The sequence below is a fragment of the Thamnophis sirtalis genome, unplaced genomic scaffold (genome assembly GCF_051295495.1).
Source record: "Thamnophis sirtalis isolate CommonGarterSnake01/CBP01778 unplaced genomic scaffold, rThaSir2_p1.2 scaffold_11, whole genome shotgun sequence".
Classification (NCBI taxonomy): Eukaryota; Metazoa; Chordata; class Lepidosauria; order Squamata; family Natricidae; genus Thamnophis; species Thamnophis sirtalis.
This window is the reverse complement of record NW_028261391.1, coordinates 26,937,860-27,054,843: the sequence shown is the minus strand read 5'-3', so window position 1 is coordinate 27,054,843 and position 116,984 is coordinate 26,937,860. Positions and strand designations below refer to the sequence as shown.

The 116,984-nt window shown below is 38.2% G+C and overlaps 6 protein-coding genes across 9 annotated transcripts; 2 read left to right on the top strand and 4 right to left on the bottom strand.

The window, feature by feature from the left end:
• The first annotated feature begins 1,658 nt into the window (after positions 1-1,658).
• Positions 1,659-24,502, top strand: GYG1 (glycogenin 1). 3 transcript variants are annotated; one of them, XM_087725404.1, is made up of 9 exons: positions 1,659-1,759; positions 8,762-8,897; positions 10,579-10,753; positions 11,887-12,049; positions 14,184-14,288; positions 17,752-17,878; positions 21,602-21,821; positions 23,402-23,452; positions 23,684-24,502. In XM_087725404.1, the coding sequence occupies exons 1-9, from the start codon at positions 1,753-1,755 to the stop codon at positions 23,867-23,869; spliced, it is 1,170 nt and encodes a 389-aa protein (XP_087581530.1). In that variant the 5' UTR covers positions 1,659-1,752; the 3' UTR covers positions 23,870-24,502. The 3 variants fall into 3 exon arrangements, with proteins under 3 accessions (XP_087581530.1, XP_087581528.1, XP_087581529.1); XM_087725402.1 differs by lacking the exon at positions 1,659-1,759 and adding an exon at positions 4,043-4,205; XM_087725403.1 differs by lacking the exon at positions 1,659-1,759 and adding an exon at positions 7,695-7,728.
• A 1,639-nt stretch (positions 24,503-26,141) lies between these two features.
• On the bottom strand, positions 26,142-53,651 carry HLTF (helicase like transcription factor). Of its 2 annotated transcripts, XM_014070048.2 has the most exons (22): positions 53,528-53,651; positions 52,478-52,670; positions 51,036-51,202; positions 49,872-50,005; positions 49,654-49,751; positions 48,741-48,815; positions 48,227-48,418; positions 47,893-48,071; positions 46,159-46,235; positions 46,030-46,074; positions 45,023-45,114; positions 43,560-43,703; positions 42,630-42,768; positions 41,710-41,845; positions 41,213-41,392; positions 39,873-39,997; positions 39,429-39,601; positions 37,262-37,378; positions 29,241-29,353; positions 28,838-29,018; positions 27,243-27,323; positions 26,142-27,013 (listed from the first exon to the last, which is right to left on the bottom strand). In XM_014070048.2, exons 1-22 carry the CDS (start codon positions 53,545-53,547, stop codon positions 26,870-26,872), a joined length of 2,805 nt encoding a protein of 934 aa, XP_013925523.2. In that variant the 5' UTR covers positions 53,548-53,651; the 3' UTR covers positions 26,142-26,869. The 2 variants fall into 2 exon arrangements, with proteins under 2 accessions (XP_013925523.2, XP_087581527.1); XM_087725401.1 differs by lacking the exon at positions 28,838-29,018 and having other exon boundaries at positions 26,870-27,013.
• On the bottom strand, positions 31,863-34,244 carry LOC148043576 (uncharacterized). The gene is made up of 2 exons (XM_087726036.1): positions 33,115-34,244; positions 31,863-32,204 (listed from the first exon to the last, which is right to left on the bottom strand). The coding sequence occupies exons 1-2, from the start codon at positions 34,123-34,125 to the stop codon at positions 31,863-31,865; spliced, it is 1,353 nt and encodes a 450-aa protein (XP_087582162.1). The 5' UTR covers positions 34,126-34,244.
• An 863-nt stretch (positions 53,652-54,514) lies between the features above and the next one.
• Positions 54,515-77,950, top strand: HPS3 (HPS3 biogenesis of lysosomal organelles complex 2 subunit 1). The gene is made up of 17 exons (XM_014070046.2): positions 54,515-54,813; positions 56,161-56,661; positions 57,793-57,967; positions 60,371-60,459; positions 62,054-62,246; positions 62,741-62,822; positions 64,290-64,444; positions 64,640-64,748; positions 64,848-65,029; positions 66,604-66,778; positions 69,523-69,765; positions 70,091-70,276; positions 71,386-71,574; positions 72,267-72,374; positions 74,015-74,221; positions 76,567-76,657; positions 77,307-77,950. The coding sequence occupies exons 1-17, from the start codon at positions 54,603-54,605 to the stop codon at positions 77,429-77,431; spliced, it is 3,021 nt and encodes a 1,006-aa protein (XP_013925521.2). The 5' UTR covers positions 54,515-54,602; the 3' UTR covers positions 77,432-77,950.
• Positions 77,951-78,545: 595 nt separating this feature from the next.
• Positions 78,546-103,061, bottom strand: CP (ceruloplasmin). The gene is made up of 19 exons (XM_014070045.2): positions 102,879-103,061; positions 97,032-97,276; positions 95,808-96,020; positions 94,781-94,954; positions 94,030-94,284; positions 92,637-92,817; positions 90,633-90,772; positions 89,868-90,008; positions 89,520-89,731; positions 87,977-88,127; positions 86,534-86,746; positions 85,487-85,691; positions 85,136-85,275; positions 83,886-84,014; positions 82,840-82,946; positions 81,902-82,118; positions 81,184-81,323; positions 80,044-80,207; positions 78,546-78,702 (listed from the first exon to the last, which is right to left on the bottom strand). The coding sequence occupies exons 1-18, from the start codon at positions 103,031-103,033 to the stop codon at positions 80,046-80,048; spliced, it is 3,180 nt and encodes a 1,059-aa protein (XP_013925520.2). The 5' UTR covers positions 103,034-103,061; the 3' UTR covers positions 78,546-78,702; positions 80,044-80,045.
• Positions 103,062-104,475: 1,414 nt separating this feature from the next.
• On the bottom strand, positions 104,476-112,943 carry TM4SF18 (transmembrane 4 L six family member 18). The gene is made up of 5 exons (XM_087725400.1): positions 112,138-112,943; positions 109,964-110,053; positions 106,219-106,361; positions 105,437-105,617; positions 104,476-104,969 (listed from the first exon to the last, which is right to left on the bottom strand). The coding sequence occupies exons 1-5, from the start codon at positions 112,312-112,314 to the stop codon at positions 104,955-104,957; spliced, it is 606 nt and encodes a 201-aa protein (XP_087581526.1). The 5' UTR covers positions 112,315-112,943; the 3' UTR covers positions 104,476-104,954.
• Positions 112,944-116,984: the final 4,041 nt, after the last annotated feature.

The following is a 116,984-nucleotide window of genomic DNA, read 5'->3' as shown; positions in this document are numbered from 1 at the left end:
TAAGCATGACTAAACAGGCTTATGCCTTTTCATTATTTTCTGATAATCTGAAGTGAGGTCCTTTTGATCAGAACATGTCTGTGCAATATAGGGTTTTCAATTTATTTTAATTATAGAATTGGGAGGAATGTTGACTTCAACATCTGAGAAATATCTTCTAGATGTTTGATCATAAAGACAAGTACATCCATGGCAGTATAAAGGCAAGTCTTTAGTTGTTTATATATGATTATGTGTCAGGCAAGGTCAACTCTTAATAACAGTTAGTCCTTGAGTTACAACCACTATTGAAGCCAAAATTTCCATTGCCAAGCAAGACGGTTAAGTGAGTTTGCCCCATATTACAACCTTTCTTGTCACAGTTAAGTGAATTACTGTAGTTAAGTTAGTAACATGGTTGTTAAATGAACCTGGCTTTCATTGACTTTGCTTTCCAGGTCACAAAAGGGGATCCGAGGTGGCGCAGTGGTTAAATGCAGCACTGCAGGCTACTGCTAGATCAGCAGTTCAGCGGTTCAAATCTCACCGGCTCAGGGTTGACTCAGCCTTCCATCCTTCCGAGGTGGGTAAAATGAGGACCCAGATTGTTGGGGGCAATATGCTGACTCTCTGTAAACCGCTTAGAGAGGGCTGAAAGCCCTATGAAGCGGTATATAAGTCTACTGCTATTGCTATTGCTATTGCTATCACATGACCCTAGGACACAGCAACCATCACAATACGTGCCAGTTGCTAAGTGTCCAAATGACTAAGGGGATGCTGCAACACACAGGTGAAAAACAGTAATGTCACTTTTTTCAGTGCTGTTGTAACTTTGAACGGTCATTAAATGAATGGCTGTAAGTCAAGAATCAGCTGTAGATTTTTTTTCTCCATTATGATCTGTTCCCAGCCTGGTCCTTCATCTCTTCCAACAGTGCACTATTACTTGTATTCACTATGCAGATATGCATGTGTGTATATAGTGAAACATTTTGTGCACTGATTATCATTAGAAGGTGGTCCAGCAAAATACCCAACACTTTTCAAGGGAGCCCTCTGTTATCACCTGCTTCATTCAGCGCCTCAGCAATCCCATACTGTAATCCCCACAATCTCTCAAGCAGCACAGCTATCTGGTGTTTTTAAAAAATTCAAACTCATCCACTTTGGATTTAATCCACATCACCAGGAATGGATTCACAGATTCAATTAAGGTCCCTTTCAACTCTTGTTATCCTCTTCCATATTATATTCCTATTCCATCCTATTCCTATTCTATTCTATTTTCTATTCTATTCCAAAGTATTCCAAAGAATACTACTACTAATACTACTACTGCACAGGCTAGGCAGCTACACACCGCATGCTCTTTATAGCGGTTACCATTCAATCGGGCAAGTTCCCGGAGCTTATATCCCTTCTCCAGATTTCGGATCTTTCCCTTTCTTTTTCTAAAAAGGATGCACTCTTCGCTTTCTCTTCCCGTTTTAGCTAAAAACAAGACCCCCCCCCCGTATCTTCTCCCACCGAAGCTCTCACGGCACGGCTCTCGTCGAGCCCTCAAAGTGCCACAAAGGCTTCCGAAGAAGAACACCTCAGGCAGCACGCACCCTCCCTCCCAGGAGGCATACCCTTTTCCGCTCATTCTGGAGGCTCCGCCCCTTCCCCTGGGCCCCGCCTGCCCTATATAAAGAGGCGGAGCTCCGGAAAGGGAGCCAGTGTCTGGAAGGGGGTGTTGGCGAGGTGGGCTGCAGGACTGAGAGCGGCACCATGGCAGGTAAGCATGAATGACGCGCTTTTCTTTATCACCCCCCCCTCCCGGAAGGAGGCTGGCAGCGCGTCCCTTTGGCGACGGCTGGCTTCGTCGTCAGTTGCGGAGAGCGGGTCATACATCCGCCCGTGTTTCCTCTCCGCCCAGCCGCCGCGGTCCGGCGTTATCTTAAAGCCACAAGTGACTTGACAAGCCGGAGCAGCTGCGGCACTTCCTCGTTCCCGGCACTGCTGGGCCGGCAAAGGAAAGGAGAGCGGCGCTTGCTTGGCCCGGGCGGCTGGCGGGAGCGTTCGTCCTCGGGAGACCTCAGGCTGCCCTGTTTTACGCATGGCGGCTCCTATTTTTAGGCTGGCGCGTGAGCCGTTTCTCCCCCCCCCCCCGGGAGTAGCGTGCAAGGAGTGCAAGTCAGCGTACGCTGTTTTTCTTTTTTTAGGGGGGGGGTCTTCGGAGCAAGGTCTGGGCACGTGCGGGTGACGGGCACCGGCGGCCAAATGGGAAATAAAACTCTTGTAATTTGTGCATTGCTGCGCGCATATGCGCTTTACCTCCTCTTAAAGTGACAGCCTTGTTTTGAACCGCTCGGGCGAATCCCGTAGGGCACAGAGGGACCGTTCTGTGGGGTTGGTCGATATGATGTGTCAGTTTCTCTCTCTCTCTTATCTTTGGGCTGATTAAAAACAAATCTACCTGATTGGGTAGAAGAGGCGCCATGTAAACAAGATTACATGTTCGAAAACTATAAATCTGCTCTATGGTAGAATTTGCCAGCTAGTGCTGTTTCTTATCTAGGGATGCAAATACTGCAATCACTGTTTGTAGCCTCCTACCATTATGACTAATGACTGTCATTAAGTGTTGTATCTTATGATTCTTGATGAATGTATTCTATTTTATTTTTCTTTATGTACACTAAGAGCATATGCACCAAAGACAAATTCCTTGTGTATCCAATCACACTTGGCCAATACAGAATTCTATTCTATTATATTCTAATGGTCCTGGGGACCAATGGTGTGATGATTCACGATGCTGATGTGGCCAGAGACACTCTCCTTAATGCCATCAGGCCTTTCATTTTCATAATTTTTCTTTTAATTATGAAGTGTTGCAAGCAGAGCTCTGGACTATAAATCGGCTGCATAAATTTTTTCAAGAAATAAATTTGGTGGCTCTCCACCTGCTTCCCCAAAAATGACAATGGTAAGTAAAAGTGATAAGGAACATAGTTAATTCCAAGGGGCTGTTACCTGAATATTAATGTTTAAATGTGATACTTTAACACAATCACTATCTCAATGTCCTACAATACCAGTTTGAGGGAGCCTGAATGTGTCAAAATGTAAACTATACCCATGGTTGAAACATGTTAATAATACACATTTAAGCCTGTGGCTTGTTCACTTTCAAGGTGATGCACAAGTGGGTTGCTGAGGAGCCCAAATGGGTAGTAGGAATCTACTGTTTCAAATTAACTATTCAGCCAGAAGAATTTTCTTCCAATCACAATGCCAGCTACACAGGTTATGTAGATGATAATAACATATTCCCAAAGATTTGAAGAATAGTTACTGTGGCACTGGGGTTTCTTTCCACCAAATGTGAGCCTTTCTTTTTTCTTGTGATTGTTCTGCAAAAGCTTAGCCTTTACTGACTCTGCTATCTTGAACACAATTCAAAACCTTGGATAGGAATGCCTGTAATATCTCACATAATATGTTAAATGTTTATCTTTGTTCTACGGCAGGTAATTCTACCTTGAGATTTTAGCCCATTGGCCAATGCAAGCTGTTAAGATTCTTACCCATCTAATCACTCACATAAGCATTCACTAAGTGAAGCCTAGGCATTTCTTGTTTTACTTTATTTGCATGAATGAGGCCTTGCCTTCTGCATTCATCCATTCTTAATATGAACTATAACATCCCCTGGCCATAAACCAATTCAACTCTGGAATTCTTCTATGCATAAATTATATGATTTGGTTTCGGGCACAAGTGCTGTCTTGTGCTGAGTCAGGATATAGTCTATTTGATGTTGTATTGTGTGCTTTTGGAAGCAGACTTCATAAAAAAATGCAATGATCTTTTCATTATTGCTGCCCAATCCATTTAACTCCACGTGTCAGGGATTAAACTTTTTTGAAGCACTTGTTCATTTTCTAAATTGCAGCATAATCTTAAGGGTGCTTTATTAAAAAAAATACTTTGAGCTTCTGACTTAATGGACATGGACATGTAGTTTTCCTACTATAGTAAGCTTGACATTCCTTTCTCGCAGGTTGTGTTTTGGTACCCTGGTTCAACCTATAGGCATAAAATTACCCAGTGGCCTTCCATCCAAATACTAATCAAGTCTGACTCTGCTTTCCAGACAAGGTCAGCCAAGTGCTGCCACCTGCTGAAAAAAGGGTGTCTTGTGACATTGTACATGGCTATTGTTTGCCTCTCTGGAGGTGAGTGTGATGGAAAGTGCAACTAGAAAAGGAATTGGAGAGGGGAGAGGGATCTCAGCAGGAGCACTGAAGCTTCTCAAAGAGGAAGTAGGGCATTCCAATGAGAAGCCCAAAATAAGAGTCTGGGCAGTCCAGGAGGCTTGGGGAGAAAAAATTAAAAGCCACACCCTAGAACCGTGATGGCAAACCCTTGGCATGCGTGCCACAGGTGGCACGCAGACCCATTTGTTAGGGCACATGAGGCGTTGCCCTGTCAGCTTCTTTTGAGGCCATTTTTTGCCCTCCGGAGCTCCTACACCAGAGGTTGAAAATCAGCCCTACGGACAAACCGGAAGTCACCATTCCCGAACTTCTGGGTTCCCCGTAGGTCCATTTTTCGCCCTCCAGAGGCTTCAGGGAAGCTCCTGAAGCCTGATGATGGGGGAGGCTATTTTCACTCTCCCTAGGCTCCTAGAAAGCCTCTGGAGCCTGGGAAGGGTGAAAAAAACATGGCAAAAACAGGGGCGCTGGTCACGCTTGCATGCACATGCAGGAGGGGTGTTGTGCATATAGCATTATGGGTTTGACATGCCCAGGCACAACTCCTCTGTGCTTCCCCCGCTGTTGGCACGGGAGCCAAAAAAGGTTTGCCATCATTGCCCTAGAATCTCTTAGGATATATCTATTTTGTTAGACAATTGTAGCTTTAGCCTGGTGTGATGCTGTCTATTAGATGTGAGCAAATAATGAAGTATTGGATTAGCTTGGATTTCACTGTGTCATCTTTGGGCTTGGGCATAACAGCTAGTGGTAAAAGGCACAAGTGATTGTAATGGCCAATGTTAAGATAGCCTTGAGTTTAAGCTAAATTATGTTTTCTCTTGATTTTTCCAAAATATCTGTGGATTTATAGCAATAAATGGAAATTGAATTTAAAACTTGTTATTGTGGTGTTACTATAAAGTGACATAAGTAATGAATACTCTTGAGTAATATTCTTATGTTTATATTGATAAATTTGATTTTATTAATGACCTTTGGAATAAATAAAATCCCTTGGGAATAAAGCATCTTTAGAAACATTACATTGGAAAATATTTTGGATTATGTGTACAGTAATTATGTACACAATAATCCTCAATACTAAATGGTCTAGTTTAGTATATACATTCAGAAATATAAGAGCTTGCTATGCTAGATGCTGGATTATATCAGATTTTCTCACTATTTCCTATTGTGAACTTGTTGTGAATTTGTGTCTGCTGATAAACAATAGAAGCAATTAAACATCTAATTTATGCCGGCAAATTCATAAAATCTGCATTTTATTAAATTTTCTTAAATATATATATATATATATATATATTAGTGATCTGAGTTGTATTGCATTGCTGTATTGGTTTGTTATTTCAACATAATCATATATAATCCATAATAATCCTGTAAAGTAATATCAATTTAGCTAAAACATGGTATTAGTATAACAAATATCTTTATACAAAACATATGTTTATAAAATTGTCATTGACATTAATAAAAATAAATATTTTCTCTATGGTAATGTTGTTGTTAATGTTGAGTCTTTTTTTTCTTGCTTTTATATTGGTCCTTGACCAAAATAAAAGATTGATTGATTCTACAAAATCATTTTATAAACATTTATACAATTGCATGAAGTTTTTGAACAGCATTGATGTTGAATAATTTTTTTTAAAAAACCTATTGAACACTAAACATTATCAATTTGTAATTAATATTCAGTTTACCTTTCTTTAGTAAAGAGCAAATAACATGTATTTTCCGCACACCAACAACACTTTGAGGTAGATTGTACTGGGAGAGAGTGATTGACCCAGTCTCACAGCCAGCTTCCATGCCTAGGGTAGGAGTAGAACTCAGAGCTTCCTGGTTTCTAGGCCAACACCTTAACTATTGTACCCGACAGGCTATTCCTTCCTTCCTAAATTATAATTACAGAATACAAGTGCCAGTTTATCACACTTTTAACTTTCAGCAGTTAGAAAGTACATTGTCCAAACTTTAATTTAAACACAAATTCTAGCTAGGTTGAAAGGACAAGACTTTTGTATGCAACTAATGATAACACTGAATCAGCTGGTTTGAGCCTCTCATCTATATTTCAGTTGCTATCTACTGACAGAGCAGAAATATCTTCCGGTTAGGCTGCCTACAATTGTTCTGAATAATACGTTCCAGATGTAATATGACTTGCTTACCAGGTAGATGGCTAAGGCTGTAAGGCTTTGTCTCAAACAGATTAGCTGTTCACAATGAGGATGTATTACTGAGACAGGTAAAAAGTCTTTTTTCCCTTACCACCATTGCATCATCTTCAAATATTTTCTTTTCAGCCAACAGAGCAATTGATTATGGAAGCTCACAAGGGGGAGGGGGGGAATATGTACACTCCAAACCCATTCTTGGGCACACAACCATTACAATTGGATGGGTGTGGTAGTTATGTAAATATATTCAAGTAATGATTTTATGCATAAGGAATTAAAATACACTGCTGAGTTTATCAGCTTGCTTATGATAGACATCTCAGGACACACATGTGGAGATGATCAAAGAACCAGCTTTGATATTCCATTGCAAAATTGGATATGTATAAACTTGTGGTCATTGCCTAAGGAGGGCATAATGTAGACTAAGTTGGTCTGCTCTAACCTGCCTGTAAATGTTTTGATAATGTGTTCCATGGGGAGAAATTCATGAATTTGTAGAAACTTTATTTTAGCACTACATGGGTGGGAAGCTCTGAGCCTTTTCTCCTACAACCCACTAAATTAAATCCCATGCAAAAGTAGAGAGCAAAGTATTTAATTAGAAATCCATTTGGTATGTATAATTTAAACTTGTGACAGCCAGTGTATCTTGCACAATTTGAATTGCTAAACACATTTCCTAACAATTTCACTGACATAGGAGTTTCCTATTTCCAGATAATGTGAAGTTTGATAGTTTCATCTCCACAAAAGTATAACCCTGCAACAGCACAAAAATGGACATGGTATCCATTAACGTGTGGCAAGCATGCCCCTTTGAATGTTTTCTGTTTAAGATTATATATTTTATCCATTAGTCCATTGTCACAGATAAGACAGGAAAGAAAATAAAAGTGGATAAAGTTTGGTCCTATCCTGCAGTAAGAACTTTTCAACATGCATGTTCTACCACTATTGGTTAGGTAATTGTAGATATCAATTGCATTAAGATATGCATGAGTTTTTATTTATTTATTAAAATTATAAATTTAATGAACATATTTTACATTACATTTCATAGCAGCAATTATCAGCCCCAGCTCTATTGCCAAAGCCAAAAGAGGGTGGCAGAATGTCAGGTCACCTTCATCTTCTCTAATCTAGTATGTTCCTAAACTGATCAGCCAAAAGCTTCTTGGAATCCCATAGAAAGGCAATATTTTATTTTGTGATCTCAAAAAATGTTTTATTTATTTGTTATATTTATATAGCCACCCATCTTGCAATCAAGTGACTTATGCTGTATGGATATATAGGTCAGTGACGGCGAACCTTCTAGACATTGAGTGCCCAAAGTGCACGCACACCCAAACTGCAAGGCATGAGTGCATGCATGTGAACACTGTGCACGCACACCCCACACATGCACAGCAGTGACTCAAAGACCAGTTGACCGACGGGAGGCTTGCGTGCATGAGCAGCAGAGCTGGGGCAAAGGCACACATGCCCACAGAAAGGGCTCTGCTTGCCACCTCTGGCACAGGTGCCATAGGTTCACTGCCACTTACCCTTACTACTATTCCGGCCTTCCGTAAAGCTACTAAGACCTGGCTGTTCCGGCAGGCTTGGGGCTGTTGATTAGTATCCAGCCCCATTCTAAGTTGTATGTATGTTGTGTAATTTTACAAATTGTATATTTATTTAAATTTTTATATGTCCCCTTGTCTTGTCTATAAGCCGCCCAGAGTCCCTAGGGAGTGGGCGGCATACAAATGTCAATAAACCTAAACCTAAACCACTGATATAGGTACTGTAGTCCTCAACGTATGACCAACAAGCAGTCAAAAATGGCCTCATAAAAAGTAACTCATGACTTGTACACATATTTATGATTATAGCACCACCCCTGCAATCATACATCATAATTTAGACATTTGACAACCAGTTCATGTTTACAACTGGTTGCAGTATGCTATGGTCATATGATCACAATTTGCAACCCTTTTTTTCAGTGGTGGGCTGGATTCACTTAATGGCTGCATTGTTTGCTTAATGTGATTTAGTTAATGTCCGAGGTGATTTATTTAACCATTGTAACAATTGTCTTAAAATTTGGACCGATTCAACTTATGACAACAACTACTTATGATGGAAATTCCGGCCCCAGTTGTGATTGTAAGTCAAGTACTACTTGCATAAATACAGTCATTCTTTTTCACCCCAAAAGTAAATCCTATCTTTCTGGAACTACTGCCAGAATAAAATGGAGTTATGGATCCCTAAGAATACACTATGTTGCAATGACAGGTCTTTTCCACATTAATGAAATGTGTGTCTCTTTTCCTTAAGACCAATCTTTTGTGACACTAGCCACAAATGATTCCTATGTAAAAGGAGCACTTGTCCTTGGATCATCGCTACGGAATTACAGAACGACAAGGAAGTTGACAGTATTGATCACTCCCCATGTATCGGAGGCAATGAGGTGAGTTGCCTGATGCACTGTGGTGATCCAACCCTCAGTGAAAACATGCACCCGAAGGTCAAGTGGGAGCTTAGTTAAAAATAAATGCAGCTGGGTGAACTTTCCCTTAAGAGGGAAGCCTTTTAACATCTTCCCTAAATATAGTTGAAAGATTTTTGCTTTCAAAAAGAATGGATGTTGAAAATAATTCAGGACCAAGATTTTAACAACTGGGGATGTTTATAAAGATGAGACATTAGACTGCTTACTCTTAATGTAAACAAGAAAGACAAGTCTATTTATGGACAACTAAGGTAGTGTTAGTGTGTTAGCTGGTTTCATTAGTCATAGTTATTTCCTAATTTAAGGCTAATTTAACTTGTAGCCTGAATTCTAAATGTCTTGCTAAGGATATGAGAAACTTCACTACATTTTCAAGCTTGCTCAAATATTTGCATAGTGAGATTTGTGGCTTGCTGTGCTAAATCTCTAGCTGTTATATCAAATGCTATGCAAGATATCTCTTCTTTATGGAGGGCAGGGTGTTTAAATTTGTTTAAAGTTTTACATAAATGGAACATTTAAAAAGAACTTACTCTTCTCTCCCAGTCTAAATAAATATCTGTGGTAGAAATATCTTCAATTCCAGGAGAATCTTTAAAGGCAAAAATTATGCCAGAATTTTAATAATTAAGATCTTCAGCATATGGTTCATGGGCAGTTGGACAAAAGTCATCTATTAGCTAGAAAGGAAGCAGCAGTGATCTGCTGTAGGGAAGTGGTGGTAAGCCTTCTAGCTCCTTCCTACACAACCGTGAATCTTAGTAGAATCTGGGTTAAAATTGGTAGAGAGGAAGTACTTCAGTATTGCCTGCTGCCCAGGACTTCTGCTCTTGTATTGAGTAACAGAAGAGAACAGTAGTATAAAAAAGATTTCTGTACATCATGCTATTACATAGTTGGAGCTTTTTAGACCCCTAAATTTTAAAAGGTGATTTAGTAATTCAATATTGTAGATTTAAAACTTCAAAAATACCATTATTCTTATTTTAGTATAAACTCAGATAACTAGAATTTTCCAATGTTGTTGGTAGAATTTAGAGCCACCACCACTGTTACCTGTTCCTGCTCTGTGATTTCATCTCTATTCTGGAACACAGTTTATTTGGATTTTTTTTTCTTTTTTTCAGCATACCTCTTTTCTATTTTTGCAAATGCTGAATCATTATCAATGATTGGTTATTGTTAATAATTTTGAGAATTTTCAAACCTTATCAGTTTTCTGTGGGTATGTTCTGCAACCTTAGTATATTCTTAGCTACTGCCCAGAAGTCATTCCATAAATGCTAAAAGTTCCATAATTCTTTAGTTTAAAATAGCCAGTTGACTTATCAAGAGTGTAGGTCTTTCTAACCCATCTGTTTGTGTAGCTCTGAGAGCCTGTCAGTACTACTAATCCACCACCTTTCAAGTGCATTATCTCAAGTCTGCATTCCTATACACTTTAAGTTTGAAATATACTACCAGGGGATAAACAGTTGCTGTCAGGAGAATCTATTTCAAGCAAATTCCTATAGGCTCTTGCAGAAATATGACATAGAAGTCTGCTTTCTTACAGGTTCTGGGGATAGTGTAGACAGTTATTGGATGAGTGTGAGTGGCATTGAGTATTGATGTAAACCATGACCATTCCTTTCAATAGGACAGTCTTAGAAAAGGTCTTTGATGAAGTGAAGCTGGTGGATGTTTTGGACAGTGGTGATTCAGCCCATCTTGCACTATTGAAAAGGCCTGAACTTGGTGTTACTTTGACAAAACTCCACTGCTGGGAACTAACACAGTATTCAAAGTGTGTGTTTATGGATGCAGACACAATGGTATGTCTTTCTTGCTGCTGATAATCCTTTTTAGTTGCGTTGCTTTGCAGTTCATGTTAGAAAATAGTAATTTATATGCCACATAGTGAGTCAATGAGATGCTTTTTGATTTGCACCACTTCAGATATATGTAATATTAATATATAGAATATTTATTCCATTCTCATGAACCAAAGTATTTTAAAGAATAACCTATAGCTTATACAAAACTTGTTGAATTCCTCATACCGTACCTTACCTTACATACCAAAATATTTCCATTATTTTTGTACCATAATATTATGTGTTTAATGACGGGGGGGCTAAGATGCTGAGTTTGTAGATCAGAAAGGTTAGGAGTTTGGCGGTTAGAATCTCTAGCACTGTGTAATAGAGTGAGATCCCCTTACTTGCCCCAGCTTCTGCCAACCTAGCAGTTTAAAAGCATGTAAAAATGCAAGTAGAAAAATAGAGATCACCTTTGGTGGGAAGGTAACAGCGTTCCGTGCGCCTTTGGCATTTAGTCATGCGAAACACATGACCATGGAGACGTCTTCAGACAGCGCTGGCTCTTCGGCTTTGAAACAGAGATGAGCACGACCCCCTAGAGTCGGGAACAACTAGCACATGTGTGCAAGGGGAACCTTTACCTTTACCTATTATGTATTCCTTTCATATATAGATATTTTTTACTACTGTTAGCAATTTACTCTATGCCATGTGTTAAATAAATAGAAATATGTAGAAACTGCATACTTTGCTACAGCAAATTATGGCTTATCCATTGCATTAAAAGCATCTACTTTTCCATGCATCTAATTGCCCTGTTGATAAATAGGCAATAATTTAAGGAAAAAGTCAGACTGCACCAGATTTCTGGCGTAGTGCTAGTTATAGAAATATACCCATTATCTAGAATGCCTAGTCTCATCTTTGCCATATAGACAGGATTCTTCCGAACAACTTTAAAATGAGGAAGGAAAATGTCCCATGGGTTGTGAGTTAAAATGCATTCAATTAACTTTGCTTCCAGAAATAACTCTAGCAACATTAGTAGATCTAAAGGTAATAACAATGTATCTTAAGAGGAAATTGCCATTCACTTTGCTGGTGAATAATGCATTTGTATCTGCAAACCATTTCTTCCCTATTAGGTCTTGTCAAACATCGATGAACTTTTTGAAAGAGAAGAACTTTCTGCAGCCCCAGATCCAGGCTGGCCTGACTGTTTCAATTCAGGAGTTTTTGTCTATAGGCCTTCCATTGAAACATTCAATCAACTGTTACAACTTGCCACAGAAAAAGGCAGCTTTGATGGTGCGTAACTCATTTGTTCTGGGTGATGGGAAAATCTTGTATTTAAAGGCTGGGTATATGTTAAATCAGATTATTCAAACCAAATCTGCAGCAAATGTGTAATGCTTATAGAATGGAATACTTCTGAAGCTTTCAGTAGATGGGGTTTTATTTCAATGGACCTGAATGTATGAAACATTAATTTCCTAAAAGTGGAGTAAAAAGGAAGTGGGTAATCTGTCAATAAAGCAGCTGCATGTGTATTATTACAGTAAGAATTGCAAATAGAATGTCTTTCGACAGACCAAGAGTCATTACCTAAAAGGCCTGTAGACTAGGACAGTGTGTTCTGCTTCTTCTAGAAAAATAAAAGACCAGTGTTATTTTTCAAGCCATAATAACATGGTTAGATAAATGCATAATGAACCACAACATCCATCTGCAACAATATCAATGCACACTGCTATTGATCTTTCTTAAAGGAAGACCTGATGAGAACATTCTTAGCATTGGAATTTGAAGAGGTCATTTAAGTCATCAAGGCTGATTCCTGCATCGGTGTAGAAACCCCTTTGCTTCTAGCTATTGTTTGAATACAACCCTGCAAAGGGGAACTTTCAGCTCTATCTCCAAGTAATTAGATCTGTTGGTTGTCCTATCACTCAGAAATTTGTTTTCTTGTTAACTTAAGCCCATATCGCTTCAGAATCTGATTTCTGGTACCTTAAGCCCATCAATTATATATTCTACACTTAAGAATAAAAAAGCAACTAATCTGTATGTTGCAGCTCCATAGTGGTTGTCCCCACTTTCCAGAAATGTTCCAAGTAGTTCTGAAGTGTTTCCAATTTCAAACAACCCTAATTTCATTTCTGGACACTTCACAAATGGTTGGAACAAGATTGGAGACAAACTAGGGCATTTCAGGCTTAAGACATTTTGAATTTGGAACATTCTTGCAAAGAACAGGTTTCATTTTTCCATGTAAGACTCCTTTAAAAGAATATCATCTTATCTCCCACCAATCTTTCTAGGTAAGAAAACGCCTAAATGGAACATGGAGGGCAAGTTGCTGGTTTGACAATTGCTGTGAATGCACTTGGGGTGGTTTGATCATGTCAGTCTTTCAAGTACAGATGTCTAGCGCTAAAAGAAAGAGGGCCACTTATCATTTGAAATTTCCAAGAGTGTCATAACACTTGCTTAAATGCTACAAAAATTACAAAAATCAAAATAGTGGGTTTTAAAAAGAGTCCCCCCCCCCTTTCCTTTGAATTCCAATGAAGACTGGCCTGGTTCACTAGAAATGACTCACTTATGCAACAATTCTTTACTTGATCCTTTGCAGCTACTGATGATGAAAAGAAGGGCATGGCCAGCTAGAATCTAGAAGAAAATCATTGCAGATAGAAAGTGAGAATGTACTGTAACATTTTGGCTTGTTTATTTGTTTCAATAATCCCCTGCCTGAAGGAGAATGGTTTTTTGGGCTTTTAATCTCTACAATTCGACCACAATCTTTTACATACAGAAAGCAAGACCCTAACATGAAAAAAGCTAGAGTAGTCTTTTCTTGGTACTGTTTATATTATAACTCCCATCACCCCTGACCATGTTGTTTGAAGCTGTAGTATGTACAGATTGCAGGAAGTCAAATTTGCACAATATTGGCTCAATGGACACTTAGCATGATTCTCTTTGCAGAGAATTAGGAACCTGTTTCTCTGTTGTAAGCTACCTGCAATCACCTGTAGGTGAAAAAAGTGGCAAATAAATTTAATAAATAAATGCTATTTTTCTGAATAAGAAGTCATAAACATAGTAAAAATTATAAGATTTATAATGAAATAAAAGTTAAAATTGAATAAAATCCAGTTTGGTCTGGTGGTTAAGGCACCAGGCTAGAAACCAAGACTCTGAGTTCTGGTCCTGTCTTAGGCATGAAGGCCAGCTGAGTTACTTTGGCCCAATCGTTCACTCTCAGTCTAACCATCCCCATAGGGTGGTCCTGTTGGGAAAATAGGAGGGAGACAAAGTATTAGGTATGTTAGCCACCTTGAATTATTTATAACTATAATAAAAAGTTTTTAAAAATCTAGAAACAGACCTTTTTCAGTGCAAAGACAGGCTGATGTAGTTTCCTTCTTCAAAAAAGGAAAAAATAATGGATCCAGGAAACTACAGACCTATCAGCCTGACATCAATACCTGGGAAGATTCTGAAAAAGATAATCAAGCAACCAATCTGCGAACACCTAGAGGTTTGTCAAAATCAGATCATGCCAGACAACTCTTATTCATTTTTGACAGTGTAACAAAATTAGTGGATCAGTGAAATGCTGTGGATATAATTTACTTGGACTTCAGTAAAGCATTTGATAAAGTAGACCACAATCTATTGCTTGATAAGATAGAAAAATGTAAATTAGACAACATCACCATAGATGGATTCATAACTGGCTGACTAACTGTACTCAATGTGTAGTCCTTAATTGAACTGTACCTACATGGAGAGAAGTATACAGTGGGGTAACCCAAGGCTCTATCTTATGCCCTTCAATATCTCCATCATTTATTTAGATCAGCAGAAAGAAAGGAAACTAATCAAATTTGCAGATGACACTAAGCTGCAGGAATAGCTAACACTCCAGGAGATAGGTTCAAGATATGAAGGATTTGAACAGTCTTGAACAATGAAATTCAATTGTAAAAAAGTAAGGTTCCACATTTAGGCAAGAAAAACCAAATGCAGAGATATAGATTAGGTGCTACCTAGTTCAATAATAGTAACTGCAAGCGGGATCTTGGTGTCCTAGTGGACAATCACTTAAATATGAGCCAGCAGTGTGCTGCAGCTACCAAAAAAGCCATGCAGTCGTAGGCTGCATTGAGGGTTAGAATGAAGACCACATGACTCACTTTATAATGCCTAGTCTTGACTATGGTGCTGGAGAAGACTCCTGCAAGTCCCTTGGACTGCAAGGCAATCAAACCTGTCTAATCCTAGAGGAAATCAACCCTGACTGCTCTTTAGAAGGCCACATCCTGAAGATAAAACTCAAATACTTTGGCCGTCTAATGAGAAGGAAGGACTCACTAGAGAAGAGCCTAATAGTGGGAAAGATTGAGGGCAAAAGAAGAAAGGGACGACAGAGAATGAGGTGGCTGAATGGAGTCACCAAAGCAGTAGACGTGAGCTTAAATGGACTCCAGAGGATGGTAGAGGACAAGAAGGCTAGGAGCAGTATTGTCCATGGAGTCACAATGGGTTGGATATGACTTCGCAACTAACAACAAAAACCTAGGACTAAGCAGAAATTTCCTAAAAGCACAATTAATCAGTGGAACTGGTTATCTCCAGACATGGATACTCCACCACTGGAGGTTATTAAGAGATTGGTCAACCATTTGTCTGAAATAGTATAGGCTTTCCTTCTTGAGCAAAGGGTTGGGCTACAGGTCCTCCAAGGTCTTTTCCAACTCTGTAATTCTGGATTCTGAGCCTATGTATTTTACTGTATTTTGGAAATGATCCATAAATGGTCCATAAGACAAAGGCTTGTTATCTCTGTAGAACAGGATCTTTATTACTGGCTTGATTATAATTGTTCCTAATGTGAAATTGCCTTCTGGGGGAAGTGTCTGTGCTGAAAATTATGTGGAAGATGCTTTTTAGAAGAACTATATTGAATTGTAAAAAGGGGGTGAAAAGATTGCATAGATGTATAATGAATGGGCATATTTTTGGTATTATTCACACGTGTACTGTTGTGTTCCCTCTGCTAAAATATGCGTGAAAATTAGGTTACATTACTGTAGACAGTTTATTACTGGAATTCTTCCCTTCCCGTCCCTCGCCCCATAAGAATAGACACATTCTAAAGCTTCATTCATGTGAACTAAACCTGCTGCTTTTTAACTTGCTTGTATTAGTTGGTAGAAACTACCAAATATCCAAAGAAGCTGTCTTGGTTGCCTAAATTTTGTTGCTTTTCAGTAGATTTATTTGTGCTTCTTTTAACATGGAGTACAAAATGGAAAACAAAGTCTCCCCTAGGAAATAGCAAGAGTTATTTAGGACTCTACTTTTGAGCTTCTTTTTTCTCATTTAAAAGTTAAGTCCTAAATTACTCTTGGTTTTTTCATGACTTAATTAATGAGTATTGGCACTAGTTAAAATGGCAGAGATATTAGATGGCTTTCATTAACAAGATTGTATGGTTCCTGTCTCAAGCAAAACACAAATAGAGATCTTGTGTTTCCTCTGATTATATTATCTTATTACCTTCCTTGGCTATCCCCTAAGTTTATTTTGACATTTATCCCAGAATGCAAGCATATTGAATTTCACTTAAAAATATTACCAAGGGGTATGTTTTGGCAATAACCATGGTATTCTGAGAACAAATTTCAGACAACTCTTTCTGCTGTGGGAAATTGAAACAGAGATGCCATTTCCTTAGAAATATGTTAAGTGTTTGGGTCTTTTCCATTCTATGTTCAACATGCCCTGAATCTTAAATTGGTACAGCAACTAGAATTGCCAGACTTGAAATTACAAATAGCTTCAGATGCACTCAGACCCGGTGTTGTAATGTGTTCCAGCTTTATGCTTAGGACTGTGGAAAGAACATTCCTAATCTTACTCTGACTTGTAAAATGAAGATAACTCTCTTTATTTTAAAGGTAGAAATTATATAAATCAAGTGTACCAACTTTCATATGTGAATCATATTTGATTTTGACACTCTCTGGTAGAGCCAACCAAAACTTATTGGAGTCTTCTAAGTTTTGATGTGTCTCTATCAATAGCAGTATTTAATCTTTATTGAATAAATAACTTTGCAAAGTATTTAAGTGAAAAGTCCCCACTCTTAATTTTTGTATAACAATCCAAGAAGCTAGGCTGCTTCTAACATGTTGTTGTCACTTTGTTGCTCCCTATTCTGTTTGCTAAACTGAGCTAAGCAACATAAACGGTTCCTTGGCCTGAATGATTGTTACTTGACGTCTGTTGCCTTATAAAATAATTTGAAAGAATGTAGTTTGATATATGCAACCCCATCTGGGCTCCCTGAACCTAGTGTTCTGATAAGAGTTGGAAGCCTTAAATATGAATTCATTATGAGTCAGGGATGCTTGCAGAAGAAGTCAGTGCATGGATGATCACATCCTTCATTGAAAAAAACAAACTGATAAATAGCTATGGTTAATAGAAACAAAAATCACTGCTCAGAAAGGTTCAGTTTACATCACTATTGGGCATATTCCTTGCTCCTAATGGTTCCATTTTTAGAACTAAGCAGGTTTTTAAAAGTAATACCTTTTATTTGAGAAAATAGGTAAACACCTCATAAAGCAATTTTTAAACTGATTTCCACAAAAAAAAATTATTCATACTTCGCAAATAATTAGATGATCCATCTTCACTTCAAATAATGAATTATGAATGTTTGGAAAACTGTCTCGTTCATTACCATACAGGGTTTAAATTGTATTAATAACCTTGTTAAATTTAGTTCAACAAAACTACCAAACTAATACTGCAGATCAGACATACACATTTCTGATTTTCTGGATTCATTTTATGTATAGTATGTCAAGAATATTTGAAACTGATTTTTAAAGGCTTTTTAAACCGTTGCTTTTTCTTTGACTAACCTGTCTCTCTCTCTCTCTCTCTCTCTTTCTCTCCTTCCCTCCCTTCCTCTTTCCCTCCCTCAGGTGGGGACCAGGGTCTGTTGAACACTTTCTTCAGCAGTTGGGCAACTACAGATATTAGCAAGCATCTCCCATTTATTTATAACTTAAGCAGCATTTCTATTTATTCCTACCTCCCAGCATTTAAAGCGTAAGTAGATGATTATGCACACAGACAGGGTAGGCTGAATTATTAAATATGCATAATTTGATATTAATTCTGTGTTACTACTACTTCCAGACTCAAATAGTGTGAGAGGAATTATGCTACTTGCTCTTGATGGCAAGGCAAGGACCCCCACAGTTAAAATGAGAATAAAACAATTGACATGTTTATTGTATGTCTTATAATAGGTAATATACATCTGTATCCAACCTTAGTTTTTTTTTTCTTCAGAATGAATAATCTGAATTAAATGGTTGTCTTAGAATCACTCTAATGTTATGTTATCACTCCTTTGTTTGATCTCAGCAGAATAAACCAGAAAAATTTAAAAGAACTACCGTTCTTCCCCAAAAATACGATAGGGTCTTATTTTCTTTTTACGTACAAAATATGGCTTGGGCTTTATTATGGGGGGAGGGTTTATTGTTTTGGGGTTGCCGGGCGGCTGCTCTCTTGCGAGCAGGCTCCCAAAGAGCCGGGCACAGCCTCATGACCGAATGGCTGTGTTGCACTGTCGCAGCAGCACAACACAACAGCCATGAAGCGACCACACTCATGAGCAGCCACCTGGCAAGCCCCCTTTGCAGCCGGACACAGCACCATTCACTGACCTAGGGTTAGGGTTGGCGCCTTCCAAATGCCAGTGAATGGCACTCTGCACGGCTGGAGAGGAGGGTTGCACGAGCGGCTGTTCCGCTCTCGCTCACCCACCTCCCAGCCTCACGATGCATGGCCCAGCTCTCATTATGGAGCCAGGGCGCCAGCACCGCCGTCCCAGCCTGGCTTTCCGTGGCTTTTTCGGCAGTGGCCGCTCTGGGCGCACGCTCTATGGTTGTGGGCCTGCAAAGTGTAGAACCATAGAGTGTGCGCCCAGAGCAGAAGATGTCTTCAACAAATACAAGACTGACTTTAGAACATTGACCTCAGCAAATGTTTATGTAATTGAGAAGAAGAAAATGAAGAAGGCATGCCAGGCTGAAATAAAAAGGTGGAGTTGTCTCACTGTAGCATCCTGGAAGAAAGAGTTCTGTGGATGAGATAGTAACATTTAATCTGTCTGTTACATTCACTCAAAGGAACAATTAGGTGACTGTTAGAAGAGAATATTGTAACCAAAAGGTTGCTTTGCTCTTGAAGTTTTTGTGAGTTGTTCTAGAAGTACCAACTGAGATTGTAAAAGATTACTGATAAGGATGTGCCCAAAAAAGATAAAGAATAAAACTGACTGAAAGCAATGATATATTTCAAAAGTACAGTCAACATAAGAGCTGCAAGTGGTACTTCAGAGTGCTAAAAAAGATTTAGTGAATTTCAGGTATTCTTATGTATGAGATGATGTCCTGGAAGAGTAGATTTTTAGGGAGGCTTGCCTAGAATTCCCCATCTTTCCTTGCCTGAAGAGTTGATGGTGAAGACTGGACAGTATTAATGGAAGCCCAATGTGGATCTGATAAAATTGGCCCTTATGGAGAACTCAGTGCACCTGAATTATGAAGGCATAATTTATTTTAAAAATGAAAAAAGACAGTTCCTGAGATACCTTAGGGAGCTATATAGTTATAGATATATAATTTTATAAGGTCAGGAAACCCACAATGTATATCCCTATTTAAGGAGAGAAATTTGCTTGTGTTATTCATTTCACTTATGAAAAGGGGTCCTTAAGACCAAAGGTCAAATGCTTCATCAGTCCTATTTTTGTCCCATGTTTTAGCTGAAATTTTTAAAAAATACTTTTTTAATCTTCAGATTTCAATGGCACAAATTCAGGGTGCTCTTGGTACCACAAAATCGAGACTATGGCAATGTCTTACATTTTTTTCCCTGGTATAATCTACCTTGGTAGTACGTTCATTCCTGAAGTACTCATATTTCGTATTAAATTGTTAATTGCTGGCATTAGGTTATCTCAGGGAAAGTCAAATCTCTTTAAATTCTGCCACTTGAGAGAACCAGAAGCAAGTGTGCAGTTGTAAGAACAAATCTCTAGGCAACATTGAATGATGATGAATTTAATAGAGCAGCTGACGTAAGCACTGTTTTCATTAAAACAGTGTTTAACTAACTGTGTCTTATGATCCAAGTGTCATGAGATGCTGTCAGGTTAAAATTAGTGTCCTTATTTTGGGATCTTCATGCAAACTGGAATGAATTCATTGTACTCAGTGGCTGGTGGAAAGAGTGTCTGGCTTAGTGAATGGAATTGTGATGTAATTGTGATTGCAGGCAGCTCCTCTTACAACATGAAGTGTACTACAAAGAATCCTACATTCAGATTTGAGCTACATGGAGTCCTTCAGTTCCATTCTCGTAGCTTTTGTGGCATTCTGGCCATGATTGCTGAAATGTTATAGCAGGAGGTTTTTCCCCTTTGAAGTAGGCAACAAAGTACAAATAAATTATAAGCTCATAAATAAGTATATCATAGTTTAAAAAAATGAAAATCTGACCAGATTCCTTCTCGGTCCTAACCAAATTTTAAGCCTGGCCATGCCTAATACTAGCATGCCATTAGACCAGGGTAATCAACTGTGCCAAATACATCTGCTCCTGGAATGAGCTTAAATTTTGTTATGGTCACATTGAATGCTTTTTAAATATGGAGAATGTATATTTAAGAGAAATAGGTGTGAATTCAAAATTTAAAACAAAGTATTTTCATACAATACCAAAAAGATTAAAATAGCTTATTTAGGGGGATGTTTTACTCAGGAAAAAATGGAGAATGTTGAATAGATAGTCAATGAACAATGCTTAGAATAATTATTAATTTATTAAATAACACACCAAATCAACTTGTTTTTCACATTCAATATTTAAGACATCTTGTAGAACTGGTTTCCTTTCATGTTCAATTTCAAGCACTCCTTGTTCTATTATGCTGTCCATCAAATTAATACAGGAACTCAGGATTATGCACAGATACTTTATTAAGACTTGTTGATATGCTAGTATTTCCAGTATTGTATTCTAGTTTATAATAAAAATAAAAATAAATGGGATTAAAAGTAATTCACAATATCAAGCTATTGATACTCAGTGATTCTGATCACTTCTCAGGGATGAACTTCAGTGATCTTCAGTTTGTAACTTCTTACTGTTCACTGATAAGAAACAAGTTGAATTAATCTCAGGGGATGCCACAAAGAAGAGGGAGTCAAACTATTCTCCAAGGCACCTGAGTGTAGAACAAGAAGCAATGGGTAGAAACTAATCAAGGAGAGAAACAACTTAGAACTGAGAAGAAATTTCCTCACAGTTAGGACAATTAATCGATGGAACAGCTTGCCTCCAGAAGTTGTGAATGCCCCAACACTGCAAGTCTTTAAGAAGATGTTGGATAGCCATTTGTCTGAAATGGTATAAGGTTTCCTGTCTAGGCAGGGGGTTGGACTAGAAGACCTCCAAGGTCCCTTCCAACTCTACAATTGCATTGTATTAAGTATGGAGATTGATGTAACCATATGGCACTGATTTTGATTATTTCACTGCAGCCTTGTGCTTCACTACAAGGTCTGGCTATGGTAAAGTCAGTAAAGATGTTTTTCTGATAGCCATAAGAATTCAGATCCATACAAAATATTGAACTTAATTGTATTTAACTCTTAACAATTATTACACAATTATTCTTCCAAGCTATATGTAATGGATATCCACTCCTCTATTAAGATGCTATGACTTTACCCACACATCTTCTTCTTTTGACAGGTTTGGGATGAATGCTAAAGTTGTGCACTTTCTGGGCAGAGTGAAACCATGGAATTATACTTATGACTCCAAAACAAAAAGTGTCAAAGAAGACGCTCAAGATCCCACAATGATTCATCCAGAGTTCCTCAATATGTGGTGGGACACTTTTGTCACAAATATCTTACCATTATTACAGCAGCATGGTGTAATCAAAGATGCAGCTACTGGTGTAAAGGCGGTATGTCTCATAAATGGACATTCTCTACTTTAATGTGGGATATAGAAAATATTTCTTTTTTGGCTTGGAATTGAGTTGGTTTGAAGCTAGCATGTTTGCTACAAAAACAGCTTGCAACTGCATTAGCTAGTGAGCTAATACGTATTGCAACATTTTCTCTGCTCCCCATAAATGCAGCACATTGATCTGCTTCTTATTAGAGGACCAAATTATAGTTAAAGTTCTAGACTGTTCCTAAGGGGTTAGGGGATAGCCAAAACAAATATGGACAAGCCTGCATTTATGGCTTTACTAATCAGATTGTGGTTAAAATAGGTGTTTGGATAATGGGAACATGAGAAGTATTTATTCTACAACAGATAAAGTTTGAGCAGGAATAGAGGTTATAGATTCCAGAGGTCAATGTTCAAGGGAAAAGAAATATTTAAATACATTTACAACCCCATTTCTCCTGAATCTCTCCTCTTTAGTCAAATCATGCTTCCTTATCATCCTAAATAGCAATGACTTCTTTGAAATGCCGCCGACATGTCCCTAAAATCTATTATTTTCTTCAGAACTCCCAGGAAATGTTATAGAGCAAAGAAATAATGCAGACAGAAAAACATTTTCCCATCTGATCATCCGTTTATATAAGATCGTATCTTCCAGTACAAATGTAGCTTATACCACACTTTGGTGCTAGAATATGAAGAAAAGAACACCAAATGAATTTTCAAGGCACTTCAGAACAGGAAGTACATAGACTAAAATAGGGTCAAATGTTTTGTGCTGACTCATCAAAACCAGTGGTATTTTGCACTCCCCACCATCATCATTGCCATCATTCTATCTACCCCCGATAGAATGGTTGTGTTTACTTTCACTCAACAGAACTTTGAAGAAGTCTACAAGGAATCTGAGTATGTTTGATATTAATGCCAGTTCTTTACAATGGATTTGCATACTTTGATCTATGTAGCTGATTTCAAGAATTCCCTTGAAGCATTCATGATTCCTCTATATTCCTTCAGATTAGGCATATCCTAGAACATTGTTAAATTCAGCAGGCACCATTTAAAACTCTTGCATTTTTAAATCAACTTTAAAGGACGCAGTTCTATTAATTCTCATTCAATGTTGATTCAGATTGGAGTATGTACCTAGGCCTCTCAAGATTTCATATCCTGCACTATGCTTGGCATCTAGTTATTTCTCGTAAGAGAAAATATCTAGTAAATTGCAGTCAATAAACATGGAGAGATGCCTGCAGGGGTACATCTGCTCTCTATTATGAACTGCTGTCTCTGATAAATTGAGGGTGAAGGGTGGTATTGTGCCAACTGTCTTAAAATTTGTGTTACAACACTTATAATAGTGCACCTACAAAAATTGTGGGGTTTCTTAACTGATGTTTTTACATATCTTGCCAGTTAAAATAACGATTCTGCCTTCTCATGCATTCAGACTAGTCATGCAACATTATTTAGGCTTGCTATACAGAAAACAATATTCTTAACCCTGTGACTAAACATACTGATCTATTCTTGAGCTATGCTTTCTATTGTCTGTATTTCAACTTTCTAATGAACTATTTGCAGCTGTCGGGCTTGGTCTATACACTGGCTTTCTCTTGTGGCTTCTGTAGAGAGGTATGAAGAACTTAAACATAACTACCTGTCTGCTATTTCATTGACCCAGATACTTTGTTTATGCATTCAAAGCTCTTTAAATTGCATAAATGGTGCTTGCTGCTTTGCATGAGACCTAATTGCTTTTCTTACCTTCTGCTTGGTTACTTTATATATATCTATATATATCTATATCTATATGCCTGTTTGTAGTGTGTAATTGTGCTTCTCCCACTTATCTTTTCCTTTTAGGAAGAGGTAACAGAGGCAGTGTCCCACCTGTCACTTTCAGCAGCAGCAATGCCACATTCGCCACCATCACCACCAGCTATGTCCTCAGAAGAACGTAAAGAAAAATGGGAGCAAGGTCAGGCTGACTACATGGGAGCAGACAGCTTTGACAACATCAAGAAAAAACTTGACACCTACCTCCAGTAAAAGCACTTGTATTTGCTCCCCCAAATATCAGCAATACAAGGACTTGTTTCAGAGCTGTAGCAACTAGAAAAGTCAGCTAGGGTCAGTTAGGTTTGCCAGAAGCATTGCCACTGCTCAACTGAAGGTTTTTGGTAATACTGCAGGTAAGAACTGAGCAAAAGCTGTTTTAAGTATGAATTCTTGTGCCAATCATGTGTCCAACAGTCAGATCTTTTTCTTTTGCTCAAAAACCCATGGATATGCCTGCAAAGAACCTGAGAACAGGACACTGCACTGGCCTGAAACTTAGACCTAAAAGACTGTGCATTACCTCTCCTTCCACACATGCACACCAATACGTTCTGCTTGCTACAATAATGGCTAGAGATTCAGGCAGCTATAATAGAAGAGCCTTACAATACTAGCATATGTATATGCAACTGGGTAACTGTAAAGTTACCTTTCTGCCAGTTCCAGCCATTTCTGACCAGATTTCTATGCACAAAAATACAGCATGGCAAATGCTTTTGTTCAGTTCTCTGTATGACTCAGACAAGTAAATCTGTGAACTGTAATGGCACTCAAAGTACAAAATAAAGCATTGTTGAAAGTTGTCAACTCATCAAGTGGCAATAAAATCTGTGACCCTCTGAAGTCTCTTAGCATTTGTAATCTGTGTCATCAACATACTCTTCAAATCAATACCACTGAGGATTTCTTAAAAGTTGATCTGGGGTATGTCTGCTTTCCATTGAAATGTGTGTGTTCTATTTAAAAGAAGCTATGTTAAAGGCCATACAGGATGTGTACATTAATTGAAAGCTCACCTGGGTAACACTTGAAGCTGGGAAGGAAATAAAGAGAATAATGCTATCATAAGACGGTTTCAGAAGTTCTGACTCTACAGGCTGGAAATTTCTACACACTTGAGCGTATCCACGTTAACTTTAAAACACCATAACAGCCGTTAGTAAATTATTATCCTCAGTAATTAGAATTCTTGACAGAAGATTAAACAATACTTTTGAATGGCTAAAACATCTCCACAATGGGCTGATGTTTTAATAGGAAATATTGATATTGTTGAATAGTATTCCATCAATTGTACATGCAAAATGCATGGGTAGAACAGCACTAAACCTCTAGATGTGAGACTCATACTTGCTATCCACTTATAAGCTGGACGAAAACAAAAGCATGTTACTAAATTAGGTGAAATTTGTTTATTTTCATTATAGTAATATAACCAATTACAAAATTATCTTCTATTTTCCAAATTCCAATAGCCAAAATATCCTGCCCCTAAGAGTTAAGCAGCATAAATTCTGGGGATTTTCTGAAGTATTTGAAAGGGAAGAGTATTTGAAAAAATAAAAGTACAACCCAATGAAAGCTGAATATGTTCAGTCCTATCAAAGACACTGACTAAAGATGGAATTGCCATTTTTTTAGAAAATGTATATTGCCGCCTGCTCACACATGGCGACTCAAGGTAGCTTACAGATATAAAAACCGTAAGAAAAAGAGAAAAATAAATTAGTAATATAACATACACATACCAGACAACATACATTTAATGGGTTCTATCCCGCTCTAGGTTACCCAGGTCCGCTGACAAAATCATGTCTTCAGCGCCTTCCAAGAGTGTTAGAATGGGGGAGGGGAGCAGTCTAATGTGTGGAAAATGATATTCCAGAGAGAGGGCAACACCACGCAGAATGCCCTTCTACGTCCTGCCAGATGTATTTCTCTAGCAGATGAGACCCGCAACATTCCTTGCCTCCCTGCTCTAGTTAGTCAGGTAGATGTGACTGGCAAGAGACGGACCTCAGATATCACTTTTACTAATTTTACTTTTTTGAGGGGAGAAGTAGCCAGCACAGATGTTAAGTTTAAAAGAATATAGTGCATTACTATTGTTTAAGAAATTGAAACATTGATGTAGTCTTCAAGTATATGAAAATGGGCATTCCAGGGATAATGAGTTAAATGAGATGGTGCCCATTCAGTCAAGTCACTGCAATTGGTGTCATAGACAGCCCTTTTCTCCTTGGAAATTTTGTACGCCAGGTGGAATTTTGAAGTGCCAGACTTTTCAAATGTGTGGAGAAAATTCAGAGATAGAAGAAAACTTCTGTCTTCCAACATCAATTCTATACACGTGAATGGTGGCATGCAGGAAATTTTACATCTTTCTGAACTCTAGTAAAGTCTCACCAATTTCAAAAGCCTGAATAATCCTAAACTCAGACATAACAAAAAATAATAAATGTCTAGTCAGCAACCCAAAGTCTTGATAAAAAATTTATTTGCCTAGAAATCAAACTAGAAATACACAATAGTTTTACATTACGATCGATAGCAGAAAAACAGTTCAAATGATTCCTTATTTTTCAATAAACACAAACCAAATGCAGGCATAAAGTAAGTTTATATGCCTGATATTTTACTGAAGTCTGCGTTCAGTTTAACACATTTTGAATCCCTTTTCAGAAGCTTCTAACTTGGGGCAAAACATGGGGCAGAACTGACAGGAATGCCATTGCTGGTATATGCACTTTTTTCATTTGTAAGCTTTGTTCTATTTATTTGCTAATACATAGTCTATACAAAACATAATACATAATAACATTAAACTCCAGTGTGAAAAACTTCAGAAGTTATAAGTTAACTTGTAACAGATGTAGATATAATTCAAGCAAAAAATTTTTTTTACAATTCAGGTGTTTACATAAAAAAATCAAAAACATCATTTGACAATATAATATACTGTATACATTCAACTGTAATGAAGCTTTGCTCTTAATATAGAAACTGAACATTTAGACTTGAGTTTACTACACTAAAGTTGGTTACTGATCTGGACCACTTGCCCAATATGAGTATGTATATTAATGATTCCTCATTTGCGGTTTGCAAAAATACCTTGCAATTATTAAAAATATTATTTTTCAGTATTATGTTTTCTGAACGTATAACATCAACTTATTTTTAAAGCTGAATTTGTTCCAATATTTTAAATTACATATCCATCAGAGTCCTGATTTCATTCATTTTTGTTTCACCAGTAGAAGGTTTTTTGGTTCCAAAGGCTCCAGCTGCAAGTTCTCTCTTCTTGTTCTGGATTTTAAGCATATTTTCTTCCACAGAATTCTTTATGATGAACTAGAACAATTTTTTAAAGGGGTAAAGCAAAGAAAACAAACAAATAATTATCACTATAAAACTACTTATCTCAAAGCACTTGAAAAAGAATAATAAAATATAGATATATTATCCTACAAAGTTGCAAGTAAATAAATTCTAGAACTTACTGAAAAATATAATAATTTGTTTTCAAAACAGCAAACATATTTTTTGGAGGTGCAGATTGTTAAAATACTGATCAGCTCACCTTGGTGATGATAACATCCTGTTTCTGCCCAAGTCTATGACATCTGTCAAAACACTGGTCCTCTGCAGCAGGATTCCAAGCCTAAGTTGAACACAAAGAGATATTTATTCACATCTAAATTTCCACAGTACTTATTTGGCCCTGACAAGGAAAATTTACTACATCTTATTTTAGAGTAACGTTAGGAACTTCACAGTATTTTATATTTAAAATTATAACTTTAACAATAAAACCTAACACAAACTAACAAGAAAAAGGTACAGAAAAGAAAAGAGGAGGGGGAATATAATAAAGAAATTATTATATACAAATGACTTCTCCATGCATCACAATAAGTATAAACAATTTCAATAAATGAGGCTTTAATGAGCCTCTTCTGTAAATTCAATATAGGAAAATTATCCACAGATCACTCTCTTGGTTTGTTCTTTCTATATCCCTTTCAATTATTAAGGCATCAGCCAATTTCTTTTGTATTGCATTTTCCCTGTCATTCCTCTGCTTGTGATTTAAATCTAGGTTCAGATAAGTTTCAATTTTGTCAGGCAGAACTTCTTCCTCTTCCATAAGATATTTTAAGCATTATATATAGAGGCAGACACTCTTAAAATTAACTTTTTCATCCAATATGTCAATGATAAAAAAATGTTCATTCTGAATTTAATTGTAAACTGTTCTTTTCCTTTAACTCTAACCTTTCATTCATCTGGTCCCCTCTACTGTTCAACCCCCAAAGTTTCTTGTAATTAATTCCAAAAAGTTTGTTTCAACCTCTGATCTAGACCTTTAATCCATTTGTAACTTTCTAAAATTGAAGTTCTAACCACCCTTTTGCTGTTTATCCCACACACACGTTTTAAGTTCTTAACCTTATATTTAAAGCTTCTTTAAGTATTGAGGGAAACTCCCCAGATGTTTTCAGACTTATCAATCCAAAGGTTCTTAATAGCTAAAAAGCAGTTAATAAGCAATTTCCAAAAGTGATTAGAAAAGGAAGCATATGAAACCAATGTCCTTTTAAAAATGCCAACCATGGTTTCACCTCATCTCCCTGTCCTGGTCAAAACCACCATGACTCCTGTCCTGCTGTCTCCTCATGAAGAGCAGTTATCTGGAGCATTTATGAGCCGGCTCCTTGCCAGAAAGGAATTCTGGAAAGACTGTCTATTTGCAGGTTTCATTCTACTGTGATTGTTAGTTCCACTTCTAGACTTTTAGCCATTTCTTCCCCAGAAACTTTAAAAAAGAGTTTTATATACATTTATGTTTTACAGATAAAACACAATGCCTATTTTTATGTATATTACATCTTCTTACATTTCAATTCCAAGTAATTAACATTATTGGGTGGTGGGTGCAGCGGCAAACATTCCATTTCAAAAGTTGTGCTAATCAGAGAATTAACATGATAAGCATACATATATTATATAGATAATAATTCAGGTTTTAATCCTAACACAGCCAAATTGATTAAATGTTCTTCCCCCCATCCCCAATACTAGAAAAGGCCTGCAAAGAATTTGCTCTTTAAGTGTCTAAATAGGTTGTATAGAATATTAAATGTCAGACTCATTGAGCAGGGAGTTTATACTTACAGGATCCATTAAAAATACCCGGGAAGCTGCTGTCAGATTCAAACCAACTCCACCCGCTTTCAATGATAACAACATTATAGTTGGAGACCCAGTTTCATTGTTTTGGAACTGCTGAATTGCTTCTACTCTTTGTTTCTGGTTCATAGACCCATCAAAGCGGACAAAGACAAATCCAGATTCCCTGAGAAACAAGAGCAGTATGTTATACAAGAGTCTGTTTGTTTATATTCTGATCCTTGGAATGAAGTTTTCATTTTAAAGTTTTTTTCTAAATCACATTTTATTATTATTAAAATACACATGTGGCCCCCAACTGCCAGTGACTCTGGGCAAGGTTTTTTTTAAAAAATTTAAAAATTAAATTATTCTTGAATAATTTTAGTAAATAACACATCTTACTTACTTTAGTGAAGTTTCTATTACAGACAGAAATTTTGTGAACTGTGAAACAACTAAACTCTTAATAGCTGGATTTTGTTTTCTTAGCTCAATCAAAGCATGCATCAATGCATTGACCTGAAAGACAAAATAACTCTTTTAAAATAATTTCTTTTTTCTGGCTTTTTCATTATCCATGAAGTCCATGCACATCTTCTGTCTTATTTGCCAGTCCGACCGTTGACTTACCTGAACGGTCCTTCTATGTGTGCTGCTTGGGGAATCCAAGCATGGGTTAACTTTGTCCATTAGCCTTGAGACTGAGTTATGTAAATTGGTGACCACACCTCCACTGGCCGGAAGGCTCAGTTTTGTATGAAGTCAACCGTTTATTGATGTATAACAAGAAGAACAATGATAACATAACAATAACAGTAGTAATGAAGGCCGTAGCCAAAAGGTATACAAATATAGTCAGGAAAAAGCACAAGTCACAAGTAAATAACGTCCATCATAAATCGGTAACATATCAATGAAGACAATGAAATTCAAGACATGACCACCCTGGCCAGCCGAAGCTGCGGGCGGGTTTGGATTCCCCTCGCAGCACACATAGAAGGACCGTTCAGGTAAGTCAACGGTCGTTCTCCTGTGTGCTGCTTGGGGAATCCAAGCATGGGACATGCCAAAGCAATTAAGGTCCAGGGCGGGAACTAGGCTGGCCAGGGTCCCCCGCAGGGGGGAGCACCTGTTGCAATACACGCTGCCCGAAGGATGCCTCAGCCGAGGCATACACATCAACCTTGTAATGTCTGATAAATGGTGATGGCGTAGACCAGGTGGCCGCTCTACAGATTTCCTCCACTGAGGCTTGTGTGGCCCAGGCTGCCGTGGTGGCCACACTTCTGGTAGAGTGAGGGGTGATGCGCCTGGGAACCTGCCGGGACTGACTGTCATAAGCAAGAGCGATGCACGCCTTCAACCACCGCCCTATCGTATGAGAAGAAACTTTCTGTCCCATGGAGGATGGTTGAAAGGAAACAAAGAGTGCTTCAGACCGTCTGAAGGACGCTGTACGCTTCACGTAGCGGCGAAGAACCCTGCGCACATCCAGGTGATGCCATTGGCGCTCCTGCGGATGAGAAGGGTTGGGACAAAAGTCCGGAAGGACGAGCTCCTGAGCTCTATGGAACAGCGTGTTGATTTTCGGTAGAAAAGCTGGGTCCAATCGGAGAACAGCTCTGTTGGGGTGGAATATACAGAGATCCGCCCGAACGGAAAGAGCCGCCAACTCAGAAACCCACCTGGCTGATGCAATAGCCACCAAGAACACTGTCTTAAGAGTCAATAGTCGAAGACTGATGGAAGAAATAGGTTCGAAAGGAGAGTCCATAAGTGCCCTGAGCACTAACGACAGATCCCAAGTAGGGTAGCGGTGCACGGTCGGAGGTCGGATGTTGGCCGCCCCTTTCAGGAAGGCCTTGACTTGAGAATGTTGTGACAAGGAACGTCCGTGACCTCCCCCAATCACTGTGGCAAGAGCCGTGACCTGCCTGCAAAGCGTGTTGGGTGCCAAACCTTTGTTAAAACCAGATTGCAGAAAGTCCAACACTCGGGGCACCGAATCCTGGAGGGGGTCTGCCCCAGTCCGTCGGCACCACCTGCAGAAGGCCTGCCAAGTAGCCTCGTAAATTTGAGTGGTGGAAGGTCGGCGGGCCGCCTGAATCGTACTGATGACCTCGCTGGAATACTGAAGGTTCGTCAGAATAGTCCGCTCACGTGCCACACGGCTAATTGTAGCAACTGGGGGTTCGTATGAATGAGGGCCCCCTGATGGAGCTGGATCTGATCGTCCGGGATCCTCCACGGGCGGGAGATCGACAGATGCACCAGGTCGGCATACCAGGTTCGCTGGGACCACATTGGAGCCACCAGGAGGACTTCCGCTCGTTCCGACAGAATCTTCTGGATGACCGCTGGGATCACTGGAAGAGGCGGGAAGGTGTAAAGGAGGCCGGCCGGCCACGGGCTGCGCAAGGCATCCACTCCCTCCGCTCCGGGGGTCCTATACCTGGAGAAGAAATGGGGCAGTTGCGCATTGTGAGGCTGCGCGAACAAGTCCACCACCGGACGGCCGAACCGGAGGGAAATCTGCTGGAAGAGGTCTGGATGTAACTGCCACTCCGCATGATCCACTGTGGTTCTGCTCAGCCAATCCGCCTGGACGTTGGATTTGCCCGAGATGTGTTCCGCTCGAAGGGACAACAGCCTGGACTCTGCCCAATGATGCAATTTCTCTGCCTCCATCATGAGGGCTCTGGAGTGCGTGCCCCCCTGGCGGTTGGAGGCCACATTGTCGGTCAAGATCAGCACATGCTTGTGAGTCACAATGTCCTGAAACTCTCGCAGGGCCAGTCTGATGGCCCGTACCTCTAGCCAATTGATGCCGTTGGACAGCTCCCGGTCCGACCAGCGACCCTGTGCCACCCTGTCCAGAGCATGGCCGCCCCATCCAAACAGGCTGGCGTCTGTCGTAACCCGGATGCGTTCCGGTTCTTTGAACGGACACCCCTTGAGAATCTTTGAGGATGCCCACCATCGAAGTGATCTGAGGGCTTTGGGTGAAAGACAGACCTTGAGCTTAGAATTACTGGGGTGAGACCTCTGATAAGGAAGCAGGAACCATTGGAGTGGTCGTGCGTGAAACCTGGCCCAGGGAACGATGTCGATGCAAGAAATCATCTTCCCTAACAGCTGAGAGAGTAAAGCCAGGGGCACAAGCCGCAAGGCTGACACTTGAGAAGCCAGCCGTTGGATGCTCTGCAGCCGTTCCAGGGACAGGAAAACTTGGCAAGTGGCGGAGTTGATGACGGTCCCTAAGTAAAGCAGCGTTGTAGTCGGCTGCAGATGGCTCTTGGGAAGATTCAGCACGAAACCTTGCCTCTGAAGGGAATCCATCATTACTTGAAGATCCCATAGGGCCTGGTCCCTGGATGATGACAGGACCAAGATGTCGTCTAAGTAACAATTCACTCTCACCAGAACCGAACGAAGGGAGGCCGCCACCACCGCCAGGAGCTTGGTAAAGGTGCGGGGCGCCGATGAAAGGCCGAAAGGCAAGGCCCTGTACTGGAAATGACGGCCCGCAAACTGGAAGCGCAGGAACCGTTGATGAGCCGGATGAATGGGCACATGGAGGTACGCCTCCTTGATGTCGACTGATGTCATCATGTCGCCTTGGCGGATGGATGCCAGGATGCTCTTTAACAACTGCATCTTGAACCTCTGATACTTGATGTACCAATTGAGTCTTTTGAGATCTAGAATGGCTCGCCATCCTCCTGAGCTTTTGAGCACCAGAAATAGGATGGAGTAAAACCCTAGACCTTCCTGCCCCTTGGGAACCTGTTCTATTGCTTTGATGGAGATGAGAAGATTTATTTCGGCTTCCATGAGATGCCACTTTACTGAACACCTGGGAACGGGGCACCTGATGAACCGTCGTGGAGAAATGGAGAGAAATTCTAGCGTGAGGCCCAGCCTCACCACCTGAAGGGCCCAGGCGTCTGAGGTGGTTTCCGCCCATTGATGAGCGAAGGCCAGCAGACACCCGCCCACTGACTCCTCCCCCTGCGAATCACCGGTACCTTCGAAAGGACCGGTTTCCCAAGCCACGAAAGGACCTCCTGTTGTGGGATTGCGCCTGGTGTTGTTGGAGTCCCCTATCTCTGCCCCCCCCATGGTCCTGGCCGTGGTCCTGCGACTGGTGAAAACCCCTGTTGTAATGGGGGATGAAGGGGGCCGCTGCGTACCCAGAATAGCCGCCCCGAAAGGACTGGTGTCTGTTGTATGGCTGCTGCCGTCTGGTATTGCGCCCCCCCCCCCGAGGAAGGGAGCACCTTGCACTTGTCCCTAGTCTCTATGAGAATGGGATCGAGAACGGATCCAAACAAGGCCCCGCCCTTGAAGGGCGTGGATGCCAGGCGCCATTTAGATTTAATGTCTGCCTGCCAATGGCGGAGCCACAAGAGGCGACGGGAGGCCACATTGGAGACTACAGCACGAGAAGCAAACTTGGCAGCATTGAGCGTGGCATCCGCTGAAAATTCCAGGGCAGCCATAATTTTAGTAACGTCCTGGTGAAGACGCACCTCGTCAGGGGCCAGCCTCTCCTGCAACTGCTTAAGCCAGAGCACAGAGGTCCTATTAAAGAAAGATGCTGCAGTAGCGGCACGTAAAGCCCAGGCCGTGGCCTGGGGTGTCTTACGAATAACCATCTCGGCCTTACGGTCCTCAGCCTTCAGACCCTCGGATATCTCAGATGGAATCAGGGCAGGGGAAGCTAGGGCTGCTACTGGCTGATCCACAGTTGGAAATTGCAAAAGGGTCTCCAAATCAGGGGTAGAAGTGTACAGCTTCCTGTCCCCGTTGCTAGGTGGGGTAACTGCAGTTGGCTGGTCCCATTGTTTTTGAATGAGATCCATGAAAAGCTTTGGAGAAGGGATCACCTCCTGCAATGAAACTGGCTCAGCAAAGAGGCGTTCAGTGGTATCTAGGCCTACAGCAGAACTATCTTTGGGAGCTACCTCTCCCATATGGGTAGTGGCCTTAGCTTTAAACAATAATGACTTAAACAGCGTAGGCCGAAACAGACTAGAAGAATTAGGCTGATCAAAGATCAGGCCCTCATCATCAGAAAACTCCCTATCAATCAACTCCCCTTCCTCCACCAAGGCCGAATCCTCACTATAAGTAGAGGGAAGGGGGGAAACAGGCCCTGTCTGCAGATCAGGCAGATCCACCTGTGGAGCTGGGAGAGAAGGCCCACCCTGGGTGTTAGCTACCACCAGGGCCTGATTCCTCCGAAGCAGCTCAGCATCCACCCCCCTGGATATAGCTGCAGATATCATTTGCTAAATATCTGGGGATAGGCCCTGGTCATAGCCTTCCATAGGCCGGAGGCCTGCAGCAGTGGGAGTAAATGTGGCAGAGGGCCCAGCACGTGGCATAGAGTATATTGGAATAGCCTGGGCCTCGGGCATTACTGTGTGGAGTTGGATCCCCAACCCCCCCCCCCGCCCCAGATTCAGGGATAACAGGAAAGGAACGATCCGGAGACCAGGTCTGGAGGCCTGCAGGTTGTGGAGCTGGTGAAATACACTGAGGTAAGAGCATGGGGGAGGGGGACTCTACCCTCTCCAGAAGCTTTAGATGGTGCTTTAGATTTATCCTTCTTTTTGTGGCCCTTATCCGGAGCCCCGGAGGTCTCCCTGGGCCTCTGACTGGTGGCCCTAGAGGTAGTCCTGCCAGGCCTTGAACTAACCCTCGCTTGGGCAGCGCCCTGATTATCAGAAGAGGATTCAACTGTACCTCCCACAGTAGAATGATCAGCCATTGCAATGAATTGAGATTCGAAAAGACTCAAAAGGCACAAAGGACAGAGTTCACTGTAAGGCACAGAGACCGCGTGGCCAGCAAAGGCAGCAGGAAAACAACTCCCCAAGGCACGCAAAGCCGAAGTGAGGGAATTGGGAGGGGCCGATGAATCAGCAACTGCAAGAGGCAACGCTCGGTCCCAGCAGCGCCTGCGTCAGAAACGGCCCCAGCATGGCGCCCGACAAACGTGTGCCAAATTCAAATCGTAAGCCACCAAGCACAACCGTCTTAGCTTCTCAGGGGGGAAATAATGCCGGAATCGCTGGCGTGCTGCCCTAATGCGGTCGGCATTCCGCAGAGGCAAACCTTGCCGCGAACGGCGGGTAACTCCCAGCGGCAAGAGAGAAGCCGCACCGCGAACGGCAGGCAATTCAAGGGCTCCAAGGCTCTTAACGCAGCAGGGGCTCTTAATCTCAGCGCTAGCGCCAGCCGAAGCTCCGCACTGTGCAAGGAAGCCCCATGTCGGCAGGAACAAAGCACTTGCCGCCCAGCCACCTGCAAAGGCTCTAATCGCCTGCGGGGAAACTCAAGCCCCAAACGGCTCCAAACGGCAGAGAAATACCTGAACGGTAAAAGGAAGTCACAGAGGGAACTGGCAGGCAGCGAACTGCCGCCTCCCCACCGCAAATCTTTTCCACCGACTAGGTCCATCGTGCTTGTAAGGAAATCCAGAAAAAGGGTATAAATTTGTCTCAGAAGTCTGGAGAAGAATTGATATACGTCTCTTCGGCTGGACTGAGTTAAAAAACTGAGCCCTTCCGGCCAGTGGAGGCGTGGTCACCAATTTACATAACTCAGTCTCAAGGCTAATGGACAAAGTTAACCCATGCTTGGATTCCCCAAGCAGCACACAGGAGAATAATGTAACTTCATTTTCTACATCTGAATATCATTGTAACTTAAGCAAATAACAGAAAATTAGATTTCCCAAATTAATATTGAAATGATATGAAGTCTGGAGGAAAAGCTAGTTTCTTTTATGGAAAGTTATAATTCAGAGATTTAAATTGTTAAATCTGAGAAACAATTGATTCATATGTTAGTGCTACATAGAATGGTTTTTGAAAAGTAATCATGTCACAGAATCAGGCAACTTTACATATTGATTTTTATGCACATATCACAAAGTTGGAAGGTGCCATTTAAACTAATAACAATAGCAATAGCAGTTAGACTTATATACCGCTTCATAGGGCTTTCAGCCCTCTCTAAGCGGTTTACAGAGTCAGCATATCGCCCCCACAGTCTGGGTCATTTCACCCACCTCGGAAGGATGGAAGGCTGAGTCAACCTTGAGCCGGTGAGATTAGAACCGCTGAACTGCAGATAACAGTCAGCTGAAGTGGCCTGCAGTACTGCACCCTAACCACTGCACCACCTCGGCTGCAAAAATCCAACTCCTCCCTTTAATTTCCCCTTAGAGAAATATATGCAGACTAGCCAGTGCAAATCTTTTTAAAGTTTTCATAGCATTTTCCTAAGGCAGGATGTCAAACCTGCATCATTACATTGTCATCACATGACATATCACATGTTTTTTCCCCTTCACTAAAATGGGGGGGGGGGGCAAGGCCAGTGCATGACGTATCCAGCCTGCAGGCCATGACTTTGACATTCCTGTTATAAGGAATACTGCTATTTCTAATATGGTTGAGGTTAGGAAGACTGAACACTCCAAAAATCCTAGTCTTTCTGCAACCATCATAACTACCAGCATCCCAATATGGCATAGACGACCTACCAGTATTTACCATTATCTTCCCAGTACCTTTCCTCCCTCCTTGAATTGTTGCCACACCAAATATCCTAACACACCTTTCACTCTCACTCCCTTTATATCTCCGTAGTACCTTTTTTCCTTTTTCCACTCCTATCTAAGCTACCATTGCAAATGTCTATAGTGTTTTTCTCATTCTTATACTCACCTCCTGAACTACTCTGTGTGGAACAGCCACATTTTAATCAAATCATATTAAACATGTTTTCTTTTGAGTATGACCTATTCCAAATAATCCATTGCACATCATGATTAATCAGTGAACAACAGATCATTGATTGCTTCTTTTGAATTTGAACTAAATTTCAGTCAAGAGAATCCAGATATTGAAATTCAACAGTCAGACTGGCTGCAACTAAAAACAAGTTCACAACTGTAATGCCAGTATAGTAAAGTAACAAGGCAAAGGCAGGAAATTGGCAAGACTGGCTGAATGAAAGCCAACAACCTTTGCGCCACACTGAATAGCAAAATTGCTTATGCAACAGAGTTCTACTGCATCCATTTGGAACTGTTTATGGTCACTGAGGACCATTATGGTCATTTAAGTTAGCATTTTTTTAAAGCATATCTACAAGATTGACAGTTTAAATTTGCTCCAACACTGAAAGGTTCCTGCCCTATTGTAAATGGTTCCCATCTGCTTCTTTAATCATAGCTTAGAAGAAAATATCTTGAAGTACCCATTTAACTGACAGAATTCAAAACATCCTAGTTTCTAAATAATTTATTCAAATATTGTACTATTTGAAATGCAATAGTTTGATGTACTTCAGCACACTTTTTGTGAAGCAGACATACACGCACACATAAAAATAAAATGTAAAATTTACCTTTGAACTAGATGGCCATTGCTGTTTATTTTTTTCATCATGAGTTTCCTCCAAATGGCATTCTATTAAATGTTCTGCTGAAACTTCCTTTCTACAAAGAGGACATTTTGCATAATCCTGAAAATAAAACTCTATTGTAAAAGTAGACACAATTGGAAGCAATGATTACGCTTAAAAATTGATTGAATGCCCACATTTATTAAAAAATTTAGCATGTAATTTGTCCCAAAGAATGCATAATTCAGTTGAAAAACTAATTAATTGTCCTGGAATTAATGTTATCATGCTGAAAGAGAAACTTAGAATAATAGTACAAAATGTGGCATTCATAGCTATTTTTTTAACCAATCACTCTCCAAAAACATCCTTAATGCTTCCCAATATAAGCTAAAAAAATAAAATAAAATTTAAATATAAAAAATGGTTGCCCTCTTAAAAAGGTTTAGAACAATTTTAATTAAATAAAATTTTGAGCCATATTGTGCCTGAAAAAATTACCCTTACTGTAGGGCAGGGGTGTCAAACTCAAGGCCCATGGGGTGCTTAAATCTGGCCTGCGGGGCCAGCTGGAAATAACAAAAGACCAGCCTGCAGTGCCTCTGCTAGTCAAAACAAGGTGCGGGGGGATCCGTGCATGCTCCCCCCACCACTGTTTTTGGCCTGGATGGCCTCCTGCAGCACTCTGCCAGCCAAAACGTAACCTGAATTGATAACTGATCCATCCTCCAAGAAATCCAATTTGACACCCCTGCTTTAGGGTATGAAAAGCCTGTATCTATAATTGCTGTAAGAACATGTATATCCTATTAAGGCACTCTTCTAGGTATAGTTCAGTGAGTGACAAGATTGAGAATATATCTATTTTTCCTTCCCTTGCTCATCCAGCCCCCATATTAAGGGATAAAGTTCGCAGGAAAGAACTTCTATGGCTAAATTACTCTCCATGATACAGAACTCTGATCTTATTACATACGCAGGAAAACTTTCTAAGGTCGGCAACAGAATTGTGAAGCACAGCCTCTATTTTTATCTCCTTGTATGTTTTATGAGCGCAATTAATATCTACATATAGCCACTTTTAAATAATGCCCCTCAAAAAAGTTTAAAGTAAAAGTATGTATTAATGTTAAACAGACTACAAAGAGTAGACCCAATAAGAATTTGTGTTGCCTCGGGAGACAATTATTCCAACAGATTATATGAACTTTTAACCTAAAGTATAGAGATATAACAATCTTTCAAGATATAGTTGTAGTGCTTTAGAAAGTGTTCATGCAGAAGCTTAGGAGTTGATCTTTTTTTTTTTAATCATGTAATTGATGAGCTGTACAGACAGAAGTATTTTTCGGAGTATGAGAAGCACCTGAGTATAAGATGCACCAAGATTTTGAAGAGGCAAATTAAAAAAAAAAAGTTTTTGCACTCTGCAGATCTCCCCAAAACAGCCCAGTTTTCACAAAAAGGGGCCCATTTTTTGTCAAAAAAGGGGCATGCATAGCCTTTAGGCTTGTCGAGTGCTCCTGGGGCCTGGGGAGGGAGGCAAAAACAAGAAAAAAGCAGCCCGTTTTTCGCTCATTTCTGCCCGCCAGCAGCACTCTGGAAGCCTCCTGAAGACTATGCACAGCCATTTTGGTGAAGGGGACGGGGTTTGGGGAGGCCAAAAATGCTATATTCAGTACGCACCCAGATTTTCACCCTCTTTTTTGAGGGGAAGAAGGTGCATCTTATACTCTGAAAAATACAGTATATAAATACGGTAAATATTTAAAATATTTTTAATTAGAGCTGTAGATAAATCATGTAAATAACATCTAAAATCAGCTGATACTTTATTAATTTAACTTGTATAACTTTAAATATTATGTATAAAAATGACAAAAAATGATTCTAGACACATGAAGTTCAATGTGAAATAAGTGTAGGACAGCAGCCTTTCTGGATCCACAGACTGGCAGTGGAGCAGGGATAGTTTCACGTTTCTCAACAGTCCAGGGACCAGCACCAGTCTGCAAGCTGGGGGTTGGGAACCCCAGCCATACGACACTCACTGGAGAATATTTCACTTTAGTGTGAGCAGAAGATAATAAAAGAACAAAGTCTACTCATCTTGGACTAATGCATATCATTCTGAAATAATTTGTGCAGGTGACTGATGATGATAACTTGCCTTTTCTCTTTGGATGACTTCACAAATGCAGGTCTTACAGAACACATGGGCACAGTGGGTTATTATGGGATCAACCAGTGAATCCAAGCAAATAGCACATTCTTCGTCTGAACCAGAGCTTAGAACTAACTTCATCTTCTGTATTAACATGTCACGGAATTCTTCAGAAGTACCTACACATTAAAAATAAATACAACAGATAGAGCTTGTAAGCTATGTATATATTAGGACTGTACAATGCTTCAGAATCAATTCCAAAAAAGGTCTTTTGGAATTCAGTATTTGTCAGCAGTCTAATCCAATTCTCAAATCACAATACTGCTTCTTCTGAACTGAAACAATGCACAGCCCTAATACATACAATTATAAAATACTATTCTATTATATAACATCTAATTTAAAAAATCAGTTTACATGTCTACTGAATTATTAAAATGTACTCACTTTCTAGAGAACTGGATTGAGAGACACTGGAACAGAGAGATGGGTGACAGCACAATTGTCTCAATCTGAGCAAAGCACCAAGAACATCAGCATAGTGGGCCAAAACACTTCCCTCAGTAAAATACCTTAAGAATAATTTTAATAGTAAAACAAATATGTTATAATAGAAATTATGCAAATTCTATTTACTGAATCAAAATTATTTTGATCCAGTAAATCAAGCATTCACCACAGATAACACATAATAAATGCATAACATACCAAATTTTTTTAGACACTGAATGTAGCCCTGCCCACCCGCAGCTCCCACCCTTTGGCCTCTGCCTCCCAGCAATTTGCCTCCTTGCAGCAAACAGTCTGTTTCAGGCTGCAGGGATTGCCATTGCCTATTGCCGCACACCCCCTTTTTGGCCCCTGTGCATCCCATTTTCCACCCATTCTGATCCCCACCGCCCGGAACAGGCAGAAAATGAGGCTTGCGGAGGCTGAAAACAAGACTTGCGGAGGCAGCAATAGGCTATGGCAATTCTTGCAGCCTGAAACAGCTGACCATCAAGAGGTCCGTACTGAAATTTTTGGAGCATCTTATACTCCGAAAAAAATGGCAATACCTAATAGATCTTACAATTTTGCTTTGACATCCACCAACAAAAGACATGGGCATATGCATACCATTTTTAGCAGAAAAAAAATTATAAAACTGAACCAATGACTCACAGCCTAACTAAAGTATGCAACACGGATAGTCCTCAATCGAAAACAGTTTGTGTAGTGACCGTTTGATGATACAACAGTACTGAAAAAAGTGACATGACTTTTTCACACTTATAACCATTGCAACATACTATTAAGAATTGCCTGGCTAAACTTGCTGTCACATTTAGAGAAAATCCCACTTTGTATAAAATTACAACTGTGCAACAAATGATTAGAATAAATGAATATTGCTATAGTCTCCATAGTTTACTTTAATCTGGTCATCATTTATTAGTCATATTACCAACGTTTCCCAAAAATGATTTTCTCTTAAACAAATAGCCCTAGCAATAGCAACTTATATACTGCTTCATAGTGGTTTACAGCCCGCTCTAAGCGGTTTACAGAGCCAGCATATTGCCCCCAACAATATAGGTTCCTCATTTTACCACCTCGGAAGGATGAAAGGCTGAGTCAACCTTGAGCCAGTGAGATTTGAACTGCCAACGTTTTGGCAGGTGGCAGTCAACGGAATTATCCTGTTAACTGCATTCTAACTTCTGGCCACAAAAGCTTCTGGTATTCTTAATAAAATCCTCTTCTTTATATGAATCAGAATTTAATATGGGTAATAGAATATTTACCTGCTTAGAGCAGCTTTAGTCTCATTTTTCACAGAGTGATAAACAGCACTCTCTTCATCTGTAAGTGTAATATGCTGAATGAATACTTTACGCTCTGGGAGCTTCAAAACTGGCTTCCCATTAACTTTGCTCGTTTTAGTTCTTCGAAGCGTAATGCTCTTAATTAGAGATTGTAAACGCCTAGGAAAATATGGAAATATTCAAACAATATATTATCGTTGATCATATCATACAGAAAATATGGAAATATTCACAAAACACCTATATCAGACATATGAAAATATTCACAAAACAATCTATATCATGTTATACCCACAACTGCAAAGCTCTTGTGCACAAGGTAAAGTTGCGTATTTTCTAAATGTTATGTAAACCTGAAGATTTTAATACTTAAAAAGTATTTTAAAAGCATATTTTAAATGCTAAAAGTACTAATTTAAAAATGTATTGTGCTAATCTTTATAGAATATCTAGAATATATTAGATGTAGTTTATACTTAAGCCCTCTTTCATCTCCCATAGTGACAGGCCGCTGGATTGTTCTGTGCCACCACAATCTGTCTGTAAAAGGCTTCAACTTTAAGAAGGAAAGGAGAGACCACAAGTCCTTTAAAGAATTCTGAATAGGTGTGCCTAAAACAGAAAAAAAAATGCTGTGCATCATGCTTACTCAGTTTAGCTAAAATAAGTCTCAAGGACTGTTTGGCAAAAAAGCATCTCATACACCACTCCTCATTTAGTGACCAGGAAATGCAAGCGTAGCTTCTTACTTAGATAGACTGCCTCACACCATTGTCTGAGCCTTTCTCCTATAGAGGAGGATGATTCCAAACAATTGCAACAATAGATGGCTAAGTGGGCTTGGTGAGCGGGTGGAAGAATGAGGCTACCTGAACTGAGGCAGCTTTGCTTGTAATGCTGGGCTAGGTAGGCAGTGAGTCTTCCTGAAGCACAGCAGCCTTGCTTGCTGTGGTGGGCTGGGGAGATGATGAGTATTCTCAGGCACAGCAGCTTTGTGTGAATTAGTGAGGCATTTGAGTGGCTGAAATCAGAGATGTGGGAGATAGGTCGGTGAGAATTGCAGCACCCATGTGATAAGTGCAAGCGGGCTTCCAAGTGCCTGAAATTTTATCACATGTGGGAGGTACTGTAACAGTCCTTACTTTGGACACTTGAACCCTTTGTTCATTCCCATTGTAATTTCAAACAATTGCTGAACAAATGTTCAAAAACTGAGGACCACCTGCACAAGACCGAATTGAACTTCTGCATCTTATCATTCCCAAGATTTGTATATGTGTGGTATTTTAACTTTCAAAGAGGACAATGAACAATGGTTAGGAGGATGCAGCATTCTGTTTAGATAACGGTCCCCAACCTGGTATATACTGCAATATTGAATCTACAGCATAAATACCTGTCAAGATCCATCTTCTTTGTGCATTCAAATCTAGAACAGCTTTTGTCTGTTGAGCATTTGGATTTCGTATTGTATGACCTTCATCCAACACAACTCTCAGCCATTTTAATTTATGTAAAGGACTGTTATCTCTGCCCTGGAAAAATACATATTATCCATTTTAGTATTTGAAATAAATAAATGTTGAACAAGCATTTGGGAATGAGTCGTCTTATTTAAAACACAGAGAGAAGAAACTTTGACAATTTTATCAGAAGGATATTTAAGATTTTACAAAGTAGAATAGGAGTCATGTATGAATTAGGTAGCCATATAAATATATTTAATGAATACAATACAAAATAAAATAAAACCTGGAATATTGACAGTTCTTTTCACTGCTATAGAAACCATTCTCCCAGCAGAGTACTAGCAGCTGGATTCATGTTTAGATTACCAGTTCTGTGCCATCCTTATGATTGTTAGTATCAGTAGACAGTAGCTAATTTTTGTCTGGGCCCAAAGATTAAACAAAATGAGGCCCGATTAAAACTTGAATGGGCAAACTCCCAGAATACATAAAAAGGCAATGGCAAATCAATCCTTTACTGATCCCAGGGGGAAAAAATGAAGTCAGCTGGGAATCAAGTTCTCTATGAAGAAATTGTCAATTCCAAGTTATTTTGAGCTAAAGGAGGTGGGATCAACACAGGCAATATTAGATGAAATCTAGCAGCCAATCATACAAAACAGCCCTATTAGAAAAGTATAACCTCCTCAATGTCAAACAATAACACATGAAGGATATAAAAAATAAAGTAGCAGTATAGTGATTTTAAAGTATGAAACTAAATTCAGCATGAGCAAAAGTCTAATTTGTATGAATGTTACATTACTCCTTTCTTTTTTTCTAAAGAAAAATCTCTTAGAATTTTTCAGTATACTCACCCCGTAGTCAGTAGCTAAAACATTGTAAGTTGTTAAGACGATATCCTGCTTGGAAAGTACTATCAGATCTTTGTTCCGTTCTGAGCCATAGTAAACATAAGTGTTCAATTGAATATTTGGATCAACATGTTGTTCAAGTTGGTCCTAAAATGTGAATTGACCAAAAAGTACAATTAATTGACTGTGCCATAAATTTTATAGCCTGCAAATTCTGCTCTAATCCTTGCTACATTAAGTTTCCCGGTACAAAAAAATAGGGATCCTTAAAAATCCTTAAAAATAAGGATTCACCTAACACAGATTTATTTGCTGTCAGTTGTTTCTTCAGTTATGATTCCAAAGGAATGCAATTATATTAGTTTTAATATGTGACATTTGTAATTATGCCCTCAGGCCTTGTACTGAAGAAAATTAAACATGATGTGCCCTTCTTTCAGGTATAGGGATTAAGAGCCTTAGTTGCTTTGGTGAAAATAGAAACTGCATCATCCTATCCTGCCTTTTTTATATATAACTCAAAGTTGTTAGAATGCCGAGTCTTTATTATAGGTCTAAAGCTCAGCAGTTTAACACCTGAATGAACTCCCGTCATTTGTCCTAGTTCTTGCGAACCTAGCATTTCAAAATCATATAATTACAGGTAGATAAATAGGATAAATAAATGTGCTACAAGGTAACAGCATTCTGTGTTTCACCGCACACTTGAAAATGCTGGCTCTTTGGCTTAAGAAATGGAGATGAGCACCACCTTCTAAGTCAGTCACAACTGGAGGGATAAAAACTGCAGGGATACCAAGGTGTATTACAACACAAGAGGCTGTAATACATACATTATCTCCATGATGGCGAACCTATGGCACATGTGGAACACAGAGCCACTTGTTAGGGCACATCAGGCCTTGCCCTGTCAGCTCTAGTGTGCACACGGCCTTCTTTTTTGGCCGTTTTTTGCTCTCCGGAGGCTTCCGATTTGCACGTTGGGCTGTTTTTCGCCCTCCGGACCCTTCAGGGAAGCCTCCTGAAGGCTCTGGAGGGCAAAAAACAGCCTTATGAGCAACCCAGAAGTGACTTTCAGTTTGCACATTGGGCCATTTTTCGCCCTCTGGAGCCTTCAGGGAAGCCTCTGGGTGGGTGGGGGAGGCTGTTTTCACCCTCCCTAGGCTCCTAGAAAGCCTCTAGAGCCTGGGTAGGGCAAAAAAAAAAGTGCCACAAGTGGGTGGGGGGTTGCACCCATAGCATTATGAATGTGGGCACTCCCATGCACAACACCCCTCCGCTCCCCCTGCTTTTGGCACGCGATCCAAAAACAGTTAGCCATCACTGCATTATCTTATCAAACCAATATTCGGATTGAAAAAGAATTTAAAGGGGAAAAAAACAGTTGTTAACTCAATGTAGAAAAATCTTCATTCATTTAAGAATTGCAATCTAGGAAATACAAACTATGTAAACTATAAACCTACAATCCAGTTACTTAGGACGGAGAGAGGACAAATTATCAGCGTTCCTCTAACATTATCAACTTCATTTTTCTTTGGTTGTACAGGAACATCATCTCGGAGAGAAGAAAAATATACAATTACCAACTTGAATATGCTATGCTACTTATAGTATATATAGTCCCTTTAGTGTTAATCGGTTAAAAAATAACTACATGCTAGTAAGAAGTTATCCCTACTCCAAGCATATAATCTACTATCCTACTGATACCTGTTTTGTTACCTATCCATTGGGATTCTTAAGAAATATCAAATGCAGCTATTTTTTCTGCACTATACACTAACTACTAATTTAGTTTTCATCTCGATTTAAACATTGCACTAAGCCATGATTTTCTTTATCATATTTGATGAAAAAGTTAAAATAGTTACACACACAATAGATCTATCTATGATTCAGGCTAACAATCAATTAGTCATTGTTATGAGGAGCCCAGCTGTATGCTGCAGCTGTCTGCCTGGATCCTTCTCCAAGTAATGAGGCCCCCAAATCACTATATACCCGATGGAAGACAGCAATGGACATCTTGTAAATTTTGCTAAAAGCAATCAGATACAGGAGTACAATTGAAAACTGGAAGGAATTAAACTGAGGTTAACTCATTTGACTGAGCATGCAGAATCATAGCTGAAGTAAAAAAAACTTGTTCCAGCTCATGATTTGCAATTATGGATAAAGCAGTTAATTGATTAAATAATTATTAAATTAATTTCAACAAATTCAGTTGATTTGCATCTATCTCTTTGTAATAAGTAGAATCAGAATGGCTATAAACACTATTTAATCCAATTTTGTCACATTTCTATCTTCCTACCTACCTAAGACTAGAAGACTTCAAGATCCCTTCCAATTCTGTTATTCTGCAATCCCACAATAGTCAGTAAAGTTTTAAAAAGTATCTTAGTATTACCAGACAGTTTTTTTCCTAAGGAATCAAGAGAGAAGAAACAGAATGGTCAAGTATCATTACCTAGTTTTCTTTTCCTTGCTCTTGATTTTGGTTTTTTTCCTTTAGCTGGAAAACAAAACATGTTATCATAATAAATAAAATTGGAAAGATACTAAGAAAATAATAGAATCAAAAATAACTGTAACTCACTTTTTATTTGTTCTGCAACTTCCTGCTCAGGTTCTGTGTCACAGCTTATTGTGCCTTTTGATTTCTTGCCAGTAACTCTAAAGCACCGAAAGTGAGCAGGAGAGAGGGGACAAAAATAATATTGTATATGTTCATATCCAATTGTTTTAAGCTAGTGATTTTACTTGTTCAACCTATAAAGAAGATTAGTGATCTAAAGGAGACCATCTGAAGAAGATGAGCAGTTAAAAAATTGGATGGATGGATAAAATAAAGCAGGGTTGACTACAACTATATTGCCAGTCACTCTCTGGGCTTGGAATTTTTGTGCAATTCATTCCCCAAACCTGGACATTTTCTTCCCCCACCCTCCATTTTACAAGAAAAAATAGTCTCTGTAGTATGTGGCAACCAGATATTGCTGAATTCCAAACTTCAGTAGTTCCAATAATATAAAACAATGAAAAGGATATTGTGAACGGTAATTCACCAATAGGCAGAAGGCCAGAAATTGCCCAGAATCACTTATTTTAGGTATAAGCCACGGTCAAAACTAATCACAATATATTAGGAATCATTTGATATGTCTATACTATACACTTAGCATGATTAATTCAACTAATGGCTTACTCCAATAATTCAATTTCCTGAATTAACACTAAACCATACCACTAACCATGTTGGTCGGATTTGAAGATATACACTTGTATTTAAATTCAGAAATGAGAGGAAAATATAAAAGTAGAAGAATTTCTATTGAATTCTAATTTAAAAAATAAATATTTGTCTTGGATACATTTTTAAAATAAACATCTAAACACCATCCTAAATAAGTATCCTGATACTTATTTATTATGCTGATTACTTACAAAGGGCAACTTACAAGTAGTTCTTGACATACAACCACAATTGAGTCCAAATTTACACTGCTAAGTGAAATTTGTTAAGTGAATATTGCCCCACTTTACACTGGCCAGTTAAATGAATCACTGCAGTTTTTTAGATAATAACACAGCTATTAAATGAATCTGGTTTCCCCAATGTCCTTGCTTGTCAAAATGTGATCCCAGGACACTGAAACAGTCATATAAGCCAGTTGCCAAGAGTATGAATTTTGATCAGATGACCATGAGTATATTATAATGGTCATGTGTGAAGAATGGTCATTACCGTTGTAACTTTGAACAAATTAAGTCAAATACTACCTGCATTATTACTTCTTTAACCCTGAATAAGCTAGACTGGATATTTTTCACTATGAATATGTTTCATTGGGGAAATAAAGATATTTACCATTATAAAAATAACCATAGAATTATATAAGAAATACAGCATGTATTATTCAAAATTATTTTAAAGTAATGCATGGGGTTTGCATGGACCACAATGTCATTCATTAAAGGAACTTTTTTTTTTTGGCTTTTGGGCAAGCCTAAAAGGAAAATAGGATGCTACTGCTATTTGTTCAGTCACCCAGACTTTAACACATTGGTTCCTCAGAAAAAATCAGGTTCCTTCAGTGCACTGTTTCCCAACATTGGCAATTTCCTTATGTGTGGACTTCAGATTCCAGAAATCCACAACCAATAGGGCCATTGATAAGAATTCTGGGAGCAGAAGTCCACAATCCTGACAGCTATCAAGGTTAGGAAATGCTATTTTAATGAACAACAGAGAGGGGTGTTTATGCAATATCCACATTTTGAATATGTTTCAAAGCATGCACATTCCTTAATAGAAAGGAAAAATTTCTACCTTTTTGGATAGGACCTGGAAGATTGTGAGGGAAAAGAGTCACTTTCCTCTTTTGAATTAGAAGCATTCTGCTGCAAGCCACAATCCTCTTCCATTTGATCAATTTTCTTTTCAAGAGGAAGAGGCTTCCCATTATGGAAGTTGGTAAGAATTACTGCAATCATAGTCAGTGTTTTGCCCTAAGATACATTAAACAATTGGTTAGCATTTTTTTCATAGAAGTAGGGTTGGAATCAGCTTTTCAGATCTCTGAGTCCAACCCCTGTACAGTTAAGAATCTAAATTAAAGTATTCTTGACAGATAATTAGCTACAAACTCATGCAAAATAGTTACCAGTCCCATATCATCTGCCAATATTCCTCCGAGCACATTTTCTGGTCTATTTTTTTCAGCAAAATGTATAATTGTATTGTAGAAGAAGTCATTTCGTTCTTCCCAAAACGGAGGAAGATCGTTATTGTTCTCTCGCAAAATCATCCAAGCTAAAGCTTGCTTCTGGTGTGGCAGTAAAGGAGTCATAACAGCCTAGAAAACAAAGATTCCATTTTACATATTTCTTCAGAGAAAAAGCTACAACTTGCAGCTGTTCATTTTTTCACTGCCATTTTCTAACTTTTTATGACTTATTTATTTACAACTAATTAATTAATGATTTCATTCATCAGCAACAAGATAATGGGCCAGCCACTTCTCTCAGCCCTAGAAAGAAAGCAGTGGCAAATCATCTCCAAAAATCTTAACTCATGTAGGCTGTTGCTAGCAGCCAAAATTGACCAGAAGGCACCCCTTCCACAAAATGATGTATTCAATACAGCATTAACCACTTTGACGTATTCAAATTACATACCTTTGCTGCTTCCATTTCACAGGTCTTATCTTCTTCTTTCAGGTCTTCAAAAAGTTTGTCAAATTCGGTTTTAAGCTACAATGTAGAATAATATACGAATAGCCTTATAATATCTAGTTTCTTATTACTTCACACAATAAAATGCACTCATCAAACACATTCTTCAACATTTTTATATTTTAAAGAAGCATTTAAACTGCAAATTAACACTGCTTTTTCACTTTACATGATAAAGTGAGACTGAGGTAAGGAAAATAATACATTATTGTAAATTATTGTAAATTGTAAATTAAAGTTAAAATGGGCAGTTTTATCATACTAGAAACTGTGTAACTTCAAATCTACTGGGGAAATTTTCCCAGGTCAAAGGCAAGATGGATGGACACAAACATTATTGGGAGTCACAATGTTCCTTATCAGAACAAAGTAAACCCTATTATCCTTGACCTAACTCTATTCACTTGCTGACTGACTGACATTGTTTTCTTCAGATAGAGGCAGAACAATGTGGTGTAACCATTACATGCCTTTCATTGGTCAAAGAAATAAAGGGAAATGATATTGCAGCCAGCAGACTTGACATTCCCTGTCCTACTTCTTCTAAGCACACAACACTATAAAGCCACCCATACAGTAACTCAGAGCTAAGAGTTCCTTGGCTCCAACACTGTTATGGTGCAGTGGTTAGAATGCAGTATTGCAGACTGACTCTGCCCACTGCCCCGAGTTTGATCCTGAGTGGCTCACATTTGACTCAGCCTTCCATTCTTCCAAGGTTGATAAAATGAGAACTCAAATTCTAAGGAACAATATGCTGGCTCTGTAAACCGCTTAGACTGCTGTAAAGCACTAAAAAGCTGCATATAACTCTAAGTGCTATTGCTATTCTTATAACAAACATGAATAGTGATACCTGTTCAGTTGTCATTTGGATAGCACCATGGCTTGGAGCATTGTAACGTGTTCTACCTCTGCCAGATGTCATGCCAGTCTCAAAACCAAACTCTGAAACTAAATGCCATTGATAATATGAGAACTAGTAAATGTTTGGATGTTATATTCAGCTTTTTAAAAATTTGAATGAGAAAGTCCTTCATATCTTGATTAATGATAACATAAGTTTTAACTTACATTTTCCTGGAGGTGCTAACTTTAATCCATGCATTTTTAGTCTTTCTAGAACCACTTGCTTATTCTCTTCTTTTCCCCAAAAGCTCAATTGCACTGGCATAGTGAAAGTATTATTTGCTCCACGAGGAACAACCCTAAGAGGGGAAAAAGCAATGATATTATATTACATGTTTTTCTTTCCCTTTGTAGAAAGAGCTCAGGAAAACATACATTAGGACTGTGCTAATCATTCAAAGGAGATGCTTTAGGTATGTGGGAGCACTTGCAAAACTTATTAAATTGTTAAAGCAGAATATTAACACTTCTTTCAAAAGGATTTACATAGCTCTAGAAAACATATTTATCCTCCCTTATGCTCCTCTTTTATTATTTCAAGCATAATGGAACAGGTTGAGAAATAGTGACACAATGTTATCAGCAAGCTTTATCACTGGCTAGTTATCGGAATCCAGATTATGCCATTCTAGTTTGATATTTAAGGCTGTTCCCAAAAAATAAATATACAATTCCAGTATTTCCTAGATAATGTAAAAAAAAATCCAGTAATGAGAGAGGAATTAGCAAATAAAGGGGAAAACTAATATTACAAAATCCCTCCTCCATTATTTATCTCCTGCTTACAACACAATCCTTGCAGCAGTTCCAAGATGATTCAACACTTATTTGCACTCAGATTAGGGTGATCCTGAGGGCAGATAAACCCTCAAGTGGCCTCAAGGGCCCTTAGACAAAGTGCTAATGACAAGATGGACGCAGACCAGATGACTGCAAATAAATATAATCCTTCCATCCACCACCACGACCAATCTAGTTAGAACTCATTAAGCTTCTTAGAGAACTGTAATGTGTCATTTTCCTCAAGGAAAAAACATGGTGTAATTGCCTTTTGAAAAAGCACCTTTGATACAACCATGACCTGAATGATTGAGAATCTCCACTCACAATAGATAGCATAAACTGGAATTATACTCTTCATTTAGAAACTACACTAAATATAAATATCCAAAACTACAGTAGTAATAAGCTTAAAGTGTAATAAGATTTCCACTGCTGAAACAATAACTTCTTTTCTGTTTTGCCACGTTGAACTACTCAAAAAAAAAATTGCTGATCGAGAACATTATTTTATTTTGGGAGAAAATAGTATTCAAAATGAATTCTTACCCTTCCACTACTGCCAATTTGTTGTCCATGATATAAGCCAAGCAAGCTGCCAGTTCTTTTTTTATATGGCCTACTTGATCACCATTCACATTGTTTACTTTTACAGCATTCTTATCATATGGATTATTAGGTTCTCGCTGGAGAGCCACCATTTCATTATTATTGACCTGTAAGATTAACATATGCAATTAAACCAATCACACAAGGCTGCTAAACTATTTTTAAACATGTTTAACCAAAACAGTTTTATCTCTTAGTAATACATTCTATCCAAAAGGTCCTACTCTTGGCTATTCTTTACCATCCAATCTAATTTGTGGGATCACAAACAAGACCTTGGAACCTTATCTTACTTCTTGGGATTAGTCGTACTGGGGAAGCAGTGCTTAATTACTTAAGCTTTATAAATTACTGTTAACATTTGAATTGATAGCTGGTTTTCTTGATATTATTTGCATGCTAAAATGGGAATAATCTAAATATTTTTTCAAACAATTACTGATGAGCACAAACATTTTGGTTCTATCTACCAATTTATATAGTATATGATACCATAAATTACAAACCATATTCACTGTTCATATAACACAATAAATCCAAATTAAACACTCTAACCAGGGGTGTCAAACTTGCGGCTCATGGGCAGGATGCGTCACACCATGCCCACCCCATTTAGAGAAGGGGAGTGGGGAGTTGTGATACATCATGTGACATGTCATCGCAAATTTAACACCCCTGCTCTACACCATGTAGTGGCAATGCAGAAGACAATTATTAATGTAAGGAGTTAGTGGCATATTTCTCCTTCACATTAAGAAAAGTATGTAAGTTTAGAGCTCATTTTAGAGCTAGCCTGCTTGTTTTTTACTTTTGCTTGCTAAACAAAGGAAAAAGGGGAGATGGGTGGGAAACGAAACCTTCACATAACTTCAAAGTTTTGCCTGCCATGAAACTCAGACTTTTGATTCTCATGCCAGAGTTATATGCTAGTCAGGTCAAGTCTTTCAGTCTCCTGACCATAGCAGGGCCACTAAATCACGATGCCAAGTTTTGATAAAAACTGTGGGGTTGTTGCTATTTGTTGGTAACTCCTGCAGGGAATACAGTGAGCATTCGGTGTTGTGAAAACTAGCTACCTGCAACGTATCTCTGCAGCTCTTATTAAGAAGCTCCTGGCAGCCTTGGTGTCATTTTTGCTTTTCATATATGCTACTCATGATATGCTTTTAACCAACAATCAAGTTTAAAATCCCTTCATTTATTGGACTGCTCATTGTCTCTGAATCCAAAAAAATCAATTGTCCGGGCACCTGATCACTGCCCTGACACTTGGCAAAACAAACCATACCTTTGTCTGGTCCATGAACTGATCCAGTGTTTCAAGGTATTAATTTTTTAAAAAACAGGGTTCATATCAACTGTTTTCATCATTCTGAACTTACCACACCAGTATAATACCGTAAACCAACCACATTTCCTTGCAAAGTTCCAAATAACACTGCTGAATCTATATCTTCATCAATCCCTGAAGTAACAATTCCCATAATATCTTCTACGCTGGGATAAAATTCGCGGGTAAAAACATTGTAATGCTTGTCTCCATACAAAGCAGGATCCAATTCCCATGAGAAGTCTCTAAAAAAAGTGGGGGGAACAGAGGAGTTAAAGCAATTTTTATGTAAGAAGTTATTTTAGGTCAAGATTTAAATTTGAGAACTTGTTGAGAAAGGTTTTTAATTTGTTTAAAACCAAACATAATTACTTGGCTAATTTATTTCAAGCAGTCCATTACCAAGCAACCCCCCCCCCCAAGTTAATCACTCTCATTATTAGATAATTAGTAATTAGGTTTGTTTTTCTCCAAGTATCTCATCAGGTACCTTACCTTGTTTTACAGGAAATTAAAAGTTAGACCACATAACTACTTGGATGGGAGACCACCAGGGATTTCCAGGCAAAAAGAGGGGTTCGTATATATGTGCATGTGTGGAATAGCTTAGTTTATGATGCTAGGTTTCATAGTTGAACCATTTCTAATTTTCATGACTGACCCATTTTATGATCTTGTTTGCAGTAGTCATTAAATGGATAATGTGGTAATTCAGTAAATGCCATAATCGTTAACAAACCCAATCATTCGCTATGGGAACAGTTTTGCCAAAAACTAGAAATGGTTTATGGAAAAACTATCATTTAAAACTCAGTCATGTGACTGCAATATGCTGCAAACTTGCTCACAACTGGATGATCTATTTACTAGACTATAGTTTAACCATGATTTACTGACTCAACTGCAAACAACGGAAAACAAAGCGAAAGAGCCAGAAAGTGCAAGGACAACGGCACCGTTACTTTCCGAGCGGCACTTCGACCCTTCCCCCACCCCGGGTTCGGTTCACCTTAGCGGAGCCTTATTCTCCACGGAAGGGCCAATAAAAGGTTTCGCTTCGTTACATGCTTGATATCTCTTGGTATTTCAGGCTCATATTCACCTCAGAAACCTCCAAGCCATCACGTCAGCAGGCTGCTCTAGACGCCCTCAGCTCCTAACGTTTTCCTTCAGGCCGCCGCGACTGCTGCAGAGCTGCAACAACCACCCGACTGCTTCGCTTTGCCAAAGCGCATGCGCGTACCCTCATTGGTCGCACAGCAACGACGCCTCCCAATCGCTGACATCTTCTCCAGATGTTTGAGCCAATAAGGAACTCAGAGACGCTTTGTTCTCGGAGCTCTGTGTTTACGTTTCTATTGGTTGTTTTAAAACTCATTAACGTCCTGAGGGCCAATGGGCTTTATGAACCTGCGTGACTATTGTCAATTAACAAATAGTTCGAACTTCGAACAGATATGAAAATATTGGCTGTCCAAAGATAAATATGCACGTGTGCTCGTTTGTCACGTGATATTTATTTATCCCATTTATATCTCGGACTCCCGGCGATACACAAAACAAGAATAGGCAAGAACACTAAATATAATACAAAATTCTGATCCGATATAATTCTGATACGTCGGACCCCAAAAGTCCTCCGGAAAAGCTACCTTGGCGACAAACGGATATCGTTTCTTAGCCGTATTAAATAAAAAACAAACACTCCATTTTGAATCTGTATGCAATCTTTAAGCAGGAACCGCTGCACAGTATATATAGATACGTGTCTTTATTAATTAGGAGTTGGAGGTACGTTCATGGGAGTAGTTAACTTTTAATAGATAAAAATAATCACCGGTAAATTGGGGGGGGACACCCAACAGGTACATTGGAAACAATTTACATCCTGCGACGATAACTTTAAATAACTATCTATTCGGGGAGAAGGTAAACGATTGCAGGCTGCAGCCTTAAGCCCTGTCGCCTGGTATAAATGGCTTCAAGCAGCCTCCGATAGAGAAGCTGCCTTCGCGGGAAGAAGGGGCTGGATTGGGGGCGCGACTGACGCCTCCTTCCAGCTGACTGGCCTGAGGCGGGGCCCTTTTGCGGAAGCGGTAGCCTTTGCAGCGGCTACGAAGCGAGGATCGCGCAGGAGACAGTTGATTTTGGGTGCGGAGCCTGGGCGAGTTGGAGCCATGGTGCAGGTCTACAACTTGCACCCCTTCGGGTCGCAGCAAGTCGTCCCTCTGAAGCAGGAACCGGCGCTCTTTTGCTGCGGGCGGGACGTACTCCTGGTGGTCTGCGGCTCCGGCGCCTGCAAGGTGGAAGTGTTTGCGGAACTCGGCGAGCCGCTCGGTTTTTTCAATACCCTGGGTCGAGTGCTCTTCATGGCCTACGGCGAAGTGGGTAAGCGCAAACCTGGTTGGACATCCAGAACCGAGTCGGAGGGAAGGAAAACAGTTCACGAAATAAGCTGCCTTTTCGGGAGACCAGACATTTCCTTCCTAAACGAAGAATGGGCACTCATAGTCCAGCCGAAGCCAGGCTTTTTGTCTTGATGGGCCATACACATTTTGGGGGAATTTTGTGATCATTTTTGGCGTTGTTGGCACCCTTATCAAATATAGCAATAGCAGTATAGCAATAGCAGTAGACTTATATACCGCTTCATAGGCCTTTCAGGCCTCTCTAAGCAGTTTACAGAGAGTCAGCATATTGCCCCCAACAATCTGGGTCCTCATTTTACCCACCTCGGAAGGATGGAAGGCTGAGTCAACCCTGAGCCGGTGAGATTTGAACCGCTGACCTGCTGATCTAGCAGTAGCCTGCAGTGCTGCATTTAACCACTGCGCCACCTTGGCTCAATGATTGCTCTGTACCCTTGATCCTTTATAAAATCATGCCAGGAGAGCACTCCACCCTTTAGGAGTTAGCCGATAGTCAGGCAACATATACATAATAATTTAATACATAATAAACCTTTATACTCTTACCAGCATGTTAATTACCCTGTGTTCCCCTTCTATCGTGATACTTTTTCTGAGAAGGTGGAAGCATTTATAAATAAAGTGCCCTGGGCTCATTACTGGTTCAGTGACAGACTTGGGGAAAAAGATGTTAGCAGCTGGAATTTTGTTTGCTCTATGCCAGTTTCCTATTGATTTAAAGGAAGAATCAATTAGAGAAGGAGACATGTTATAAGTATGGGTTTATTACTGTCCCCAGACAGTATATTGAGGATCCCCAAATGTAAACTGTAAATCATACCTTCAAAAAGCAATTATGAGGTTTGTACAACATCAAGCCTAATGATTAGTACTTAATTTGAAGGCAATCTCATACTGTAATCACAGGTTTATCTTTCCAGTAACTTTGAGTTTCATATTTGAGCCAAGACTTTGTCTAAGAATGCTATTCCTCCTTATTCTATAGTCAATATGATCAGCATGGCTGTTAATAAACTACTAGGATTTTCCTGTTAACTGTTATCAGCAGACAAAAAAACACAGTCTTTCCCAGTGTGATGTAACACAATCCCCATGTAGTAAATCAGGGTATTGTGGCTAATTATGAGAAATACAAAATATAAAGTCTGATGGCACGGTTATGCATTTAGCACGATCTTCTGATGGAATTGCCAACTAATTCAAAAACTTAGTTCACATTATAGTTTGATTATACACACTCCTATGTTTCACTATGGCATTTACATTTTTGTCCATGTTTTTTTCAAAATCAATTTTTGCTTTTCAGGAGATTATGTGGCCACTATTGAGGAGAAACACAGCACCCTCTTCTTACGAGTGTATGTTAACTGGAGATGCATGTCCTCTGGCAACTCACGTGTTTGTGTCCGGATGCAAGGTCATAACCCAGAAGCTTCCCATACTGAGATGTCAAAAGAACAAATGTCAATCATAGAAATTCCTCTTTCTGATCCTCCCACATGTTTCTCCTGTTGCCCTGTATCAGGAGACCTCCTGGTTGGCTGCAAGAATAAGTTGATATTATTCCACTTGAAGCATTTATTTGTGAGTGAGGATGTAAAAGTGCTTGACTTTGAACGGTCCTTAATTTTGCACATGGAGAAGTTCACCCCAACAGAAGTTGCATTTTGCGCAGGGTACATTGCTATCACAGCAGAACTGGAAGTCCTTGTCTTCAAGCTACTAACGGGGGAGAAAGTAACTTTGGCTGGTAATAGCAAACAGCATATCTGTGAATCTGTAGAGCCTGAAATATCCATTAATGAAGGTCAGTATGATATTTCAAATACACAGATCAAGACTGCTTGCCAAGATGAGTTTTCTGGTCTTGACAAAAGCGGCACACAGTTGGCCCTCATTCAACAATCATTCTAAGTTATAACAGTGCTGAATGAGGGGAACTTACCACCAAACCTCATGGTTATGGTCCTTGCAGCATCCGGTAATCACATGTTTGCAATTTAAATGCTTGGCAACTTATGAGATGATGGCATTCTACATTCATTGCCAGCTTCCAACAAGTAAAATCAGTGGAGAAGCTAGCAGGAGTTTTCAAATAGCAATCACCTGACCATGGGATGCTGCAATCATGTGAGATTCACCTAATAACAGCAACTGGGAGTGCCAATATAAGTCAGAGTGGGGCATGTGATATTGTGGTTTATGACTATGGAGATTCTCAGTCATCCAGGTCATGGTTGTCCCAAAGGTGCTTTTTCAAGAGGCAACTGGACTTGTTTTTCTTTGAAGACATTTTGCTTCTCATACAAGAAGCTTCTTCAGCTTTGCAAATGGGCCTGGAACCTTCTTGGAACTACTGAAAGAATTTTGTTGTAGATTGGAGATGGTGATGTTGTATCCCTCCCCCCTCTGTTGAGAGAGGGCTGTTCAATTTTGACATGCATGGCCTCTTTGACTCCTCTTTCAAACCAGGGATCCTTTGTGTCCAAAATGTGGACTTTGCTATCTTCGAGAGTGGTCATTGTCTTTTAAATGCAGATGGACTATTGAATCTTTTCCTGATGGGTTTTTTCTCCTATGTTGTACGATGCGTTTATGAAGTGGTTTTGTTTCCCCAATGTACACATCTGCACATGTCTCACTGCATATACAACATTGCTTAGCTTGTGTCTAGGTGTTTTATCCTTGGGGCGGACAAGCTTCTGCCTTAGTGTATTTTTGGGTTTAAAGTGTGTATGTTGTATTGGCTGAAGATCCTCCTGGGCTTTTCAGACATATGCTTTATGATTTCACTGCTTAATGATAGCTCCCATTCCCAATTACTGTTGGTAAGTGAGAATGACCTGTACAAGGTTAGGGTGGTAATGTTTCTTCTATTCATTTCTAGTTGTCTTGAGAGTTGACATTGTATACTGACATTATTTTCCGCTTACTAAAGGTATAACAGAGGAAGTTGATCAAACTCAATCAGAATCAGATGGGTTTGTTTTCTGTCAGCAGCCCATGGAACTTCTCGGAGAAGAAAGTAGCAAGTGTGAGATATCTGTTATTTTGGAGTCAATTAGCTTAACTGATGAAGATTCAAATATCCAAGTGCAATATGTCCTGTACAGGTAATAAAACATTGTTTATCATTAATAGATTTTTGTAGATATGTACTGTGTATACAATACATAAAATAATAACATTTCAGAAACAAATATCATCTAATATTATCACTTCATTTGATCCATATACCTGGTTTAAGCAAATCTTAGTAACCTGATTCATAAAACATGCTCACTGCAAAGTATATTTACAGCTTATAATAAGCTAAAACTAAAAGCATCCTGTGGATATTCACCTCTAGTTTCTACTGACTGATGAAATTACAGCTTATGTAATTATGTCAGCAGCTTACATAAAATATAAAAGGAAACTTCCATGGTTTAGTTAAAATAAAACAAAATGTTCTTTTTCCAAGCTATGGATAAATAGGCAATGTTAAAATCATCTCTGTCTATATTAATTTGTCTTTCTTCAGCTGCTAGGGCAGAGTCCACATGTATATAGTTTTTCCCCTAGTGATGATAAAACAGCAAGCATTCCCCAAAAACTAGTTATATTACTGGCATGATGTCCTCTCTGATATATAGGGTTGTTCAAACTTTGAAAAGGTAGCATTTCATGTCTCTTTTTCCAGCAGCAAGTAGTAGCTAATATATATACATTCTACTGGTTATGTTGATGTAAATAATTTCATAAATTATGTAAAGTATCAGCAGCCAACATTTTCAGAAATGAATCAATTAATCTGCAACTTACAACAGTTTGTCAACATAATATTATAATGGTCTTAGAAAAACTGTTACAAATCATATTTGAAGTTAACCATCACAACAGCCCCACGGGCATGTGATTGCATTTCAGGTGATTGGAAACTAGTTTACATTTACAATTGTTGCTGTGGTAACAGCCTATGGTTGTGGGCTGGCTGCTGGAAGACTCTGTCAGAGAGTCTTCTAGCAGCCAGCCCACAACCATAGAGCGCACTCCTAGAGCGGCTGCTGCTGGAAGATTCGGCAGCCGAGTTTGGTAGTTTGGAACCGGAGAAGACATTATGCTCGGAGCACGGTGGTGGGTGTGGCAGGAAGAGCTGGGCTGGGACATGTTGAAGCTAGGAGGCATGCCTGCTGGGGGCGGAACAGGGACTCATGCAACCCCCTTCTCCAGCCGGGCACAGCTCCATGCACTGACCTAGGGGGTATCCCTAATGTGCCATGCCGCGGGAGCGGGCAGAGCACCACGTGGCTTGGCACCTTAGGGATACCCCCTTGGTCAGTGAATGGTGCTCTGCCCGGCTGGAGATGGGGTTTGCCAGGCGGTTGCTCAGGAGCTTGGTCCCCTCATGGCTGCTTTGCCCCTGAGGCCGTGCCCGGCTCTTCAGGAGCCAGTTCGCAAGGAAGCAGCTGCCCCAAAACAATAAGCCCGCCCCTATAATAAGCCCAAGACCATATTTTGTAAGTTAAAAGAAAATAAGACTGTGTCGCATTTTCGGGGAAACACGGTATGTAAGCCATTTATTTGGTTTCCATGTTAAATAAAAGGTAAGATAAGAAACCAAGGATGAAAACTAATCAAAGAAAATCTAACCTAAAACTAAGAAGTAATTTCTTGACAGTGAGAACAATCAACCGGTGAAATGGCTTCCCTTCAGGAGTTGTGGGTGCTCGATCATTGGAGGCTTTTAAAAAGGGACTGGACAGCCACTTATCTGGAATGGTATAGGGCTATGATGGCGAACCTATGGCATGTGTGCCAGAGGTGGCACGCAGCCCCCTCTCTGTGGGAACGCAAGCCATCATCCCAGTTCAACTCTGTCGCGCATACATGTGCACCTCCCAGTGGCCAGCTGTTTTTTGGGTCTCTGCCACGCATGCACGGGAAACATGCAGTGGGGGCATGCGCACATGGTCACACATGGGGGACAGGGTGTGCATGTGGGGTGCCACACACATATGCGTGAGGGGTTGGGGCGTGGATGTGTAGGGGTGGGGCAGATACACGGGTCCGCACACACATTGCATTTTGGGGGTTGGGACGCACGCGTACTGTGGGCACTCAGTCCGGAAAAGGTTAGCCATCACTGGGTCTCCTGCTTAAGCACAGGGTTGGGGTACAAGACCTCCAGGGTCCCTTCCAACTCTGTTATTCTGTTCTAATACAGCAAGAAACAATCGGAACACCTACAATGTCTTATGTGCCAGTTTTAGGAGGTTATTTTAGCAAAAAAATGCGAATTGTTAGAACTATTAAGAAATTCTCAAAGTGGAAGACTAGTCAGTCTTACACATTGGTTTGCTAATGGACAGAGATCTTAAGAGATCTGCACCCTACTTAAATTCGGACCCTGTTTCTGCAGGAGCAGTTTCCAATACAATATGAAAGCACAAGAAATTGCATAAAGATTCCTGCGATATCATTGTAAAAGTGGAAAACAGCTGGCTTACCTTTTCATTTTTCTCTTTTCTTTATAGGCGTTTTGCTCTTGATGTGTCCTCATTTCCTTTTTCTGTTGAAGATGCCAAACTGCACTCTCTTCAGCTGCTTCCAATGCATGAATCAGGTACATTTCTCAATCTACAATATGATTATGGAAGTTGTGAAGAAATACATCCCATTTCCAATATTAGATTACCATATGATAGACAAGCTATAGCTTACAATGAGAAAATATTTTCAATAAATACAATACCATATATTGAAAGCAAACTTCAATTTCAGTAACTTAAGAATTTGTGTCAGAGTCATATTTAAAATAATTTTTGTGATATTTCAGAATCATAAATCCAATCATAAATTGGAATACTGTGACAATTTAAAATTTATATAAATTCATTTGAAAGTTTATAGGGGTTACAATATTTTTTAATGGTCTGTTTTAAATTTATTTTTTATTTTAAAAAATTCTTTGAGCTTGTACCATAATGTAACAAAGTTGGATGGAATAAGAGAGAAGGATCTATTGATTATGAGAAGAGATTGTAGGAACAGGGCTCTTGTACTCAACCCACAAAACATCTCCTAATTCATATGGTATAAATGTTAATCTAGTTTTAGATGCCCTTCTATTACTAATGATAATTTTGCTCCAGGATCAATTGGAGTTTAGAGCATGTGAGAAAACTCTGCAACACATTGTTGCACCAAGAAGCTGGCCAATCAGTTATTTTTTCTTCTTCAAGAATGTTCCTATTGTGCTTCCTCTTGCTTTTATTTTCTCCTATCAGAATGCCAGAATTCTGGATTCACTAAACATACTCAATCCTCATTAGATAGTTTGCAGGGAATTTTTCCCTCCCTTTGGTGTTTTTCACGAGGTTTGTCTGGCTTTTGTATTTCTATAAACTTCAGGTTCTTTAAGCCTTCTGATTTTATTTTTAATGTGGATTGCACCATTTTTGCTGTACTTGAATTGGTGTTACAGAAAGCTTGTTATCATATATTTCCTTCTCCAGTTTCATGCTTTCTTTGTGTGTTGACTTACAGTGCATCATCCAGAGACACTTGAATGAGACGATTGATCATAGAAATCAAATGTATCTTCTTCATTGATATCATTATCAAGGTGCTGTTAATCACCCATAAAGCCCTACATGGTAGTGGATCTGGATACTTGAGAGACCGCCTTCTGCCAATTACCTCCCTGCGACCAATAAGATCACACAGATTGGGCCTCCTCCGTATTCCATCGGCCAGCCAGTGTCGGCTGGCAACTACAAGGAGGAGGGCCTTCTCAGTAGTCGCCCCGACCCTTTGGAACGAACTCCCCGTGGAGATTCGTACCCTCACCACCGTCCAGGCCTTCCGCGCAGCCTTGAAGAACTGGCTAGCCCGTCAGGCCTGGGGATGAAGATAGTTGCCCCTCCCGAATGATGAATGCATGTTGGTTACTGTTTTTATTATATGTGTCTTTGTTATTGTCTGTATCTCCCCTTCCCCGATTTTGTGTGAGCCGCCCTGAGTCCCCTCAGGGAAAAGGGCGGCCTACAAATCTCAATAAAATCACAAAATTATCATCCCCAATTAGATTAGCCAGACCCCTATAGTTCCTGTAATTCAGAATTTCTAAAGTAGTTGGATCGAGAGAAGGCTCAAAGATTGTAGCTCTTACCTAGTGTCTGGTGCTAGATATTCTCTTTTCTCTTTTTTTCATCTAGGGACTTCTGTCATGGCTAAGGAAGGAGATACAACTAAACAAGATTTCCTGAGTTTGTTTTGCTTTTTCTCTCTACCACATGTGGCATACCTATACACAATCAATAACTTAGTGGAACTTATTTCTACCTACCAGTATTCAGAAAGATCTCAGCAAGCAGTTCTTACACCCCAATTCCTGCATGTCATTACAAGGTATCACATTTTATTGTCCATCATCCTTCATTGAGGTCCAGAACATTCCACCAGTGGTTCAAGTTCTGTGTTGAGAAATGGGTTGCAGAGTTTGAGCACAGGAGGTCAAGAATATATATTGATAAGCAGCATTTATTGTTGATTCACCAGATGTATATGGATAAAATTCTACATGGTGCAACATGAAATGGGGCAGGAATTTAATGCTGGAATGAGAGAAGTTTTATTTTAGAAAACCCTTCTCTAGAATCTATCTCTATCTCTAGCTGATTAGTTCAAGCAATACTATATATTTCACAGTGTATTGTGTTTACATTGTTACACACTAATAATCAAGATTGTTTTTTCTCTAACCTGATATTCTGTATGCTTTGGCGTTTAACCCTTAAATTCTCCTGCTTGCACAGTCTTTATATAACACATTTGCAAGGTAACATTGGCAATGGGCTGATGGATATATTCCAGCCTAATTTCTTTTTAATTTTTCCACTTAGCAACAACCTGCAGTGCTTTACAGTGAGATGCAGTGCAGTAGCAGCTCGGAACCAAGACCCCTACATTGATACAACATTAAAGGTGCTCTGATTCATTTCTGAATTAGCTTTGTAGGCAACCTTTTAGGACTTCAGCATGCTAGCTGGGGAATTCTGTGAGTTGAAGTTCACACATCTTAACGTTAATGAGGTTAAGAAAACCTCAAACACTGCTTTAGAGGTAGCGTTGACTAGCTATGGGATGGCTTCATGGTGGAGATGAAAATGAAGTCTGAAGAGTTTCAAGATGGACACAAAAACAGCAAAGCTAATATAAAATGATGTGTATTTCAACAGAAATATCCTAACTTCATCAGCATATTTGAAAAATTTGAGCTGCCAGTTTCTGATCAAGGAAGTTATCTTGAGTAGATAGTTCAGTAAAAAGTAATTTAAACCCATTGGGTGTTTTTTCCAGCAAACATCTCTTGAAACACAGATGTCTGGGTATCATTCCAACCTCATTGGGTAATATTTACATTAGAAGTGTTCAGAAGTATTCCTAAGTTAATGATGCCTGAATAGTGTTTAAAAATACAAGTGAATTACCATATTTTTCAGAGTATAAGACACTCTGAACTATAAGACGCACCTAGCTTTTGGGGAGGAAAACAAGGGGGGGGACTCTGCCTCTGCTTCCCTGCAATTTGCCTCCTTGTAACAAACAGCCCATTTCAATTTCAGCACAACCTGATTAGCACAAGCAGCTGATTGTCGGGCCTCCAATCAGCTGTTTCAGGCTGCAGAAATTGCCATAGCCTATTGCCACCTCCACGCATTCCATTTTCGGCCTCTGCGCACCCCATTTTTCGCACGTTCTGGGCGGCGGGGATTGGAATGGGCAGAAAATGGAGTGTGGGGCATGCAGAGGCCAAAAATCGGATGTGGAAGCTAAAAATGGGGCACCCGGAAGCAGCAACAGGCAATGGCAATCCCTGCAGCCTGAAACAGCTGATTGTCGTGGCCGATCCAACTGACAATCAGGTGCTTGTGCTGAAACTGAAACAGGCTGTTTGCTACAAATTGCTGGGAGGCAGAGGCCAAAGGGTGGGACAGGTGGGCAGGGCTCCATTCGGTATATAGGACACACCCAAATTTTCACCCTTTTATAGGGGAAAAAATGTGTGTCTTATACTCTGAAAAATACAATATTAGGAAAACAAAACAAAATAAAATATCTTTGTAAATATGTATAGAATTGTACCATCACCACACCTCATAAAGCTATTATTAAAAGCCCACAAAGATTTAAGAAACATTAAAATAATAAACCTTGGACTGATTTTATTAACTGGTTTGGGGAGAATTTTTTATTTATTTATTTGGGATACCACCTGATTTTCAGTGACTCTTGGAGCAACTTTTAAGGATCAGGTGGATGGATGAAGATGTTGACCAACTTGGGATGCCTTGAGGTCACAAATGGGTGCTGGAGGATGGCAAGTGATCCATTTTCAGTTCTAGAGAATTTAAAGATATAATAATGTAAAGATACACTGTTTCTTCACAGGCTTGTCCCCCCGCGTCTCTTGATGTTTGTACCTTGAGAATGCAGCTTTTTATAGGGTTGAAAGCCATCTCTCACTTCAAACACCATATCATCATTTTGACAAAAGCAGATTCTGAGGACTTTCTCGAGAAAAAAACATTTAAACGAAGACTCCTGTAAGTATAAAGGTTTTGAGTTTTGGAGTGGAGGCAAGATTTTGATGTTTGGGGTCAGAAGGAGGTCATTCAGCAACTGATCATCTTGAACATATATTCTTGCCTTTCTATTGCGATTGAAAGAATTCTAAAATAGCTGACAAAATTATTATAGTTGCAAATTTAAAATTCACTAGTGCATGTGTATCCTTTCAGTTACCGAAAGACTGATAACATCAAAACCAAGGTTCCCCCAGAATCTGAACGTGGTTGGAATTTGTATATTGTGAACACAACTTCAACTCTCCAACTCTACAGAGAAATGGTACTGTAATATTCTGCATTTATTTTATTGGCTTATAGGAATAGGACAATGTACTGTGTCCTAACATAAACCTGAAAGTGACCCCTTTTTCTGCTTTAGGTAGAATACAGTAAAACCTATGAAAATGTAAGAACGGAGAGTTGTATTCATCTCTTAAGTGAGGCTCATTTGCTAGTCAGAACAGCTTTAATGGATCCTGCTCTGAAAGACTTGGAGGAGAAGGAAGCTCTGCTAGCAGCATTTCACGAGAGTTGCGCTCTTCTTGGAGACTGTTACAGCAGGTTTGAATATTGAATTTTGCAATAAAAATCTTTATTCAGATCATATCAGGGAGGGAATTATACTGGGGACTTCATTGGAGCATTGTCATCTTAAAGACCCTGCACTGCCTTAGAGGCCATCATAGTAGGTTAGTACTACTATGTTCATGTCTTAAAAAGGAGGAAGTAACCCCTCTACATCTTCAGCTTAGCTAACAGAACGTAAGGGAGAATAGATCAGCCCAGGTTATGTATATATTATGTATATCTATATATTATCACATATACATTCACTGTGTGTGTGTGTGTGTGTGTGTGTGTGTGTGTGTGTGTGTGTGTGTGTACTAATGGAGTATTCCAAGCGATTTGAACTGCAAGTTCCATAATCTTTAGTGATAGCAGGAAATGGGAGTTGTAGTCAAAAGAATACAGAATGTCTAGGAAAATAAAGGACTTTGCAATAAATCTCCCAGTCCATACCTTTTTCTTTGTTTTATATACCATATGATTAAGAAGCAGCTTGAACTGCTTTCAACTGCCCACATTTTTACTTTTTAAAAAACATTTTTATTATGTTATAGGGTATTATGATGTACAAAATACAAAAGTAAATAGAAGAGCAGTGGGGGGGGAGGGGAAAGAGGGAAGTGATGTGAGAAAAGATGGGGGAGAGAAAAAGCATTGACTTCCGACTCTCTCTGTTACAGTAAAACAAGGCATTAACATTCAAGTCACAGCTTTTTGCTTTTCCATAATAGTATGAACAAGTCGTTTCTATAAAGATCTATCAGTCTAATTTGTAAAACCCAAAGTCAGAGTTACATTCTTTGAACAACAAGTAAAAAGTTCAGAAGCGGTTTCCAGGTGGAAACAAAAGTACTTATGTTCTTTTCTTTAAGCAAAGTAGTCAGTTTTGCCATTTAAGCCAACTCCATCAACTTCTGCAACCATTCTTCCATGGTAGGAATTAAAGTGTCCTTCCATCCCACATTTTTATTGAAAGGAGTCTTCTCTTATATGCCAGAACAATATACACAGAACTTAAGAAGCTTCATAGTTAATCTAGCACAGATTTTGTCTTCATCATCTTCTCTGCTTCTATTCTCCAGCTCTTTTTTCCTAACTTTGTACTCTGGTCTGTACTTGTCTACTTTAAGAGCATGTACGAAGTTTGAAGGGAAAGTAAGAAGTCTGACATTTCCCAGTCTAATGGCTGAACTTAATATTCTGTAGGTTATTTTCCATATCTTGGTTTCGTCCAGTGGTCTTTGAATTACAGTTTCTAGAATTCCCAGCTAGAATTAAAGTAAAATCACTACTTTAGAAATTGTGGAGGAGATAAACAGCCTGGAAAAGACTAAATTTTAAATTACCGAAGAAATTTTTTGAATGAGCTAAATTAGAGCCCCCATTTTTATGAAAAATTGCATATTCTCCTCCTGCAAAATAAATCTAATATGTGTCTGTATTTTTAGCACAAGACTATCAAAAGACCAACTCTAATTTTAGTTACCCAAATAGGGAGATGTTTGTTTTATTAAAGGGCTCATATTAAATGGATTTTAATGTCTTTTTTGTTGACTTCTATGTTTCAGGTTTGACACTAAAGACTTCCATCTTTCACTCCCTTACTATAAAATGTCCAGGCTTTCTATATCTGATGTTCTGAAGCGAGTAACATTTGAAGATAAAACACAGAAATATGAAAAAGGTTTTATATTCTACTTGCAGCACTCCTTGTATGAAGACACAGATGAAAAGCTAAATCAAGTAAGATGATAAGATTTCTTTGGTTGTCCTTTCACCATAAGAAGGTACATGTCTTGTGTTGACTCTTGTCTTCCATTCACAACAATGAAAAGAGTCAACTGAGTAAATGAAGCATTTAAGAAAATTAGTGGGACTAACTTCTGTTACCGTTGGCCACCAGAATATTAAATAAATACTGCAACTACAGTGTTTCTTCAGAAATTAGACCTGCTAATCCTTTGTAAGCAGATTTAGGATCACAAACAGTGAATAGGCCTGAGAAACTATAGTTCCCCGGTGCCATATATAAAAGAAAGCCAGTTTAGCGTAGAGCTATGCCTTGACTTACGACTGGTCACTTAGCCACCATTTGGAATTACTTATCATTTTTTAAATTATTATATAAAATATAAAATACCAAAAAAGAGAAAAGAAAAGAAGTTAAGGGCGGGAAAGGGAATGGGAAAAGGGGGTATGGAAAGAAGGGGGAAGAGAAAAAAAACAAAAGGCGGCATTAACTTCCTACTCTTCCTACCTCAGTATAAGATAAACACACTCCAGCCTCAAATTTTTGCTTTTACACATTAACATATAAACTAGCCATTTCTATAACACCAAATCTTTCTAATCAACATAACCAAGATCAAAATTTCAGAAGTGATATCCAAATAAGAACATATTTTCTTCATTAAATAAAATAATCAAGTTAACTATTCCTGCTTTATCTTCCTTGCTATGGTAATAATGTGTATTTCTATTCTAGTAATTATTATAAACTCACCATTTTTATTTACAAAGTGCTTTATATTGTTTAAAATTCTTCCCCCCACCAAAAAAGGGGGGGTGTTTCCCCTTTCACCTTCCTTTTTTCCTTCAAAGTACTAAACTTTAAAAAAAAAAAGCACTTTTTTTCCCTTTGTCAAAACTTTCTAATACATCTTATTCTTTAACTTAACATACCAGCTTTAAACTTCAATATTGTATTTAGCTACCCTTATAGAATAATTATTTTTTTCTTTTATAAACATCCTTTTTAACATACAGAGTTTTTCTTTAAACTGGTACATCATTTACTTTAACTTTCTCTTAATACAGCTACTCTCAAATACATTTTCAATAGCTTTTGCTTACTTTAAGAGTTATTTAAGATATATCTCTGTGTTTGTGTGTGTGTGTGTGTTAAAAATACATTTTCAAATTTTGAGTTAAACCTTCCTTTCAGTTGCACATATCAGGCAGAGAAAAATTGCATCCTGATTCCACTTGACTCCTTCCAGCTCATCTTCAGGGAGTAAAATCTTTTTCTTCTCTGGAAGTATCAAAAACTTGTAGTCCTTTCTTTTTAATCACGAAATCTTTAACCTTGTTAATGTCCTTAAAGAAAAAGTCCCAAATTTGTCTTTTTTTTTTTGTCATTCTTCTTTCAGTTGTGTTGAGAGGTTTACATTTGAACCATAATAGTGAGAGTGAAAATGAAAGTTAATATCCAGTTTTTTCCAGGCTGTGATATAGTCCTCTGCATTTTCAGCAGTTTTATAACCTCCTCCACATGTTTACATTTCAGAAGTTCTTTGAGAAGATTTTTTTTTTATCATCAGAGAGCAATTGACCCACAATTAGCATATTTTATTTAGAGACCTTTCAAGTATTTTATTTAGAAAACTTTCAAGTATACCTCTTGTACTTTGCTCCACCATCTTGGTTTCCTCTTTTAGTCAGAATGGACACCCAAAAATGTACTCAACCGTGAATTGGAATTGCAATGGCCACTCACTCATCTCCCTACGGCCATGTGCAGTGATGGGATTCAGCCTGTTTGCACTTCTTTGGGAGAACTAGTTGTTAACTTTCTGAGCAGTTTGGTGAACTGATTGTTGGAAGAAATCATTAGGGCAGAGAACCGGTTGTTAAATTATTTGAATCCCACCACTAGTCATGTGCTCATATTTTGGATACTCAGTAACTGGCCCACGTTTATGGCTGTTTGCAGTATCCCACGATCATGTGACTGTGATAAATGGCTCCCCCCCCCCAAAAAAAATTGGTGTTTACTTCCATTTCCATTTCAAATGTCTACTGCGGACAATGGATTTGCTTAACAACCATGGTGATTTGATGACCTATTTAACAACTAGAATGAATTATAATTATAAGACTTGTTGGAGTTGAAGTCCACAAGTCTCAAAGTTGCCAAGTTTTGGACCCCTGACCTATGGTATATGGTTAAGGCCCTTGGCTAGAAACCAGGAGACCTTGAGTCCCAATCTTTATTAGCAACAAAACAGCTGGGAGACCTTGAGCCAATCACTCTCTATCAGCCTTAGGAAGTATGCAATGGCAAATCCTTTCTTAAATCTTGTCAGGAAACTGCAGGCACTGACACAGGCAATTGCCAGGAGCCAAGACTCACTCGAAGCCATCAAAAATAAAAAATCATTCTTGAGAAGTCTTATTTCCTGATCACGTGACCTATCTCAAAAGACTCACAATTGTCATTGATACCTTTGAGAGTGTTTCTTTCCCCACCATGGCGAGAAATTCCACTGGGGTAGTAGAGGACTTCCCAGAGTAGTTTATATTCTGGTAAATGGCTATAATTAGCCAAGGCAATCCTGAATCTGCAAGTCTCCTTGGACAAGTCTGTGAATCTGCTGTTTTATTTATGACCTTTTAGAGATTTTAATAACCGCTAATTACATTTATATGCCGTGTTATAAATAAGAGCATAACAAGAACTAGATTTATATATCTGTTTGCATTTTTAGGATTTGGCTGCAAAAGTGCTTCAGATATTCCACTGTGCTGAGCCAAACCAGATACCCCACACCCTCTGCAGTCCTTGCATGAAAAGTGTCTGCCCTGAAATTGCAATGGAACATCTGGAATTGATAGAAAAGATGGCGCCATCTGTTGACATTGGCCATCTGGTGACGTTGGCCAAGGCTTCAGTGGCTCTGAAAAAGGCGGATCGGGATAGATGTGAAAAGGAGCTGGACAGCCAAGCAGAGGTACGGATCATTGGGGGATACGTATCATACATACATACATACATACATACATATCATTACAGCGTGATAAAGGTAAGTGGTACCAATATTCTTCCAACAATTAAGTTTGGAAGTACCAGTAGATCTTCCATGAAATTCCCCCCACGACATTTCAGTCTATTCACCCTTTTGGAGAAGAATAAAGGTACAGGAGCAGAGCTGTCTTTTAGTCTAAGCATATATTTTTGTTGGGTTTTTGGAAAACAAACTGGAAAAAAAATGGAATTAGCTACCATTCGAAATGTAGAGTGGAATCCACCAGCTAGATCTTGTGTTTTGTCTGCAGATGAAATTAGTATGTGGTTTTATTCGGGAGCCAAGACTTCTAAAACAGCACATTGAAGGACAGATGTTCCCAACTGAACTTGCTTTGTTTCTCAAAGAAACCAGACCTGGATTTCTCCTAGCTTCATTATTGGCTTTACATGAGAATAATAAAATGGAACTGGAAGAAGCAGGGTCTTATATCAAGGTTTGTTGTGCAACATTTTTTTCTCCTTTTATTTATATATTTATTAAGGAAATTTATATGGCTGCCTACTGGCTCATAGTGACTCTAGGTGGCTGATATGCAATAAAAATACAGTATATAAAATTAAATAAAAACATAGTTCCTACCCTCCCCCCCCACTTCTTATAGTTAAGATCTGCAAAAATAGTTCTGTTTCCAGTCTGTTGACTTTATGATTAAAGCATATATAAAAATTAAGTTGGAGTCATTTTTTTCTATCTACTCTATGAAAGAGAAAAATAAAGAATTCAATAGTCTAATTCATGTAATAGATAATTAATAAAGCCAAAGATTGATTCAAATTGCTGTCACTGGGAAGCATGGCTTTTAATGGGGAAATGGCATACAATTGAAAATGATAAAAGCAATATCAATTTTAAGTGGATTTTTTTTCTGGGAAAATACATCTATTCTTTCCTAATTTTGTACTATACCTGAATGTAATAGTTTGATTCATGCATATCAATTAACCAAAGTAAGGCTTGTTTGCAGTTCATTATTCACTTTGCAGTTAAAGCAGTGGTGGGATTCAATCTGTTCGCACCTATTCAGGAGAACCGGCTGTTAACTTTCTAAGCAGTTCGGAGAACCGGTTGTTGGAAGAAATCTCATTTTGGCTTTTTTCCCCCACTTTACAGGGATGTAAAGCCTTCCTGTAAGGAAGGCAGAAATGAAACATTCTGGTGTTGTTTCTAACCTAATCTTTATTGCCCTGCTTACAGAAACTGCCTCTCTGGTTAACCCTTATTACATTGTAACAGCTAAGGTGAAGTGCCCATCAATGTGAGTGACGTTGAGTTGGCCACGCCCACCCGGTCACATGATCACTGAGCTACTCCTACCCACTGGTCATTAGGGCAGAGAACCGGTTGTTAAATTATTTGATCCCACCACTGAGTTAAAGTGAAGAATGAACCCACCAATTTAAAGCTTAGCAGTATTTTAAAAAAGCTGATTGAACACTGGAACAATCTTTGATAGCCAGTGACCTCCCCAGCTTTTGAAGGGAAAAGAGCTGCAGTAGTGGGCAGTGCAAGTAATTCCTTCTTTTTTATATTTTTGGAATGCAGATGCTGAGTGGTAAAAATGAAGATGCTGTTCCCCAACTCTTGGTAGACTTCTGGGAAGCTTTGCTTGTAGCATGTACTCAGGAAGATGTTGCACAGAAGTTGCATTTTAAGCTTGCTACACAGTATATTTGGAGACTGTCCAGGAAAGAGCTTCCTGACACTGAGCCTCTGAAAACCACTGAAGATTTGGTAAACTACTTTGGATAGGGAAGAAGAGAGACTGTGCATCAGGATAAGCCAAGGCTTGAATAGCAGTAGCAATTCTTGACTTATATACAGCCCCATAGTGCTTTACAACACTCTCTGAGTGGTTTACAGAGTCAGCATATTGCCCACAACAATCTGGGTCCTCATTTTACCAACCTCAGAGGGATGGAAGGCTGAGTCAACTTTGAGTCAGTCTGGATCGAACATTCTAACCACTGTGCCACCATTTCTTATTTCCCTACAATGTGCTCCCAGCATATTTCCATGTAGCATGGGCAGCACAGAGGGCACAGTATTCTGTGATCCTACTAATATAGCCAAGGGAAATTGGGCTGGGTAATTTTTTGTGAAGTTTAATTTGAGAAAAAAATGACATATGAAATCCCCAAATATCAGCAATAGAGGATACTTAAGAGAGTTGATACGGTTTTGAAATTGTTATTTACCTGTCTAATTAAAAATAATCACAATTAAAAATAATCATCAGAGACCCTGAATTTCTTAAGAAAATAGTGCAGTATCAAATGGTAGGTTGTTGTGATTATTTTTTAATAAAGTAAAAATGACTATCTTTGCAATAAATGTTAAATGGGATTAGAAACCTTAATGTAAACTTGCTCATAGTGCAAATGACTGTCTGTTTTTTTACAATATCTTTTGTTTGGTTCTTTCAGATAAATTCCTGCAGTGATTATGGACTTATATTTTCTTGGATAATATTCATGATGTCGTTAGTACCTCTTCCTGATTGGAATTCATGTGATGACCTTTCAAAATTGCAAGTATGACACACATGATATTCCTCTCCCCTCTCTCTCCCCACCCCATCAGGACGCCAGAAGAAGTTTAATTACTCTTTAATTACAGATCATAGTTATTGTACAACAGCTGTATATTTGAAACACAATCATTCCTTTAAATAAATTCTCTATGATAGCCTTATCTTTAAACAATTGCAGAAGGAATGACAGCCAATAATAAATTTACTGTAGTTAAGAAAAGAGGATAGCTTTCAGTCAGTTAAAGATTTCTTTAAGATTCTTAACACTGGTAGGCATTTTAGCATCCATATATACCTTTGAAATAAATCTAGCTCCTTTCAGAAACTACTATTTAATTTGGATGTGCACAAATTGTGAATCAAAACCAAATCCTCTGGCTTGCAAAAATCTGGGCAACCATTAGTTATCAGCAAAACATACCGAAACAAAATAAAATTAACTCTCCACTGCCATCTAGGAGTCATTTGGATTTTTATAGTCCACACCTGATTGCCTTTAGGCTTTTCTCAGTTTGGGACAATCATGTGTCCTTGGGATGCAGACAATTTGATTGTAATGAGTGTGAGGAGAAAGAGACTTATCTCCTGCACTAGACGTGTAGTCAATCATTTCCTCCATGGCAGAACACTGTCAGTGTTCATTAAGGGAATATATTTTTAAAAAAAGTTTAAAAGGAAAGTTTTAAAAAGTAACCTAGTATGACTATATTGAAACCTAACATTGAGACACTACAGGAACATATTATATATTATTGGTAGCTCTATCCCTCTTCATTCCAGAAGTAGTTTGTCTATTATGTGAGTGTAATTGGTGTACACTTGCACAGGAGAGAATGAGTGTGTGTGTGAGAGAGGGGGGGGAGTAGCTGCAGTACAAAGATTCTAGAAGTTCTCTAATCATAGGATATGGTTGGAAGAGAGACCCTTGTAGGCAGAGAAGTGAGGAGCTAACTAGGAAATAAAAGGTACACTAGATTCTCCAAGCTATAGAGAACCTGCTGAAATGTATTGTCCCCGGTTTCTTGAGCATTCATTGACAAGGGTTGAAAACAAAAACAGGCTCAGAAGTACCTCAGCAGTCCAGATAAAGAAATAAGAGTAAAGCGCAAAATAAAATAACCAAGGACATAAAGGGATATGGCAGTTGGAATTTGAGGTTTGCTCTTCTGCAATCACACTAACAGTTTCAATAAGCCTTCTAGCCTCAAGGGTGAGCATATAATCAGCTCCTTATGTAGTTAGTCTCACCCTTCCCTCCCTCTGAATAAAGTTTTCTAGCATAAGGAGCCAGCTCTCTTTTCTTCCCAACCAGGCACCATAGAAGGTTGAGAGAGCTGGTTTATGCGGGCCTGGTAAGGATAATCAAAAAGGGGCTGGAAAACTGCTCTAGAGGAAAATAATTATTGCTGGCTATTCTTTTAAAGACTAGCATCAAATAGCAAAGGGAAAGGAAGACTTAGTGTTCAATTCTGTACTGTCCTAGTCAATCCTGCAGTTCTTAAAGATAAAAACCTCAGTAAGAGCTGTAACTTTTAAATCCTTAAGTTCAGAAACTTCACATCAAGATAAATTGCTCATTTTTTTCCATTTTGGTGTCCCCTTTCCAGACCTAATATGTCTCTTCTCCCCTTCTTTCTGAAGTCTCTCTTATGCAGTCCTTCCTTCAGAATATCCTCCATTCTCCCATATGTGAAGAATATTCCAGAAGATTCCATCTCTGGTCTGAGCATACATGTTCTTTGTGATACATGTTTAGGACAGCATAAAGCAGCTATTGACAAACTTCTGGATAGATGCCCTGAAGCTGTCATACCTTATGCCCAGCATGAGCTGAGGGATGAACATCAGGTGAGTGTTAATATTCATAGCTCTCTGATACTGTTTTTTCCTGTCCTCCTAAAATACAAACCATTGCAGTTTCATTTTAATAGTTACACAAGATTATTTTATACCAGTTCCTCAGATGTAATTTTATTATACCATATCCAGTCAATTGTTTTAAAACTGAGCAAAGTGACCCCATTATATTGAATGTGGGAAGTGCTTAACTTCTATTTTGTTAAAATGGTGAAGTGGCGGTACTTACCAGAACATATGGTGCAAAATTTTGAAGATTATAAAGTATTTTTTATTGTTCCCTCAATGTATTTTCCCCAGCCAGGCATTTGCTTGCCTTATCGTATCTCATACTATAAAGTGACTGTGTTCTCCTGAAATATAAACGTATGTCTTTGATACTTGTTGGCTGTATAAATTTGGCAGGAGTATCTTAACAATAACCACATACCCTGTTTCCCTGAAAATAGGACCACTTCGGATAATAAACCCAATCAGGCTTTTGGGCGCATGCGCAAAAGTAAGCCCTGCCCCCCAAAATAAGCCCTCCCCAAAAATATTGCAACACAGCAGCAGCCATGAGGTGACCATGCTTGACGCCTCCTGCACTTCAAAAATAATAAGACCTTCCAAAAATAAGGCCAAGCACTTAATCTGGGGGTCAAAAGAATATACGCCTCTGTCTTGTTTATTGGGAAACACGGTATGTAGGTTATTCTGACAATAGATAATAGATCAGTGGTGGGTTACGACCGGTACACCCTGGTATGGGCGTACCGGTGTCTGCCGGGAGCACCAGGTACTGTTCCAGTATGGTGCTCCAGAGGGCTCACCCGCCCACCCACGCTCCTTATCGGTATTTGAGGTTTTGGGGGCTTCCGTGCATGCGCACAGAGCGTACGACGCCTGCGCAATGCTCTGCCAATCAGCTGGAGCATCATGGGCCATAAGTACGCATGCTCGCACAGAGCACGTTCATGTGGTGGACGTGCGGCCCTGTTGCACCGTACCGGTTGCAACAGGATCCAGAACCCACCACTGTCATAGATGTATATGGAAGTATATTGGGTTACTAACCCTGTGTGCGCATTTTAAGCATCAGAAGGAAATTCTAACCTTGCCCAATCTTGATTGTTTTGAGTCCATATTTCTTAAATTTTCTAACCAGTAGAATCAGCAGGACCTGAGATTGAAAAAGGCTAGTCCAGGCAAGGCTCACTGACATTTATAGCACTAAAATAAAAATGGAGCAATGTAATTGTGAGGGGTCCTTGCTTGTTTTCTTGCATACATTTCATTGCCCAAACTAGGTAACATCATTAGTGCTAGTCACTGTATGTGTTCCATTTAGAGAGAGACAGTGTCTTTTTAGACCCTCAGAATAACTTCTCTGAGATTCTGAATTACTCCAAAAATTTAGGAAAGAGGCAAGATGATAAATAATATTCAGAAAGTGAGTCTTGAGGAGTGCGCACTGTCCAACTGAGTTCAGCCTTTTTCAAAGCCATTTTTCGCCCTCCCCAGGCTCCAGAGGCTTTATAGGAGCCTGGGGAGGGCGAAAAGAGCATCCCCCGCCCCTCTGGAGGCCCTCTGGAGGTTTCAGCAGCTTCCCTGAAGCCTTCAGAGCACAAAAAACTGGCCCTATGGGCAAACCAGAAGTTTGGGAACGGACTTCCGGATTGCTTGTAGGGTCGGTTTAAGCCCTCCAGAGGCTTCAGGGAAGCCTCCTTAAGGTCCCTTAAGCCTCCAGACAGCTTAAACCGGTCCTACGAGCAAACCAAAAGTGACTTCTGGTTTGCTCGTAGGGTCGTTTTTAGTCCTCTGGAGGCTTCAAGGAAGCCTCCTAAAGGTCTCCGAAGCCTCCGGAGGGCCTCCAGGGGGGCAGGGGAGGCTGTTTTTGCCCTCCCCAGGCTCCTATAAAGCCTCTGGAGCCTGGTTAGGGTGAAAAAATCATGCAAAAGGTGGGGGGTAGCACCTCTCATGCGCGCATGCGCACTGGGTGGTAGCGCATTGCATTATAGATGTGGCCCACCCACGCACGTCCCCCCTGTGCTCCCCCTCTTATGGCACGCGAGCCGAAAAAGGTTTGCCATCGCTGCCCTATGCCCCGCGGCACTTTGAATGGCACTGAAGGGAGCTCGCATCCCATTTCATTGGTTGATAGATCTTGAACAAATCACATCTTGAACACAGGAGCAGCAAGTTTGGCATATTTAAAGGTTTTCTATGTAATCTGTTCACTGCTATACTTTTATGAGTAAATATAAACAAACAGCAGCAACAGAAGAAGAATTGTATTCCTTTAAGAATAACACTCTTGATTTTCTACCTGGATCTTGTTTTCTGACTGTCTTTAGGCTTTATGGTGGAACAAACTTTTTCCTGAACTCTGTAAACGAACCAGACATGTTGGTGAAAACTATCCTGTATTTCTGTCATCACTACAAGGTAACAAAATGAGTTTTTATAGCACAGCAGAAATGTAGAGCTTTTGCAGTACATAGAATGGCCTTTTGCTCTCAAGAGGATTTTGTGGAGTGTTTACACTTTAGTGACTACATTGAAGAACTGGATTCAGTGCAAATCACACATTGTTAGATGAAGACCACAAGCAACCATCTTCAAGGAGCAACGTTTGCTCATTCATTTATTAATTAATTAAAATTTTACACCACCCATTGGTGGCGATACAGATAGTATTCAATTTATGCCACAATTGGAACCAGAATTTCTGTGGTTAAGCACAGCAATTGCACCCCATTTTGCTATCTTTTTTGCCATGATTGATAAGCAAATTGGTGTTCTTCAGAAAATCAGTGCAGTTCTTAAGTGAATCTGGTTTCCTGCCCCCATTGACTTTTTGGGAAGGTCACAAATGGCAATCAGGACGCTATAAATACATGTTGGTTGCCAACCTCTCAAATTTTGATCACTTGACTTGACTGATGCCATTGTGGTTATAAATGCAAGGACCAGTTGTACATCACTTTTTTTCAGTGCTGTTGTAACTTCAAATGATCATTAAATGAATGGTTGTAAGATGAGAACTAGCTTTACTCAGGAGTATTAAACACAACATTTGTCTCCTTTTTGCCAGAAACGTTATCAGTCCTTGCCATGGCACTGGAATTGAGAGACTTCCTTAATGTTTTACCTGAAGATGGGAATGCAGCCTTCTTCTTGCCCCACTTGCTTCAGTGCAGCAGAAGATTGGTGACTTAAACATAAGGAGAAGCACCTGTTATCTTGGATTGGTCTTATGGGCTGCAAAGTTACTCAAATGAACAGAACTTCATGATGCAACTATTAACTTAACACTTTAAATGCTGGATACTCCAGGCATTTTGCCATGTACATGGGAAGTGTAGGACTTGGTGGACCTCTAAAGATTGTCATCTGATCTGTGGTATCAGTACAGTATAGGCAAACTGATGATTCTCAACCTTGGCAGCATGAAGGTGTCTGGAATTCAACTCCCATAGCTCAGAAACACTGAGCTAAACAGGTAGGGGAGATGTTGGTAAGATGCACCCCTACCCCACCCCAGAGGTAGCCTCTTCTTTATTAAACTTTGAATCTTTCCAAAGAGCGCTGCAAAAAAAGCAGCAATGGCTCTAGATTATTTTGGTGAAAAACAAAATAGAATAAATGCATTAAGCCTATATAAAAGTAAATCTTGCCCCTCAAGCATGTGATAATTGGGCCAAAACTTTCTTCCCTATCGTAATACCTTATCTTGCTGCTTGAAAGTTTCATCACTCTAAACTGCTGGTGGTGCATGTGAGCTGACTAGAAATCATATAATGTTGTGAAGGGGCCTTTTTAAAGTAAATATTTAGTGCAATCGTTATTCAGGGCTTTTTGCTAAACATCAGTCATAATGTGAGATGTTAAACTTATTCAATAGAAATATTTGTTTGTCACAGCTGCTAGGGCAGAGGAAAAAATAATTTCATAAGAATTCTAAGAACAGCCAGAAGTTTCAGTAAATTGGCTCCCATGTAGACTATTTGTGTTTGCAAACAATGAGTTTCTTCAAGTTTTCTAAAACTGAATTAGATTAGAAATCAAATTATGGAAACCAAGTTAAAAAGGTGGCCTAGCAATTATCACAAAGTCCCAACATTATCAGTGACAAATGTTGGTACTTCTGCCTTTAATTTTCCCAGTTCTGCAGTTGTAATATGAGCCAGACCTTATTTTCTTATATTCATATTAACTTTTGAAGAACCTTCAAGACTAGTTTAATTATTTTAAAAGAAGACATTGATGCTAACAGAAAAGTTGTAGAATTAGAAATAGAAAATAATAATCTATTGATCACCACTGAGATAGATTTCCATACAAAAACATTCCTAGATTTATTTTAATTATCAGTAGGGATTTTTAAAAATCTGTCAATATTTGGAGTAATGATGCTCATCAAAGTAGAACCATTTTTCCAGTTTAAGAATTCAGCTGAAGTCCATAATTTCATTTGTCTGGTGTCACTGCTGTAAATGATAGAAAGTGAAAGTCAGTGGCTTTCAAAAGAACATTTAGTTTTAGCTAATATATACTTTGATATTCTTAATATAGACAATAGATATATTCTTCATTTTTCTCTTTTCATTCATATAACAAGAACTAGAATTTTAAGAAAGTAGTGCTTTAAAAGTATTTGTCTATGCTAAAACTAGGCAAGGTGATATACTCCAAATATTTTATTTGCAATTCCCATAAAACCCAGTAGGCATGGCTTTCAACTATAAGCTCTGTAATCCAAAACTCCTTGTGAATATCAGTTCATCAGGTTTCATATACAGTGTACTTGAAACATGACTTTGTGAATAGGTCCAAAGAGAAGACATAGATGAACTTATAGTATACTCAGTTGAAAAATTGAAATATCATAATATTATAATAATATTCATAATGATACTTTGAAATATCAAACTCCCAAATTAAAACCCCTATTTGATTTCTGTAGTTTGGCATGGGAGATAAAATTCAGAGAATCCCAAAAGAAGTTGGATAAATAAAATTATACTTCCTTTCACTGGCCATTTTATGTGTCAGTTTTTCCCAGCTACCTTGATGTCATTCTTAAAATACCTGTCTAGCACTGCATTGGCAATACTGCATATAGATTCTAGGACCGTGATGACAAACCTATGGCACACATGCCACAGGTGGCACACGGAGCCATTAGTTAGGGCACGTGAGGCATTGCCCTGTCAGCTCCATGTGCACGCTGGTCAGCTGACTTCGGCTTTCTTTTGAGGCAGTTTTTCACCCTCCGGAGGCTTCCTTGAAACAGCCCTATGGGCAAACTGGAAGTTTGGGAATGGACTTCTGGTTTGTCTGTAGGGCCGTTTTTCGCCCTCCAGAGCCTTCAGGGAAGCCGCCTGAAGGCTCCGGAGGTTGAAAATTGGTCCTATGGACAAACCGGAAGTCACCATTCCCGAACTTCCAGGTTCCCCATAGGGCCATTTTTCATCTTCCAGAGGCTTCAGGGAAGCTCCGGAAGTCTCCGTAGGGCCACCAGGGGGGACTGTTTTCGCCTTCCCCAAGCTCCTAGAAAGCCCCTGGAGCCATGGTAGGGCAAAAAAACCTTGCCAAAAGCGGGAAGTGCTGGTCGCACCGGCATGCATGCAGGACGGCCCCGTATGTGCGCTGGGTCATGCACATTGCATTATGCACATGACCCCCCCTGCACTCCCCCCGCTTTTGGCATGGGAGCCAAAAAAGGTTAGCCATCACTGTTCTAGGAGATGACTTTCAAAGCTGAATAGCATCATGTGGAAAAATTTGCATTTCATAGTTTTTTCTCCTTCAAGCAAATTAATATTTACCTTTAATTTGGGAGCACAGTGTAAGTAGTTTCCATGCCAGCATGGATGTGGTCAGTCACATGACAGTGCAGAAGCCATGTCCCAGGATATTTTGGCCACATCTCAACAGTTTGAAATGTCCCAGGGAACAGATCATAGACATCTCCTCGGAAAGTTCTGTTGTACTTTGGGAGAGAGAAAAAATAACCAATCCTACATTTGTATAGTTCTTCTAATACTAATTAATTCATAGGAAGAATGCAACAGCATGAATAAAGGGCATCATAATATTTTAAATATTTTAACATATAAGCACTTTCTAACTTATGAAAACTGAAATACTTAAACATCTATGATTACAGACCTTCAATTACTAAGCCAATTAATGTTACTACCCTGAAAATAAGCCCTGTTTCCCTGAAAATAAGACATCCCCAGATAATAAGCCCAATTGGGCTTTTGAGCGCATGTGCTAAAATAAGACATCCCAAAAAATAAGCCCTCCCTGAAAATATTGCAACATAGCAGCAGCCATGAAGTGATCACGCTCGCTGCCTCCTGCTTCTCAAAAATAATAAGATCTCCCCGAAAATAAGGCCAAGCACTTATTTTGGGAGTCAAAAGAAAATAAGACCTGTCTTATTTTGAGGGAAACACGGTAGAAAGTGGTCCTAATGAAACTTGTTCTTTCCTCAAGTGAAAAATAATACTGAAGATATGGCAGTGGATTGTTGGAAAAATACTAGACAGTAGCGCTATTTTTTTCATGCATTTGTCAAAAAGCTGCTTTCAATTGAATCAGTATACCGAGTATACAATTTCCAAATTTACAAGGATGCAAACCTATGGATGTTAGGGCACTTACTGGACAACATACATCCTTACCAGGCAAATGAAATAGAATATATTTTGCTCTACTGCTAAAATCATGAAGGGAGGAAAGAGAAAGAAATGTAAAATTGAACGATAAAATTTGGGCTTCAGTTCCCAGGCTGGAAAGTATAAAATAATGGCCAGTCAAAATGGGCAGATTTAGGTTAACTGAGAGAGTTATCTGACTTAATAAAGTTTTACGTGTTCAGTTGTCCTACATACTGCTTTATCTCTTAGCTAAGTATGTACCTTCTTTTTAGTTCTTTCTTTAAAAATTCTTAGTTTTACCTTGTAATCAAAGCTATGGCCATGGAAATGTGCTGTGTGCATATCAACTTCATTCCCCATTCCTAGCAAGTACCAGTTTACTTTGTCTCCAACATGCATTGTAAGACCATGCAAGTTTCCAAACACTTTTCCGTTAATGGCTAAAGGAAAAAAAAAATGGTTATAAAAGTGCAGTTTATTTCCAGTTCTTGAGCTACATATCAGTCTAATAAATAAACAAACACCACTTATCAAAAGCTTAACAGAACTCATTGCTCAAGATAGAGGTGGTCCACTAACTCAAATTAGCTCAAAGATCAGAGCAATCTAAGAATCCTAATTATCCTTGGACAATCGTCATGATGTGCATTCAAGGATCAGTAATTATCTTCATTCAATTGCAGAGTTTTGTCTCTGATATCAATAGACTGAGCTTAGTAGAGTTGACACCATAGTGTTTACATAGTGTTTATGTCAGGACAATTTTACCAATGGGCCACATGAGAAATCGAAACTGTTGTGGAGGTCTATTGCTTTTCTCAGCTAAACAAATTCACAGATACCTTTATGTTCTACAATCTTACAAATACTGCAGTTTTCCACTGCTAGTGGTGGGTGGGTGGCTGTGACACAGAACACAAAAATGCATTTCCCCCCATTTATGCATTATGTAGTGCCACTTTAACTGATGTGAGGTAATTGTTATTCCAAATCACTGGAATTCTATATCCAAGCCTACCATGCATTTTATTGCTTTCAATGAATTCCTCATCATCCTTGTTTACATCTCCCGGATTGTTGGAATACAACTTGATATTCTCATCCAAGTACCCTGATTCATTTTCATCAAACACCAGAAAAAGAAGAGCAAACTGCAGAAGATTGGGGTGCGGAATCAGAGGAAAAACTTCCTTGCGACAGACAACAAGTGTTCCTATTAATCCACTATTGAGGTCCTGAAATAAGAGATAAAAATAATCACCTAATACCATCACTGGGACAGTATGTTTAAATAGCCACATGTATATATTGCTTTTCATTGATTTTATGGAACCTATACATGATTTAATGTGGATCCAACCTTTTATATTGTCATTTTAAATAGAAATGTGTTTTCTGCTAACATTTCTGGTACTTTTAAGTTGCCCCTCCCCAAAAAATAAAGTAATGTATATTAAAACAGTTCCAAAGGTAGATCCCAAAATAACATTTATTCTCTCACAAACAGCTGAACTGGAATTTCCCTAGACATCTGGTAATTCTGAGCTATGATATACTGTATGATAGATATGATAATTTGAGTCCAGCCCTAATTTCTGAAGTAAACACTCTGGATTTGTTTCTAAGATTGGTTACTCTACCTGGTGTCACTAATTGACCTCAATATTTAAAATATCCTCTTTTTTTTTCATTGTGATCAGCTTGCAGATCATTTGAATTTTTAGCTATTGAATTAGAATAATCAGCACAGAGTCTCCATCTCTCCTGTTAGAAAAAGTCTCCACTTCAGAATCAATGAGCTGTGCAAGGGCAGTCCAGCTGCCTTTGTTAAATCTTCCAGTTATTACAAAATTATAGAATCTTGTACTTGTTAATGTACCTAATATATTGAGCTACAGTAGAAATACAATCTCGCAGAAAAGAGAACAACTTTGACCATAGTCACTATGAGTTTACCTTAACTCTATCCACAGTGGAATAATATGCCCAGGGAATACAAGTAGAATCTCTTTCCTCAGGACCAGATCTTGCTGGGATTTTCCAAATATACTCCTTGGTTACACCTGAATGAAACATACATTGTAGACATGGATGTATTTTTATAGCTTGTTTTATTTTCCTTTGTAATCAATGTTTTAAAAACAAACAAAATGGAAGTGCTTTTTATATAAATTTTGCAATTTTACAATAGTGGATAAAAGACATTTTGCAATATAAGCTAAATAAAAGGAGCAGGTACTTTCTGTACTTTACTGTTTATAATTTTTTGGAGTTTCCACTCACACAAAACAGGATGGACTGTCTACTGTTTCCCTTCTTCTTTCTGGCTGCGATCTCAAATTTTAAAGCACTTATTCCAAACTAATTTTCTTAAAATAAAGCCAAAACCTATGATTTAGTAATTTTATCACAATGATATTTTAAAGGTGTACTATTTTCTGCAGTCCTAGCTTGGGTAAAGTCCCATTGAATGCATATGGCGATTTCTCCTGAATGAATGGATGTGCAATATATACGCTATACATCAAAAATAATATGAATACTATTTTTCCTTTTCAAATAACAATAACGAATTAGATCCATGCTATTGAGTAGACATCAGGGAAAAACTGCACAGAATAGCATTAACATTTTTGCATTTAGGTACATAAATAGAATGTTAAAAAAAATCTTATAATTACCTTTCCATAAAAACTCAATAAACTCCAAATCCAAACTTTTATAAATTGTTACAATTGATGCCAAAAATGGAATTGACAGAATTATATTCAGTCTTTCAACTGAATAAACTGCACGTTCAATTATAACTAACCAAGGGTTGAACTTGGTTAGTTCTTTGACTATAGATCATTAAATAACATAGACTACATAGGCCTTAATGAAGACATTCTGGAAGAAGACAATGCAAACAGTTTTATAGTGTCCATAAAATCACAAGAAGTCTAGGTCTATTTTTTTCTTTTTTATTACCAACTCAGAACTGACATAATGAATTACTGTACCTGGATTTGTTTCTGTTACAAGTGGATACTCAGTTTTTACTCCTTGTGCATGGATAGAATAACTCCTAGAGGCCATGTTCTTGAAAACAATTCTAATTATATCTCCAACATGTGCAAAAAGCAGAGGCCCTTGAAGAGGTTAAAATAAGCATATAAAAAGTAAAGAAAAGGAACATGAAAAGCTATACAATTATTTAAGAGATCAGAGTTTAAAGGATTTAAATGAAGGTAAAATGACCTTTTTCTGGATAAAGAAAGCTTTAAATAGTAACCTTAAAGCTAACTGGAAAAGGGACATCATAACAATAAACTAAGATTTAATATGGTTCCTCAAAGTGTAAAACAAGTGAATTAGTTTGAAGCTCACATAATTCCATTCCTGTAGTGACCTTTCTGGTTAAATTTAACCACAGTTAGAAATTACTATGCATTGATATGTATATAATCATATGAATTATCACTACTTAAAACTACTATATAAAATATTGAAACCAGCTATTGGAAATGATATTTGGACCTTAGCTTGCTTTGGATTACTGTAGTTTGTACATTTGGAATTTTGAGAGCATTATTTTATGGGCATTATTTTGGACATAAAATATCTGCCATAAACAATCACAAAAGAAATCTGAAGAGACAAGAAGCCTTCAAACATATGAAGGCAAATATGAAGTTCCTGGGAATAAGAAAGAACTACACTTATTCAAAACTAGATAGAGCACCCAATTTCTTCATAACATTGGGATTGATTTATGCTCCAGCATTATATCTAAACTGAACCAAACATTTTTCCAGGATTTAGATTAACTACATTCAGCTTCAAATGAAAAGACTGTCTTGTTCACTTCAATAGCAACTTTGGTTGGTATAAAATGTAATCAAGATTTTTATGCACACTAATATTGTTTGATTATGCCACGTGTTTGGAATCTTCACAAAGCTCACAAGGAGATATTTATTCATAATTATAGTAACATAGATAAGCAAGTAGGTACAGATACAGCTGTCATTACCGACTTTGAAAGATGATGAGAGTCCATTAGAATCAACCCAGGTGGCAGGATACCGAAACCAATACATAAACATTGAAAACTTCTGGCTTGACTCATTGGTTCAATCCTGAAATCACTGCCTAAGCTACAGTCATGCAAGATATTCCCACAAATGGTTGTTTTGAAGATTGCATTGTAAAATATGGTACACTGTAATGTAAAGATCCAGATCTTTACTGAAATTCTTCAAGCCAATACCTAGGATTGCCAAATGTTCTTGCTCTTCATTCCTTTCTTTGGGGATTTTGAATGTTTGGTCTGTATATTCACGATAAACCGCTTTCTTGTATTTTGACCCAATGAATTTATCTTCCTTGTTTAAGAATGGATTTCCTGGACTAAAAGAAAAAAAAAATGAAGTCAAATTTCACATATCCACACACACACAGAGTTCAGTGCCCAACAAAATTTTAAGAATGAAGAATGTTACACATGATGCCATTGCACCACTGCAATACACCCAACCTCTCATTCCCTGACAAATTTGGACACATCATAGAAGAAAAGTTTTCTAAGGTTTTATTTTTATTTTCATTAGTGCTGTCTTACCTTTCATCATGGAACTGATGCCTCTCTTGTTCCCATGTCCTGTTAGGGGAATAGTCCCATTCAACTTCTATGGCTGCAATGTAGAAGGTCTTCTGACCAGTGTATTGCTCATCTTTTGCTGATGAACCACAGCTCTTTACTTCGTACATTTGTCTCATACCACCTGTGTAGTGATCTGTTGTGAGGCAGGCCACTTCAAAAAGACCTGGAGAAAGAAATATGAAGCAACTAGTTGAAGCAAGCAAATAAACAAAAAGTCTTCAGGCACATCCAAAGGATGCAATATCTCACCTACATTATAGCACCATTTTCAAAGCAGTAGATCAGTCTTCACCATCTACTATCTATGATAGTTGAGAATTTTGAGAGTTGTGTCCCTTATATCTCCAGAAGGTGGCAGACTGTTATAGTGTCAAAATGTAAGTGAGGCTATGAAACGTCATTCAGTGCTTCTAGGGCCCTTTGACTCACAACAAATCAACTGTATCTTTTCAAGTTTGGCAGATTCAGAATGTTTTCTCACAGCACAGTAAAATTTCTCAAGAAACCAATTCCAAATCAGCTTGGTGGGCCATAGTATGCATCAAATTATTTCCTAGATATCTTCTGCTATTTGAACAAAATTTAAAAGGTTAAAAAAATTATCTTTAAAAAAGAGGTTATATGTGTAAAAATAAATAAATAAATGTGATGGCGACTCGCCCCCTGTCATAATTCAAATTTCAAGAAAGACACTGCATATTCTTCAAATATAATATTCTTTCTTTCACCTATGTTGTGGACTCCGTTAAGGCCTTATAGGATTTGTGGAAATGCAATATACTTACGCTTTTCCAAAAAAAAGCTCATGAAAATAAGCTGTTCAATAGGAAATACAATTTTGGATTATGAATTAAGAGTGCAAGACAGGATCAGAGAATCAAATTTATGATTTGGAAATAGGGCATTCCACATTTGGGAAAACCCTAGAAAAAAGTACATTTGGACCCACTACAATAATATATGGGGAGGATTTTTATAAACAGTAAATGTGATTTTGTTGTTCACCTTTTGAGTCAGGCTTCATAACAGCTGTGGCAGAAGTATGCGGGAAAAGATTAGCCGTATCCTTCCTAGTCCCTTTAGTTACAAAAGTATTTCCTGAAAAATATATTCCATGAATGTCAACCTCAGTTCCTAAGCTGATCAAATGCCAGGAAACTATCTCTCCAAGACACATCTCAAGGCCTTTCTGATTTCCATACATATATCCATTTATAGCTGCAAAAGAAAAAGCATGGAAATTAATAAAAAAAAATACACTATCCAATTAACAAAACAGCATCATCTACATCAGTGGTTCTCAACCTTCCCAATGCCGCAACCCTTTAATACAGTTCCTCATGTTGTGGTGAACCCCCAACCATAAAATTGGTGTCTTGGTTCCTAAGATCATCAAAAATATGTGTTTTCCGACAGTCTTAGGCGACCCCTGTTAAAGGATCATTCGGCCCCCAAAGGGGTCCCAACCCACAGGTTGAGAACCACTGATCCACATGATCCTTTATCATCAGGATCCCCAATAAAAAATGAAATTGAAGGTGGCTTCAGTCAAGGTCTAATTCTCTGCTTTATTAGGTTTATAAACTAGGCTCCAAAAATCTACACAATCTTTAGTCAACCAAAAGAGATATATAGTAAACCTTAATTCTTACTACTATTCAATAGTCATCTGTTTTTTTTACAGTCTAGATATGGTCATTTTACATATTTGTGTTCAATCCACAAAACCTTTCTCCTGTGTAAAGTATTGTGAAATTGAATGAGATAACATCCAGGCCTTTGTCTGAGAAATAAAGAGATAATAATACCTAATGAACCACATATAAAATCTCAGAGTTTCCAAAACATCAATTAAAGAGTAATATAATAATGCTGTGATATTAGCAATGATTGTAAATCTTGTCCCTAGAGGAGTTAAATATTTCTTTCTTTTTAAATAAAAAGTTATATCAAATAGGGACATACAATAAAAGGCTACTAATTCTGTTCAAAATTCCAGCTATTAAATTTCATTCTCATTGCTCAAATCTTGTTTTTCTTTCTGTTTCTTGAATAATCACCCGTCATCCTACCATACGTATATTCATTATCATAGAGCAATGTCATTGTGTTGAGATTGAGGTTTTGAATAGGAGAGGTTCTAGTGACCAAATTTTAATTATGGCTTCTAATTCAAAGCACTAAATTTTTGTTATGTTATTTTGAAATATCTTTTCGACGCAAACCATGACATGATATACCTAGGCAATGAGATGCTTTAATTAAGTAATCAGTTCTATATGTTATATACATCGCCATTCATTAGACCTTCTATTCCTGACATTTGCAAAACTAGTGGAAGTCTGTTGTATGAGCATTGCTCTCTCCTTTAATCTCAATGGGGAATAGATTTTTAAAAAGATAACTAATTTACTATATTCAACAATATGACAAAACACAAACTCTTACAATGCATCTTATTGGACTCTTGAAAATCTTCATCCTCTTTATCAACCTCGTCAGGGTGTTCTATAAATTTATTAATATCGTCATCTAAATACCAGCTCTGATTTTCATCAAATACTGTTGCAAGAAGGAAAAATTCCTTGTCTACATTATCCTATGGGGAACAGAATATAGAAAAAGAGTAAAACCAATAAATGGGGTTATCTCTTATAAGAAAATTATATTTATTATCAACTAATAAGACATTTTATATATAATTATACATATTTAGAGGCTTCTTGGATGATTATTTTAAAAGTCAGAAAAATCTTCAATTGTATATTTCAAAAATAATATTTAAAAGCTTAGGAGAAAGCCAAATTATTTCTTTTAAAAAAAGATTAGGATATTGTTATAGTGTTAAGGTCAATCAGGGTTTTCAAGATTTGAATGGGTTTTCCAGGAAGAGACACAGTATGAAAATGAATAATTATCTTATTCTGTTTTTTATTTATTTAGATATTCCATTCCTAATGAAAAGAGAGCTTTGCTTGCATGTTAGAAAAGTGATTGTACATCTTCATCCCTTTTGCAGATGTTCAATTTAAGACACATTTTGAGGTCTTGATTAATTTATTATTGTTCTGAAATTATGCCATTTTCTTCTAGAAACCAGAAAATTGGTTAAGTGTTTAAAACAATGCTGCCTTTGTTAACATCAATTAAAATGTTTGATGCATGTGTAAGCTACTTTTAAAGTATATGCAGTAATTTCTAATCTAAAAAGTTTTGAATGCTTTAGAATGCCAACAAACAATGATTTCATTGGAATAGCACTATCATTAGGCCCTCTTTCTAGCCTGTATCCACTGGATGATTTTAATGGCATTCCAGTGACTGCAAACCAATTACTTGGACTATTCAAACATTTAACTGATGATTAACTTCTACAAATGTATTCATTAGGCAAACTCAACAAGATGTTAAGGTCAACATTACCAATGGAATTCAATTATGTGCATGAAACAGCAAAAGATTCAATTAGTGCAATAAATAACATCAACATGGGATAATTTGCTGTCATCCTGAGAAAGCCATCCTGAGATGTAAATACTGCAAAACCTATGCAACCTTTTCCCCATTCTGCAGAAAAGGAAACATCCCATTGAGTGTTTCATGAGTGTCTTGTTTTTGCAGTCTAAAAAGGAATATAAACAAATACTCTTTTGGGGCACTAGCTGGATGTTTTATGTGAGAATTCTGCATGCTTGTTCTACTCTGAAGTTGTGCAAAAATTGTCCTATGTTAGCCAGATGAAGCAGCCCAGAAGATGGAAGTCACAGTGATGAATATGTGCACCAATATATATATACTTTTTGAATGGTTGTAAGCTGTTCAGTTATGAACATTAGTTTAATAAGAAGACATGCACATTTTATACTATTAATATATACAAAAACATGTGCTCTAAAATGCACCTTTTTCATCACTGCCCTTTTCTTATCATACTTCAGGAAGGGGAGGAGGATAGTTGGAATAGGTTGGTAATTTTCATTCTTTGCATTACCGGTTTCCATGAAGCAGGCATTATGCCTTTTCTGCAGACCAAGAGTGGGCCCACGAGGCCAGAATTCGTATCCTTGATTGGATTTGAAGCTGAATAATACAGCAAAGTTAGACAATCTGAATCATCTGCCGTAGGGCCCACACTTTCTGGAACTTCCCATTTATAGGTGAATTTCTCTCCAGGTTTCACATGTGAGCCTGGACTTGGAGTACCTGCAATATGTTCAAAATGGAAATAGTAAGAAATCATCAATCCTCCACCAATTGAAATATAACAGGACATTTGGTTGATTTCTTTAATTAATATTACACTTACATAGATATAGTATATTCATATACATGCACTTACCTCCAGACAGAGTGTGGTAGAAAGAGCCCTCATTGCTCTTGGTATAACTCAGGCCATGTGGTTGAATGCTGAAGGGGTGGCTTGCATTGTTGAAGAAGACCACTTGAATATGGTCACCAACTTCTGCTCTAATGACCGGTCCTAGTTAAAAGAGAGATTATCAGCCTTATTTCTTGTTTGTGCCTGGTCCTCGCTGATCTTTAAAATGTAAATAGGGTTGGATCAGGATAATAGTTCAGTAGAAGAACCCTGGCAAATCCTCAGATAATAGCCAAAAACTGAAGTTAAAAAAGACATTCTGGAAAAAAGAGAATGCAAACCCCTTTAGGATTGTTGTCATAAAAATTACATGGTCACATCTGTAGTTTCACTAAAAATTAGCTGAACTCCAAAGAGACTATCCAGCTATCCAGCTACCCGTTGAGCTAACTATCTAGCTAGCTGCTTCCTTTTATTTTTAACGTTAACTTCAGATGAAAATGTTGCCCATGTTCCATTTTCCACTTGTGCTTCAAAAATCCAGCATACTGGCAATCATGCATTTAATATCAGTTGCAACATAACCTATACAGATTTTGCTGAGTCTTACATGTTACTGTGGACTTAGAAGTCTCAGTTTGGCCATGATCTATAGTATTTGTGCAGGCCCTCTTGCATCCTTGATCATTTTCAGTAGATTTCAGACATATACATATTGTCACAATTCACAGTATTGTTACATAGTTTGTGTAAATTGCAAATTGCAAAATTATAACATAGACTTACCCAAGAGTCCAAGATGCTTTTCAGTATGAGATCTGAAAGAGCGTCTAGTAAATCTGTCACAGGTATACTGAAAAAAACGGGCTTTTTTATAAGTTCCACCAATTCTATTTCTGCCTTTTTCAAAAAATGTCTTGGAATCCCTGTAACAAACAAAGCACCTCAATGTTTGCATTCATGTTGCAGCAGGAAGAAAGGTATTTCATATGTTAGGAAATTGATAATTTGGACTTCCCCACTATCCTTTATTAGTATTTGTTCTCAGAATTTTTAAAGGAATGCTAATATTCAAGCTAATAAAAAGTACAGATACAATAACACAACAGCATTAAAACAGTTAATATAACCATAAAACTGATATGCATAGCAACAGAAAATAAAAAATAAAAACCCAGGCCTGTAAATTATATAAATGAGTTAATATAAATTATGAACTCAACTTTGCCATCTTATTCTTTTCCTTTTTCCCTTTCTCAAAACCAAAACCAAAAATTAATCTAGATAATGGTAGCATGTATCACCACCACCAGCAAATCTGGTATAGCTTTCTCTTTCCATGTTGTAGATAATAAATCTTTAGCTAAGCCCTGTTTATCAAACATCCAGCAATGGGCTCTACATGGGGTTGCCCCTGAAGTGCATCCGGCGACTACAGCTAGTCCAAAATGCAGCCGCGCGAGTGATAGTGGGCGCACCGCGGTTCGCCCACGTTACACCTGTCCTCCGCGAGCTGCACTGGCTACCTGTTGGTCTCCGGGTGCGCTTCAGGATACTGATGACCATCTTTAAAGCACTCCATGGTAGTGGATCTGGGTACTTGAGAGACCGCCTTCTGCCGATTACCTCCCTAAATCGACCAATTAGATCGCACAGACTGGGCCTCCTCCGAATTCCATCTGCCAGTCAATGCCGACTGGCGACCACACGGAGGAGAGCCTTTTCTGTTGCTGCCCCGACCCTATGGAACGAGCTCCCCATGGAGATCCGCACCCTCACCACTATCCAGACCTTCCGCGCAGCCCTCAAGATCTGGCTCTCCCAGCAGGCCTGGGGATAGGCTCCTAATTACCCGCCCGAGTGTTTGATTGCTGAATGAAAGTTGGGTTTTATTATTTTTCTGTTGTTCACATATTGTTTTGTTTTGACCTTGCACCTCCCCTCCCCTGTGGTTGTAAGCCGCCCTGAGTCCCCTCAGGGAAAAGGGCGGCATATAAATCCCAATAAATCCCAATAAAAATACATTCCTGAAATGTTACTGCATTTCAAATACTAGAGATACAGTCAAGAAGAACAGAGCATCTTTAAAATGCAGCCAGAGAAATGTTAATAGTCCTATTCATATCAGCCTAAAATGCAATTTTATAGGACAAGACGAAACTATGTGAATTAATGTTTCAACTCTTAAATTAGATCTCCAACAGGAAACTGATAGTAACCAATATTTACTGAAGGTTTTCTGAGGTATCTAGTCTACGGGTGCCAAACTCATGATGTCACATTGTCGTCATGTGACATTTCGTGATGTTTTTCCCCTTCACAGAGCTGGGGTGGGTGTGGCCTACATTTGGCCCACGGGCCACAAGTTTAACACCCCTGGTCTACTCTATATGAGATGCTGTTGTTATTATTCTTGCATTAATTCATTTGAATCTCTGGGTCTTGTTTTATGCATCCTTTCATTCATGAATTTTAACACATCAAATTCATTATGCTAAAAGTCAACTAAATAATTAAAAGTTTCTTCATCAATTTCCTTCAATTTTATATAGAGCACAAGCTTAAAAGTCACAAAAAATTCCCCCAAAATCTCCTATTGCAACCTAATGTCAGTTCAGACACAAAGTTCCCTTTGCTATACAGCATATCAGAAGCTGATAACAGGACTGAAAAAAAAATGTGCACTAGCTTGGACCTCTTCATATCTGCTCCTACATTTGGACGTTAGTAAATGCCAGCAAAACATTTTATATGAAATAGTTTAGCTGCCTGCAAAAAATCATCACTTACTCATCTAGATCTAAGGGTTCTCTTGTGAACTCATTTGTGCCAGATGGGCCATAGTTCCATTCCTCTTCTTCTGCTGCAATATAATAGAATCTTGTGGTAATGAGGGTAGTGTGCTGTTGGTTCATAACAGATGGAGAAGGATGCTCACAGTTTTTCACCTTAAAAATGGCCTGCATGCCACCTGAAGAAAAGGAAGACAAAAATCATTGATCATGTAAGTTCTCTAGGATCAAGAAGTCCATAGACTAAGAAACTTAAACTTCCTTCTGCCCATCAAAAATACATGCCAACAAGGAACCCAGACAACAAATAGATATAAGACAGGAATAATTTTCACTGTGTAACGTCTGGACAATGAAAGCGTTAGGCAGAGTTTCAGGAACATCGATAGGAAATAATTCACTAACCGAAGGTTCTTTGATTGAAGGCATCCATAGAAGGATTAAGAATGGAATGTTGCAACACAACTTTAGCTCTTACATATTTACATGTGATACATGATGCAAGTACGAATGGGAGAAATTTACAGTGGTAACATGACATATATTTCATTATTGTGGCATTACTGTGGTTATGAAATGACTTCTGGGATTTTGAATTATTCATTTATACTGAAGAAAACAGTACATATATTATCTCTGTGCCTGTCTGTTTGTCTATTATCTATTACTAATTTATAATCCGGCGTTGCCCGGGTATTTATTTATAGGGGGAAAATGTCCAGACCAAACGTAATTTCTAATGTTGGATTTTCGCCCTTACAAGAGGGAGCCCCGTTGTACTATGAAACCATTACATGGCAACTCCATTGCACTGTACTGTAGAAGCCATTTTATAGCAGTACAGTAGAAGCCATTTTAAGGCACAAAAGGCTGTATCTTAACAAAACACACACCCCGAGGGATGTTAGGGGTGTCATACTCCCACAATTTTTTTTTCAGAGAGTAAGTCATCTGTGTACCAAGTTTGGTTGAAATTGCTCGAGGCGTTCCAGAGTTATGCTGGACCCCCCCCCACACACACACAGCCATTTTTATATATATTTCTCTATCTGTCTAAGTCCCTGGATTATTCAGATCAGAAAAAAATATTATCTTACTTTTTCAAGACATGTAACCCAACTCTTAGTATCCATAGTAAGTCATTAACATCACATAATACTTTGCAGGGTTTGTTTGTTGTTTTGCAGGATAGATATACTAAAATTCCACCTTTCCAATTTGAAAGACCAGGAGGTGGGGTGGGGTAGAGAAACACTACAGGAATATTCCAGATAAATGTGCTCAGTTCATGAATCAGTGAGATCACAGAATTCTGAAGCTACTTTCAAATTAGCTCAGAGCTGTGTGGAAGTCTTTATCAGGAAAACAGGAGACAAGCATTTATTTCATACCTTCTATATGATCATTGACTTGGCAGCTGAGCAACCATTCACCATCATTCTTGGGCACCATAAGAGCATCCACAAAGGTAGCTGGGAAAAGACTGATTGTGTTGACACGATGCTTCCTTTCTGTCAATATTTGTCCATGAAAATAAACGGAGTGGATATCAGCTTCATTGCCAATGCCAAAAAGATACCATTTCACTTTCTCTTCTGCACACATTGTGACATTGGGAAGATACCCATACATATATCCATTGATTGCTTTAAAAGAGAGAGAGGAAGAGAAATATCACTGACACTGGCTCTAACAAACCGTTAATATAACTTAAAGGTTGATAAAATTAAACAAAATTTTCTTCCACTGGACAGAAATGTTGATTAAATTGATTTATCAATGGTGGTAATGATATGTACATCTTGCATTTATATTTTATTACTTACATAAGTGGCATTTCGACTGTCTTCTATTTATCAACCAAGCAGAGCTACATCTGCTTAGCTTTAAGTATTGCCATAAAGAAATATCTGCACAAAGAGCTGTTTATATGTTTTAGTGAAGACATTGTGCAAAAATTTGTGGAACTATGTAACATTATTCACTATCACAAAAATAAAGTTCCATATTTATGAATTGGGTGGTTTTGTAGAAAATCTGCAGAAACTTGACTAAGTTTCTCTAATATCCATCAGGCATTGTGAATATTCATGCAAACAAAGTTCTTAAAAGAACAAAACTTATTCCAAAATATGCTCTTACAGTGCATTTTGTTGCTTTCTTGGAAGCCTTCATTCTCTTTGTCAACTTTGTCAGGTTCAGAGCAGTATTTCTTAATATTCTCATCTAAGTACCAGCTGAAGTTTTCATCCATCACAGAGAAAAGCAAGACAAACTCACGGTCAACATCTTTATCTTTTCCATTCTGTAGGGTGCCTTAAGGGAAAATAACATTTTTAAGACCATTTCCCAAAGAAAATGATTATTTCAATTGCTTTCTTTAACTTGATGCCATCTGCACATTTGGAAAATAACTCCTAGAATCCCCCAACCACATCATCACTGACAGTTATACTCCTAACATATCTAGAGGGCACAAGATAACAGAAAGCTGCATTAACATGATGACCATCATCGCACTTGATGAGGTAGGGATATGTGGAAAGACCAATGATTGTCAACTCCAACTTTTTGAATTCTATTTCTTGGTAATGAGTGAGTACTATATGGAAAGTTAATGCAGTGCCAATAATTCCTGAATTCTTATATCTGTAATCATTATGAACAATTAAAAAGGAGGGAAAATTATTGTTTACAATTTCATTTGAAATTTCAAAGAAATTTTGAGCAGCACAATTGAACAGGGAATGCCTGTCCTTTGCTACAATTAAAATATCCAATAGGTCTCTATCACCAGTTAGCCAGAGATAATGTGAGCTTCTCTTCATTAGCTGTATTCCAGCAGAGGCTAGCCAGCCCCTTCTCTGGGATATTGGATTTGGATTTTTGCAACAAACAAGAGGATGGCTGTATCGTCCCAAACTCCCAAATCTATGTCTCAAAGGGACTTTTTTCAAAAGGCAACCTTTCTTTCCATCCCCCACCATCATAACTAATGAAGTTTCTTGGATGAGAAGTAAAACTTCTTCTTCCCAAAAAAACAAAAAAAAAACCAGTCCGGTTGCCTTTTGAAAAAAAGCACCTTTCAGATAACTATGAACTGGATGACTGAGAATCTCCATAGACATCCCAACTCTATGATTCAATGACTTTATTGTCATATTCTTACCTTTTTTGCAAGTGATTAAAGCGCCAATAAGTCCAGAGGCGACATCTCTTGGGGCATCTATATGAGAGTGATAGATCCTTGTCACACAGTTATTGTCTCCTTCTGCTGGACCATGATCTTCAGTAACATCCCACTTATAAACATACTGTTCTCCTGGAGGCACAGCATCATCTTTCTTTTGTGAATGGTTGGTATTATCAGGATAGAAAGCTCCTAGGAAGTATAAGAAATTGTTCATGTTATATAGTTATTCCTTCTGATTAGATTTTTGTGCTGTTTCTTAATTTGTCCTGCAGTAATTGTGATTTTAAATAATATCTGTGATTTCTCAGAAAGAATTCTTACATATTTGCATGTACATCAAATATAAAAAGACTTACTGAAATCAAGTAAAAAATTTGGTATGATTTTCCCTCTCCTTCAAAGGTGACCATCGATAGAAATAAAAAAAGCAAAAATGATCTATAATCAACTAAACATTATTTAAAGTATACTTTCAATATACAAGATTTGCATGGGATCATGGGAATAGGCCCATCCCTGACTTATTATAAATAAACATTAGAATGGGATGACACATTTCTCTCATGAGTTTTATATGCACATCAGAACATTAACAATATTAAAATACACCAAAGAAAACACTGTTTCGAATTACACTGAAAGCTCTACACTTATACAGTTACAAGCAGAGAACCTGAGATCAAACCCCAGGACTGAACTGGAGCTGACAATCTCGGTCTTATGTACTCCATTTCAGTGGTGGGATTCAAAAAAATGTACTACCGGTTCTGTGAGCATGGCTTGGTGGGCGTGGCAGGGGAAGGATACTGTAAAATCTCCATTTCCTCTCCATTCCTGGGGAAGGTTACTGCAAAATCCCCATTTCCTCCCAATCAGCTGGGACGCAGGAGGCAGAGAATAGATGGGGACGGGTAGTTCTCCGAACTACTCAAAATTTCCACTAGCGGTTTTCCAGAACTGGTCAGAACCTGCTGAATACCACTTCTGCTCCACTTTATGCTTTCTGTTGAACATCCAAAGATGTCATAAAAATCAAACTGATGTAAATGTTGAATTGATATGTGGAGCTCTCCAGAATAGTGTGGCTATAAATAAATGCATTCCGCACAAGATACAACACAATTTCCATATATTTTTTCCCAAAAGGAATTCTGAATTCACTCAACTGAAGCCTTGTGAAAAGAGTGCATAACATCTTACCTTCGTTTTCTTTTGTGTATCTGACACCATGGGGATGTAGAGTGTAAGCTCTTTTAGCGAAATTTTTTAAGTGAATGACAAACGAGTCCCCAACTTCTGCTTTGATAGTCGGGCCCAGGAAGCCCAGCGATGGTGGTTTTTCCACAACATGACTATATGAGTTATCTGTGTATTGCACATACACAGCTTTTTTATATGTGCTTCCTATACGATCTGGGCCTTGCTGCAGAAAGACACTAGCTTCTCTGAAAAGGAAACAGATAATTATATCAATGCAAGACTTTCAAAATAATGTATTATTTACAATACCAGGTAGTCCTCAACTTACAACCATTGGTTTAAGGATGGTTCAAAGTTACAACACTATTGAAAAAAGAGATTTACACTGGTCCTCACACTTATCATCTTTGCACCATCCCCACAGTGATTTGATAAAAATCCAGGCACTTGACAATCAGTATATGTTTACAATAGTTGCAGGGTCCAAGAGTCATGTGATGGCCATTTGCAATTTTTCCAGTTGAATTGAATTGAATTGAATTTATTAAATTTCTATGCCGCCCAATCCCGAAGGACTCCGGGCGGTTTCCAACAAGCAAAGTCAATGGGGGAAGCTGGATTTGCTTAATGGCTGCATGATTTCCTTAACAACTGCAGTGATTTGCTTAAGATCCATGGCAGAAAAGGTTGGAAAAATCAGGTGCAACTCACATACTCTTCACATTTCCTGAACAAGGTGACCAGACCAGTGGTGGATTCCTACCGGTTCTTACCATTTCGGCCAAACCGGTAGTGGTTTGGAGGCCTGGGTCATTGGAACTAGCAGCGACCCAGGCTGCTATGCCCCTTAACTGGTTCTCTGGCCGGTACCATAGGCTCTGCCATCTTGTTTTTCAGTTATGTGCATGCGCAGAACAAATTTAATAGCACTGCACATGTGCGCACAGCAAACCAGCAGTAGTGCCTGCCGGACCCACCCCTGGACCAGACCTGGATTGTACAACTATATTTGCCTTTTTAGACAGATTCATATCTCACAACAGACCCTGTGCTTTCTACTTCACACCAGCATTTGCATGTCTTAAGTGTCTCCATCCAAAGTATTTAAAGAAGGAAATGTAGTTCTCTCTGTGTATCAGAACAAGATTGTCTTTATAACATTTACAACAGTAAATGCATAACATTCACTCTGGGATATCATATCTAGTCTGCAAAAATCTGAATCACTCTGTTAGCCTTTTTCAAAGTGTTGGAGATTTCGCTGTCAAGTGAATAGATGAGCTCTATTGTTATTGATATGTTTTTATGGGGTGAATAAAAAAAAATCTTGGGAGCCCTGAGTATTATGTGGCACACTCTATGTTTTAATATTTGTAACCTACAAAGAGATACTTGTCCGAGATAGGCAGCTATATCACAGAACTAAATAGACAGCAAGAAATAGAGGTTTCTTGTCTCGTGGCAGTCATGTAGTGGTCATTCAGATTTTTTTCAGTACAGGTATGATAGCCATATCCAGCGATTACATGAGCTAAAATTATTTTTTTGTTTTTTTCAAGCACAGTTCTCACAGAATTCTCTTTGGTAAAATTTATTAATAACGATAGGAGAGCAAACCAGCTATTTTCACATTAGAATGGATATACTTTAAGGTAAAAAAAATTCTGATTCTCTGCTTCATAGTCTTCCTATAATCCTACAAGAGTCCCTCTGTTAACTGGCAAGGAAGTCTGCTTGTAGTTGTTTAAACAATGGTCCAGGGAACCAACTTTTAGATTAAGTTACTACAGTGGAGTCAACATTTAATGAACAGTTTGACAAAATAAGTGTTTGTTATATTTTAAAATCTTGATAAATCCCACTGTACAACATGTGCACCAAATGTATACCATTTCTGAGGTGAGTTGACAAAAATGATGTTGTTGTATGTAGGTTGTCTAGAGTACTTGGGATAAAAAGGATTTTGTTACTTTGGGTTGATGCCCATACTCAGGTTTTGTCATATCTGAAATACGAGCAATTAATTGCTTTCCAATGCTGGTTCATTCGTCCTTTTATAGTTATGTTTCCTTGGTGAAGGGAGTTGTCTACATCTCTGCTGTACAGAATGGTAAATGAGGAAAAGGAAGAAGAAATAAGATATTCTCCTATTGCAAGTAGCATAGAAGAGCTTAGTTCTGGGAAATAGTAACAGAAGTACTGTATTGCAATACAATAGTAATTTTCACTTGCCTTTTGATCGCATTATGCATATTTGTGCAAAGTGGAAATAAATGGCCAGCATTAATTGTTTAAGTTCTTTCTGAGAAGAGAAATTCAACTTGGATTGGATTCTGGCTATTTAACAAGAAAAGCTTAGCAGCCAATTTTAACTAGCTTCTGCATTATAGTTTGAAGAATAAAAATTTATAGGTGAGCACTGAATAAAAGTTTGTGTAGTAGTTTTTGTTCATGCCTAACTAACCATGCATTTGGGAATTCCTTTTTTTTCATTCAAAATTCAATCTGATTATTTTGTCTTGCCTCTTCTTATGCTCTATAAGTTCCATTATTTGATTTAGACATTGGTGTGTTTTTTTAACTGCATTGCACCATCATTTTAGAAGATATCTTACCACTCGAAAAGCAAGGCAGAGATGGGAGTACCCAGATTGACAGAACAATGAACATTGTACTATTCTGTCACCTTGATCACTAAATTTACCTTTACCATTTTGTTTCCTATTAAGGCCTCCCCAGGCTAACTTATTAACTCTATCAGTCACTAACTTTTCAACAATTCCATACATCACAGCATTTACATTTTATTTCATTTCCCCATTTGATTCACAGCATTCTTGTGAATTTCTGACAGATTTGATTTTCTCAGTTAACCAATGAGCCTCAACTGATGCAGGGGACTGTACAGTTTCAAAGGCAAACCAATATTGCCTTGTAAAAATATTTAACAATCTTGTTTTTCAGGAAGCTTTATGAGACACTAATTAAATTAGAGATGTATGTATGGACTTTCTAGAACTGTGCAGATAATTTCCTGTTGACATGGGCACTGTGTCCTTTTCCTTCTTCTTCTTTGCAAAGATAATGGCTTTCATTTAAAAATAAGCCTACATAAATCTGATTATTAAGATTCCTGAGGCCTGAAGCATTTAAATAGAGATTAAACATGAAAGGCAGAACATTGTAAGACGAGGCTTTCTTCATGCAATGTAACCATCTTCAATGGATTTTCAACAACAAGGAAGCTCTAATTTTTGTCAGAGACTGAATATTTCCAGTCACTGGTGCCTTTTTGTTATTTTATATTTTTCAAGCAATCTTCATACATGTTCTCTTTTGCTCTTGCTAGAACAGCAGATCTGAGTTATAAAAATCTGGACAATCACTGGATGATAATAATATGAACTCTGAATTTCCATTTCCTTCTTACCTTTTTTTTTTTTTACAGAAAACATATGGCTGATGAATACAATCCCCAAGTTACATAAAGGCTGAATACCAAGATCAGCTTGTCTGATTCAAAAATGCTTAAAAGAGTTATTGTTACCTATTATTCTTATTCTTATTCTTATTCTTATTCTTATTCTTATTCTTATTCTTATTCTTATTCTTATTCTTATTCTTATTCTTATTCTTATTATTATTATTATTATTATTATTATTATTATTGATGTATTCAATCTGAGATGAACCATATTTTAAAAATGCATTAACAAAACATAGATATAATGGTTTTCCCTCTATTTCATTGTATCCAATATAAATTCAATAACTTCACTCTAACCCAGGGTTCGGCAAACTTAAACACTCAAAGAGCCACAAATATCCTAACCAGAAGCCCCCTGTTCAGTTCTGGAGCTGACCAGAAGTCCGCTTTCCCCACCATAGCTTCTTCCTAGCGTGGCGTCCTTTTCCCCCTACCTGTCCTAACCAAAAGCCCTATCAATGGTGGAGCTGACCGGAAAACCCACTCCTTGCCATAGAGTCTCCTCCTGGTGTGTCCTGCTCCTCCCCACAAACTGGAAACTCCTCTCAAAATTGTAGTGCTGACTGGTAATAGGGTGCCGCAGAAGCGGGATGAAAGAGCCACATGCAGCTCCAGAGTTGCAGATTGCTGATCCCTGCTCTAACCTATCAAAGATCTTTTGCTAGTCCTAAAAATAATCCTTGCTCTTTTCCAATTCTCACAACTAAAAGAAAGTGTTCAGTATCAGAAAGGTGGAGTCTACAAGTTGGTGAGATACCTTTCTCTGCTGTAAAGGACATCTATCCTATCTTCCATTTATGCTGATACAAAAGAAATATATCCCTGATTTTTTTAAAAGTGTGTATTAATAAAGGTAATCACTCCAGGTTTCACACATGAAGGGATCCTATCTAAAATATAATTAACTTTGAAAAAGCCAGATGCATCATTTTTCTTCATTCAAAACAACACCACTATTCAGTTAAAATATAATGGCAAGATTTATTTCAGCACTTCAACTTTCTCTACAAAAACATTACTGGGTTACTGACTTCAGTAGAGGAAAGACAGTGGAGGAAATGAAACATATTAATGTAGGAAGGACAGGATGTGAATATATACGTTCTGTCTCCAGGTCCTCAAAGACCCTGCTTGCAGGCTATCTCTCAGCTTCTTTTGTAAAGAGGAAAGGAAATGTACTAAGAAGAAAGCATCAGAGAAAACAAAACCAGTATTATGTCCACACAAGAACACTTGGGGGCCAATCTGCTTCTGTAACTCTGCAAGTATTTGCTTGAATGCTCAACTTAAAAAAAAAATCTAGCCTAATCTATGCCAGCCTAGTCTACTCCAGCATTCTGTATGATCTTTAAATAGGATATCAAGCAGTAGAGCTTTTAGTTGTACTCTGCATCAACTTCTCACTAGAATTCAATATTCTACAATTGCTCTGCTTCATTCCAGGCATTTTATAGCATTTCCAGCTATTATAGCTGTTCCCCATCCATATGTCTCCTGTTTACCTGCGTCTCTCTGTTTAAGAACACTGAAAAATGCAAGATTGAATAGTTTCACTACAGCTTTTCATTGCTACCACTAGAACCTCTGTGCTTCATCAATTTTAGAAGTGTTTCTCAACCTTGGGAACTTTTAAGATGTGGAGACTTCAACACCCAGAGTTCCCACGTTGACTGGGGAATACTTCATAACATTTTCAAGATTGAGAATCAAGGATCAGTAGTGCCACCACCACGAGATCTAGAGCAGAAAAAGCACTTTCAGAACTTCTAAAATGAATTTAATTGATGATAAAATGATAGGATTCTTGGATATTTTCAAGTGATATCTCATGAAAGTTCACCCAAATTAAATGCACTGCAATGCCTGAAAAAGTGACTGATTATTTCCCTAAACAGTAAAACAAAATACCTTTAAATAGATTATGATAAACATATTTAGGTATTTATGCCACACCTGTACAAAGCATTTGGGATGATCTAGTTTCAAGTTTTGATCCAGTTAGCAGAAAGCACTTCTTTCTCCCAACCCCAACATATGAACATGCAATCATAAAACTTCTGTTTGGTAGAACTAAATCTGCATCATATGCAATGCAAACAAAAGTAAAAGTTAGATTATAATCACATACAGGTGCAGAGAGGCAAGGCTGAGATTCCTGCAGTGTTATATGTGGTAAGATTTTGGCAGGCAAAACTTTTTCTGCAAGCTTGTTTTCAGGCTGAAATGTCTTCTCCGTGGCTAGTATAAATGTCAGGCATTTACCCTTCTTTGCATCCAGTCATTGCTGATTAGAAAAAAAATAGTTCATAGTGAAAATGTGAAAACTTAATATGAGCCCAATTAAACAAGTTGAAACTTACTCATCTTCTGAAAAAGGCTTCCCAGTTAGGATGTTCTTTGTTCCTGGAGCGTAATTCCAATCAATTTCATTAATCCCAATGTAGTATTCTCTGGTTACTGCAGAAACTTGAAATAAGTAATAAGCCAACAAGTGGCTTATTACAGACAGCTTCATGTTCGAGGTTGTTTTAGTCCAATGGACTCACCCAGGAACACCTCCTTTAAATATCTTCAGTATTTCCCCCTTTGCAAGCTTTTGTTTAGTTTCAACAGCCTGGAAGGTTACACAATTCTTGTTTAAACAAACCCTGTCAGATTTGGTGGCAACATCTTTTAGCCAGCTCATAGATTATTGAAACAACAGTAAAAAAAAAAAAACCCACATTTTTATCATAGTTAACATTGTTCAAATGTAAATTATGTTTTTATATCTCAATATGTGAATTTGAAAATTGTTCTTAATCAAAAGATCCATGCTATGGTGAAATGCTTTAGAGTTTCCCAACACAATATCAATTTTCTCCTGTTTGTTCTGTTTGATATAGCTGAAATTTCCTGCATTTCACAACCTGGGAAAAGTTATATTTCAGCTTTCAACTACAGGACAATGTCCAAAATTCCAAGCAGTTAATAATATATCAGTGCAATATTATCAAATTTCAGAGAATTTGATTAATTGTCTATAACTTTTTTTCCTGACAATTTGGTTATTTGGCGATCCATATAGTAACTGATCATTGGGGCAAATCTTGCAACCTTAAGATTAAAATCTTCACAATTCAATCTGAAGATTTATTTTGTTTGTTCTACTAATCCCAGTTATATACCTGTTCAGTTTCTTCTCAAAAACTGACATTTACAAGGCTGATGATTTGTATGAACCAAAAATTAACTCAGCACAATCACAATTATTTTACATTTTTGGTAATTAAAATATACCCATATAATTCATGTAGGTTTTTTTATTAGAAGTAAAAGGTTTCCTGAACAACTTTATGCAATTTTTATTTTCTGATCCACTTCTCACACAGTAGCAATAATTTTTGGAGCAGGTAAAAAAGCTACCACCCATTAGGAAATGATCTTGGTAGGTTCTGCAGAGCTTCAGTACTACAAATGTAAAGGGCGCCTTCTCAGTGATTCCCAGAAACATTGCAATTGAGTCAGAAATATATAAAAAAAGAGAGTGTAAGTAGACCTTGACTTATAACTGCAACTGGGACCAGAATTTCTGTTGCTAAGAAAAGTGCTTATTAAGTGAATCTTACAGTTGTTAAACAAATTCTGGCTTCCCCATTGACTTCGTCTGGGGAGGTCGCAAATATCACTTGACCCATCATGTGTGACTATTGTAAAGCCAGTTGCTAAACGAACGGTTGTAAGTTGAGAACTTCTTTTATGAGATCAGAAGAATGTGAAGAGGAACAAAGAATCTTTGTTAGTATTGAGTGTGGGTTTTTTATTACTCACTGTAGAGAAGGAGCCAAAGTAAATATAACTGTATTTTGTTAAGGCAAATTAGGGACCATTCCAGTGTTCTTGCTCAATGGATGAAGTAGTAGAGCAAGTCTATTCTTATGGCTTTCTACATGCAAAAGACATTCCCCAAATCTCATCTCAGATTTTGATATTTCTCCCAACAACTGTGCAGGGGAAGTTTTATTCAGTTGTTCATTTAATCATGCTAAATCCCATTTGTGATACAAAAAAGTGTATTCCAAATATAAGTTTATCTCTTCACTAAGAATGTTTTTGTTCACAATAACTTATTGAACTAAATATTTATTCATGTGGTATTGATGGTAAGTGCTTTATATTATGCAAACACACAAAAAATCTTCATTTTTCAAGAGCCTCACAATATAGATACCGAACAAATGCAAGAAAGGGAAAAGGTATGCAAACAGGCAACAAGAAAAAACAGTCTATCCAAAAACTGTACACTTTAGCCGAAGCAACATAAATAATATGTTGGGGAAACATTGGCAGTTCTTCTTGTGTTCCCACAGAAAAAGAAGAGCCTGCTTTAAAAATTAATATCAAAATGCATGCTCAGAGATATGATGGAGTCATGGTGGAGTCATTTCCCAAGGTTGTTAGATCAGTGCAGGCTGTAAAAAGAACAGAAAGATATGAGATTTTAATGGACGTTTATCTAGGATATATTGCCGAGCTTGTGAGATGATTGCACTGACAGCTGGGTTTTGGGGTTTTTTTGTTACCTCAGTTACTGATTTGAATTCATTGCAGGATTGTTGTGATACTGTGTGTTTTCAATCATTGCTAGCCACCCAGATTCATGATGTTGAGATAGGCATGTTATACCCAATAACATAAATAATAAAATAAATGCATTTATATCCAAATTATTTCAATCAAGACAACTGATTCCACTGGGCAGAAAAGATCTCCCTGTGAGTTCACCTTGGACCACAATACAAAAGTCTCATTTGATCACTGACTGAATCAGTGGTTTTAGAAGCATATGAATACTTGGTCAACTTGGAAGAATAAAAATAACATAAGCAGTTATGGTAATTTTTTAAAAAAAAAAACTTTATGGAGATTGTTCTCTTACCTGAACAAAGATGGGATAATTTCCACACAGGATTTGCCTTAATTCTGCAATTATTTTCAGAAGGCAGATCAAGATTTGGAGGCCACTGAGAACTATCAGAATAGACAACAAAATGATGTTCCAATCCACTACATAAGCAGGTTCAGTGCATTTGGACCAGGAGGTAGGATCCATGAGGTAACTATTAAAAGAAACAGTAGTATAAAGAAAATGAGAGTTACTATGAATATACAGTAGGTACTGTAAAAGACCTGTCAGGTTGTCTTATCATACAGTTATCAGCCCAAGGACTCTTCGTCCATTCATCTATCACAGCCATCCCCAACCTTTCCAGCTTTGCGAACCAGCGGTAGGGGGAAGAGGGAATAGTTATGTGTGAGTGGCAGACACACGCTGCTGCATGTGGGTGAGCTGTGGGCACACGCGCCCACCACTCACATAAATGGAGTTCCGCACACACACATGATCACCTGCTGCTTGCACAGGTGGAGTTGCGCAGACATGCACACTCGCCGCTTCTGAACAAGCTGAGGCCTGGTAATGGGCCTCAGCCCGAGGATTGGGAACCCCTGATCTATCAGACTTCCAGAGATGAATAGAGGGAGGGCGAAAAAATCTGGACTTGTCTGAATGAAGCTATTGTGAACATACAAAAGAGAAACAGCCACAACCCAATCCTTGTAAGATCAGAGGGCCACATCAATTGGCCATTTCATTTACATATTTGGCAGAAGACATCAATGAAATCTAAAATTAGCTTTACAGAGAAGCCTGTTTCTTACCTGCCTGCCGTGCTTTTGAAGGCATATTCCCAGCCAGCTGAGGTTTTGCAGTATGGGCCTTGCACTAAGCTCAAAGCAGATATGATCAGACTGTAGCCAGAGAATGCAATCCCTAGTAGGGAAAGCACAACAGAAATGAAACGCTGCATTAAAAGAAGAAGAAGAAGCAGAGTGAGAGGGAGTGAAAAAATTCCATCATTACAGGGAACGAACTATGTACATCAGACCTGGGCATTTTAATGGCCCCTGGACCACATTTGCGCTTTGGCTGTTCCTTTTGAAGTCAGTTGGAGATCAGAAATCAAATGTAAATAAATGCACACAATACAACTTGCTTTTATTTTGAAAGCAACTTTTTTTTCAATTTATGTATGCCTGTGCTTACGCACCTTCACAGTCCTATTGGTTTGGCTCTCCACAATTCCAGTTTCTCATGTGGCCCCTTGGGATTGCTTAATTGCCGACTCCTAATCTACATCTTTAGATATATCTTAGCCTTTGGTCAAGGGTAGAAAGCAGTATAGTTGGGAAGATAGGTAGTGCTGGACGAAAACTTAACACACTGTCCACTTGTAGAACACATGCTGCATTTCTCCTTAGCTAATCAGAGGACTTGGTTGATAGACGTATAGTTGTGTCCTGTGGTTGGGCAAGGCTGGACGTCATGAGCATTCTACTTGCAAGCCTCAAAGTGATATTGTACATGTGATTCTAGCAAGCTCCCTCATGCTTCCCAATCCCCGTTTACCACTGGCTCTATATTTGTTTAAGCAGTTTGATATTTTTTTAAAAAAATGTAAAGCTATAAAGATACAAAGCAGAGCACTTTGAAAATACTACAACAATAACAACAACTAATAATAATAACAACAATAACAACATAATATAATAAAGTAATGATACTTTATACATTAAACATGAAACTCAGTCAACTGAACATTCAAAAATGCATTACAAATACCAGTGACTGGTGCTAATGGTTGATATAGTTTGCTGCCAGTGTCCTAGGTATCAACTAAGTACCTTCTTAAAATATAAGATGTTCTGAGTAGCACAGTTTTTTGCAGTTCCACTGGTGTTATTGCAGGAAGCTGCAATTTGTTGGTGTATCTTGTAAAATTCTTGGACATGGTGCCAAGTGCCCCGATGATAATGGGTATCACTGTTACATACTTAATCCATAGCCGTGTAGTTTCGATGGCCAGGTTGCGATATTTCATTATTTTTTCTAGTTCTTTTTCTTCAACTCTGGCATCTCCAGGAACTGCGATTCAATAAACTATACACTTTGGTTCTCTACAACCTTGATATCTGGCGTGTTGTGCTCCAAATGATGATCCGTTTGTATTCAAAAGTCCCACAAGATATTATTATTATTATTATGTGGTTAATCTTTGGTGAGATTCACAGCCTTTGGGGCTGGTTGGTAGCTCAACAGCTCGAGTCCTAACCAAGGACCTACTGTTAAGGTAATGTCGGAGGATATAAGATGTTCCAAATAGGGTGGTTTTTTGTAGAATCAGAATGTTCAAGTCCGATAAATTTAAAATTTCCAAATAGTGAGGTAACTCTTTGGGTATTGCTCCAAGGGCTCCAATTACAATTGGGACAACACACCATTTTGTTTTCCACAGTTGCTCAACTTCAATTTGCAAGTCCCGGTACTTTGTGATTTTCTCTTGCTGTTCATCTTCAATTCGTGCATCTCTAGGTATTGCAATGTCAATTAATAATAATAATAATAATAATAATAATAATAATTATTATTATTATTATTATTATTATTATTATTATTATTATTATTATTATTATTATTATTATTGCTGGCAGCAACCCGTATAAACATTAGCACCAGTCAATGGTATTTGTGACACATTTTAAATGTTCAGTTGACTGAGTTTCATATTTAATGAATAAAAGAGATAATGATGATGATGATATTGGCAGTTTAAGTCAAGTGTTTCGTTTGAAAATAACACCAATGTATAAATAAGGCAAAAGTAAACAGAATTAGTACAGAATGCCCTTTGCAACTGATTAAATCTATGTGGTAATTTGTGAGCTTCATCATGCCATTTTGCAAATGCTGTATGTGTCCTTCACCTCCCAAAGGTTGGATTCCAAGCCAAATTTATCAAACTGCCTGAGAGTTTCAAGCACTATTAGATCTGTTGCTTGTAAAGCCAGTAGTCTAGTTTGGGTTGATATGACATGAAAAGAATTAATATAACCCTACTTTGTTGCTATAACCATCATCAAAGAGTAGGGTGAAAGAATATTGGCAATTTGCTTTTTCAAATGGCATTTTCTCTGTTGAAGTTAGGCTAGTCCAAATGGAACAGACATCTCTCCTCTAAATTGGAAAATTTAGCAAACATTATTTTGTTTATGAGCCAAAAAAATTCCTTATCAGCTCTTCTTGTTGCTACCAAAAATACAACCATTCAAGTTTTGCTCGTTTATATTCAAAATCATGGCATTTGGTTGCCACCAATGTTGCCCAATGATATGGCCATAAATGAGTCATAGTCACATAGATGAGTTTGTAGCAAATTTGAATGACTCTCTCAGAATATGTTCTTAGTCACTGCATGACATCACTTTTTTTTTTAAATTAACTGTTCATGTACTTACATTTATAAAACACAGGTTGTTTTCAACTTATGACCACAATTGAGCTCAAAATTTATGTTGCTAAGTGAGAAATTTGTTACATGAGTTTTGCCCCATTTTACGACTTTTATTTTCTTCTTAAGTGAATCACTGCAGTTGTTCAATTAGTAACATGGTTAAGTGAATCTGGTTTCCCCATTGACTTTGCTTGTCAGAAGGATTCAAAAGGTGATCACATGAGATGATGGTGGGACACTGCAACTGTCATAAATATGAATCAGTTGTCAATATCCAAAAGTAAATCATATGACTGAGGGGATGCTACAGCAGTCATAATGTGGAAAATCATCATATCATTTTTTTCAGTGCCAGTTTAAGAGTCACTAAATGAACTGCTCTAACCCAAGGACTACCTGTATTATTTTTCCCACTTACTGTGTATGTCATCAAGCAAATGCATCACTCCATATAAATAAGATTGTCTTATTTTTAATGTGACATCTCATAAAACACCAAACTGATCCTTAAACTCTCCAAGACCATGATGATCTCATAGAGTTAGGCTCTTCATGTGACTGAAGATGACAGAAAGGGCACTGTTATGTCATGCTTATTGGGAGGAAGACAGTATGATTGTTGTGGCAATAGTTTTAGGGACTTGCACTGCTAAGCCTGAGCCAAGATGTGGAATTAAGGAAAATATTAATTATTCATTTAAAGCATGATGATAGGCCAATTATCTTTCTATTGCTTTCCCCTCAATACTGTAGTGCATATTATGTTCATCTTCACTAATATAATTGTTCCAACGGACTTGGAGACCATGAGATTGCAGAACAGTTCTTAACAGAGAGACGGAAGTTTAGGGAATAACAGTTGGCAACAATTCTAAAGTTATGTCTGTTGATACTAGTCCATCTATTTCAGAATGGGGACCAGCTATTTTTCCTGTTCTTGTTTGTTCAGCTTTGCAGATTTGCTGTAGAGATAACAAACAAAGGGTCTCTGTCTCTTTTTTTTAATCTCCATCACAGACTAAGGAAGGAAACAACAGCAGAGGGTCAGAAGTGTCAAAAGAGGAAGGAAGGTCTTTTTAAAGCAAAAATACTACATTTGCAAACCATACACTCACTCTATATGTTCTGGTGCAGCTTTCACTTTGGAAGCATTCAAAAAAGGTATCCCGGTCCAGAATTACTAGAAGTGCTGCTAGAATAAGAATCTAGAAGAAAGTAGCACAGAACATACTGAGTATGAGAACATTAAACTTACAAAATCCTTCCTTCAGAAATTTATATTCTAATTAAATAATACATGATTTTGAGTAGATACTTAGCATATTTGACTGAAAGTATAGAACCAAGATTATATCAGAAATGCTTTCTTCCAAAATAAATAGAAGGAAAACCTAGGGTTGCCTGTGTGCTCCTCATAATCATGGATAATTAAGAGATGTAGAACTTATGCATGAACATTCAACTTATGCTCAACATTGCCAATAGTTTCATCTTTGGATATGGTACTTGCTGTACTTCCCTTACTGTACGGTATTCAATGTTTAAAATATAGAACATATAATGTTAGCTTTTGAAAGACAGCTACAAATCTAGTAAGACAGAAACACAAAAGAATGGATAATTCCGAAAAGGAAATATTCTAAGTTGCATTGGTGGTGTAGATATAATAGAATTGGTACCAGTGGGCATTTTTTCCTGTTTTCTTTAGTGGCGGGGAACCTTTATCTTTGTTCTATTCATGGTTGCCAAGGAAAGGAATAACCACCCTTCCTGACATCAAAACTGCCAGATATTTTGCATTTGAATTACATTTAAAGAAAAAAAAATCCTAAATTTATCAGTATCAGTTTAGAAACAAAGAATCTCTCTCCCATTTCACATTCTGGCTGGGATGCTGGGAGTCTGGCTATCTGGCTTATCAGAGGTTAAAATAGGATGGTTTGTTCAAAAGAAGGCATTGTATTTGAAGAAACTGACATTTCCCAAATGATCATCTTGCACCTAAGAAAAAAATATTTTGTAATTCACTTTAGATAGACCAAAGGCAAATAAAGCAATCCCTTACACTGTTCCTTTTGGTAAATTGGGAAGACCACATAGGTAAGATCTTCATGGGCACTCAAAAGCAGATATAGAAGCATCAAAGTGGAGCCAATGACTATGTAACATTAAAACTTAACTATGTACTGGCTACAAGTTAATCGATGCCTTGAAACACTAATAATCACAGGTGGATCACTTTTTAGTGACTTTAAAGAAATATTAATATTTCTTTTTTCTGTGCACTACTTATTTTCATTTGGAAAATAATTGTGGGTCCCATATGAATGGCAGGACTCAGCACTGTATGAAGTAATACTTAGGGTTTTAGGCAACATCTTTATAGTATAATCATTCAAATATGAATTTTATGAAAGGGCCAACCAGGTTCTCTTTTCATTCGTAATGCTCACTTTTTTCCCCAACACTACTTCAATCTTTTTTTTTTTCTTGTTAAGGCTCACAACTGCATTCATACAATTAAACATTGGGAATTGATTTCTTAGATATCAAATGCAGACATTCTTGAATATGCCTTGAGGGTCCCACAATTGACTTAAAGAGATAAAAATACAGCAAATCTAGTATATTAATTTTAAAACAAGCCAAATATTGGTTGCCACAATTAAACATAGAGCCAATTTTTGTATTTTTTAAAATCAGAAGTCAGTCATCTTATTGAGTTCAATAGCTTTGGAACATCAGGAATGTGAAATACAAACATATACTTTAATTCTACAGCTCAAAGCTGTTTGAAATATATCTTCAAAATAGGAAATTAAGATAGAAGATTTTTGAAATAAAAGAATAAATAAAGATATAGTAGTGCAATTTCATTCCAACTAAATTTCACTTGTTTTACACACACACACACACACACACACACACACACACACACACACACGTGTAAGAATTAGTTTTAATCCATGTCCTCAATCATTATTATATTAATCCTACAAATATATTTAATGACCTATATGATGTTTAAACTACCTCTGAAAGGGGCGGGGGAGGAAAAATCAAATTACATTGTAAAAAATCCCTCTATCAATATTTAAATACACAATTACAGTACAGTGACATGTTGTGATTGGCTGTTATATTGCTTCCAAAATACAGTTGTTATTTTGATTCTCTCCCTTTATACCCTCTTTCCTGGAGGATCCCCCCCCCCCCATCTACCATGAGATCAGAGTCCTGCGGAGAAAATAAAAAGATGTATATAGCTAATTGGAGAAGCCATACTTACCATAATACCTGAGAAACAGATTCCTTCAAAATGCCACACATAGTTGGTGTGATTATTGCTGGAAGCATATGAAGATTTCCCATCAGGAAAATATAGGAGAATATTTATAACAATACTCCACAGTGCCAGGGGAATCAACAGGCAACTCAAACAGCCGCTGCATTTTTGTAAGCCCATGTCAGAAGAGCAGAGAAAGCAGTGGATAAAGTCTTTCTCGAGTTTTCAAAAGCTCTTGTTTCCTTGGTTGAATGGAGGCATTTTGCATTTACATGAATCAGTTGCTGGGGTATGTTTCTTGCCTGACAGGTCCAGTTCCTGACAAATACAAGTATTGACGTTGTAGAACAATACAGTTAAACAAATAGCACTGACTGAATCCTTGTCCTAGCCTGAGAAGTGGGAGGGTGGTGGTGGAAGTAGGGCTGGGCGTTCCTCTGGATAACTTTATTTGTAAAGGGAATTCCCCATGGTTCTACTCAAGACACCTCAATCAATCTTAGAAAGAAAGCATTCATCTGAAAGGAAAAAGTAAGAATTGAATGTGTGTAATAAGGAAGTAAAGGCTGACTGCTTTTTATCTACATAGCAGCATGTAATCTAATTAGCACTTAATTGAGATGTATCCATCCAACCATAGTTTGCATCTTACTTGGAAACTACTGGCCCTAGTTGAGGAAGACCCCAGATTTAATATTTACTATTCTCATAAAAAATACACTTGAATCCAATTTAAAAGGGTTAAGGGTGATTAACTTGATACTGTTTCATGCTTTCACATAGCCCAGGGAAAGTTTATTGTTTTCTAGACTGAAGAAACATTGGTATTTCAGTGTGCAGAGAAAAAAGTCATACAGGAGATTTGTTAGCCACATTCAGTAAATGTGAGTAAAGCAAGCTATGAGAAAAATATTCAAGAGCTATTTTCCAGAGTCTCAATTTATAATGGGTATAAATTACAGCTACCTAGATTTTGTTTAAATATAAGAAAAATATTCTTGATAATATGATCTGTGCAACAGTGGAAGAATCTACCTATGGATTTTGTGGGTTCATCTCTAAAGAGTTTTATAAAAGACTGGAGAGCTATCTTTGATAGATGGTTTAATTAGTGCTTCTATAAATTGTGACTAAATAATCCTTATGGTTTCTTCCAACTCTAGAGTTTTATGATTCAATGATAGTAGAAATGCAACCATTTTTTTTCTTAATGCTCGCACTTTCCATTGGAGGACTTCTGGATTGGCTGGTTAGATCCGATAGCACCTAGGCTGGACTATTCACCAAAAGATTTCACAATTTAACTGGCAGCATTGAATCGTGGTGAAGATTAGAATGCAGTATTGCAGGTTAATTCAGCTCACTGCCAGGACTTCGATCCTGACCAGCTCAGTATTGGCACATCCTTCCATCCTTCTGAGGTTCGTAAAATGAGGACCCAGGTTGTTGGGAGCAATATGCTGACTCTGTAAACCGCTTACAGTGCTTTATAGCACTATGAAGTGGTATATAAGTCAAATTGCTATTGCATTGTGGATAGCTATAGCCATTAAAGTTAATTGAATGATTAAATGGTAAAAAAGACTAGAGAGACTCTAAGAAGGAAGTAATTGGGGAAGAACAGCATGACTTCTTACTCTGGATGAGGAGATGTAAAAATAAAATTAAAATGAATTCAAGTTTCCAGATAATTAAACATATATATTTGAACCAGGATTAAGTTTTTGGTCATCCCCAAATAATATAAATATTTCCCACAATGATCACAAGATCAAATCAACTTCAATTCATTTGCCAAATTAAAATTATTATTTTCAAATATTCTAGAAGTAATTAGCTTGAATAATATTAATATTCAATGTAAAATAGGACTCTGTTCATGCAGGAATCAGAAATAAATTTGTCACAACTAAAATAGTATTTCAGACATGGTGCTAAATACAAATATGTTATTTCATATATATTTCGTTACAATTATGCTTGTGTGAGCAAGACTATTTTTAAACTACAGATACAGAAATAAAACTGAGTTGATTTGTGAATTAACTTTTATGAAATTAACATGAACCAACAATAAACTGGGTCTAAAGGGACTTTTTTCTAAGTAATTAGGTATGGAATTGTAGTCTAAGGATAAAGAATATGTGCTACCTTCACACCTGAACAAACCACCATAAAAAACCAAAAAAAAGGCAGGATTCTTGGAGACTAATTACCTATACCTATTTGAAAAACTACAGCACTTGGATTCACACAGTAAGACAAACTGAAGACGGCTAGCCCATGCACAAAAATGCATCTTCTAATTTTTCTCAAATGGAAAGGAGAATATAAATAATTAGATAAAAATAAAAGTTCCTTAAACTTTAGATCTGAGGTATAAAAGCTAAAAAACAAAAAGAAAAGTATGAATCAATGTTTGGATGTGACGGAAACAAATATAGGAATAGAAAGATATGGTGTTGATGCAAACTAAATTTACATAGAATTTATTTTATGTTTTGGTCTTAATTCATTTGGCTAAGTATTTCTGCACTCCACATACTTTTGTGTTGTGGCCCAACAGGTGCTGTTGGAGCTGCCACCAGACTCCGACAGTGAGGGGCCCTCTGAGTCGGCTCTGGATGATGTGGAGGACCCTGGACAGGGTTTCGACTCCGAGAAGGCGCAGAGAGGCTGGTTGGCCACCAGGAGGCACCTGAGCCTTGGACCAGTGGGGAGGGAGAGTGAGCCAGAGGCCAGCAGTGAGTTGTTCCTGGATGCACGCCATCGAAGAGCTACTAGGCATCAGGAACAATTACGCAATTACAGGAGGTGATTGTACTCAGCTGGTGGTCATTAGGCTTCTCTCCAGACTATAAAAAGCTACTTGTGCACACAGCCCTCTTTGCAGAAGTCAACGCAGGATTGAATGTCGGAGGACAATACTGGGAGCTTGGCAGGCTGGATTGCTGCCAAGCCTTATCTGTTTGTTTTGCTTGGCTTTCAGCCACCAAGGTTTTGGTGTCTTGTTATTAAAGGACATTCCATTTAAGCTTGTCTCGGCATTTGTTACTGGACAGAGGAGGGGGTCAGAACACTTTTGTATTTCTGCACTCTACATACTTTAGTTTACATAAAAAGGAGCAAGATGATGAGAATGCTTGGGACAAGGTAGGTATAAAAAGTCTGAAGATGAGAAAAGGACTTTGCATCAGTCTTGACTCCTGGTGACCAACTCAAGAAGTCCCTGCAGTTTTCTTGGTAAGATCTTTCTTCTTAAGGCCAAAAGAATGTGAGAGGCTCAAAGTTTCTAGCTTTCTAGCCTGTGAAACTGCCATTAGTGTTTAACGATCACAATTAGGGAAGGTTTCTGGAGTTGCACAAAGGAACTTGTGGATCATCCCTAGTGAATAAAACCTTGGGAAAACAGGGGAAACTATAGCATTGATGATTACCAGACCAGATATAAACATCTGAATTATATTCAAGACAATCTCATACTTATCCATTTAAAGAATGCTGTCATTGATTTCCATATGAATAAATGTTCAAGTGGATATAGGATTTAACCTAAATAACACATTGTTGCATTATATTCGATTACTAAATATACTGATAAATTTTTGCATGTAGGTAACAAAATTTTATTGTATCTGATTCTTTTTTTAAAATTCTTTTAAGTTTTAGACAAACAATTAAACAGGAACAAGATTTAAACAAACAGTCACAAGGCTTGTAATATGAGCCAGTGTTGAGCTAATAATAAAAATAATATTTGCCAAATGTAATTTTACAGCTGGTTCTCACACATACAACCATCACAGTGTGCCTGGAACTGTGCTTCACAACCAACTTCTGACAAGCACAGTCAATGGAGAAGCCATCATGTAAAGTCTTGTGTAATGACTATAGGACAATGTGTGAAAAACGCTGCCTATATTTCATACATGGGAACTATTTCATGGAATTTGCTCTTTTCTGCCCCCTTCCCCTGTATCATTATTTGGAAGGAATTGCTTTTAAGGTGGCTAAGCAATACTTGAACTTTCACTAAAGGCTACAATAAAACCATGGTGTGTGGGGGGGGGGCTCTTCCTAAGTTAAGTAGATGTTGGCCTTCATGATTTCCTCCAAAATACAATAATATCCTTCCCCTTCCAATCTTATCTGATTAAGCAGGATTTTTAAGTGATAGCATTTTGGCTTTGATGCAGTTAAGTCAGAGGCAAAGACTCCTGTTTTTACTCTAAAGAAGGGGAAGTCTGCATCCTATCCAGCTGAATATCAAACTGTGAGAACTTCCTCCATCTGCTCTATTCAGTAACATCCTCTTTCAGTAGCTACTAATGTCTAGACTTTAGAACTGATTTTGATAACACAAAGTTGCATAAAATAAATTAAATAACTAGCTATTATCAGAACAATTGACCAGCACATTCTACTTCAAAAGTATCCTTGGCCCTGTTTAGTATTTATTTTGTTCACCATCCCAGAGTTTTAGTAGATCAGCAGCTATATAAAATTTATTTTTAAAAGTTTATTAATCAAATATATATGCTGCCCATCTCACTGATAAGGCAACTTTAAAAATAAAATGAAAGTAACCTATTTTCTATTTGCAAATATTGCTTCAGAGACAAGCCTAATGTTACAAAAACAAGTTAAGTATGAATATCATACATCCAAAACTTCTATTCACGTCTATTCATTTTTGCCAATTCCCCCACCGCTTCCTCCCCTTCTGTAGTTTAGCACACTGTTTCTAAATATCACCTGTTAGGGATGTAATCTTAGTGTTGGGCTGGCAATATATATTTGTGTGTGTTTGTGTGTGTGTGTGTGTGTGTGTGTGTATGTGTGTGTGTGTG

Excerpts from the sequence above, each read along its gene's own strand:
- TM4SF18 (XM_087725400.1), bottom strand. The coding sequence starts at position 112,314 with ATGGGCTTACAAAAATGCAGCGGCTGTTTGAGTTGCCTGTTGATTCCC. Across the intron at positions 110,054-112,137 it reads TCTGTTTCTCAGGTATTATG|ATTCTTATTCTAGCAGCACT; the intron begins GTAAGTATGGCT and ends ACTTTCTTCTAG. Across the intron at positions 105,618-106,218 it reads TTCAAAAGCACGGCAGGCAG|TTACCTCATGGATCCTACCT; the intron begins GTAAGAAACAGG and ends TTCTTTTAATAG.
- HPS3 (XM_014070046.2), top strand. The coding sequence starts at position 54,603 with ATGGTGCAGGTCTACAACTTGCACCCCTTCGGGTCGCAGCAAGTCGTC. Across the intron at positions 60,460-62,053 it reads GCTTCCAATGCATGAATCAG|GGACTTCTGTCATGGCTAAG; the intron begins GTACATTTCTCA and ends TTTTTCATCTAG. Across the intron at positions 66,779-69,522 it reads CAGATGAAAAGCTAAATCAA|GATTTGGCTGCAAAAGTGCT; the intron begins GTAAGATGATAA and ends TTGCATTTTTAG.
- GYG1 (XM_087725402.1), top strand. The coding sequence starts at position 4,181 with ATGGCTATTGTTTGCCTCTCTGGAG. Across the intron at positions 10,754-11,886 it reads TTATGGATGCAGACACAATG|GTCTTGTCAAACATCGATGA; the intron begins GTATGTCTTTCT and ends CTTCCCTATTAG. Across the intron at positions 23,453-23,683 it reads CTTGTGGCTTCTGTAGAGAG|GAAGAGGTAACAGAGGCAGT; the intron begins GTATGAAGAACT and ends TTTTCCTTTTAG.
- CP (XM_014070045.2), bottom strand. The coding sequence starts at position 103,033 with ATGAAGCTGTCTGTAATAAGCCACTTGTTGGCTTATTACTTATTTCAA. Across the intron at positions 85,692-86,533 it reads TATGAAGCCTGACTCAAAAG|GTCTTTTTGAAGTGGCCTGC; the intron begins GTGAACAACAAA and ends TTCTTTCTCCAG. Across the intron at positions 81,324-81,901 it reads TGAAAGCAATAAAATGCATG|CCATTAACGGAAAAGTGTTT; the intron begins GTAGGCTTGGAT and ends TTTTTCCTTTAG.
- HLTF (XM_014070048.2), bottom strand. The coding sequence starts at position 53,547 with ATGGCTTGGAGGTTTCTGAG. Across the intron at positions 48,419-48,740 it reads GTGAAATGGAAGCAGCAAAG|GCTGTTATGACTCCTTTACT; the intron begins GTATGTAATTTG and ends TTTGTTTTCTAG. Across the intron at positions 39,998-41,212 it reads ACTAAAGCTGCTCTAAGCAG|GTATTTTACTGAGGGAAGTG; the intron begins GTAAATATTCTA and ends ATTATTCTTAAG.
- LOC148043576 (XM_087726036.1), bottom strand. The coding sequence starts at position 34,125 with ATGATATCTGCAGCTATATCCAGGGGGGTGGATGCTGAGCTGCTTCGG. Across the intron at positions 32,205-33,114 it reads AGACTAGGGACAAGTGCAAG|GGACCAGGCCCTATGGGATC; the intron begins GTGCTCCCTTCC and ends GTCATCATCCAG.